A 115,637-nucleotide genomic window follows, 5' to 3' on the forward strand; every position below is an offset into this window, starting at 1 on the left:
CACTGCCCCTCACATAATGTTGTGCTGTCTGGTTTCTAGAAAATAAATGCCAGGATCACAATTTTTGGAGCTGCAAGAGCCTTAGAAAGGCATGCCAATTCATCCCTTTCTTTTTGTAAATGAAACAGGTTTCCAAAGAGATCGCTTTATTTTTCTTTGTATTTCATCTGTACTTTCAGCATGATCATAGCATAACCACTGTTGAGTGCCTGCCTATTCTGATTTGGTGCTTTACACACTTACTGTTCTTTGTTGTTGTTGTTTAATTTCCAAATCAACCCTATGTGTAGGTATTATTATGATTATCCATTTAGGAGATTTAAAAAAAAAAAGGTAAAGTGACTTGTCCACCTTTATACAACTAGCTAGTATGAAACACCAACATACCATAAAGCTGAAGTAATCAATACCGTATTTTTCCACAAAGATGGATTAAGATACCAATGCAATAGAATAAAGAGCCTACCCAGAAACACTCATGCATTTATGTAAACTTCATCTGTAACAGAAAAAACATTATAAATCAGTAAAGAAAGGAAGAAGATTCTACGAATAATGTTGGAACAATTGGTTATCCATATTTTTAAAACTCAGGGATTAGTATTTCAAACCACACAGAAAAGTCAATTTCATGTAGATCAAAGGCCTAATTGTGAAAGGGAAAACTTTCAGGAGTTCCTGTCACGGCTCAGTGGTTAACAAATCCGACTAGGAACCATTAGGTTGCGGATTCCATCCCTGGCCTTGCTCAGTGGGTTAAAGATCCGGCGTTGCCATGAGCTGTGGTGTAGGTCGCAGACTCAGCTCGGATCCCGGGTTGCTGTGGCCGTGGCGTAGGCCGACAGCTACACCTCCGATTAGACCCCTAGCCTGAGAACCTCCATATGCTGCAGGTGCAGCCCTAAAAAGACAAAAGACAAAACAAACAAAAACCTTTCAAACATTTAGAAGAAAATGTGAAATATCTTTATGAACTTGCGAGTAGAGAAGAACTTCTTAAATAAGATACAGAAATAATAGGAGTTACCACCGTGGCTCTGCAGAAAAGAACCTGACTAGCATCCATTAGGAGGCAGGTTCGATCCCTGGCCTCACTCAGTGGGTTAAGGATCTGGTGTTGCTGTGAGCTGCGGTGTAGGTTGAAGATGCAGCTGGGATCTGATGTTGCTGTGGCTGTGGTGTAGGCCGGTGGCTGCAGCTCCAATTTGACCCCTAGCCTGGGAACCTCCATATGCTACAGGTGTGGCCCTAAAAAAAAGATACAGAAATAACAAAGGAAAGTTTGATAAATTTGTAGTATATTAAAATATATATAAGATGCCATAAAGTATAAAGATAAACTAGAAACTATAACTGAAAAATATTTTACTGCAGAATATACAAATAATTTCTACAACTCAATAAGAAGTGGTAAATAACCAAATGGGAACATTGACAACTGATGTGAACAGACAGTTCACAGAAAAGGAAACTCGAGCAGCCGCTCAATATGAAAAGACACCCAATCTCACTAATAATCAGAGAAATGGAAATTAAAATAACAATGAAATACAATTTCATGCCCACTTGGTAGGGGAAAAAAAAAGTAAAAATGTGACAATGTTAAGTGTTGTGAAGGCTCTAGAGAGATAGGATATTTCCTACATTGCTGGTAGAGTGAGTAGCAATTGATAGAACCACATTAAGGCTGGTCAAATTTAGTAGGTTGGAAATGGGCTGCATTGTTAGACACCTCCAAAACCCTTAAATTCAGTGTCCTGAAGTCAAGAAGCTTATTTCCCCTCCTGCATAAAAGTCTCAGGTGAGTATACAGGATATGCAGTGTAGTTCTGCTCTCAGCAGTCAGGTGACCCAGAGTGGCTCTGTCAGGTTCACTGTATGGCTTCCAAACTTGTTCTACTCACCACTATCACCAGATACACAGGTGGAAGGAAAGAAAAAAAGACTGTGGAGGAGGTGTGACTTGGCCTTAAGGCAGCAGCCAGAAGGTAGCATGCATCATTTCCACTCACGTTCTATCAGTGACAACGTAGTCATATGATCAGATCTGAGAAGGAAGCTGGAAAATGCAGTCCTCAACCGGGCAGCTACAAGCCATCTACAAAGTGGCTTTGTTACAGTGGAAGAAGGAAAGAACAGATTTTGGTGAGAGCTAATGTTCTACCACATACGTTTATTGTTGAACCCAGCCACTTCTACATATATGCTCTAGAGTAGCCATTCTCAATCAAGGCTTCTGAAAGTGAATTAAGCCCTATACAAAATTATTTGAGTGACTATTTTCTTGGTTCTCTCCAGGATAATACATAGCTAGTATCATTCCAGATGCCCAAAGGAAACATTAATTCTTTATCCACAATGAATACCTTTGAGAGTTAGGGCTTAATGCCACTAGCTGAGAAAAGCTGCCCTAAAGGGTCTCTCACATATGTGCACAAATGAGATATGTTTGTTGTGCATTGTCTGTAATAGTGGGAAGAATCTAGATTTTATTAACAAGATAACAAGATTATGGTATTTGTATAATGGGATACTATATAGCAGTTAAAGAACAAGGGTTATAATATGTCAATATGTATGAATCTCAAAAACAGTGTTGAGCAAAAATAAATTACAAGAAGACTTAAGTTGGGATTTCCTGCTGCGGTGCAGTGGGTTAGGAATCTTAGCTTCACCTGCTTGGATTTAATCCCTGGCCAGGGAGCTTCCATATGCCACACATGTGGCCATTAAAAAAAAAAAAAATTGACTTAAAATTGTACAACCTCATTTATATTAGTTAATTAAATTAATTTGTATTAATTTATAAATGTAAAAATATGTTGTTAATGGACATACACATATGTACTTTCTGTAATATTTTATCTCTTTAAGAAACAATTTATAGGAGTTCCCATTGTGGCGCAGAGGAAATGAATCCGACTAGGAACCATGACGTTGCAGGTTCAGTCCCTGGCCTTGATCAGTGGGTTAAGGATCCAGCGTTGCAGTGAGCTGTAGTGTGAGTCGCAGACATGGCTTGGATCTGGCATTGCTGTGGCTCTGGCGGAGGCCGGCAGCAGCTCCGATTTGACCCCTAGTCTGGGAACCTCCATGTACCACAGGTGCGGCACTAAAAAGCAAAAGAAAAAAAAAAAAAAGAAAGAAAGAAATGATTTATAAATGTTAAAATTTAACAAAGTACATATTAAAGTAAATATTATTAGCTGTACTTTTTGGTAGCCTTTAAGTATTCCATGATTAAAAGTTTTAGAATCATAGTAACAAACCGTTTTCCTCTCAATGGGGACATGTGCGATTTAACAGAAAAATCTTCAAGGTTTTTTTTTTTTTTTTTTTTTTTTTTTTTGCTTTTTAGGGCCGCACTCTCCGCATAAGGAGGTTCCCAGGCTAGGGGTCCAAACGGAGCTACAGCTGCTGGCCTGCACCGCAGCCACTGGAACAGCAGATCCAAGCCACGTCTGCGCCCTACACCACAGCTCATGGCAATGCCAGATCCTTTAACCCACTGAGCGAGGCCAGGGATCAGACCTGCAACCTCATGGTTCCTAGTCAGATTCGTTTCCACTGCTCCACGACAGGAACTCCATACCAGATCTTTATAGACATAGATATGGGTATAAATGTATAAATACAAATCTACTGAAAATACTTTAAGCACCTCTGGCCATCCAGTGAGATAAGATAAACTTTCTCAGCACATCTCAAGCCTCTGCTCCAAGGCATATTGGTAATTCAAACCATGCTTCAAACACTGTAGTGCTCAAACGCTGCATATCTGACACCTTCATATAAAATAAAAATCTTCAAAACTTCCCCTGAAATATTTCACATATATTGATAATAGGTTTTTGGGTTTTTTAATGGCTGTGCACTATATGACCCTGGTTCAAGGCCTCAATACACTATGGTACCATCTTGGCCTGTCTGAGGATAGCCACCTGGGCCAAAGCATTAACTTACTTACATCGTATTGATTCCAAAGCATCCCCTCCTTGAAGTCTACTTGTGTTGTTATTTGTGTTGTCAAGTGTTTTGGGGGTGATATTCTCCAACCTTTAGGGAAGGGCTAGAGAATATGTGTTGCAATGCAGAACTATATGCATTTTTAAATCTATTTGTGTGGTATATGTGTAATGTACTAAACAGACTCATTTATTCAATATTTGATGGAGATACAATGGAGCTAAATTTTGTTTTTCTTTTCTTTTAGGGCTGCACCTTCGGCATATGGAGGGTCCCAGGCTAAGGGTTGAATTGGAGATGTAGCTGCCTGCCTACACCACAGCTCACAGCAACGCCAGATCCTTAACACACTGAGCAAGGCCAGGGATCAAACCCGAAACTTCATGGTTACTAGCTGGGTGTGTTAACCACTGAGCCAAAATGGGAACACCTGGAGCTAAAATAGACAAGTTTCCCACTCTCCCAGGGTTGAATCCTGGATAAACTCTAATCCACATTTAAACTATAACTGTGATGTGTACCAGGAAAGAAGGGTAAATGTTACATCCAAAAGAGAGTAGGAGGTAATGAGGTAAAGATGGTGGAAGTAGGCAGAGGAAGGAGCACTCCAAGCAGAGGGGACAACGAAGGTCAGGTGGTGGGTCAGGAAGGGAAGGAAAAGACCATGTCATAGGTTTTTAGAGGAAGAGCCAAACGCAACCACTGCAAGGTTTTAAAAGGTGAATGGGTTAAGGATTGAGAGACTAAATTTCCATTTTGAAAACTTCCCTGAGGCTGGCAGACTGGAGAAAGAATTAGAGGCAGTTAAAATGGAAAAGAAGAGCCTAGCTGGGAGTGACTGGTGTCATCCAGGATGGAGGCTCGGGCTAGAACTGTGGTGGCAAAGATGGAAGGAAGTGGGCAGACTTAAGAAAATTAGGAGGTAACATCCACAAACCTTGTTGGTGAGTTAAGTATGGTAAGATGTGAAAAAAAGACGTCATGGGTAACACCTTGGTTTCTGATCACAGGACTGGATGGATGGTGGTCATGCAAAGACATAAGAAATGCTCTACTGCAGTAGCCCCCTGACACCCTCCTCCACCCAGCGTGCCAAGAGCTAATAACGTCATCATCCCACATGTGCTGTGGCACCATGGTGAATCCTTCTGCCAGTTATATAAACAAAATTTCTCTTTTGCAGATTAATTTTACAATGAAAGTTATTTTCATGGAATAAGACTTTTTCTTTTTTTGTCTTTTGTCTTTTTAGGGCCACACCCAAGGCATATGAAGATTCCCAGGCTAGGGGCTGAATCGGAGCAACAGCTGCCGGCCACAGCCACAGCAACACAGGATCCAAGCCGCATCTGCAACCCACACCACAGCTCATGGCAACACCGGATCCTTAACCCACTGAGCAAGGCCAGGGATTGAACCAGAGTCTTCATGGATACTATTCGGGTTTGTTAACCACTGAGCCACAAAGGGATCTCTGGACTTTTTCAAGTTAGTTAATAAACAGAATCTTTTTTTTTTTTTTTATGGTCACACCTGAAGCATATGGAAGTTCCTAGGCCCGGGGTCAGATTGGAGCCACAGCCACCAGCCTGTGCCATGGTCACAGCAATGCCAGATCCAAGCCACATCTGCAACCTACACCACAGCTCTCGGCAATGCCATGAAGGCCAGGGAGTGAAACTTAGCCCTTGTGGATACTCGCCGGGTTTATCGCTCAGCCACAATGGGAACTCCAATAAACAATCTTTTATTTGACATCATGGAAACAACACAGTGCCATAGAATAATGTGCCTCTTTATTGGTCTCAGGCAAATTAGAAAAGAAGAGAGGATTTAAGGTGTAAACAACGCCAAAGGAAAGCTAAATGACATCATAGCATGGTATAGAGACAAAGGTTTCACAGTATTTTTCATAGAGAACTGTGGGGGAGAAGTGTTCACACAGAACCCAGTAGTATAGGTGTGTTATGATAAGTCATATCACATATTCACTTTATGAAGGAAAGTATTACACACTCCCCACTTTTGTAATGATAACCCTCCAAGTTCATCAGCAGTAGGGGTACTTAATTTGAATGAAATGAAGAATTGCTTTTAAAAAACTTTTAAGAACTATTATACTGAGATGCTCTATCAGACTGGCTCAGCAAAGTAATAGACAGGTGTTTCAAAAATTAGTTCTTTATTATAAAGAGGGTAAAATGTCAGCAATAATCTAATTTTAATAAAACAATATTATCCACCACATTATATTAGTGTTGTGTCGATCTAGAAGACAGAATGTAATAGAATATAAAAATTTGTAGGTTTATTTTAATTTTATAGTGTTCTAAAAATTATAAGGGAGTTCCTGTTGTGGCTCAGGGGAAACGAATCTGACTAGTAATCAAGATGACATAAATTCAATCCCTGGCCTCGCTCAGGGGGTTAAGGCTCCGGCATTGCTGTGAGCTATTGGTCACAGCTGCAGGTCACAGACTCGGCTCTTCTTCGTTGCTGTGACTGTGGCATAGGTCAGCAGCTGTAGCTCTGATTTGACCAACCCCTAGCCTGGGAACTTCCATGTGCTGCAGGTGCAGTCCTAAAAAGACAAAAAGATAAAAAAAAAAAAAAAAGAACTATAAGCCTAAGGACTTGAAATATGGTTTTATGAATATACATATTCAAGTAATTCTGTAATATAAATAATTTAAGTCACCAAGAGAGGTTTAGGAGAATTGTTTCCCTTAAAAGAGGTCTAAACCTTATTCAAGTTTGGGAAACACTGGGCTATAAAGTTGAACCAAACTTTAGCTTGTTTTGCAAGAACTTCTGTGATCTGGCCCCACGTAATACCACAACTTCATTTCCTGTCACTCTCCTACTCAAATCTGGGGTTCTGACAATACTGTAATTTCCACGTTCCTCTATCCAGAACAACAATCTAAATCTACTCAGCTAAAATAACAAGCATCACAGTTTATAGACAGACTTTGGGATTTTACTCCTCCTATAAAGACAGTGAAGGATGACTTACTGAAGCAAATGAAAGGATGCAGTGTGTAATATCTCTAAAGGTAAAATGTACATGAGAAATTCTCCCACATTGTGAAGTATGGACTGGGCACCTGTCAGGTCCCAAATCAGAAGCGACAGGGTCCCACTAAGCCGGAGAAGCCAGAACCAATAGTGCAGCCAAGATGGAGCTTTCTCACTAGACCAGGCCTAGCGGAAGAGTGGTCACTCCCAGTCAGTCCCCAGAGCTTCTCAGGTATGTGTGTTGCTTTATAAATAGGGGCTTTTGATTAGAAAAAGAGAGAAATGATTTTGTTCTACATTGGCAATAACCTCTCTGGCATGAATGTCAGTTCAGGAAAATTAAAAACTGATGTAGGCTGTGTTTATTTTTCATTAAAAATAATCCACTTATTGGAGTTCCCTTTGTGGCGCAGTGGAAATGAATCTGACTAGGAACCATGAGGTGCAGGTTCCATCCCTGGCCTCGCTCAGTGGGTTAAGGATCCAGCGTTGCCGTGAGCTGTGGTGTAGGTTGCAGACTCGACTCGGATCCCGAGTTGCTCTGGCCCTGGTGTAGGCTGGTGGCTACAGCTCCGATTAGACACTTATTGAATTCCATAAAGAAAAAAATATGTACTCTTAAAACTCAAATTATATGTTATTGATTCCAAGACCACCAATGAAAAAAAATCAGCATCGCTCTTCAGCTACTAAAATGTTGCTGCCTGAGTATATTTTTGAGGTAACAATACTAAAGTATGTTTTAAAATTCTCATCCTAAAATTAGATCTAGGTAGATGACATGTGTCCTGCAGCTGATAGGCCACTGATCTAGAGGAAAAGAAAGAAAAAAAGATTCCTCCTTGAGGCAGTCTAAGTTTATATTGTTCAGGGTTTCAGAAACAGGTGGAAATTGGTATCTGCTTTACCTTCTATTTGTTTGTAGGTTCTTACAGTTCCAATGAACTTCAGGTTTTAAAATACTTATCTAGGAATTCCCTGGTGGCCGAGTGGGTTAAGGGTCCAGCATTGTCACTGCTGTGGCTTAGGTTCCATCCCTGACCCAAGAACTTCAGCATGCTGTGGGTGCAGCCCAAAAAATTTTTAAAAATTAAAAATAAATAAAATACTTATCTAAAAAAGGCTTATCTCATTTATTTTTAAAGTTTCTTGATTTATTTATATACATGATGCCTGCATTCTATGTTCTATCTGTTGCAAGTCTAAGACAAATTTTTTAAGTTTTCTTCCTTCTAGATTTACTCTATTTACCTAAAGCAGTGTTTCCCAAAAATATCCACAGAGTACTAGTTCTGCAAGATATTCTGAGAAAAGTTAATTTCCAGTGTATCTAGCTAAATATACTGAGAAATTCTACAGCAATAAAATCTATATCTCCTTGTTTAATTCAGCATTTCTCAGACTTTTTCGAGCTTAAAAAACAAAAGTAATTTTCAGAAAAGCATTTAACACCCTGTAGAACTGGTATTCCACAGAAAATGCTTTGGGAAATGCTAACTCAAAGTCATCTTTAAAAAGGGCAGGGGGGGACTTCTTATCCCATCCTAAGCCTTCTTATCCCATCCTAAGCCTTTCTCAAAAGGTGAGGAATGATGCTGAAGGGGGTGGAGGGATGGTTTCTGTCAGTATGCACCTGAGTGAGGCTGAAAGAAAACACTTGTGCTCATGCGAACTGGTGATTCAGTCAACCCAGATATTTTAAGTCTGGAAGATTCTTTTTTTACTTTTTGTCTTTTGTCTTTTTAGGGCCACACAGGAGGCACACGGAGGTTCCCAGGCTAGGGGTCAAATTAGAGCTGTAGCCGCCGGTCCACGCCACAGTCACAGCAACTTGAGATCTGAGCCATGTCTGTGACCAGCGAAGCCAGGGATCGAACGCACATCCTCATGGATGCTAGTCCATGTTCACTCATTAGTCCTTTGTTAACCACTGAGCCACGACAGGAACTCCAGGTCCGGAAGATTCTATTCAGCCTGAAGTAACCTGAGCAATCCTGAGACATTGGAGATGACAGTAACAACTACTCTTTCTGCCATTTCTTACTGTTATTGCTGCTTCAATTCACTAGTTGCTTAGGATGGGATAAGCAATCTACAAACATTATCTCTAACCACATAAAACTCTTGTAAGATACGTTTCATCCTCTCAATCTTGGAGAGGAGGAAACTGGGGCTGAGAGACGGTGACATAATTCTAGCAGAAAAAATGATTTGGTCTTAGACCTTTCTTACTGTCTCATGGAACAATCTGAAAAGCTTCTTCATCGAAGCAACATCTCTCCCTTGGGTCTCACAGCCACTGATGACACTTCCCGGAGCCCTCCCTGATAAAAGTCATTCTAGAAGAAAACAGGTTAAACTACTGATGACTTTGGCCGCTTACCCATCATATGTCTGGTTTTACCAGGAACCAAATATTCACACATTCTAAATCTGACAAGACCCACGATCACCTAGACATTTTGAAATTACTGCCTAAGGCTCTTTAAGAATCAAATGAGAAAATTAATCTTAACATTAAAAAGCAAAGTTAAACACCTACAGAGGTCAAGCAGGTGATATGGGGAGTTGGGAGGAATAACACAATAATTGGTGAGAAAAACTATGATGGTCTAGAAAGAATATGATCCATCCAAAGGGCTTACCTATGTCTTAGATTTGGGAGAAAGCATTGTTGTCAAGCAGAAATGTGAGGCCAGTATTACTTGATCTAATTTTTCAAGTGAAACCAGAAACAGTTTTTATGTGAAATCTCCCAGTTTTAAAAATGTTGACAACTAACTAATTTCTTAAAAGCACTAGCAGGGCCAAAAACAAAAAACAAGATAAACGAACAAACAAAAACACTAGGATCTGCAGGCTGATCACTCATGACCTCATAAGTAAGGTTCTACTGAAAGCCCTGCAACTTCCCCTCCACCCCATTCCCTCCATCCAATAGACCTGGGTCCAAATTGCTTCTGACACACTCGAAAAAATCAGAGGTTAAGACTTGCTAGTGTAGAAGTCATATTTAAAACCTCAGAATCTAAAACATATAATTTGAAAAGATACTTGCACTCCAATGCCCACAGCAGCACTATTTACAATAACCAAGACATGGACACAACCTAAATGTTCATCAACAGATGAATGTATAAAGAAGATGTGGTACATATACACAATGGACTATTACTCAGCCATAAAAAAGAATGAAATAATGCCATTTGCAGCGATATGGATGGACCTAGAGATTATCATACTAAGCAAAATAAATCAGAAAGACAACTACCATATGATATCACTTATATGTGGAATCTAAAATATGACACAAATGAATTTATCTATGAAACAGAAACAGAACTTATCTCTCTCACAGACATGGAGAACAGACTTGTGATTGCCAAGAGGAAGCGGGTGGGGCAGGGCTGGATTAGTAGTTTGGGATTAGCAGCCTATTATAGAAAGAATGGATAAGCAAGGTCCTTCTGTATAGTACAGGGAACTATATTCAATATCCTGTGATAAACCATAATGGAAAAGAAAATAAAAAGTAATATATTTATGTATAAAACTGAATCACTTTGCTGGACACCCGAAACTAACACAACATTGTAAATGAACTATACTTCAATTTAAAAATTAAAAATAGGAGTTCCCATTGTAGTTCAGTGTAAATGAATTTGACTAGCATCCAAGAGGATGCCGGGTTTAATCCCTGGGTTAAGGACCCGGGTTTAATCAGTGGGTTAAGGATCTAGCTTTGCCATGAGCTGTGGTGTAGGTCACAGACAAGGCTCAGATCTTGCATTGCTGTGGCTGTGGTACATCACAGCAGCTATAGGTCTGATTCTGCCCCTAGCCTGGGAACCTCCATATGCCGAGGCTACAGCCCTAAAAATAAATTAATTAATTAATTAAATTTCAGAATATGAAGTTGGTTACAAAAAAGGAGGCCCCCTCCAATTTTTTTTTTGAAAGATAGCAGTAGGGTTAAAATAAGTGCATGTGCCACTTAAAGGCAATGGCAGTCATTTTCTGCCTTTTCTGTGGCATGCTGTATGCCAGAGGGATATAAACAGTATGAGGAGGCCATTAACACTGCTCCAGTAACTTGATATTTTTTTATTCCTCTTCTCAAAACTGATTTGTCCAAATACTTTTGGAGACCAGATTCAGGTCTAGTTAGGACATGGGATGGAGCAGTCCTCCATGATATTCTGTTGTCACCGGGGGCGCCTGCTAGAGAGATGGCTGATGCCACCTGACGCATGAATTATTCAAAGCCAGGGCTTGAGGTGTGGCCTGTGGTCTTTTAAGGTCCACAGCATCACTAAGTCCCCAGAGAAGAGCCAAGGAGAGGGAGATGGAAAGAGGCTGGCTCCATGGGGAAGGATTCTTCCTCTGCCTCATTCTCCACCTGCTGCATCAAGGTAAGATGGGATGAGAGCAGGAGCACAGCATACATATAACTTCTGAGAAACAGGGAAACCAAGCTAATTTTTGTGATTTCTAGACAGTCAATGACTAGGTATTCATTTCGGTAAAAATGGAAACTCATGATGCAGACAGCTTTGTAGCTCTTTCTAGGCTCCTAACCCTTCGTTGACTCTTCTCTTTAGCTATTTCTCCACCCTCCCTGCTGCTATGGGCCGCTTCTCTTTCCCCATGTTATTCTCTTTCCAGGCATATAATCTACTTCATGGTTTTTTAGTATTAACTGATGTTGAGAAGAAAAATCTTTCTCAGTTCTTTTAAGCAAAGGAAACACAGCAGGGAAGATGCTAAGGGGAAGGAGGTGGAGGAGAAGATCTACCATGAAAGAGGGAAACTATCAGGACAATTTTTCCAATCTAGAGTACTTTCTTCTTCACTACTGAGAGTAAGCAATGAGGGTTAGGATAACATCAGAGACAAATAAAAAGAGACTCTAACAGAAGATGTTACCACATACATTTTCTGTTTCTGCTCCACAAAGTATGGTAAGAAAAGGGTTGGATATAAGATGGGTATCAAGGGACTCTTTCTAAGATCTTCTCAGTGGTGATGACCCCTGAATTTTAGAAGAGAAAAATCACAGCACATAGCAGAGACACAGCATTCAATTGAGAAACTGAGTTCTTTCCCACGTATTTTTCACTACCTACATGATTATTTCTCTTGTCATTAATTCATGACCATCTATGCCCTGTTCATAGAGTGAGGAAGAAATTGTGATTGCAAACTCTGTCACTGACATTCACCCGAATGGCCCAAGGACAGAAGCGTGTGGTGAGATTATTAAGAATATAGCAGGACACTAAAAAGTCGTGGTCAGAGCTGAGTTTGCATACAGATTTGGACAAGCTTTGCATGCAGAGAAAGATAATGGAACTGAGGATGGAGCCCAGACTCAGTTCACAATAGCCACTTCCACCATTTGCCTACCACCACACCTCAAGCTCCCAGGCCAGGAAGGAGGAATCCACGTGCTTCTCCCATGCCCCCTGCCATCTCTGTGCAGAAATACTCCCCAGGCCCCAGCCCTGGCACTCTTCTCACAGTCTCTGCTCTCCACAGGACGAGGAGGCACATTCCCCATCAATTGCTCAGGCTTTGACCAGCATGGGGTGAATCCTGCTGCCTTCCAAGCAGTATTTGACAGAAAGGCTTTCCGTCCAGTCACCAACTTCAGCGTCCCCACTCATGTCAACATCTCCTTCACCTTGTCTGCCATCCTGGAAGTGGTGAGTCCTGATCCAACTCTGTAATGGTCTAATGGTGAGAAGTGAGTCCCCTAACTGGATTTTGTAAAATTAAGAGCTCAGTCTATGGGGTACAGAGGCATGTCAGGGAATGCTACAGTGATATCACTCCAGGTAAAAGCCATCCTTTTTTGTGACTACTTCACAAGACCCTCATACTGGTGCTTTCACTTACATTTCCCATGTACCCTGGATTATTTGACCTACATTTTTCAGGAGCTTATGATTAAAAATCATAATTGCTACACAGAACAGCCTTGGAAATGAGTACGAGGTGGGTGGTGGCATTGGACCTGACTTCTCAAAGTAAATGACCCTGGATAAAAATTGTTTTTCCATTGCTTATTTGCTGTACAGTAGAAAGCTGACAGAACACTGTAAACCAATTATAATAAAAAAAATAAAAATCACTTAAAAAATTGTTTCTCCAGGATGCACGGCTTCAACTGATGACATCATTCCTGTGGCTAAATATGGTATGACAGACTCAGTTTCCCCTTTGCTCTGGACCTCCCTTATTCCACTCCAGGGTCTAACTTTGCAGATTAAAATGGATAAACCTAAGGATACCCACAAATTAGACAAGTTCAAACAGAGTCAGACCAACAATGAAAACATACCCCGCCCCCGATCATTCTGCCACTTTAGGAGGGCAGAGATGGGGCTCAGGAGCAGGTGGCATAAATGAAGATTATGGAAGCCCATACTTAAGGCGCTCCATCCCAGGGAATCCAAGTCCAAGCTCAAGGTCTCCCTTGAGAGCATGGAGGGAGAAGTGGAAGCGAGGAAAACTTTGTTAGTGACATTGTGACAGCTGTCACCAAAGAGGGAGTGGGAAAGTAAAGACATGAGCAAAAAAGGGATGTAAAGTGCAGGAGACAGAGGAAGCCTACAACTAGTTCCCATCCGCTGTTTGTCCCACACCACGGTCTCCTCTAGGTCTGGTACAATCCATTCATCAGGTGGAACCCAGAGGAATGTGGGGGCATCAAGAAGCTCAGCATAGCAACTGAGAACCTATGGCTCCCAGATATCTTCATTGAAGAGTTGTGAGTATTAGCGCTGAAAAAAGCAAAAAGGAAGCCATATCTCCAGGCAAGGGTGTGATGTAACCAGAAGGGGCCACACCAAGACTCAGAAAGAAGCAGCATCTGAAACCCCTAGAACATGGTGACAGGTGGAAGAGGGGAGTCACAAGAGTGGGGCTGGAGCATAGGAATGTGGTGACCTGAGAGAGAAAGAAGGCCAAGTCTGATGGGGATCCCACAACACCCACCTCCCTATCCTCCTCACATACAGCATGGATATGGATCAGACACCTCCAGGTCTCATGGCTTATGTCAACAGTGATGGCCACATCAAATACAGTAAGCCAATGCGCATGGTCAGCATCTGCAAACTGGACATCTTCTACTTCCCCTTTGATGAACAGAACTGCACGCTCACTTTCAGTTCTTTCATCTACACAGGTGAGTGAAGTTCATATGTTGGCAGGCAGAGGCAGGGGTTTGTTTTGCATTTATTTATTTATTTATTTATTGTCTTTTTGCCTTTTCTAAGGCTGCTCCTGTGGCATATGGAGGTTCCCAGGCTAGGGGTCTAATCAGAGCTGTAGCTGCCAGCCTACGCCAGAGCCACAGCAGTGCAGGATCCAAGCCACGTCTGCGACTTACACCACAGCTCACAGATCCTTAACCCACTGAGCAAGGCCAGGAATCAAACCCGCGACCTCATGGTTCCTAGTCGGATTTGTTAACCACTGAGCCACAATGGGAACTCCAGAGACAGGGTTTTGAGAGAGGAGGACAGAAAGCTGGGAACAGGATGGGAGTCTCACTGAAAGGGGTGGTAGAAGGTGAGTGGTAAGGAATCCCGCAGTCTGAGCAAAGGGGCTGGGAGCACTGGGAGGGGCTGAGTTGTATGGATCTCCTTTGCAGTGGAGAACATGGTCCTGGGCATGGAGCAGGACGTCCAGGAGATTTCAAAAACATCGCAGAATGTCGTTTGGAGCAAAGGGGAGTGGGTACTCCAGGGTATCCATCAAAGGATGAAGATGACAACTGTGGGCACCAATGAGTACAACCAAATCGTCTTCTATGTGAGCTCAGGGGCCCGGATTGGGACCTTTTCCTAAGATGTGTGGCGTATGTCCTCCACTGGAATGTAAGCTCTCTCACTAGAAAATAAGCTCCATGGGGGCAGGGATTGTCATCACTTTTTTCACTGATAAATCTGCAGTACCTAGAACAGTACCTGGCTCTCAGTACATAGTGATTGGATGGATCCTCCCTGAAGAGGAAACAAAGCTCCCGTGGCAGTGATTTATAATAAGTATGAAACTCCCCGCTACCCCCATCCCCAGGTCTATCAGAACTGTCTGGGGGGCAGGAATTTTTATATTTATTTTTAAAAAGAGGTGGTGGAAAAAATTAAATTAAAAATGAGGGAGTTCCTGTTGTGGCTCAGTGGTAACGAACCAGACTAGTATCCATGACAATGTGGGTTCGATCCCTGGCTCTGCTCAGTGGGTTAAGGATCTGGTGTTGCCGTGATCTGTGGTGTAGGTCACAAGTGTGGATCAGATCTGGCATTGCTGTGGCTGTGGCGTAGGCCGGCAGTTGTAGTTCCAATTTGACCTCTAGCAGGAATTTCCATGTGCCACAGTTGCGGCCCTAAAAAAAAAAAGAAGAAGAAGAAAGAAAAAGAAATGAAATTTAAAATGAGGTGGTGGAAAAGTTGTAAAACGCTGTCTTAAGGATATTATGATTCCAAATCCTGGTGACCTCAAAATATCTGCTCTGTCTTGTTTCCTCCCTGCTACTGGTTTTGAATGTCCACCAGTAAAATCACTAGAGATTAGACCTTGATGAGGAAAGCAGCAGAAATATAACACATGATATCAGGAATCTGGTTCCTCAATTCTGCAAAGAGCACATCAGTAGGAATAAATATTTAGGTAGAGAAAGTTGACACTTTCGACCAAGAAGGAATGAGATCCATTTCAGTCGTAAGCAGCATAGTAGAATCAACCCTGCAAAGGCAGAGTGGTGATTAGGATGGCTTTGCTGGAGAGGGAGGGCAATGAAAGGCCCCTGAGATAATGTTTCCTTCCAGAATGTGTGCTCTGGGACAAATCTCAACTCTTGCTCTTAACTGGCTTGGCAGCCTCCCAGCCTACTTCTCACTTCTCCTCCTCTCCCCACCAGGTGGCCATCAGGCGCAGACCCACCCTCTATGTCATAAACCTTCTGGTGCCCAGTAGCTTTCTGGTGGCCATCGATGCCCTCAGCTTCTACCTGCCAGCAGAAAGCGAGAACCGTGCCCCATTCAAGATAACACTCCTCCTGGGCTACAATGTCTTCCTGCTCATGATGAATGACCTACTCCCCATCAGTGGCACCCCCCTCATCAGTATGGCCCCCACCCCACTGTTGGAAGAGGGGGGAGGAGGCAGGGCAGGGGGCTGAACTGGCTAGATCTGCAGAGGCAGCTAAGACAGAGGGAGAAAGCGGTCACCTTGGAAAGGGCTCGCTGTGTGAGACAGAAGAAGGGAGGCTTGGAGGGTCCTCTGAACCTGACTCACTCAGGTGTGCTCCTTCCACCCAGGTGTCTACTTCGCCCTGTGTCTGTCACTGATGGTGGTCAGCCTGCTGGAGACCATCTTCATCACCTACCTGCTGCACCTGGCCGCCACCCAGCCCCCACCCCTGCCCCGCTGGCTCCATTCTCTGCTTCTGCACTGCACCAGCCCAAGGAAATGCTGCCCTGTGGTTGCACCCCAAAGGGGAAACTCGGGTCAGGACCTCGGTCCCGCCCACCTTCCTGGTGAGGGAAGCCTGCACAGCCCACACTCCCTCCTCCATCCCCTCCAATTCCCTGCCCCCGCCTCCGTCCCTGCCCCCACACCTCCCCAGCTGACCTTGGCCGCCCACAGCTGAGTCTCTGTCTCTGCAGGCACGAAGGAGCCCGTGGAGCTGGTGGGGAAGGGGCCGGGTCCCAGAGAGGCAGAACTAAGTGGGTGCCCTGGGTCAGCGAGCACCCAGCCAGAAGATGAGGCTCAGAAGCAGCACCTGGTCAGCCTGTGGGTGCAGTGCAGCCACATGATGGACTCCCTGCTCTTCCGCCTCTACCTGCTCTTCTTGGCCACCTCCATTACCACGGTCATTGTCCTCTGGAACACCTAGGGAGATGCCCACCTGAGAGTTCCAGGCAAGAGCTTCTCTTTTCCCCAGGAAACAGCCAGGCCCTCACACCTACCCAAATCCTGTCTTACAGACCTGACAACGCCTTGCTTTCAACCTGGTCTTCCTGTGCAGTTTCAGACAAGACCTGATGGGTTCCTGTGCCCTCATGAGTGAAGTCCTTGTTCCTGCATGCCATCTACTCCCCTCAGCCCTCCCAAGCGTCCTGCCTGCCTGGCTCCTCAGGATTCAGGTTCCTGGAATACTTCTGTGATTGAATCTCCTCCAATAAACCCCTTTGCAGAAGGCACTGGTTCATCCCTGCATTATATTATAGTACCAAAAACCTTGAGGTTGAGAAACTTTGCAGAAAGTTTGCAGAAACTTTACATTACCAAAGTAAGAAGGACTTTCTTGTTTTTTAAATCTATTAAACAATATGAGAAAGTGGGGAGAGGAGAGAGAAGGGGGCAAAATCTATTACAAGGAATTACAATAAAATAGGGATTCACCTAAATTATCACAAATTATCCTGGATTTAAGCTTCAGCAATTAATAATATGCCAGAAACAGGCATCTCTTGTTTAAAGAGTGAAGCCTTTTGTCTCAGCCTGACATATGACTAATTCATCATTAAGCACTTAAAGTGTTAACATAATTCTAAATTCTGCTAACTGTCTGTGCTGCAATTAGAGTTGATCCAGCCTTTTTTTTATTTTTTTAAGCTTTTAAAAAAATGTTTTTAAATGTATATTGGAGTATAATTAATTTATAATATGTTGATTTCAGGTGTATGACAGCAATTACATATCCATATATCTATCCTTTTTCAGATTCTTTTCCCATATAGGTAATAAAATCTTTTTTAATGTTTTTTTTTATTTCTCCAATACATTATTTTTTTTCTACTGCACAGCAAGGTGACCCAGTTACACATACATGTACACATTCTTTTTTCTCACATTATGATCCATCCTTAATCATACTAAGAAAAGAACCCTGGGCCAAGGAAAGCACATTTGAAAATGGCACCTGCTTTATTTGGGAGTAATACAAATGCCCCCACGTGAACTGGAAAATTCCTCTCCTTATCAACTGCCTCATCATTTGAAAGTCTGTATCTATTGGCCCATCATTTCCAATAGCTTCCTGGGGGGAGGTGAAGGCCCCACTGTATCGCATGAGATCTGTGGTATGATTTGCTGGACACAGGTTCAGAAAAGCACAGACTCAAGATCAACTCAATTACAACTTGAACACAATCTTTGTGGGATCTCAGTTCCCAGACCAGGGATGGAACCTGGGCCGCAGCAGTGAAAGCGCCAATTCCTAACCACTAGACCATCAGGGAAGTTCCCACAATCTTTCATTTTTCACAACCGTTTCTTTTCCTTTCTTTACTTTACTACTTTCTATCTGAAGCCTAAATTTCCCAGGTCATAACAGGGTAGTGGGAAAAAAAGAGAGTCATAATATTGTTTACTAAACTCTCTTTTCCTGGTTCCTCTTCTCCACTGCTCTTCCTCAAATGTCTTTGGCTTCCTCTGGTCACTGTAGATGCTCCAAGGGTGGCAAGGCTACCAATGTCCACCAGAAGTATGGCTGCTGGTAGTGCGGGCCTGAGGTCCTACCCCAATATTCATTGCAGAACTTCTGCCCCCTCAGAGCCCAAGCCACTGGAGGGCTGAACTCTCAGTACACATGTTCCGAGGTCGGGGCTGAGTCACCAGAACCAGATGTCACTTGCTCTTTCCATGCAGTCCGAAGTCCACAGGAATCTGGGCATACCGAAGCAGAAATACCCTGCTCTACTCTGAATGGCTCCTTTCACTCAAGTCTTCCAACGAAACTTATGTCCCTTACTTCTTTTATTTTGCTCTGCCTTTTTTTTTTTTTTTTTTTTTTTTTTTTTTTCTTTTTACAGCCACAGCCTGTGGAAGTTCCCAGGCCAGGGGTCAAATTGGAGCAGCAGCTGTCAGTCTACGTCACAGCCACAGCAACATGTGATCCTTAACCCACTGAGTGAGGCCAGGGATTGAACCTATATCCTCACGGACACTATATCAGATTTTTAACCCACTGAGCCACAACAGGAACTCCCAATTTTCTTTTTTTTACATTTCAGGAAAGTCTTTGGCTCTTCAGTTTCTAGAAGCTTGTCAAGCACTCCTCTCAGCATCACCAGCCCTCCAGGCATGTCCAAGATCTAGTATATACACAATCTAGGCTTAAAACAGGAGCCCTGATAGTCACCTAAATAAATTAGCGTGTCGTTATTATTTAGAGCATCTGTTATTATTTTGGCAGTTCCTCAACTCACAGCTTCTACAAAATGGGCCTTTAGAAAGAATACAGTATAATAATAATAACAACCAACATTGATTATTAACATATGGCAGGCACTTTTCTAAGTGCTTTATATAAATACACACATTTAATCCTTACAGTAACCCTATGACGTAGGATCTAGAGATCCACAAATACCTTGGAGCCAAATGCAGAATTTTTCAGATTTTAAAAAGGTAACAGGAGTTCCCCTTTGGCTCAGTGGAAATGAATCCAACTAGTACCCATGAGGACGCAGGTTTGATCCCTGGCCTTGCTTAGTGGATTAAGGATCCAGCATTGCCATGAGTTATGGTGTAGGTTGCAGACATGGCTCAGATCTGGCCTTGCTGTGGCTGTGGTGTAGGCCGGCAGCTGTAGCTCCAATTCAACCCCTTGCCCAGGAACTTCCATACGCCATGGGTATGGCTCTAAAAAAAGCAAAAAAATTAAAAAATTTTTTAAATAAAAAAATTTTAAGATAACAATCATGCATGTACTATATATTACTAATACCCCAAGCTGAGTATGGAGTAGCACCCTCTACTCAAACACAATATTTCTGCAGAAAAAACCTACGAATATTCACGCCAGGTAGCAAAAATGAAATTACGAATAGTCTCACATCAACTCAGGGCAGGTTTGCCACCGAATAACTTACAAAAAATCATTTGGTTTTCAAAGCCCTTTAGGTTCTAGAACTATGGTTTTGTATTACTATCCTCATTTTATATATTCAAATAAATGAGATGAAATAAATGAGGAAATGAAGCACAGAAACGTGCAGTGACAGCCACTGAGCTGTCTCCCAAGTTTCCACAGTTAGTTAGGTGACAAAGCTGAGGTTTGAACTGACTCTAGACATGAGTCAGCTGACTCTAGACATGGCACTGAGCCTCTGCCACATGGCCCCTGAGATGGGGGATGAAACCAGACAGGTTCTCCATGAGTTCCATGTTGAGACAAAAAGCCGCTGCAAGTCTTCATCAGCAAACACTGTAGGAGAATTGATACAGGAAGAGTCCCTGAGACAAACTTTCTTGTCCATTTCCTTCTACTCCGTCCCTCAGTCTTTTCTACCCCTCACTCCCTCCCTCCGCCCTCATTCTAAGTCATAACCCCCAAGTTCACTAACTGCACTTCCTCCACTGCTTTTTGAGTATATATTTCCCCAGATCTGAACTGGGCAATTCCTCTTACCTTTGTGTTCTCTAGGGATTTAGCTTTTTGCAGCTGATATTTTATTGCCAGATACTTCTGGATGTTCCATGCCTATGCCCTCTCCTGAGACCGTCACTTCATGGGGGAACTCATCCTTGACGTAGCTGAGTAGCTCACTTAGCCAGATTTTGAGAGGATCTGAAATTATGAGATCCATCTGCATCATTCTGTTTTTTTCCATCCATCTTCATGATACATATTTCTCTGCTTATTCTCTTTACATTTTTTTCCATTACATAGCTTTATGTTTTATTTAAATAGAAAATATGCACTTTATCTTTTTTTTTTTTTTTTTTTTTTTAGGGCCACACCTGAGGCATATGGAAGTTCTCAGGCTAGGGGTCAAATCAGAGCTGCAGCTGTTGGACTATACCATAGCCACAGCAACGTGGGATCTGAGCCATGTCTGTGACCGATACCAAAGCTTATGACAATGCCAGATCCTTAACCCACTGAGCGAAGACAGGGATCCCACATTTGTCCTCATGGATACTAGTCAGGTTCATTACCACTAAGCGGGAACTCCCTGCACTTTATATTTTTTGACATATGGATTAAGATGCTCTATTGCCTTTCAGCAAGAGAAAGCATGATGTAATTATAGTGATTTTATTTTCAAAGTCAAAATCTGAACATGTGATCTTAACACACAATGGATAATCATCCAGAATTTTTTTTTTTTTTTTTTTTTTTGTCTTTTTGTCTTTTTGTCTTTTCTAGGGCCACAGCCGCGGCATATGGAGGTTCCCAGGCTAGGGGTCTAATCGGAGCTGTAGCCACCAGCCTATACCACAGCCACAGCAATGCGGGATCCAAGCCACGTCTTCGACCTACACCACAGCTCATGACAACACCAGATCCTTAACCCACTAAGCAAGGCCAGGGATCGAACCTAATTCCTCATGGATGCTAGTTGGCCCATGACGGGAACCCAGTGGTTCTTGCACGCATTTTTGTTCACTTTCTTTTTCTCCAAGCCTTTATAAGCAGTTATTTCTCCATGTTTTTGACATGATTTTGGGGTTCCATATTAACCCGACATTAAAACGTATTACACTGTTACCGCCTTTGCTTCTGTCTCCTTTTCCTGCAGACTCATTCTGGGGTGTGAAGTCACAGGCTGCAAGTCTATCCTTTTCCTCCTCTCCAATTTGTGATTCTCCCTTAGATAAATTCTTATTTGATCATTTGCTGGCACTGGTTCTTCTATATAGTAGAGAAAAAAAAAATAGTATATATGGTATAGAGACTCTGGGACCTGGAAGCTGAGTTCTAATTTGACTCCATTACTTGCTGGCTGGATAACCTTATCCAAGTGGCTTAACCTTACAAGTTTAAATGTCTTCATTTATGACATAGACCCAACAACACAGATTAAATTATTTTTAAAATATGAATTTAAAAAAACCCTTATAGGCTTGCAGAAACTAGAAAGCCCAATGGGACACACTAGACAGCATCTTTTTACCATGCAGCCTGACACCTAAAGGGCAAAATCGACTTCTGGGTGGGAGGCACTAGACATAAAGAATTACAGACTTTCTAGCACAACCCCCTCATTTTTCAGATGAGAAAAATGAAGTGGAGAGAAGTGAAGTGATAAGTATGGGGTTGTCACTATTCAGAAGAATCCAGGCTTGTCAAAGTGGCAGCCACAGGTGGGAGGTTGTCCTGGGCCCTCTTCCCAGGTGCCTCTGAGGAGTCCTAGGATGCTCTCTCTTTCTGCTCCAGGCGTCACAGCCAACCTGACTTCAGGTAGTGACTCGCCTGCAGGTTAGATGTTTTGGCTGCCTCCATGCTCCTGGATCATTAACCCTGGCCAATGGCCTCTGTATGTGATTGCATCTATCAGGGCTGCAAAACAATGGTCCTTACTTCCCCTCCACCCACCAGATAATTCTGCTTTTGCCAGGTTACAGCTATATTCCCAAATCTGATCCCTCAGGGTCACAGATAAAGGGGTCACAGAGGGCCATGCAGCGTGATCCCCCTTGGAATAAGCTAAGGCGAAAAGGTCTTAGTATCCGACTTGCAAAACTACAGCTCCTGTCCTGTTTACCTTTATGTCAAATGTTATCTAGGCCAAGGAATTTCATTTGTGGAAAATTAGGAGCCTAATAATGTAGTCCACAAGACTTCCCAGTTGTGGAGTAATAAAAAGAACAAAAAAAAGAACAACGGAACTAGACTGACCTGGGTTTGAATCTGGATTCTACCAACTCCCAACTGGGTGGACACTGAGTAAAATTTTTTGACCACTTTGCACCTCAGTTTTCGAATCCATAAATGGGAGTGATAGTTCTGGCCTCTCAAAGCAGTTAGGAGGATACGAATACTGTAAGTAAAGGACACACAGTACAACAAATGGGAGCTCTGGGTAGGCCATTTGGAGCTGGCCTTTATTAGAAACTTAGCGGGCATTAAGAAATAGAAGGCTGGGCCCTGGATCCAGCCCTCTGGAGTCTGCCAGTTACAGGCTTTTGTGCTTCTGCCAACCCCCAGCTCCTCCAAACTGCACCCAGGGTGGAAGCCACCTCAGCCACACCATGGGAATAGCAGGGAACGTCTCTGATATGGCCTCTGGACTCCCACCTAATCACCTTTCTTATATCTGCCAAAGGGGCCTGTGTCTCTCCCCATGCATAGTGAACTGATGGGCCAGATATTGAACTAAACTTTATTGAGCATCTTTTCATGCCTCTTGGCCACCTGTATATTTTCTTTGGGAAAATGTCTATTCAGATTTTCTGCCCATTTTTAAATCAGCTTGTTTGGGTTTTCTTTTCTTTTTTTTTTTTTTGATACTGAATCATATGAATTGTCTATATAGTTTGGATATTAAACTCTTTCCACTAATCATCAGAGAAATGCAGATTAAAACCACACAAGAAGTCTGTAAATAACCAATGTTCGTGAGGATGTGGAGAAAAGGGAACCCTAGCACATGGCTGGTAGGAATGTAAATTGGTGCAGTCACTATGGAAGATACTATGGAGATTCCTCAAAAAATTAAGAGTAGAACTACCACGTGATCCAGCAATTCCACCCCTGGGTATATAGCTGAAGAAAATGAAAACACTAATTTAAAATGATAACTGCATATTAATGTTCACATCAGCATTATTTACAATAGCCAAGATATGGGGGAAACCTAGTATTCATCAACAGATAAGAGATAAAGAAGATGTTATATGTATATAGTATATATATGCAACGTGGAGAAATGGACTGTCCTTGGTCCGTTAGATTTATAAACTGTTTTAAAATTTTCATCCTTTTGCTAAAATGGTGGACTATGTCACTGGTAAATCATGAATCCTCTGGTGAATAATGGTGTGACTTAAAGCCTTCATCATGTTATATTTTCTTTTCAGACATTAATAACTTTATATTTGGGGAAATAATGGTTTTTAATTTTATTTAACCAGAATCTCTGTCCTGCTATAATGAAACATTTTGTACCACAGCTGAATTAAAAATAATATTGCTGACTTTAAAAAATACTGCTATAATATTATATAATAAAAAGTATATATGTGTGTGTGTGTGTGTGTGTGTGTGTGTGTATAAAATGGAAAACTACTCAGCCACAAAAAAGAATGAAATTTTGTCATTTGCAATAACATGGAGGGACCTAGGGGTATTACACTTAGTAAAATAAGTCAGAAAAAGACAAATACTGTATGATATCATTTACATGTGGAATCTTAAAAAGAAAACAAATGAATGACTATAACAAAACAAACAGACTCACAGATATGGAGAAAAAACTAGTGGTTACCAGTGGGGAGAGGAAAGGGAGAAGGGGCAGGTAAGATAGGGACAGGGGATTAAGAGCTACAAACTACTATATACAAAATAAATAGGCTGTGAGGACATATTGTACAGCACAGGGAACATAGCCAATATTTTACAATAATTTAAAATAGAGTATAATCTATCAAAATATTGAATTATGATGTTGTACACCTGAAACTAATATAATATTGTAAATCAACTACATTTCAATGTAAAAAGCATTTATTGACTACTTGCTGCTATATGCCACACACTGGGGTGGTGGAAGAGGGAAGGAAGCAAAAAAAAATATGCTTCCTGCTCTCCATGAGGTTACAAAGCAGGAGGGAGGGCACACATGCACATATGCAAAGAGATATTTCCAGTTTAAAGATCACAACAGCATTCAGGTGTGTGGTGCGGAGGGGAGAGGGAGGGAAGGAGGGAGAAAGAGAAAGGTAGAGAGATTGAGGAAGACATCACAGAAAATGGGATACTTTGAGTTGAGCTGAATCTTTAAGAATTTATCAGTAGGACAAGAGATCAGTGGTAGAAGGTGTATTAGGTGGAGGGAATGTGGAGAAGTAAAACCACATATCGAGTGCTGGGATCACATATTGAATGTCGGGGTGCTATTTAGTACCTAATGTTTCTCCCTGTGTAGTCCAAGAGCCCTGTGTTAGAATCAGCTGTGAGTCTAGTTTAAAATGTAAATTCCTAGGAGTTCCCACTGGCTAAAGAACGCAACTAGTATCCATGAGGATGCAGGTTCAATCCCTGGCCTTGTTCAGTGGGTTAAAGGATCTGGTGTTGCCATAAACTGTGGTGTAGGTTTCAGACATGGCTCGGATCTGGAGTGGCTGTGGCTGTGGTGTAGGCTGGCTGCAGCTCTGATTCCACCCCTATCCCAGGAAATTCCATGTGCTGCAGGTGTGGCCCTAAAAACAACAAAAAAAAAAACAATAGTAAATTCCTAAGTAGTTCTGCAGTTCTGCAGTTCTGATTTGGGGCTAAGATTCTGATTTAGGACCAGAGTTGTAAGGGTAAGGTCCATTAGGTAATAGTGATATATATTAAAGATAAGAACAACTCTTTATTTTTTATTGAAAAATAGTTGATTTACAATGTCAGTAGTTTCAGGTGTGCAGCACAGTGATGTATATATATATATATATTCTTCTTCAAATTCTTTTCCTTTATAGGTTATTACAAGACATTGAGTATAGTTCCCTGTGCTACACAGTAGGTTTCCTTGTTAGTTATTTATTTTATATATAGTAGTGTGTATTTGCTAATCCCATACACCTAATTTATCCCTTTCCCCCCTTTCCCCTTTGGTAACCATACTTTGTTTTCTATGTCTTTGAATCTATTTCTGAAGAACAATTCTTTTATAACATAAACTCTAAGGCAAAAAAGGGTGGAGAGATAGGTAAGCCTTCAGTCAGGGAGCCCTTTACATCATGCTAAGGAGTGAGATTCATCCTTACAAGCCAGTGGTTCTCTAAGTGTGGTCCAGGATGACTAGCTGCAGCAACACCTGAGAAACTCATTGGAAATACAAATTCTTGGAGTTCTCATCCTGGCTCAGTGGGTTAAGAACCTGACTAGTATCCACGAGGATCCCTGGCCTCACTCAGTAGGTTAAGGATCCAGCAATGCCATGAGCTGTGGTGCAGGTCACAGATGCATCTCAGATTTGCGTTGCTGTGTTGGTGGTGTAGGCTGGCAGCTGCAGCTCTGATTCAACCCCTAGACTGGGAGCCTCCATATGCCATGAGTGCAGTCTTTTTTTTTTTTTTTTTTTTGCCATTTCTAGGGCCGCTCCTGCAGCACATGGACGTTCCCAGCTAGGGGTTGAATCGGAGCTGTAGCCGCCGGCCTGCACCAGAGCCACAGCAACTCGGGATCCGAGCCTCTTCGGCGACGTACACCACAGCTCACAGCAACGCCAGATCCTCAACCCACTGAGCAAGGCCAGGGATCCAACCCGCAACCTCATGGTTCCTAATCAAATTCGTTAACCACTGAGCCACAAAGGGAACTCCCCATGAGTGCAGTCTTTAAAAAAAAAAAAAAAAAAAAAAAGACAAAAGACAAAAAGAAAAACTCAGTCCCAGCAATCTTAACGTAACTGTGGTAGACAAGGGGAGCCACTGAAAAATTTTTTTGCAACTGTGGCTCCAATCTGATCCCTGGCCCGGGAACTCCATAGCCTGTGGAGCAGCCAAAAGAGAAAGAAAAAAGGAAACAAAATTCAAGGATAAGAAGGATATAGTCAGGTCTGCATTTCAAACTGCACAGCCTACACAACAGAGGATAATTTAGAAAAATCCAGTCTAGGAGTGAGACCACTAAGGAAGTGACCAGGTATGAAGCCTGGGGCTTTAATGGTACTATACAGTTTCCAGAGAAATCCTTTGCATTGGCTTTCTACCCTCCTGGGAAGGCTGGCTTGTGCTGCATGAGGCTATCCTCCAAAACAAGAGGCAGCTAGAGGATGACAAAGCTGACTTTGCAGGTGAGGATGCCCACTGCTAAGCTGCAGCTAAAGTTTAGGAAACCCCAAGGGGAACACAAAGATTTCCAGAAACATTAATGCCTTAAGCTGACAGTATCTTTCAACCATTCCAGAACTGTCCCCAAACATGAAGAGCTCAAAAACCCAGGCATGTCTTTGCACTGACTCAAACCTTAGCCTCTGAAGGCCCCACTGCTCCATGCCCAGGCTCTGGCTCTTCCAAAATTTCCTGATTCTCAGCTACCCTAGGGAGCCACCAGCCAAAACTTGTGTGCTCAAGGATAATACCCATCTAGTGTTTGCACAGGGCTTGAGAAACGGGTTGAAGGTGACACCTGCCCTCATCTTGGAGGAGAGCAGACTCTCAAGGCTACCCACACAGACTGTGCTGGCTGCCCTGGGCGCTCAATCCCTGCCTCTGAGCCTCGGACACTGTTTCTCACCTGGGCAACTAAACCTAGTGTCTGTGCCTCTGGCCTTCGTATCCAAAGGCTTAGGGAATCTAGTGTTCATACTGCCTAGTCCTGACACCCCAGAATACAGAAACTAAAGATATATGAACCCAAGGTGGGGGGTCCAAAGATGCCCAGAGAAAACTGAAAGTAGAGGAAGTCCCTGACCCTTCCGCAGTGACCCCTGAATCAGCTCAGAGTTTTGAAACATCTCCTAGTCCTGAGTTACCATGAAAGCCCAGCTTGGTTTAGGAAAGACATGTATCTGGAGCCAAAATGGCAGTCTTAGAGGCTCCCCAGAGTATTCCAGAGAATGTAGGGGACAACTCTTCTTCCTCTTTTTTTTTTTTTTTGTCTTTTTAGGGCTGCACCTGCAGCATACGGAGGTTCCCAGGCTGGGGGTCAAAATGGAGATGTAGCTGCTGGCCTACACCACAGCCAGAGCAACTCGGGATCTGAGCCATGTCTGCGACCTACACCACAGCTCATGGCAACGCTGGATCCTTAATCCACTGAGCGAGGCCAGGGATTAAACTGTGCCCTCATGGGTCCTAGTCGGGTTTGTTAACCACTGAGCCACGACGGAACTCCATGGGGACAGCTATTCTTAATGGCTTTAGAAAATCATAATCCAGCTACTGAGCCTCTGTCTAAATATGGTGAGCTTCCCCTTTTTGCACCTACTGGAGTAGAGAAGGAGGAGGCAGGCATACCCAAGAGGGATATCCAAATCACATGCGTAACAGGGAACTCCGTCCTGGGATGAACTCGCAGTGAGAGCTAGCCTAAACTAGTAGGCCTCCCAGACAAGATTCCAAGTGCTTAATTATTTGTCTGAGAATGTGAAAATACTGTGGTCAATGTGAAAAGTACCATGAGCACATAAAGAATTCTGAAGATGAAAGAGACCCACTGTCCATGCTGAAAAACTATGTAATATTTATGTGGCTTGTTGTAAGCCATAGGTACTGGAAAATTCTGCACCCCTGGTTATTTTAAGTACTATCATTTTTATTGCATTATTTGAAAATGGTCTCTAGTTCATCATCTTAAGTGTTTTTAGAAAACATGATCAATAGATTGTGGGTGTGTGATTCTTGTAGCTAATGACAAAATTTTCATTTTCCTCCAATGTACTGTGTTCCAAAATATGGTCAGAAAATATAGGTCCAAAAAAAAAAAAAGGAGTTCCCATGATGGCCCAGTGGAAACGAATCTGACTAGAATCCATGAGGACGCAGGTTCGATCCCTGGCCTCACTCAGTGGGTTAAGGATCCCGCATTGCCGTGAGCTGTGGTGTAGGTTGAAGATGCGGCTTGGATCTCACATTGCTGTGGCTGTGGCTGTGGCTGTGGCTGGCAACTACAGCTCCCATTCAACCCCTAGCCTGGGAACCTCCATGTGCTGCAGGTGTGGGCCTCAAAAGACAAAAGAGAAATAGAAAAGAAAAGAAAGAAAGAAAATATAAAATGCTCTATTTACTTGGCTCCTTTTTTTTGCTTTTTAGGGTCATACCCTCAGCATGTGGAGGTTCCCAGGCTAGGGGTCTAATTGGAGCTACAGCTGCTGGCCTACACCACAGCCACAGCAACACCAGATCCTTGATGCACTGAGTGAGGCACACAACCTCACAACCCACAACCTCATGATTCCAGGTTGGATTCGTTTCCACTGCACTATGATGGGAACTCCTCCATTTCTTTTTTCCACATTCTCTACCCAACATCTGCATTGTAGGATTGTTGGGAAGATTACATACAATGAGGTAGGCGAGGAAGACACATCACAATGCCTGGCATACAGTAAAGTACTCACATGTGAGTTATCACTTGCTGCAAGAGCAGCAGGAGCAACAGTCCTGAGATTTCCAGATCCCAGAGTTGAGACTCAGACTCCCCAGGCAGGAGGGGACCCTGTGCCTTCTGCTTTATTTCCCCTGCCACTATCACCTCTATCTCCTGGCAGCTAAATCTATTTCTGAGTCTAGTGGGGACTTAGGTTCCATTTTTCAGCCAGCCTTGATAAGAACAAGATAAACACCAACTGTCATCAACCACTTTCAGCAGGGCTGGGAGTTAGCCCTCCTTTCCTAGACCCAAGGTCTGGGAGCCTAGCCTACCTGTGGAACTCAAGCTCCTCACTCTTAGCCAGTCCAGAAGTCCCGTGCCCCAGGAGTGGATCTACGTGGATAGAGACACAGTAGTTCTTTGGTCTCTGGTCCTACATGGCATGATGGCCCCATTCTTTGGTCAAGTTTCCAAAGAAGGAAAGACGTGCCTTACAGAGCTGGTGGGGCTGAAGGACTGCATACATTTCAAACGTCAAACAGAAGATACTGCAGCCCTCTGTCCTGTACTTTCCCACTCTGGGCCCCTAGGTCATTCCCGCCTTCCTTAGCAGTTTCTATTTTGGACTGTCATGATCTTCCATTCTGAACAAAGTTTCTTCTGTATTCCAGGTCTGATTCTTCACCCTTTCTTCAAGAAAAAAATTTTCAAGTCTTTCTGGAAATGCAACTAAGAAACTTCATATAAAACAATGCTCCAATTCACTCATTTGGTCTGACTGCATTTTTTAATTAGAGATGTGACATAAGACATAACATTGACATAGGCCATTAATACTGATGTGAGCTGAGGTTACTAGCTTGTGACAGTGTAGAATACTACTGACAACACAAAGACATTAAAAACAGATATGCTGTCTTAATTTTGTGACTTCTTTTATCGTGTCATCAATGCATAGAGTAAAAAATACGGAGAGAACATTGGTTTGGGGGAGAGGGAATCAGGGAAGGAGAAAGACTGCAAAGAGGAAGTCTAGCTAGGGATTGCTGAAAAATATAAATAGATGATGAAGCAATGAATCAAGATTTGTAAGCTGATATTTGCAATTACCCTGAATGAATACGTAACCAAATCACTAAATATTATCATCTTCCCACATCTGAAGATTCCCTGGCCTTAGAAAATAATGGTTCTTATTTCCCCAGCCCACACTATCTCATTAAGGCGAGTTATTTTTGCTATTGATTTCAGCACAGAGCTGTCAAACAGGATGCTTTTCCCTTAGTCTTGGCCCAACTTCCTCCCAGCCTGGAGCCCGGAAGGCAGGCCTAGACAGGGGCAGAGCAGGACACTCTGCTGTGACCTCTCTGGCCACAGCCTCTCACAGGGTGTGGTCACCTGTCATGAGCGGTATTCAAAACCAGGAACCAAGGTGTGGTCCAGGCTCCTTTAAGTTCCAGGGCTTGGGGGCTCCTGGTGAGACCCAGAGGAGAGTCCAGAGAGAAGGATGGAAGGGGGGTGGCCCTTTAGGGGGGGTTTCCTCCTCTGCTTCACTATCAGCCTTCTGCTTCAAGGTAAGATGGGGCAACAACAGGGAAGACCAGGGTAATGTTCTGAAGGATATCTAGGAACGTCCTTCTACAACTTGAAGGACATTCAGAATTAACATGTTAAGTATTTCTTCCATAGTGGCAGTGTTTTGATCCCCTTTTGGTGACAGGTAGAAAGACATTCCACTGCTCAGGACACACAGCCCTCCTCTCTCCCTGCCTGCACAGCTGTCCCAGTCCCCCCCCCAACCCAATCCCACCTTTTCATTGACCTCCAGTGCCCCTTCCACCATACCCTCATCCCACCCTCCCTGCCTCTTTTTCCCCTTGAAATGGTGTTTAAGAAAAGGGTAATCCCTGAAGGAGTAAGTAAATTACCAAGAGAGGGTGGGAATCAGTCTGAGGTAGCAGAAAGTGGATACTTTGCCTCCATGAGGGATATGTGTTCCCAGCCTGGGTATAGACCTTAAATGTTATGGAAAGAGATGGAGATATAGAGGAGCAGACAGAGAAAGTGATCACACAAAAATGGAAATGGGGCAAATGGGGCAAATGCCCAGGTACTACCCAGATGGCTCCCTGGCCATGGCCAAGAGAAAGCACCCACACAGGGCTCACTGTGCCATTGGCACTGATATCATCTAATGATCCGAGGGCTGGAAATAAACCCCAAGGTATTGGAGGTCACTAAATCAGGGAAGGGCGAAATAAACACATAACACCAAATTAAGCAGGCACTTGGAATAATTACTACATGTTGACCATATCTATCTAGTAAGCACAGCTGTTTACTTTTCTTACCTTCCTGATAAATCAACACTTGTCTTAGGTAAACAGAAGTTCCTGAAAATGAAATGAAAATGACATCATTAGAGCAGATTTCTAAGGGACCTTGACTATAAGTTCTAGGGCAGTGCTGAGTGGTGCTACTAAGTGGACCCAAGAGGCTTATGACGGGTATGCCATAGGCCCCCTTGAAGTCGCCACCACTGCACCAAGGATGAGTTTGCTTACAGAGTTGGGCAAGTTTTGCATGAAGATGGATGATGTGAATGAGAATAAGGTACTGACTCAGCTCACCACACCGACTTCCACCATTTGCCTACCAGACCAGCCCATCCTCTCCAGCCCTGGCAGGAAGGGCTTTGGTTTTGGGCAGTCTTGGCCCAGGAAGGAGGGCTCAACTGCTCCTCCCTGTGTGCCCCCACTTTCTCTCTATATAGGAAGGCTCTAGCCCTGGCAATAGAGGCCCTGTCTCACAGTCTCTGCTCTCTACAGGAAGAGGCGACGCTTTCACCATCAACTGCTCAGGCTTTGACCAGCATGGGGTGGATCCTGCTGCCTTCCAAGCAGTGTTTGACAGAAAGGCTTTCCGTCCAGTCACCAACTTCAGCGTCCCCACTCATGTCAACGTCTCCTTCATTCTGTCTGCCATCCTGGAAGTGGTGAGACCTGGTCCCCACTTTCCATCGTTTATAATGGGGAATAACGATGCTCTACCCTGTTAATCCAACATTATACTGGTGAACAATAGGTGCTCTGAATGGATTTTGTGCCAAATAGAGGGTTTTCCTATGGGATGAGGAGTCACAGAGAAGAATGCTACAGTGACATTTTTTCTGGTAGGATTTATCCTTGAGTCCTGGTCATTCTTGAATGCTCCAGAAAGAAGTGACATTCATTCTAATGTCAATTAAAACCTGAACTGCCCCTAAATACAAGGAAATACAGTAGCAAAAATTTCACATCTAGAGCTATGCCTAGTCCAATAAATTAGAAAATATTTATAAGAATATGTGGTGGATGTAGGCCAAGTCTTTTTGCACTAATAATACTGGACAGGAATTTCTTTTCCAGGATGCACAACTCCAGCTTCTGACATCACTTCTGTGGGTTACCATGGTAAGGCACATCTACTCTCCCCTTCCCACTTCCAATTATAAGTTTAAGTTTAAGGAGTGACTTAAAGGTTTTCCGGACTTCTACCCAAAGTATAAATGGAACCAAATAAGTCCATCTAGAACTGGACTGGTCCCAGGGACACAAATCCCCCTGGGCAGTTTAGGAAGGTAGAAGTGGTGACCGAAGAAAACAGCCAAATGATTGTAGGCCAATGCAGTGATGTGTCCCTGGGTCCAAGAGGTTTCAGGCTACATTTAAGGTCTGTCTGATTAGAAAAAAACTGCCATTAAGGGGTACTTTGCCAATGACCCCAGCTAATAAAGTAGCAGAGATAGGCTTCAGCCCTTAGGAACACCAATAAGAGCAAGAGGATCAGAGTTTTAAGAAGAAAGGGAAGGGCAGGAGGGGCTGACTAGACAAGCTCTGCCATCACTCACCTCTGCTTCCCACCATTCCGGCTGCAGATGTGGGACAATCCTTTCATCAGCTGGAACCCAGAAGAGTGCATCAGCAGCAATAAACTCAGTGTATTGGTTGAGAACCTGTGGCTCCCAGACATCCTCGTCATGGAATCGTGAGTATCTAGGTGGGGAAAGCCAGCATGAAGCCCATGAGCAAAGAACAGCTGAGGGTCAGTGCAGGGCACGGGGACACCAACAGACTCAGACTAGGGCACAGTCTCAATTAGTTGACTCCAACAAAACACTATGAGCAGAAGAGACACGTTAGAGTGACATTAGAGAAAGAGCCCTAAAGGTGAGCAGAGTAGGGGAAGACCTGGGATGGAAGAGAGTCAAAAGCCAGTGAAGCCTCCCACAGCACCCACCTCTCCCTGTCTCTTGAGAGCAGCGTGGATGTGGATCGGGCACCTCCAGGTCTCAACGCATATGTCAGCAGTGAAGGTCGAATACAGTACGACAGGCCAATGAAGGTGACCAGCATCTGTAACCTGGACATCTTCTACTTCCCTTTTGACCAACAGAACTGCACACTCACCTTCAGTTCCTTCCTCCATACAGGTGAGTGAGAAACGTTTTGCTAGCTATTTTAGATTCGAGGGAAGATATTTAAATGATGGAGGTATTATTCAGGAAGGTTTTATATGAGTGTTTCTCAACTCTGGCTGCCCACATAAACTTTTTAAAACTGCCAATAACTATGCATTACACCACAAATTCCAATTTATTTATTCCAGGTGGAACTAGGTACTGTGATTTTTTTAATTTTAATTATTTATTTTTATTTTATTTTATTTTATTTTTGCTTTTTAGGGCCGCACCCTCGGTATATGGAGGTTCCCAGGCTCGCAGTTGAATAGGAGTTACAGCTGCTGACCAACACCACAGCCACAGCAACGAAGGATCCAAGCCACATCTGCAACCTACACCACAGCTCATGGCAACGCAGGATCCTTAACCCATTGAGCGAGGCCTGGGATCAAACCCGAAACCTGTGGGTTCCTAGTCAGGTTCATTTCTACTGTGCCACAACAGGAACTCCACTGTGATTTTTCTATAGTTCCCCAGGTGACGTTACTGTGCAGTCAGAGTTAAGGACTACTGCTTGTATTCCTCAATAATGTTTTTTTAAAAAACAGAACAAACCAGTGCTTTAGATCTTAGATGGCCCTTGCACCAAAGGAGGCCTACCTGAGCCTGAGCTGCTACATTTCTGTAAATTTAGCACAAAATTTTAAAAATTGATAACTAACACCCTTAACTCAGTAATTGAGGCAGCTGCATGCCACCAGGCGTCCTGTGGCAGACTTGGATAAATGAATCATAATGAGCATGCATGTCATTATAAAAACACTGAGCTGTTCAAGACTGATTCCACTAAAACGACATCAGAGAATTGGGGAATTGAGAAGAAATATAGGAACGACTCCAAAAGTTCTTGACTCATGTTTGAGTCATAGCCAATCTTCCCATAACAACTTAGAACAACAACAACCAGAAAACACCAATGCTGCAGCCTGCACATATATGAATGGCTGGTCCTGTGACCCGCTTCTGAGAAAACCTGGATGCTCTGCCTTAAAAGGACAGAGAGGAGAGTCTGTTAAACCAACTCAGCAGGGGAGGAGTCAAATCTTGGGGGCAGGAGCCTGAAGGGCACTTCTGCACTGAGTTGCCCCGGCCCCCCCCTGCAGTGGACAGCATGATCCTGGGCATGGACAAGGAATTGGGGATGATTACAGACACATCTCGTAACGTCGTTCAGACCCAGGGGGAGTGGGAGCTCCTGGATATCAACAAGGCCACCCCAAAGATGCAGATGGGCAGCAACCTATATGACCAGATCATGTTCTATGTAAGTCCAGGGGCCCCTGTTTGATTTCTGAGTCCAGTTGCTCTATGATTTTCCTCTAGATCTAAAGCCCTTTGGGATGTAAAAATAGTTCCAGGGGCTTAAGCATCTGCTCTTCACTCTACCCTCTGCCCTAATTGCCCGGAAGAGGGATCCCCAAGGCTCTGCCCTGCAGAGAGGAGGAGCAGCTGGGCTGTTGTAAGAATGAGGAGGCCAACTGTCTGATGGTCCAAAGGGCTCTATTTGCCCCTAAAAGTCTACAGTCGTTGTGTTTCCAGCAGATTGGACACAAGGGAAAATTAGACAACCAAACTGGGCGTATCTATTACCCAAAGAGATCTTCCCATGGCCAGCATTGGATACCTAAAGAAACAGTCAAGCCCTCTGGCACTGGTTACTCACCACACTCTCTCCTCCCAACCAGGTGGCCATCAGGCGCAGGCCCACCTTCTACATCATAAACCTTCTGGTGCCCAGTAGCTTTCTGGTGGCCATCGATGCCCTCAGCTTCTACCTGCCGGCAGAAAGCGAGAACCGTGCCCCATTCAAGATAACACTCCTCCTGGGCTACAACGTCTTCCTGCTCATGATGAACGACCTACTCCCTGCCAGTGGCACCCCCCTCATCAGTATGGCCCCCACCCCACTCTCAGGGGAAGCAAAGGCAGCAGGGGACAAGGTGGGAGGAGGGTAGCATGAGAACTCCTGTCTCTCCCCTTAGGGTGGGAATGGGTCCCAAGGAAAGTTTGGATTTGGGGGAAAGAGGCTTTAACAAGTGTAGAGAGGAATCTGCCCTCATTTATTTATAATTTGCTTTGCCCTCAGGTGTCTACCTTGCCCTGTGTCTGTCACTGATGGTGGTCAGCCTGCTGGAGACCATCTTCATCACCTACCTGCTGCACCTGGCCGCCACCCAGCCCCCACCCCTGCCCCGCTGGCTCCATACCCTGCTTCTGCACCGCACCAGCCCAAGGAAATGCTGCCCTGTGGTTGCACCCCAAAGGGGAAACTCGGGTCAGGGCCTCGGTCCCGCCCACCTTCCTGGTGAGGGAAGCCTGCACAGCCCACACTCCCTCCTCCATCCCCTCCAATTCCCTGCCCCCGCCTCCGTCCCTGCCCCCACACCTCCCCAGCTGACCTTGGCCGCCCACAGCTGAGTCTCTGTCTCTGCAGGCACGAAGGAGCCCGTGGAGCTGGTGGGGAAGGGGCCGGGTCCCAGAGAGGCAGAACTAAGTGGGTGCCCTGGGTCAGCGAGCACCCTGCCAGAAGATGAGGCTCAGAAGCAGCACCTGGTCAGCCTGTGGGTGCAGTGCAGCCACATGATGGACTCCCTGCTCTTCCGCCTCTACCTGCTCTTCTTGGCCACCTCCATTACCACGGTCATCGTCCTCTGGAACACCTAGGGAGATGCCCACATCCACCACTCCTTGTAAGCCACAGGTTGAAGTTCCTCATGGTCTTAGGGCCAGTCAGACCCAGGCCCTTTCCTAATCTTAGCCGCTCATCCCCAGTGACTACCATGTCCCTTCTATATTCCCCAGACTCCAACAGAGCCCTGCTGAGCAAGTTTAGAACTGCCCTAGACAGTCTTCTGACTTCTCATATGCCACAGTCTTCATTCCCACACACTCTCAGTGTTCCTTAGTCACATCTAACTTCTGACTCCCTTACCACAGAAGGTCTGGGTCAGTGGAGTCTCTCCTTGATTGATTGTTTCAATAAATGACTTTCTAGGAAGCATTATTTCCTCAGGACATTTACTGTAGCTCCACAAACAGTGGGGTGAAGAGCCCTCTTGCAGAAGCTTTGATACTTCACCCAAAACAGGTATAAACTGACTTGATTTTAAGTCTCTGAGATACTTTCAGAGTTTTAAAGGAATGAAAAGGTCAAGTCTCACTTGCAAGAAATTATTATAAAATATTTGCAACTTGCAAAATGTTCCTTTTACCAACCATTTCCATTTCACTTTCCTTCCTCCTCTCTCTCATTCCTGAAACTGCTCTTTGAAATAAGCAATACATTGTGTCATTATTTCATTCTGATAGCATTTCTGATTTCACAAATTCAAACAGAGAAGGCTTTCTGAATATTCATGCTTGGAAGGGGCACAGGAAGACTAGTTAAGGGCCTCAATTAAAAGGTTCAGGTTAGGAGTTCCCTTCATGGTGTAGTGGAAACAAATCCGACTAGGAACCATGAGCTTGCAGGTTTGATCCCTGACTTCGCTCAGTGGGTTAAGGATCTAGTGTTGCCATGAGCTGTGGTGTAGGTTGCAGATGCAACTCAGATCCTGTGTTGATGTGGCTGTGGCGTAGGCTGGCAGCTACAGCTCTGATTCAACACCTAGCCTGGGAACCTCCATATGCTACAGGTGCGGCCCCAAAAGGGAAAAAAAAAAGTTCAGGTTAAATAGTCATACAGCCACATAATGGAATGCTTTGTAGCCACATGTAGATCTATGTTAAAACAATGGAGACCGGTCCACATATAAAGTAGAGAAAACAAGTTACAAAACAGTATATACACAAAATTTCTGTTTTAAAAAATAGAGTGCTAAACAGAAATGCAGAGGAAAAGATAAGGACAGCTAGACACCAAAAATAAACAAATAAAAAGAGCAAACTTTGTCCTGGATAATGGGACTATGAGTGATTACTATTTTTTTTTTTTTTTTGTCTTTTTTGTCTTTTCTAGGGCCATACCAATGGCACATGGAGGGTCCCAGGCTAGGGGTCAAATCGGAGCTACAGTCACCAGCCTACGCCAGAGCCACAGCAATTCCAGATCCAAGCCATGCCTTTGACCTATACCACAGCTCACGGCAACGCCAGATCTTCAACCCACTGAGCAAGGCCAGGGATCGAACCCGAAACCTCATGGTTCCTAGTTGGATTCGTTAACCACTGAGCCACAACGGGAACTCCACTATTTTCTTTTATATCCTTGTCTGTGTTTTCAGTGAGCCTGCATTATTTTTACCATCAAAACCCCCTTGGAGTTCCCGTTGTGGCTCAGTGGTAACAAACCCAACTACTATCCATGAGGAGGTGTGTTAAACTCCTAGCCTTGCTCAGTGGGTTAAGGATCTGGAATTGCCGTGAGCTGTGGTGTAGGTCACAGAGGCAGCGCTGACTCAACCTCTAGCCTGGGAACCTCCATATGCCACAGGTGTGGCCCTAAAAAGACAAAAAACAAAAACAAAAACAAAAAAAAACACAACTTTTTTTTTAAAAAGAGTTCCATATTAATAGTACTTCACACCATCACCAGCAGATATCATCCTGAGGAGGATTCTAACAGCTCGCTGGAAGCAAAGACTGGAGGAGAGAGAGAAACTGAAAGAATACCAAAGACCAATATCTGACTCTATTTCAACTAGATAAATAGATTTCAGGGATTTATTTGCATTTCTGCTTCCCCTTAGATAGTGTGCTTTCCTACAGGTCAGGTACGATATCTCATCCATTTCTACAGCTCACTACATGGTACCTTGCCTGACACATCATAGGTGCTTGATAAACTTGTTGAATGATTAAATGTATGAATGAAAGTCAGCCAGCCAAGAGTCAGTATTCACTACCTCTAGGTGTAGCCCCTTTACTTGTCTTGGCATATTATATGTTATTTTTCTATAACTTACGTGGAAAATTAGCAGCCCATTTTTTTGTTGTTGTTGTTGTTTTATTTTTTGGCCACATGTGAGACATGAAAAAGTACCAGAGTCGGGGATGGAACCTATGCCACGGCAATACAACACCAGATCTTTAACCCACTGAGCCCCCAGGGAACTCCTAGCAGCCCATTTTTACATGTCAACTATCTTTGCTTTTTTTTTTTTTTTTTTTTTTTTTTTTTAGGGCCATGACTGCAGCATATGGAAGTTTCCTGGCTAGGGATCGAATTGGAGTTGCAGCTGCCAGCCTATGCCACAGCCACAGCAGCATCAGATCCGAGCTGTGTCTGCGACCTAGCCACCACAGTTCTCGGCAACACCAGATCCTATATCCCTCATGGATACTAGCTGCGATTGCTACCACTGAGCCACCACAGAAACTCTCTATCTTTGCATTCTTAGAGACATTCCTTGTACACTGGCAAAGGCATTTCTGCTTGCGCAATCTCTTACATCTCCCTCAGAAACTGGTCCTTGGCTTTTGCCAATAACTTAAAATGAGGAGTGTTTACCACATCTTTGAGGAATTTCAAATTCCTTAAGACTAACTTTTTATCATTTCTTTTTCCTTTCCCATCTCAACATTTGTATTTCACTAGATGTCACCTTGCGATTTTTTTTCCACCTCATATGTATGTGACTTAAGGTTTTATACGCCAAGGCCATTATAACTGAAAATATCCTCTGCAAAACAACATCCTGTTCATATGTTAAGGTTGAGGTGAGCCTTGTGGTTTAAAACATGACCTAACAATGAAGCAAAATGTAAGCTAGTTCTAGCCTAGATGTGTCACCAGGAATGTTAGGGCTATTTCACAATTTCAGGTGGTAGATCTGACTTACAATGTCCTTCTCCCATTTAAACACACACACACACACACACACACACACACACACGAGTTCTTGTGACGCAGTGAGTTAAGGATCTGGCATTGTCACAGCAGAAGTGTGGGTCGCTGCTGCTTCAAACGTTCCATCCCCAGCCCAAGAACTTCCACATGCTGTGGGCTAGGCTAAAAAAAAAGTGTTCTCACTCCAAAAAAGAAAAAAGAAAGTGGTAACTATATGAGATAATGGATATGTTAATTAGCTTGATTGTGCTGATCGTTTCAGAGTATACATGTGTGTATATATATATATGTTTATATATATATATATATATGTTTATATATATATATATATCCCCTCTGATAACTTTATTTCCTTTCCCTTCATGTTCTATTGTAAACTTCTGTTAAGAGTATACATTGGAGGAGTTACCTGGCGGCTCAGTGGGTTAATGTTCCCGCATTGTCACTGCTGTGGCTCTGGTTACAGCTGTGAGCAAGGGTTCAATCACTGGCCTGGGAACTTCTGCATGACTCAGGCATGGCCAAAAAAGAAAAATAGTATACATTGAAGATTTATGAACTCCTTGACCCTGGATATAATACTTTCTTCAAATGTTTGATTATGTTTCTAACTTCTTAGGTTGCCATTTCTAAGTTCCCTCTCTCTCCTTTCTTTAGCAATATCCAGGTGTATCCTCACAAACTTTTTGAAACTCAGGGCTTCTTTTCTTATTCTTTCAATGATTCTGAGAAAAATTTCCCCCTACTTATTCTTTTGGCACCCCATATATCTGTGTATTTTGTCTTATTGTGTGTTTTGTCTTATCAATGTCTTTGATTCCTTCCACCTTCTGGAAATCCAGTATATCTACAGACACTACCATGTTTCCTACTTAGCTCCTCTCTTCTCTCATTTTTCTGCTTCTGAAAACCAAGCTCATCTGTTTGCTCTTTCAACACCATTTTCTCTTTCCTTCCTCTGTAACTACTCATATTTTCTCTTATACCAACATCTTTCACTCTTCTCTTTTATCTTTTTACTCGTTCTTCTGAAAACCTCCCATCCATATCTGATATTGAGGACAATTAATTTATATTATCATCCTTAGTAATTCAGAGGTGATACCCCTGATATTGATTAGTCTGTATATAAAGCATAGTTGCAGGAATCTATGCAAAATAAGTAGCCCTTGATAATTACACCATGAGGATGTTCTATAACATGTGTGGCCATCTGTCTTAAGGAAAAGGTTTGGAGCCTCTTACTAAGCAAGCACAAGGGTTTATAAAGGCACAATAATTTAGCAGACAGAAGTAAATGCAATTATGAAATAAGTCATTCTTTAAGATTCCTTTCAAGGTAAAGTCAGTAACTCTGCCAAGTTATGCAAAGCCAATATTTTCCGTGCCCGTCTCTCTTATTCTTACTACCTGCTCCACACTGTTCTAGCATAATACTCACTAGACACCAAAGAGCAGCAATTTTGTTGGCTTGCCTAGTTCCTGCCTCTGACAAAAGTTAAGACCACAACTCTTGCCTATTTCCTCGCACTTTCTGAGGAAGATCTGCTTAGATTCCTAGTCTCAGGGATCTTGAGTTCCCAAAATACTTTCCTTTCACTCTTCTCAGGCTTACACTTGGATTCCATGGGTACGGCCAAAAAAAAAAAAAAAAAAAAAAAGTAAGCTGGAATGGGTTTTACCAACATTAGACAAAATTGTTTTTAAGACAAAAACAATTATTCAGAATAAATAGAATCTCTACATAATGATAAAATATTTAATCACTTGGAGGATATAAACACTATAAACTTGAATACATCTAATAAAATAGCCTCAAATATATGTAAAGCAAAAGTGGAAAGAATTACAAAGAGAAAGTGACAGTTCTATCATTATAATGGGAGATTTTAACACATCTCAAAATGACAACACATTAATGAAAAAATAATATTCTTTTTTATTTTTTAAGGGCCACACCCACAGCATATGGAGGTTCCCAGGCTAGGGGTCGAATTGGAGCTGTAGACACCAGCCTAGGCCACAACCACAGCAACGCCAGATCCGAGCCGCATCTGTGACCTACACCACAGCTCATGGCAACACTGGGTCCTTGACCCATTGAGCGAGGCCAAGGACTGAACCCACATCCTCATGAGTACTAGTGGTATTGGTTAACCACTGAGCCATGACAGGAATTCCTAAAAAGTACATTTCTAATAAATGATGGGTCCAAAAAAAATAGTTGATTTTTTTTAATCCTTGGAATAGAAACTGGTACATAACAAAACTTGAGGGAGATCAATATTTCAAAAGAAACATGTAACTTTAAATAAACATTTAAGTAAAGAAGAAAGAATGCCATAATTCTAGGAAATGTGAAGGTAATGTGTAGGAACAGATTTATGGTTACCTGGGGTCAGAATGGGTTGAGGAAGGTAGGAGGGTGGGGTTACAAAGGGATGCAAAGCAAATTTGGAGGCCAATGGGTATGTTCATTATCTTAGTTGTGATGATGGTTTCACAGGTGCATACATATGTCAAAGCTTGTCAAAGAGGAATCTTCAAACAGTTCATTTCATGCCAATTATACCTCAATAAAAACAATTTTAGGAATTCCCCTTGTGGCTCAGTGGTAACAAACCCAACTAGTGTCCATGAGGATGCAGATTCGATCCCTGTTGTCGCTCAGTGGGTTGAGGATCCAGCGTTGCCATGAGCTGTGGTGTATGTTGCAGATGAGGCTTGGATCTGGTGCTGCTATGGCAATGGTGTAGGCTGGCGGCTCCAGCTCTGATTTGACCCCTAGCATGGAAACTTCCATATGCCAAGGGGGCAGCCCTAAAAAGACAAAAAAATGTATTTTTATAAATGTGCCTACAGGGGAAAAAAACTTAAACAGTAAATAAGGGTGTAAAGTGACAGGTAAAAAATCCTTCTGCATTCCCCACCTATAGCTACTAATGTTTTGAAGTCTTCCACTAGGGCCTTCCCAAGTATATCCATCTCCCTCTCCTCTAATGAGGTAATAACTGTTCTAGATTTTTTATTTATTATTCTTTCACTTTTTGTTTTAGTTTTAATTGCCTAAGTATATTTTAAACAACCTGTTGTTTGTGTGTATTTTAGAATATGCACATGTTACATAATATCGTACCATATATGTTTTGCAACTTGTTTTTCTCATTCAACATTATACTTTTGAGGAGTTCCCGTCGTGGTGCAGTGGTTAACGAATCCGACTAGGAACCATGAGGTTGCGGGTTCGGTCCCTGCCCTTGCTCAGTGGGTTAACGATCCGGCGTTGCCGTGAGCTGTGGTGTAGGTTGCAGATGCGGCTCGGATCCCGAGTTGCTGTGGCTCTGGCATAGGCTGGTGGCTACAGCTCCGATTCAACCCCTAGCCTGGGAATCTCCATATGCCGCGGGAGCGGCCCAAGAAATAGCTAAAAAAAAAGACAAAAACAAACAAACAACAAAAACAAAACATTATACTTTTGAGATTTAACCATACTGATAGATAAAGTGAGGTTAACTCAGCGCTTTGCTGCATAGTATTCCATTACATAATTATTTGCACTAATACTGTAGCCACTAACCACATGTGGCTATTGAGAACATGAACTGTGACTATTATGACTGGGAAACTGAATTTCAAAGTTTAGTTAATTTAAATTTTAATAGCTACATGTGACTAGTAGCTACTGCTAGAGTATATACCTAGGAGTAGAACTGCTGATTCTTATGATATGCACATCTTCTATTTTAGGAAAGCATAGCAAAATTGCTTTCCAAAGTGTTTTTACCCCCAACCTCAGTACTTAGGGGTTTCTGTAACTCTACAACCTCACCAAGCCTTCTAGTATCAGACTTAAATGCTTGCCAACTGTTGGATGTGAAATTGTATCTGATGGTTTTAAGTTAATTTGCTTTCCATAATTGCAAACGAGATTGAGTATCTTTTTATTGTTTATTGATTGCACTTCCTCTTCTGTAAAAGGCCAATTCAGTACATATATTCAGCATATGTATCTAATAAATTGGGGGGTTATTATTAATTTATAGGCATTTTTTTGTTATTATCTTGTCAGTTATAGGTGTTGCAAACATATTTTCCTAGTTTGTGACTTGACTTTTTTTCATATTTAGTGTCCTTTAATGAACAAAAGTTTTAAATTTTTACATTGCTGAATTTATGAATTTAGGGTCCTATGTTATGAAATCCTTGCTTACCCAAAATATGAAACTTCAGCGTTCCCATCATGGCTCAGCAATAACAAACCTGACTAGTATCCATGAGGGCGCGGGTTTGATCCCTGGCCTCGCTCAGTGAGTTAAGGATCCAGTGTTGCCGTGAACTGTGGAGCTCAGATCCCACATTGCTGTGGCTGTGGTGTAGGCCAGCACCTGAAGTTACAATTCGACTCCTAGCCTAGGAACTTGCATATGCTTCAGGTGCGGCCCTAAAAAGCAAAAAACAAAAAACAAAATGTGAAACTTCTAAAAAGGCAGAAAAAATACTGATAATGTAGAATGGTACTGCCACTCTGGAAAAGAATACTGCAGTTTCTTTAAAAACTGTAGGTGCAAATACCATACAATCCAATATTTATTTCAGAAGACATATTCACACAAAAACCAGAACACAAATGTTTCTAGTAGCTTTTTGTTGGAGACCACGGGAGAGCTGAACTCTGCAGAAGGCAAATATCTATGGACACAGAGTTCTAAAGTACAGAGTCTCTTTCAAAGACAAGATAAAGGACTTATGCATTCATCATGTTATTCTATAAACAGCTGCACTATGTCCTAAGGATACCTCCTTTGATATCACTAAGAAGGTAACCTCATTATTGCCTATGCCTGTTCCTGCCCACTAATCTTGTCACCTTCCTTAATCCCACTAATAATAATCTCATTACCTTCCTTAATAAAAGTCATGTGGGCTAAGCCTAGGTGCCTTTGTTCTGTGGAACAGAGTGCCTCCTGGTCCCCCACTTTGTAAACGTTTTGTTATGCCGTTATGCCGCACTGTCCCTCTTCCAGGATTCCCTGTTGCCCTGCAGCTGGATTCGGCAGCTTTTATGCATAATAAACAAAACCTGTAAGTAACTCTGAATAAAAATACATTTGGTCTCTGCTCCCAGTTCCTGACACAGGGTTCCTAAAACCTTGTAATTTTCTGAGTGATAGGGGTATTAGAACATCTTTTGTTCTAATATTTGGTCTTTGATTCTGGTTCCTGACATAGACCTCCTAAATCCCTTGGAACTTTCTGGATGGTAGGAGCACATTTTGTTCTAATAAGGTGACTCTTGGTAGACTCCTGGGCAGCTTCAGAACAAAGACCAGTCACTAGAAAGACCAAGCCATGATTAGAAGCTTGGAACTTTCAGCTCCAATCCCCAACCTCTGCAGAGAGGAGAGGGACTAGAGATTGAGCTAAAAATCAATTACGCCTTTGGAGCCATCGTAGCTAGGTGGTTAGCGAATCTGATTAGCCTTCATAAGAAATCCCTGAATTATAGAGTTCAGAGGGCATCTGGACTGGCAAGCACATCCATGTGCCAGGAGGGTGGCACAGCCCAATTTCACATCAACAGAAGCTCCTGTACTCATGACCCCTCCAGACCTCACCCTGTAGATCTTTTCATCTGACTGTTATCTGTACCCTTTATTATATACTTTATAATAAACCAGTAAACATAAATGTTTACATGAGTTCAGTGAGCCATTATGGCAAATTGTCAAGCCTGAGTGTGGGATTGTGGAAACCCCTGATTTATAGTTAGTTGTTCAGAACTACGGGAGACTGGGCTTGTAACAGGTATCTGAAGTAGGGGGCAGTCTTGTGGGAATGAGACTTTTACCTCTGGGTCTACACTAACTCAGGGTAGTTAATGTCAGAATTACTTGGTGTGAGGGGAAAAAAAACATATTTCATGTGCAAAGTGTTGTAAGTAAAATAGAGGAAAAAAGTGTTTTCCCTTAAAACTCAGAAATCCTTCAACAGGTAATAGATAAACAAACTGTGGTACATCCATACCATGGAAAATTATTCAGCAATGAAAAGGGGGTGGGTACTGATACATGCAACATGGATCTCCAGAGAACTTTGTTGCATGAAAAAAGCCAATCCCAGGAATTCCTGTCATGGCTCAGCAGAAACAAATCTGATGTGTATCCATGAGGACGCAGACTCAATCCCTGGCCTCACTCAGCAGGTTAAGGATACAGCATTGCTATGAGATGTGGTGTAGGTCACAGAGGTGGCTCAGATCCCACATTGCTGTGGCTGTGGCATAGCCTAGTGGCTACAGCTCTGATTTGACCCCTAGCCAAGGATACTCCACATGCCGCAGCTTAGGCCTTAAAAAGACAAAAAAAAAAAAAAAAAAAAGAAGAAAGAAAGAAAGAGAAAAGAAAAAAGCCAATCCCCAAAGTTAAATCTGCATGACTTAATCTATATAACATTCTTGAAATAACAAAATTATGGAGAACCGGGGAGTTCCCATTGTGGCTCATCAGGTTAAGAACCTGACTAATATCCATAAGGTTGCGGGTTCAATCCCTGGCCTTGCTCAGTGGGTTAAAGGATTGAGTGTTGCTGTGAGCTGCAGTGTAGGTCACAGATGTGGTTCAGATCCCACACTGCTGTGGCTGTGCCATAGGCTGGCTGCTGCAGTTCTGATTCGACTCTAGCCTGGGAATTTCCACATGCCACAGATGCAGCCCTAAAAAAAAAAAAAAAAATTATGGAGAACAAATTAATGGTTGCCAAGTGGTGGGGGATGGGGAGGAAGGTGGTTGTAACTATAAAAGCATGACATGAAAGATCCTGGTGTTAATGTTCTGTATCTTGAGTGTATCAATTTCAATATCCTGATTGTGGTATCTAAATACAGCCCATCCTAAAGGTTTTCAATGAAATGTGAATCAGAACCATCTGGGGAATTTTCACACACACACACACAGACACCATGGGCAATTCAGAGGACAGGTATTTTCAAAAAGCTCATCAAATAATTTTTCTACTCACATTACCTAGTGGTACCAGGGCTGTAGAGACATTAGATAAGGAAGGGTAAGTGGGAAAGTTCTGTTTTAGGAGGAAGGCAAAATAAAGAATTAGGTTGGGGGAAACTAGATAGAGGAAACCTCATGAAGAAGCTACTACAATAGCACAAACAAGGGATGGTGCAGGCCTGTGCAGGGGTGCTGGCTGCTGGAACAGAGTTCTGTTAGGTTTATGTCACAGAAAAGGAGCTTAACTTCTCAAGCAAGCTTCTTAACTCAGTATTGACAGTAATCCCTAATGTCCACTCTTGGATAAAGGATATATTTCTAGGCCTGCAACAAAATCATTACATGCTCTTGCCTTGTGAAATCAGCAAGTGTCCCTGCCACAAGACAGCATACCCATCCCTCTTCTGGTGATCCATGCACTTTCTCTGAGGCACAGCTTGTTCTGAAGGACCAGTCGAGACCTTTATCAATGGCCTCACCTGCCCCATCTCCTATGTCCCCCATTTTCCCTAAAAAGTTGCTGAAAGATTTACTTTTTTAAAGCTACTTGTCTAGGCAAGGCTGCTAAACAGGATACTTCTCCCTTAGTCTTGGCTCAACTTCCTGCTGGCCTGAAGCCCAGAAAGCATCCTTAGACAGGGACAGAGCAGGACACTCTGCTGTGACCTCTCTGGCCACAGCCTCTCACCAGGGTGTGGTCACCTGTCGTGAGCAGTATTCAAAACCAGGAACCAAGTTGTGGTCCAGGCTCCTTTAAGTTCTCTGGTATGGCGGCTCCTTGTGAGACCCAGAGAAGAATCCAGAAGAGGAGGATGGAAGGGGGATGGCCCTTGGTGTGGGGGGGTGGGGGAGTGGGATTCCCTCTCTGCTTAACAGTCAGCCTTCTGCTTCGGGGTAAGATGGGGCAAGAACAGGGAAAGATGGGATGGAAAAGCTATTCTAGGAAAGTTCTAGAAACCCTCTCATTCCCCAGACCTAGAAAGCATCTAAAATAGCTGGGTTAAACATTCCTCTTCTTTGTAGTATCTATGTTTTGGTTTCCTTTGAAAACAGATGAAAAACCCATTTCACTGATCAGTACACACAGCCCCTGTCTCATTTGCCTGCATAGGCAACTACCAAACTGTCCTTCCATCTTACCACTTCTCTGACTCCACCCTTGCGTAATGTTCAAATTTTCCTTTCTACCAAGATTAGTAACTACGAACAGGCAGCTTGGGTCCTGTTGACAATAACATAACTCCTTTCCCCACCTCACTGGAAAAGGTCTTTTTTTTTTTCTTTTTCTTTCTTTCTTTCTTTTTTCTTTTCTTTTCTTTTCTTTTTTTTTTTTTTTTTTTTTTTTTTTTAGGGCTGTACCCAAGGCATATGGAAGTTCCCAGGCTAGGGGGCCAATTGGAGCCACGGCTGCTGGTCTACACCACAGCCACAGCAACACTGGATCTGAGCCTCAAGCTGCAGCAATGCCAGATGCTTAACGCACTGAGTGAGGCGAGGGATTGAAGCCAAATCCTCATGGACACTAGTTGGGTTCTCAGTCCACTGAGCCACAATAGGAACTCCCTCACTTGGGAAGATCTTGTAGAGGAAGGGATGTGAAGGACAGGGACAATGTTTGCTTCCCCAGGGGGTATGTTTCTCCCTAGTTTGGAAATGTTTATGAGTTAACTGGCTTGGTGAGATAGTAGAAGAGGCATGGAAAAGAACTTAGTAGACTATAGCAGACTTAGTAGACATAGAATAACTATAGGTTATTATAGGTATAATAACCACAGAGACAGCTGGGGTTGGGGTGCAGGTGAAGTAGGCAGAAGGGCTTTTTTTTTTTTTCATTGTATATCTCCACCAATTACATGGTGGATCATCAATGAGATCTTGTCAAGATGGTAATGATGAAAATGCCTCCCACAGGTCCAATAAAGGAAGTCATTGGATTTAAGAAGGGCATAGAGTACAGAATATTGTAAGTAGTCAATAAATTAACATTGAACACCACATTCCTTAGGTTCCCCCCCACCCTGTGTTTTATATCACACTCATGTTTACTTTTCTTCAAACCTTTCCTTTCAGGAAATGAGAAAACATGAATGTGGGAGGGGAATGTTGAGAAACAAAATTTTAGGGGAATTTTGTTCAGTGTCTCTGAGGAAGAAGCATAAGAGCTGGAGAGAAAAAAGTATGGTCAGACAAAGGCCAACACTTTAGAGTTATGACTATGGAAGGAACAGGCCTCCCCTGAGAGGCTGTTTGCATATACAGATTTGGGTAGGCTTTATATGAAAGCAAAACACAGGAAGAAAGGGTTAATCCATGACTCAGCTCACCACATCACCTTCCACCATTTGCCTACCAGACCAGCTCATCCTCCCCAAGCCTGGCAGGAAGAACTTGGCCTTTGGGAGTTTGGGCCCATAAGGAGGTGTTTAGGGAGTTCCTGTTGTGGTGCAGTGGAAACAAATCTGATAAGTATCCATGAGGATGTGGGTTCCATCCCTAGCCTCACTCAGTAGGTTAAGGTTCCGGCATTGCTATGAGCTATGGTGTAAGTCGCAGATGCAGCTTAGATCCAGTGTTGCTGTGGCTGTGGTGTAGGCCGGCAGCTATGGCTCTGATTTGACCCTTAACTTGGGAACTTCCATATGCTGAGGGCACGGCCCTAAAAAGCAAAAAAAAAAAAAAAAAAAAAAAAGCAGGGGTTCATATGCCCACTCCATGTCCACATTTTCTTTCTTTTCAGAGAGGCTCTCAGCCCCAGCCCTCACTCTCCTCTAACTTAGGACCCAAAAATCCCTATTCCCATCTCACAGGGTCTCTGCTCTCTACAGGAAGGGCAGACACTTCACCATCAATTGCTCAGGCTTTGACCAACATAGGGTAGACGCTGCTGTCTTCCAGGCTATATTTAACCAGAAGGCCTTCTGTCCACTCATCAACTACAGCATCCCCACTCATGTCAACATCTCCTTCACCCTGTCTGCCATCTCAGAAGTGGTGAGTTTTGACTGCTACATTCTTTCCATAAGTTGCTAACAGGAAACAAGAACTCTTCACCCTGTCAATCCAACATCGCCCCTGTTCAGTGGTGAGCAATGAGTCCCCTGAGTGACTTTGTACAAGTTAGATGTTTACCCTATGGGGCAGAGAGACATGGAAGGGAATGTTGCAGTGACATTTCTGCAAGGAACATTTGTCCTTCTGTCCTGCTCTTATGGGAATGTTCTATTTAAAAACATTGCCAGTGGGCCCCATGCTGCTTTTCCCCTTACATTTCCCATGCAACTTGCATTTTTTTCTGAACTACCTTTCTTTGGGGACTTGTCATTGAAAAGCTGAACTGTCACATGGGACCACTTAGGAAAGAAAGGCAGTAGGTAGAGTAGGACCTTATTTCATGGCATTAATGATCCTGGATGGGGATTTTTTTTTTTTTTTTTTTTTTTTTTTTTTTTTTTTTTTTTTTTTTGGTCACAATGCACAACTTCAGCTGCTGATGTCGTTTCTGTGGTTAAATTTGGTATGTAAGCTCAGCTTTCTTATTCTCTCTCTTTGCCTGATTTTTCTGGCTTTGTTTGCAAAAATCACATTTGTTGAAATGGACAGTGCCCAAGGGAATACACAAACCCAACCAGAACGGGGCCAGTGCTGGTGAGAGCTTTCTGGGCTGCCCATCAATTCTGAAGGACAGATGGAAAACAGGAAGAAGGAAGGCAGTACAGTTGGAAACCCCTAAGTAAGCTTCAAGACCCAAACATACCCAGCAACCAGCTTAAGATTTCCCTTGCCCCCAGCCCAGGAACTTCCACATGCCACAGGTACAGCCCTAAAAAAGATTTCCCTTGAACAGGAAGTGAAAGGCCAACAAGACTTTGTTAGCTAGAGAAGAGGAACATTAGCACCAAAAAGAGAAGAGGAATCAGAGTTTAAAAGGAAATGTGGTTTAGGCAGAAATATAGATCAGTAGAACAAGGTAGAAAGCCCAGAATTAAACCCACACACCTACAGCCAACTCATCCGTGACAAAGAAGGCAAGAATACACAATGGAGAAAAGACAGCTCCTTCATTACGTGGTGCTGGGAAAACTGGACAGCCACATGGAAAAGAATGAAATTAGAACACTTCCTAACACCATACACAAAAATAAACTCAAAATGGATTTAAGACTTAGATATAAGACCAGATACTATAAAACTCTTAGAGGAAAACACAGGCCAAACACTCTCCGACATAAACCACAGCAACATTTTTCTCAGATCCACCTCTTAGAGTAATGACAGTAAAAACAAAATAAACAAATGGGACTTAATTAAACTTAAAAGTTTCTGCATAGCAAAGGAAACTCTAAACAAAACAAAAAAACAACCCACAGAATGGGAGAAAATATTTGCAAATGAAGTGACAGACAAGGGATTCATCTCCAAAATTTATAAACATCATCTGCAGCTCAATGCCAAAAAAACAAACAACTCCATCAAAAAATGGGCATAAGATCTAAATAGACAATTCTCCAAAGAAGACATAGAGATGGCGAAAAAAAACACATGAAAAGATGTTCAACATCACTCATCATTAGAGAAATGCAAATCAAAACCACTAGGAGGTACCACCTTACACCAGCCAGAATGGCCATCATCAAAAAGTCTAAAAACAATAAATGCTGGAGAGGTGTGGAGAAAAAGGAACCCTATTACGCTGTTGGTGGGAATGCAAATTGGTGCAAGCACTGTGGAAAACTATGGAGATTCCTCAGAAAACTAAACATAGAACTACCACTTGATCCAGCAATCCCATTCCTATCCAGAGACAGCCATGACTTGAAAAGACACAAGTACTCCAATGTTCATTGCAGCACTCTATACAATAGCCAAGACATGGAAACAACCTAAATGTCCATCGACAGAGGCATGGATCAAGAAGATGTGGTACATATACACAATGGAATATTACTCAGCCATTAAAGGGAAAGAAACAGCATTTGCAACATGGATGGACCTAGAAATTATCTGCTAAGTGAAGTCACTCAATGAGACACCAACATCAAATGCTATCACTTACATGTGGAAACTGAAAAAAGGACACAATGAACTCCTTTGCAGAACAGATACTGACTCACAGACTTTGAAAAACTTATGGTTCCAAATGAGACAGGTTGGGGGGTGGTGGAGAGATACACTGAGGGTTTGGGATGGAAATGCTATAAAATTCGGTATGGTGATTGTTGTACACCTATAAATGTAATAAAATTCATTTATTAAAATAAAGGAAATGTGGTTTAAAAAAGTAAAAAGCAACATACATAACAATGCACAGTATGATTCTATTCGCATAAATAAAAATGAATGCTGGAATATGTATTTTTTTCCTAGATCAATATACAAGAAAATGCTAATAATGGGACTGAGTTAGGGATGCAAACTGAGTTGGAGTAAATTGAGGAGGAAGGAAATTCCTTTTTATAGTACACCTTTCTGGAATGGTTGAAGTTTTTTGGTTTTTTTTTTTTTTTTTTGGCTGCACCCATGTCATGTGACAGTTCCCAGACCAGGGATGGAAACTGTGCCATAGCCGAGACCCAAGCCACTGCAGTGACAACCCAGATCCCTAACCTACTATACCAGCAGGGAACTCCTGGAATGGTAGAAGTTTATCATATGCCCATAGTACATATATTTAGAAAAAATACAGACATATGTACATGTTTTTTAAGGGACTGGAAGGGCAGGAGATACTGACATAAACTAGCTCTGGGTTTCAGCCATAACCATCTCTCTGTGGACTGTTCTCTAGATGGAGTCACCCATTCATCAGCTGAGACCCAAAAGAATGTGGTGACATCAATAAATTACTATGAAAGCTGAGAACCTGTGGCTCCCACACATCATCATCATGAAATCATGGGTATCAGGGCTGGAGAAGCTGGAGAAAGACCCTTCTGCAAGGAGCAGGCCAGGGAAGTGCAGGGCAAGCCCATGCAGCAGGGCCACTGAAAACTCAGGAGCACAATTGCAGCTCATCAACTTCTCCCCTAGATGAGAAAGTAGTAGGCAGAAAAGATGGCAGAGTGGAAGCATTGGGAAGCCCTGCCTTAAGAGCAACACTTAAAGTGATGTGACGCCCAGAGTATTTGCCTCCCTCCCCCTCTGCCACATAGCACAGATGTGGATCAGACCCCAGATGGCCTCTCTGTATGTGTGACTAATGACAGTTGTGTTGTATATAACACACCAATGTGGGTGACCAGTATCTGTAGCCTGGACATCTTCTACTTCCCCTTCGACCAGCAGAACTGTACCCTCACCTTTAGCTCTTTCCTCTACACAGATGAGTTGCAGTGGGGTTCTGGCATCGGGTAAGATGAGAGCAACCAGTGACAAAAAAGCACAAAGAAACAAAATCATTTTGCTAAATGCATAAAAAGGAACAGTGTAGTATTTGCTAACTGGAGGCGGGGGGGGTAGGGGAGTTGAACTTAAAAGGGGACAAGCCTTCCTGAGAAAGCCCAGAACTGAAAGGAGGCAATTAGGTAGCAAGGAAGTCATGTCACAGAGCAATCTGAAAAAGGTATCTAAAGCAATTGTCGAATCATCTCTCTGAGCCCTGCACAGAGTAGGTGCTGAACAGATATGTGTTGAGTGAGAGTCTGTATCCCCTGCTGGAAAACATGTTGCTGGGCATGGACAAGGAAGTGTGAGAGATAATGGACAGCTCCCGTGACATTAGCTGCACACAAGGGGAGTGAGAGATCCTGGGCATCAGCAAGACCACCCCAAAGATGGCTGTGGGCTCCAATCTTTTTGACCAAATCATGTTCTATGTAAGGCCAGAGAGTCTGGCATGGATGTCCATCTCCTATATCTTTCTCATCAGACTCTTCTAAGCCCCAGAGCCTTTCACTTCTTGCCCTAAGACTAAAAAGCCCCTGGGCACCATAACCCTCACATCCTTCCTCTCTCCCAAGTCTCCCAAAGCAGCCTCCCTCTCTGAACCTGTTAGCTCTGTTCTAGGTTTTCTTTTGTGGGTATGGGGGAGTCTTATTAGTCATATGAAAGCTGCTCCTCATCCAGCCCCAGAAAAAGCCCCTGTTGGGGTGAGGATATCAAGGAAGGAAGGGACTCAAGCATCCCCTGATCTCCCTTCCTGGAGATTCACCTGGTTCTCTGCTCACTCCTCGCCTCCATGTAGCCATCAGGCGCAGACCCACCCTCTATGTCATAAACCTTCTGGTGCCCAGTAGCTTTCTGGTGGCCATCGATGCCCTCAGCTTCTACCTGCCAGCAGAAAGCGAGAACCGTGCCCCATTCAAGATAACACTCCTCCTGGGCTACAATGTCTTCCTGCTCATGATGAATGACCTACTCCCCATCAGTGGCACCCCCCTCATCAGTATGGCCCCCACCCCACTGTTGGAAGAGGGGGGAGGAGGCAGGGCAGGGGGCTGAACTGGCTAGATCTGCAGAGGCAGCTAAGACAGAGGGAGAAAGCAGTCATCTTGGAAAGGGCTCGCTGTGTGAGACAGAAGAAGGGAGGCTTGGAGGGTCCTCTGAACCTGACTCACTCAGGTGTGCTCCTTCCACCCAGGTGTCTACTTCGCCCTGTGTCTGTCACTGATGGTGGTCAGCCTGCTGGAGACTATCTTCATCACCTACCTGCTGCACCTGGCCGCCACCCAGCCCCCACCCCTGCCCCGCTTGCTCCATTCCCTGCTTCTGCACGCACCAGCCCAAGGAAATGCTACCCCGCAGTTGCGCCCCAAAGGGGAAACTCGGGGAGTTCCCATCTTGGAGCAGTAGAAACAAATCCGGCTAGGAACCATGAGGTTGCGGGTTCGATCCCTGACCTTGCTCAGTGGGTTAAGGATCTGGCGTTGCCGTGAGGTGTGGTGCAAGTCGCAGACGCGGCTTGGATCTGGCATTGCTATGGCTGTGGTGTACGCCGTCAGCTACAGCTCCAATTAGACCCCTAGCCTGGGAACCTCCATATTCTGTGGGTGCGGCCCTAAAAAGAAAAATGACAAAAGGGGGGGGGACTTGGATCTGTGCCTCGTACCTGCCCACCTGCCTGGTGAGGGGAGCCTGCACTGCCCACACCCTCTGCACTGGGCCCAACCTCCCAGGCCCCCATTTCTCAAGTCCTGTCTCCTTCCCACTTCACAGCTGATTATCTGTCCTCTACACAGGACAGAAGGAGCCAAGGGAGTTGGGAGGAAAGGAGCTGGGACCCAGAGAAGAGCTGAATAGGGATTCAGGACTGACAAAGGCCCAGCTAGTGGACCTATGGGTGCAGTGCAACCACATGATGGACTCCCTGCACTTCCGCCTCTACCTGCTCTTCTTGGCACCTCCGTCACCACGGTCATCATCCTCTGGAACATCTAGGAGTAGAGTTCTAATGGTGCAGGAACACTGAGCGTTCAGATTTCCTTGGCTTCGACTGACCATCCCAGACCCTCTTCCTTTGCTTCCATCCACATAGAATAGTCCCAAGTATGCTCATGATTCCTGCTCCACCCCTCCCTGGGCTTAAACAGAACCACCACCGATTCTCCCAGAAATGACATTATATTTCCAAAACACAAATGAATTCAGAATATACATGTTTATGTTAGAAAGACCATTTTTACTGGAAAAGGAAGGCTTTATAATAAAGACTACAAATATTTACCAAAAAAGTAACTCATGTTACTGGACTAGAGGATAGTGATTAAACCTCTTTTTAAAAATAGGCTAAAATATGGAGTTCCCGCTGGGGCACAGCAGGTTAAGGGCCCAGAGTTGTCTCTGTAAGTGGTCTGGTCGCTACTGAGGCATGGGTTCAACCCCCAGCCAGGCGCAGTAGGTTACGGATCCGGCATTGCTGCAATTGTGACATAGGTCACAGCTGGGGCTTGGATATGATCCCTGATCTGGGAACTTCCATATGCTGTGAGTGAGGCCAAATATATAAACAATAAAATAGGCTAAAATATTAATTTATTATTGGAACAAATATTTCTTGAGCACCAATATGCTAGGCACTATTCTGAATTTTGAGGAAACAACAGTGAACCAAACTGGCAAAATCTCCATCCACAAGAGCTTATGTTGGAAGTGGGTGGAGACTGACAGAAAAGAAGGCTAAGTAAGTAAAACACAGACTATGCGCTAAGCACCACGGAGAAAAGCCAATCAGGGAAGGCAGAATGGGAAATGTGGGGAGGGGGCTGCAAGTTTAGGAGGGTGGATAAGGGAGGCCTCATGATAACTTCCTGTTGGGCTGGTCCCTGTGCATTACTCCACAATAATGCCAGCTGGAGACTGTTGTAACCCTGTCATTCACGAAAGGCTCAGAGGTTGTAATTTGCTTAAGGTCTTGCAATTCTTGCTATTTTTAGTTCCTTTTTCAGGGAGAGGCTCCAGGTATGTGATTAATGAATGTTTACTGAGCCCAGATGAGGATATAAACAAAGGTTCTTGGGTAAACCTGCTGGAGACGGGGAATCGAACACAACATCTGTCCCCAAAGAGCTTGTAGCACAGCTGGAGAAATAAAATACATACGTTAAAGAATGTCAATGAAATGTAGAACGTGTTTTTCAAAGTTTTGTTGAGTGCCATTAAAGAGAGTTCAGAGGAGAGAGGATTCTTCTAGCTGGAGCAATGATTCTCAATCCTGACTGCATATGAGAATCATCTGAGGAGATTTTCAAATAATCCTAATACCCTGGCTTCACCCCCAGACCAATTAAATCAGAACCTTTGGCATGGACCCTGGCTTTGGTGTGTTTGAAAGCTCTCCATGAGATTCTATGTGCAACTCGAGTTGAAACTACTGAGCTAGAGGTGTGGAGAGCTTCATGTGGAGGAGGCAGTGAACAGAATGTATGAACAGATGGAGGGACATGAAACCTGAGGGGACTGACTGGTCACAATACACTTCTGGGGATACCTTTAGGCAAAATCATAGCAAATGGGCCTCATGGGATCCAAGGGCTTGTGCAGCAGTAGTTAATTGTGGGATCCAGGCAGAATCCCAACACACTCATTCTCGTGGTACTCAGGCAGCTCAAGTGTCCAAAACAAACTTATAAAACTATCTTCCAGAAGTAGTCCCCCATAAATGCAAAATTGTGCATTGGCAACGCCTCAAAGTGCTGAACATAGAATTATTCTATGAGCTAGCAATTCCATTCCTAGATATATACCCAGCAGAAATGAAAACATATGTTCACACAAAAGCTTGTGCTCAAATGTTCATGGCAACATTATCACAATAGCTAAAAAGTGGAAACAACCCAAACATCTATCAACTGGTGAGTGGATAAATGTTATATATCCATACAATGGACTATTATTTGGCCATTAAAAAGAAATGGAGCATTGTGGCTGTGGCGTAGGCCGGCAGCTGTAGCTCCAATTCAACCCCTAGCCCAGGAACCTCCATATGCCACAGGTGTGGCCCTAAAAGACAGAAAAAAAAAAAAAGAAAGAAAGAAATGAAGCACTGATATAGGTTACGACATAGATGAACCTTTAAAACATGCTAAGTAAGAGAAAAACCTGTCACAAAAGACCACATATTGGGAGTTCCCTTCATGGCTCAGCAGTTAACGAACCTGACTAGGATCCATGTGGATGTGGTTCAATCCCTGGCCTCACTTAGTGGGTTAAGGATCCAGCGTTGCTGTGAGCTGTGATGTAGGTCACAGAGAAGGCTCAGATCCTGTGTGGCTATGGCTGTGGTGTAGGCCAGCAGCTGCAGCTCCAATTCAACCCCTGGCCTGGGAACCTCCAAATGCCACACATACAGCCCTTAAAAAAAAAAAAAAAGACTATATATTATATTATGTAATCCTACTTATACGAAATGCCCAGAATACGCAATTTATAGAGTCAGAAAATAGATTAGTGGTTGCCTAGGACATGGTGGGGAAAGGGGAGGATGAATGAAGAATGGCTGTTAATGGGTACAGGATTTCTTCAGAGGATGATTTTTTTTAAGGTTCTAAAATTAGACTGTGGTGATAATTGCATAACTCTGCAAATATACTAAAAACCATTGAACTGTGTGCTTCAAATGGGCGAATTTTATGGTATGTGAATTATATCTCAATAAAGGCATTAAACCACAAAATAAATAACCCCACCACAAAATTCTCTCTGCCCACCACTTCCTGCTTATTCACTCTACTGCTCCCCACTGCCATCTCCCTGACTCTCTGATTCCCAAATCCATGTATTCAACTTTCATCAAAATCTGTCCCTGACCCTCCTCCACCTTCGAATGACTCACTGGGGGCCCAGGGACCTCAGCTCCCCCTCACCTGTCAGCTCTATCTGCTTCCTTGATGTTGACATCACCTACAGCTTCAGCCCACACACAGTTTCCACCGTTTCTAATAATATGAAACCCTCACAGCAAGACCAGCTCAGGGCTCCTTGATAAAAGATGGAAATTCAGACTTTACATCTAAGATGAGTTCCCAAAGCCTTGCACTATTTCCCATGGGGATGGAGGAGGTTGGGGAATGCAATGAAGAACAGCAACCCTGCTTCACTTTCTGCAATTAAGGAAGAAACAACAGGGCCGGGGTAGCTGATAATTCCCACTGGTCAGCTGGCAGGTGGACCTCCTGTACATGCAACATAAAGCTTAATTGAAAGCTTCTGGAGTTCCCGTCGTGGCTCAGTGGTTAACGAATCCAACTAGGAACCATGAGGTTCGATCCCTGGCCTTGCTCAGTGGGTTAAGGATCCGGCATTGCCATGAGCTGTGGTATAGATTGCAGACACGGCTCGGATCCCACATTGCTGTGGCTCTGGCATAGGCTGGTGGCTACAGCTCTGATTAGACCCCTAGCCTGGGAACCTCCACATGCCACGGGTGCGGCCCTAGAAAAGGCACACACACACACACACAAAGAAAGCTTCTGCCTCTATGGACCATCCAGTCATCTGATCCCCAGAAGAGCAACAAGGAATGAATGAATGAATAAAGCACTCATTCATTATTCATCCAATCTTTACTAAGTGCTTAGTTATTTTAAGTGCTGGGGATGTGGCAATGAATTGGACAGATAGGAGGAGATTGATTTTCTAAAGTAACTAAGATGATTCACATACTGATAACTGTTCTAATGAAAATAAGCAGGGTAATAGGACAGAGAATGACACATAAATTAACAGAATGTTCCAGGGAGGCTGCCCTGAGAAAATGACATTTGTGCCAGCCGAGACATAATGAGATAATGATGTGTGTCCTGGAATACCATCTTGATGTATTCATGAGGAGAGGTTAGGATGAAGCATTATAGACAGGCTCTACATTTATGGCAGCAGATCAAGGTAGCCAGGATCTTTGGCCGACAAGGTGAGAAACTGGAGGGAGAGTCCCAAGTTAGTTATTTTGCTGCTATTGTAAAATGTTTAAGGATTGTGAGGGTAAACATTTGTAATCCACTCAAAGAATTTAGAGCAGTATCTTTTTTTTTTTTTGGCCAAAACATGCAGAAGCTTGATGTGGGATCTCAGTTCCAAGAACAGGGATTGAACCTGGACCACAGCTATGAAAGCACCAAGTCCTAACCACTAGACCACCAGGGAACTCCCCTGATATGGTTTTGATCACAGCATCTATTCTACTCATCCATGCATAATGCCTCACTCAAAAAAAAAAAGAGAAAAAATGGTGTAGTACCTGTTGTGGCACAATGGGATCAGTGGCATCTGTGGAACACTGGGACACAGGTTCAATTCCCAGCCCTGCACAATGGGTTAAGGATCTAGCATTGCTTCAACTGCAGCAGAGGTCGCAAAAGTGTCTTGGATCTGATCCCTGGCCTGAGAACTCCATATGCCACAAGGCGGCCAAACGAGGAAAAAAAAAAGAACTGGTGAGGGAGTCCCCTGGTGGTTAAGAATCTGGCATTGTCTCTGCTGCAGCTTGGGTTCGATTCCTGGCCCAGAAGCTTCAGGTGCAGCCAAAAAAAACCCCAAAAAGCACTAATAACAATATAGAGTTGAAAAGGAACAAAATTAAAAGTTGCAGCCAACATTGCTATAGTTATATATGGATTTGCTTACTATATACTATATAAGAGAATGAGTTGGCATGTGCCTTTTTAATTAGAAAACAATGCCTATAAATTTTAAAATAGGCAATATTTTTACCATACTCAGCTTGATATTATATTATAACTTATACTCTCTGAGAAAGTATATCACCAAGGTAGTGTCACTAAGCAGATTTGGGAGGAATTGGGAGGAATTTGGGAGGAATTTGTATACATCTATTTCAACAATAAGGTATAGATTCATGAACAACAAAGCAAAACTACTTTTTAAAACTGCTTTCATTTTTTTGGCCATGCCTGTAGCATGTGAAAGTTCGAAGGCCAGGAATCAGACCCACTCCACAGCAGCCACCCAAAACATAGCAGTGATAATGCTGGATCCTTAATCCACTGAGCCACAAAACTACTTTTTTTAAAGCAAAACTAATTTGACACCAATATGCATTGCAACACCCTGAAGGGGGAAATCAAACAATCCACATGACACTGAAGACACAATAATGAAACAAACCTAACCATTCATTATTAAAAGGCAATAACAGCAGCTCAGCCATTTCAGGTCAATGCTGCTAGTGCACTAGATAACAAAATCTCTAGAAACAGAAAGAATACCAACAGTCCCATATCTTCTTGCAGGCAGGAGGTTTTTAACTTTCCCAGAGAATTCAGGATCTTAGTAGAAAGCCAAATTTGAATCCTGAGGATACCAGAGTAATGTGCAAATTTTAGGCACATTTGTAAAATGCCTCATTTTAGCCATAATTAGCAGGTCCTTGGTGATATATAAAGCTGAAAGGAAGACCTGCAGAAAAGGACATGGATTTGTCAGCCCTTCAGGAGTCCTCCACCGCCCTCTAGGGGAGACCCTACTCAGACCTTTCTGAGATCACTAGTGACCTAAGGAGACATCAAAAGAGCACACTACTCACAGAAACCTACATTACTCATATTTTCCTGACTGGCATTTGGACACATTGTTATATTTTTTTCTGATTTGTAAAATAATTATATGAACAGCCTTATAAAATCTACAAATAAAAGTACATTCATAGACTCAGTGAATTGCCTTTATTAAGAGTTAAAGTTACATGAAAAGAAATATAAAAGTTGCAGAGAAAACAAAGGTTATCAACTAATATGCACTGGTGATTTTCATCATTGACCTACTGTTGAAGTTGGTGAGTTGATAAACTATTATTCCATTGTCCTTGTTAGCAAGAGCTCTGCTTGAGTATGAACAGGTCTAAAGTAAAATAGAGACATGGTGGCTTCTGTAGTTTTCATGAAAGGTTGTTAGTTTAGGTCTTTCCTTAGCTTGGACATATAGAAGTTGTTTTAATAATAATAACCATCATTTACTGAGTACAGCTGACCCTTGAACAAAATGCATTTGTCTTTTTTTTTTTTTAGGGCCACACCCATGGTATATGAAGGTTCCTAGGCTAGGGGTCTAATTGGAGCTGTGGCTGCTGGCCTTCACCACAACCACAGCATCACCAGATCCGAGCCGAGTCTTCGACCTACACCACAGCTCATGGCAACGCCGGATCCTTAACCCACTGAGCAAGACCAGGAATTGAACCCACAACCTCATGGTTCCTAGTCGGATTCGTTTCTGCTGCACCACAACAGGAACTCCCTGAACAAAATGCATTTGAACCGAGCAGGTCCATTTATACACAAATTTTTTTTTCAACAGTAAATTCTGCAGTACTACATGATCTAAGGTTGGTTAAATCAGGGTTCACTGAATCCACAGAGATGGAACCACAGATACAGAAGAACCATAGATATGGAGGGCTGACTATAAGTTATAAGCAGATTTGCAACTGCACAGAGGGTGTGTGCCCATAATTCCTGCACTGTTCAAAAGTCAACTGTACTTTCTATGTGCCAAACCCATTAGTCATTTATCTCATTTGAGCCTCACAACAATTCTATGAGGTAGATATTAGCATGATTCTGGGCTAGGTTGATAGGATTAAGATGGCAGAATAGAAGGACTGGAGCTCAAGTTCTCTCATAAAAACTACAAAATTACAACCAAATGCTGAGCAACCTTCAACCAAAAGGACTGGAAACTTTCAAAAAGATATCCTACTCCAGAAGACAAAGAGGAGGCCACATCAAGAGGTAGGAGGGGCAATTACACAATATAAGCAACCCCATACCTCCCAGGTGGGAAACCCCACAGACTGGAAAGTAACCGTATTACAGAGATTCACCTACAGGAGTCAAGAGTTCTGAGCCCCACATCAAACTCCCACGTGTGGGGATCTGGCACTGAAAGAAAGAGCCCCTGGAGCATTTGGCATTACAGGCCAGTGAGGCTTGTGCACAGGAGCTCCATGGGACTGGGGGAAATGGAGACCCCATTCTTGAAAGGTGCATGTGCACTAGGTCCGAGGGCAAAGCAAAGGCTCCATAGGAATCTGAGTCAGACCTGACTGCAGTTCTTGGAGGATATCCTGGGAAAACAGGAGGTGACTGTGGTTTGTTGTGGGGGAAGGGCATTAGAGGCAAAGCTCTTGGGAATATTCAACACTGTGTGTTTCTCTGGAGGATGCCATTTTGGGAAAATCTGGCCCCTCCCATCAGTGCTGAGAAGCCCCAGGCCAAACAACAATCCAGGGGGGATCACAGCCCCACTGTCAGTAAACAGGCTGCCTAAGGACCCCCCAGGCACACAGTGCCTCTAATCTTGCCCAGAGACAAAACTGCACCCACCAGAGGGATAGGAATCAGCCCCACCTACCAGTGGGCAGGCACCAGTCCCTCCCATCAGGAAGCCTACAGAAAGCCCTTGTACCAAATTTAGCCACAAGGGGGGCAGACACCAGAAGTAAGAGAGGCTACAACTTTATTGTCTGTAAAAAGGTCACCACACCAAAAACCTATAAAAAGAAAAGACAGAACTATAACTCAGATAAGGGAGAAAGAAAAAACCCCAGAAAAACAGCTAAGTTATTAGGAGATTATCAGCCTCCAGGAAAAAGACTTTTTTTTTTTTTTTTTGTCTTTTTGCCATTTCTTGGGCTGTTCCCACAGCAACACAGGATCCGAGCCGTGTCTGCAACCTACACCACAGCTCACAGCAATGCCGGATCCTTAACCCACTGAGCAAGGCCAGGGATCGAACTTGCAACCTCATGGTTCCTAGTCAGAATCATTAACCACTGAGCCACGACGGGAACTCCCAGGAAAAAGACTTTAGACTATTGATACTGAAGATGATGCAAGACATTAGAACATAAACTGGAGGCAAAGATTGATAATATACAGGAAACACTGAGCAAAGAAATACAAGATATAAAACTTAAGCAAGAGGAGATGCAAAATACAATAACTGAAATAAAAAATTAATTAGAAGCAACCAACAGCAGAATATAGGAGGCAGAAGAACGAATAAGAAAGGTGGAGGACAGACTAGTGGAAATCACTGATGGGGAACAGAAAAGAAAAAAAAATTGAAAAGAAAGGAAGAGAGTCTCAGAAAACTCTGGGACAATGTTAAACACACCAACATCCATATTATAGGGGTGCCAGAAGGAGAAGAGAGAGAGAAAAGGACAGAAAAAATATTCGAAGAGATAATAGCTGAAAACTTCCCTAACATGGGAAAGGAACCACTCACTCAAATCCAGGAAGCACGACGAGTATGATATAAAATAAACCCAAGAAGGAACACCCTGAGACACATATTAATCAAACTGACCAAAATTAAAGACAAAGAGAGAATACTGAAAGCAGCTAGGGAAAGAAACAAATAACATACAAGGGAACCCTGATAAGGTTATTGGCAGATTTTTTTCAGCAGAAACTCTGCAGGCCAGAGGGGAGTGGCATGATATACTTAACGTGATGAAAGGAAAAAACCTCCAACCAAGGTTACTTTACCCAGCAAGGCTCTCATTCAGATTTGAAGGAGAAATCAAAAGCTTTACAGACAAGCAAAAACTAAGAATTCAACACCAATAAACCAGCTTTATGACAAATGCTAAAGGAACTTCTCTGGGCAGAAAAGAAAAGGCCGCAACCAGAAACAAAAATACCACAAATGACAAGGCTTACCAGTAAAGGCATATATATACAGTAAAGATACAAAATCATCCATGCACAATTATGCTACCAAAATCAGAAATTGTTAGAAGAGGTGTTCCCGTCGTGGCGCAGTGGTTAACGAATCCGACTAGGAACCATGAGGTTGCGGGTTCGGTCCCTGCCCTTGCGCAGTGGGTTAACGATCCGGCGTTGCCGTGAGCTGTGGTGTAGGTTGCAGACGCGGCTCGGATCCTGCGTTGCTGTGGATCTGGCATAGGCCGGAGGCTACAGCTCCGATTCGACCCCTAGCATGGGAACCTCCATATGCCTCGGGAGCAGTCCAAGAAATGGCAAAAAGACAAAAAAAGAAAAAGAAAGAAAGAAATTGTGAGAAGAGAAGGGTACAGATGTAGGACCCTGGAGATGTACTTGCAATTAAGAGATCAACAACTTAAAACAATCTTGTACATATATATACAGACCCCTAAAACAGAACTCCAGGGCAACTGCAAACCAAAAATCTACAATTGATACACAAACAAATAAGAAAAATCAACTCAAATACAACACTAAAGATAGTCATCAGGAGTTCCAGTCGTGGCACAGTGGTTAACGAATCCAACTAGGAACCATGAGGTTGTAGGTTTGATCCCTGGCCTTGCTCAGTGGGTTGGGGATCCAGCGTTGCTGTGAGCTGTGGTGTAGGTTACAGACGCGGCTGGGATCCCGTGTTGCTGTGACTCTGGTGTAGGCCAGTGGCCAAGGCTCCGATTAGACCCCTAGCCCGGAATCTCCATATGCTGTGGGAGTGGCCCAAGAAATGGCAAAAAGACAAAAAAAAAAAAAAAAAAAAAAAAGTCATCAAACCACAAGAGAGAACAGGAGAAGAAGGGAAGAAAAAAGAGCAACAAAAACAAATCCAAAACAGTTAAGAAAATGGCAATAAGAACATGCATATCAATAATTACCTTGGGAGTTCCTATCATGGCTCAGTGGTTAATGAATCTGACTAGGAACCATAAGGTTGCGGTTCGATCCCTGGCCTTGCTCAGTGGGTTAAGGATCCAGCGTTGCTGTTAGCTGTGGTTCAGATGCTGCATTGCTGTGGCTCTGGCGTAGGCTGGTGGCTACAACTCCAATTAGACTCCTAGCCTGGGAACTTCCATAAGCCATGGGAGCAGCCCTAGAAAAGGCAAAAAGACACACACACACACACACACACACACACACACACACACACACACACACACTCACACACACACACAAATTACCTTAAATGTTAATGGACTAAATGCCCCAACCAAAAGAAATAGACTTGCTGAATGGATACAAAAACAAGACTCATATATATATGCTGTCCTCAAGAGACCCACTTTAATTCTAGGGATGCATACAGATTGAAAGTGAGAAGATGGAAGAAAATATTCCATGCAAATGGGATCAAAAGAAAGCTGGAGTAGCAATACTCATATCAGACAAAATAGACCTTAAAATGAAGAGTATTTTAAGAGACAAGGAAGGACACTACATAATGATCAAATGATCAATCCAAGAAGATATGCACAGGATCACCACAATATATAAGGCAACTGCTAACAACCTTAAAAGAAGAAATCAACAATAACACAATAATAGTGGGGGACTTTAACATTCCACTTACAGCAATGGACAGATCATCCAGACAGATATTAGCATGATTCTTAGTTTACAAATAAAGACATCTAGGTAGAAAGAGAATAAGATCCTTCCCTAGGATCATATAAGAATTAGGTGGCATAACCATTTTGAATCCAATTTTGTCTAACTTTTAATTTTTTGTTTTAACACCTCTAAGTCATGGCCAAGGAATACAGAAAGAGTAATTCTTGAACATGAAAAACTAAGCATTAGACTCTGAACCCAGAATGAGTCCCACCAAAGCTCTTAACCTATTTTGCTTTGTTTGATAACTATTAATCTGAGGGTGTCAATTTTCACTATGGCCACCGTTAACCTTCGGACTTTCCAAAGCTCTCAGGATTTCCTCCTTGCCTCGCACTGGAACCTCCAGAAATTGGCTTGTTCACATACACAAATGAATGTGTATGTGTATAAAACTGGTGAAATGTGAATAAGCTCTAGGGATTATACTGTTTAAAGACAATTTCCAGAAAAAGCAAGATCATGACCCTCTTACAAATATAAAAATGAATACATATTAAAGAATTGATTGAGTGATGTCAGTAACATGATAGAGTCAAAAGCTCCCCTTGTTTCTCCCCTTCAATCTACAGCCGGTAAAACAATGACAGTTCAACAAAGGTGCCTCTGACCGACACATCTGGATACCAGAGAATTCCAAACACCTGTACATCTAAGGCTAGGTGGACTGAGACACACACAGGAGGAAGAACTAGGGGAAGAGCAGAGTTACTGTCTGCAATCCTGGTCCCCCGCCATGGAAGCTGAGCTCACAGCCCCAGAAAACCTGCTAGCAGGAGAGGTGACACATGACTTTAGCTGCCCCAAAAGCCACAGGTAACTGGGTAGCAGAAGCAGTGAAGCCTTGGACCCCATCCCTCCAGCCAGAAGTATCCATGATCCCTGCCCCTGCCCTCCGACTCACAGTGGCAGGGCCATGTCCTTAGAACACCAGACAGGGAGAGGCATCTACGTGATCCAGGCTCACCCACCTACCCACCCTAAACCTTCCCCCACAGAGGTGGATCCTGTGACTCAGGGGGTCCTAGTAGCAAGGGAAGAGCCCACCAGGAGGCAATGACAGTGGCACTGGCAGAAGCAAGGCAGCAATGACTCCAGAGGCACAAGAAGCTATAACTAAGGCACAGATCCACACCTCTTAGACAAATGGCAGAGTGGAAAGTGCTGACTCTCAAATAAAACCAGAGGCAGCCCAGGTAAGAGAAACCAAAAACTTGTGATATCACACCACCTACTGGAAAAAAAGAAGGGCCTCTAACTTCTGACCTGCCACTACTTCAAATGCACAAGCAGAGGAATAATTCAAGCACTATGAAGAATCACGATTAACACTATAACACAAAATGAAAATGACATTTCTTCAGAAATCAGCTTAAAGTCACAGGATACTAATCATACTGACAGAAAATTCAAAACAGCTGTCATGGAGAAACTCAATGAGCCAAAAAAAACAAAACAAAACAAAACAAAACAAAAAACTCAGAAAGGTAGTTTATTGAGTTCAGGAATAAAATTAACAGAAGGAATACAGTACCAAAGTGACTGAAACTCTAAAAAAAAGAACCAAATAGAAATTCTGGAGCTAAAGAACTCAACAAGACGAATGATGTATAAGAAAACAATGGATATAGACCACACGGAAGAGAGAATTATTGAGCTTAGAGATATAAATCTAGAAATGAAATAAATGGAAGAGGAAAGAGAAATACGATTTTTTTAAATGAGGAAATTCTACAAAAGCTACCTGACTCTTTTAGGAACGGCAACATTAGGGTAATGAGCATCCCAGAAGGAGAAGAGAGGGCAAAGGGAGCACAGAGTTTATTTAAAGAAATAATAGCTGAGAACTTCCCAAACCTAGGGAAAGAACTGGATACACAAGTCCATGAAACTAAGAGAACACCTAATTACCTCAATGCAAAAAGAGCTTCTTCAAAGCAGTTTATATTAAAACTGTCAAAATTCAATGACAAAGAAGTTTCTTAAAGACATCTGGTGGGGTGGAGGGGAATGGTACAAATAAATGGTACAAAAATCCTACAAAGGATTCCCCATTAGTCTATTAGCATATTTCTCAGCAAAAACTCCCCAGGCCAGGAGGGAGTGGAATGACATTCTCAAAATTCTGAAAGATGTCACCCAAGAATACTCTATCTAGCAAATTATCATTCAGATATGAAGGAGAAATGAGGACTTTTGCAGACGAACAAAAGCTAAAGGAATTCATCAATACTAGATCTGCCTTACAAAAAAGTTGAAAGGTGTTCTTCTACTAGAAACAAAAAGGCAAAAGAACACAAAACTTTAAGCAAGGTGGTAAAGGCAGAATTAGAAAATTGCAACTCTCTATCAGAATAGGTTTTTAAACACTTTGTTACAGCATAAAGATTAAAAGATTATAAACATAACTAGAGCTATTTCAATTTGGTAACAAACTCACAACATGAAAAGAGATAACTGGAGACAACAGCAGCATAAAAAGGGAAGAGGAATGGCGTTCCCATTGAGGCTCAGTGGTAATGAATATAACTAGTATCCATGAACACGTGGGTTTGATACCGGGCCTCTCTCGGTGGGTTAAGGATCTTGCGCTGCTGTGAACTATGGTATAGGTTGCAGATGTGGCTTGGGACACTGAGTTGCTGTGCCTGTGGCATAGGCCAGCAGCTACAGCTTCAATTTGACCCCTAGCCTGGAAACTTTCATATGCTGTAGGTATGGCCCTAAAAAGACCAAAAAAAAAAAAAAAAAAAGAAGAAGAAGAAGAAGAGGAAAGGGGTAGACCTGTATAGACAAATGAAGGTAAGATACTATGATCAGAAAAAGGACTATTTTCCCTATGAGACATTTTATACAAGCCTCAAAGTAACTGCAAAACATAAATATTGAGCAGAGACACAAAATATAAAAAAGAAGAAACTGAAGAAAATATCATAGGAAACCACCAAACAGGAATTCCCATCACAGCTCAGTGGTTAACGAATCCAACTAGGAACGATGAGGTTGTGGGTTCGATCCCTGGCCTTGCTCAGTGGGTTAAGGATCCCGCATTGCTGTGGCGTAGGCCGGTAGCTACAGCTCTGATTAGACCCCTAGCCTGGGAACCTCCACATGCCGTGGGAGTGGCCCTAGAAAAGGCAAAAAGACAAAGAAAGGAAGGAAGGAAGGAAGGAAGGAAGGAAGGAAGGAAGGAAGGAAGGAAGAAAGAAAGAAAGAAAGAAAGAAAGAAAGAAAGAAAGAAAGAAAGAAAGAAAGAAAGAAAGAAAGAAAGAAAGAAAGAAAGAGAAAGAAAGAGAAAAGAAAACCACCAAACCAAAATGGCAGACATAAATACAAGGAAAAAAGAAACAATGGGGATACAGAGCAACTGGAAAACAACAGATAAAATAGCAGTACGAAGTCCTCAACTAGCAATAATCACCCTAGATGTAAATGAATTGAATTTACCAATCCAAAGACACAGAGTTGCTGGATGGATTAAAAAACAAGACCAACAATATGCTGCCTCCAGGAGACTCACTGCAGCACTAAAGACTAACATAGGGATGGAAGATGATGCTCCAAGCAAGTGGCAGCCAAAAGAAAATGGGTGTAGCCTTACTCATATCAGACAAAATAGACTTCAAGTCAAAAAGGTAACAAGAGACAAATATGGACAATATACAATGATAGTGGAGACAATTCATCAAAAAGACATAACAGTGATTAATATATATTCACCTAACAAAGGAATATCAAAATATAAAAAAACAGTTATTAACAGACATAAAAGAAGAAATTAACAGCAACACATCAATAGTAGATGATTTTAACTTTCCATTTGCATCGATGGACAGGTCAACCATGCAGAAAGTCAATAAGGAAACAATGGTCTTAAATGAAACATTAGGTCAAATGGATTTAATAAGATTTGTATAGAATATTATGTACACATGCAGCAGAATACACATTCTTCTCAAATACTTTTTTTTTTGTCTTTTTGTCTTTTTTTAGGGCTGTATCCACAGCATATGGAGGTTCCCAGGCTAGGGGTCCAATAGGAGCTACAGCTGCCAGCCTACACCATAGCCACAGCAACATCAGATCCAAGTCTCCTCTGCAACCTACACCACAGATCACAGCAACACCAGATCCTTAACCCACTGAGTGAGGCCAGGGATCGAACCTGCAATCTCATGGTTCCTAGTCGGATTTGTTTCTGCCACACCACGACAGGAACTTCATATTCTTCTCAAAATGAAACTTTCTCAAGGATAGACCATATATTAAGACACAAAATAAATCTCAATAAATTTAAGAAAAGTGAAATCATATCAAGCATCTTTTCCAATCACAATGATGTGAAACTAGAAATGAACTATAAGAAGAAAACTAGAAAAATTCCACACATACTACTGAACAGCTATGGAGTCAACAAGGAAATCAAAGAAGAAATTAAAAATTACCAGAAGACAAATGAAAATGAAAATTCAACATGCCAAAATCTATGGAATATAGCAAATTCAATACTAAGAGGAAAGTTTATAGCAATACAAGCCTGCCTCAAGAAACAAGAAAACTCTCTGGAGTTCCCGTCGTGGTGCAGCGGAAATAAATCCGACTAGGAACCATGAGGGTGCGGGTTCAATCCCTGGCCCCACTCAGGAGGTTAAGGATCTAGTGTTGCCGTGAGCTGTGGTGTAGGTCACAGACGAGGTTCAGAGCTGGCCTTGCTGTGGCTGTGGTGTAGGCTGGCAGCTGCAGCTCCAATTCAACCCCTAGCCTGGAACCCCCACATGCCGTGGGTGCGTTCCTAAAAAGACAAAAGACAAAAAAAAAAAGAAACAAAGAAAAAGAAACAAGAAAACTCTCAAATAAACAACATAGCTTTACACCTAAGGGAACAAAAAAAGAGGAATAAATGAAGCCCAAAGTTAGTGGAATGAAGAAAATAATAAAGATCAGAAAAGAAATTAAATGGAGATTTAAAAGACAATAGAAAATATTAATTAATCTAAGAGCTGTTCTTTGAAAAGATAAACAGAAATGACAAACCTTTTGCTATACTCACTAAGAAAAAAAGAGAGAAGGCTCTGAAAAATAAAATCAGAAATGAAAGAGGAGAGGGAGTTCCTTGGTGATGCAGTGGGTTAAGGATCTGGCATTGTCATTGCTGTGGCATAGGTTCAATCTCTGGCCCAGGAACTTCTGCATGCCATGAAAAAAGAGAGAGAGAGAAGAAGAAGAAGAATGAAAGAGGAGAAATGACAACAGATACCACAGAAATACAAAAGTTTATAAGAGAATACTATGAACAGCCATATGTCAACAAATTGGACAACCTAGAAGAAATAGATGAATTCTTAGAACTGTACAACCTTCCAAGGATGAATCATGAAGAAAGAGAAAATCTGAATAGAACAATCACAAGCACAGAGATTGAGACAGTGATCAAGAAGCTCAGAAGCCCTGTCTCCCTCTCTCTCTGTCACTCTCTCTCTCTCTCTCTCACACACACACACACACACACATACACACACACACAAGACCAGAACACATGTGCATGAATTTATTTCTGGGCTCTCAATTCTGTTCCATTGATCTACGTATTTGTCTTTTGCCAATACCAGATAAAGCTTTACAGGTAAATTTTACCAAAAATTAAAATATTTAATTTTAGGTTTTTTTAATTAATATTTTTAACCCAAAAAAATTTAAGAGGAAAGAATGCTTCCTCACTCCTTTTATAAGGCCACCACAACCCTGATACCAAAACCAAAGACAACACAAAAAGAGAAAATTATAGGCTAATGTATCTGATGAATGTAGATGCAAAAATCCTCAATGAAATATTAGCAAGTCGAATACAACAATATATTAAAAGAATCACACATCATGATCAAGTGGGACTTATTCTAGGGATGTAAAGATGGTTCAACACCTGCAAACTATCCAAAATTATACACCTCATTAACAAAGTGAAGGATAGGGGAGTTCCCGTCGTGGCTCAGTGGTTAATGAATCCAACTGGGAACCATGAGGTTGTGGGTTCGATCCCTGGCCTTGCTCAGTGGGTTAAGGATCTGGCGTTGCTGTGAGCTGTGGTGTAGTTTTCAGATGTGGCTCAGATCCCACGCTGCTGTGGCTCTGGTGTAGGCAGGCAACTACAGCTCCAATTAGACCTCTAGCCTGGGAACCTCCATATGCCACAGGAGAGGCCCAAGAAACAGCAAAAAGACAAAAAAAAAAAAAAAGTGAAGTATAAAACCCATATGATCATCTCAATAAATGCAGGAAAAGTATTTGACAAGATTGAACACACATTCATGATTAAAAACTCCTCATAAAGTGGATCTAGTGTGTACCTCAACATAAAACCCATATGTCAAACTCATAGCCTATATCATACTCAATGATAACACATTGAAAGCCATCCCTCTAACATCAGGAACAAGACAAAGGTGCCCACTCTTGCCATTTCCTATTTATCAGAGAATTGGAAGTCTTAGCTAGAGCAATTAGGCAACATAAAGAAATAAAAGGTATCATGGAGTTCCTGTTATGGCTCAGGGGGGTTAAGAACCCGATACAGTCTCCATGAGGATTCTGGTTCAAGCCCTGGCCTTGCTCAGTGGGTTAAGGATCTGGTGTTGCCACAAGCTGCAGAGTATGTTGCAGATGCAGCTTGGATCCAGCACTGCTGTGGCTGTGGCGTAGGCTGGCAGCTGCAGCTCCGATTCAACCCCTAGCCTGGGAAATTCTATATGCCAAGTGTGTGGCCCTAAAAAAAGACCAAAAAGAAAACAATCCCAGGAGTTCCCTGTTGTGGCTCAGCAGTACCAAACCCGACTAGTGTCCATGAGAATGTGGGTTCCATCCCTGGCCTTGCTCAGTGGGTTAAGGATCTGGCGTTGCCATGAACTGTGGTGTGGGTTGCAGATGCAGCTCGCTCTCTCACAGGCCAGCAGCTACATCTCCAATTAGACCCCTAGCCTGGGAACTGCCATATGCCACGGGCAAGGCCCTGAAGAGAGGAAAAAAAAAAAAAAAAAGCATGATATTGGCAAAAAAAACTGATATGGACATTCTCTTGTGGTGCAATGGGTTAAGGATCCTTCAGCCCTTGGGCAAGGAACTTCCACATGCCACAGGTGCAGCCAAAAAAGAAAAATCTAGATTTTCATAGAACATTGTTTGGAAATTATTGCATTAAGCAATTATTGCATTCAGCAATCCAATTCTTATAACTCTATACTATAAATAAAAGCGTATTTCCCCAAAACTCTTGTGTTACAAATGTGCCCATTGATTCAGCAATCTCATTTCTGGGACTCCATATTATAGAAACAAAAGTATATTTTTAAAACTTTTTTTTTTTTTTGTCTTTTCTAGGGCCGCACCTGTGGCATATGGAGGTTCCCAGGCTAGGGGTCTAATCAGAGCTGTAGCCACCAGGCTATGCCACAGCCACAGCAACTCGGGATCCGAGCCATGTATGCAACCTACACCACAGCTCACAGCAATGCCGGATCCTTAACCCACTGAGCGAGGCCAGGGATCAAACCCGCAACCTCATGATTCCTAGTCAGATTCATTTCTGCTGCGCCATGACAGGAACTCCTATTTTATTTATTTATTTATTTTTGTCTTTTTGCCATTTCTGGGGCCTCTCCCGCGGCATATGGAGGCTCCCAGGCTAGGGGCCGAATCGGAGCTGTAGCCACCAGCCTATGCCAGAGCCACAGCAATTCGGGATCTGAGCCACATCTGCGACCTATACCACAGCTCACGGCAACGCCGGATCCTTAACCCACTGAGCAAGGCCAGGGATCAAACCCGCAACCCCATGGTTCCTAGTCGGATTCGTTAACCACTGAGCCACCACGGGAACTCCAGGAACTCCTATTTTAAGAACTCTTGCTTTAAATATATACTCATTGTCTTTGTCTCAGCAATTCAATTCCAAGAAATAAAGGGTCATGTTAGAAAGAAAGAAAAAAAAAAACATACGTAGATCAATGGAATGGAACAGAGTTAAGAGCCCAGAAATAAACCCATGCATATATGGACAATTAATTTTCAACAAAGGAGCAAAAACATACAATGGAGAAAGGATAGTCTTTTTAATAACTGGTGCTGGTGCTGGAAAAATTGGACAGTCACTTGCAAAAAAGTGAAACTAGACCACTATCTCACATTATATATAAAAATTAACTCAAAATAAATTTTAAAAATTGAATACAAGACCTAAAATCATAAAACTCCTAGAGGAAAATCTAGGCAATAAGCTTTCTGACATCAGTCTTGCCAGTATCTTCCTAGATATGCCTCCTCAGACAAAGGAAACTAAAGCAAAAATAATCAAATGGGACTTCATCAAATTAGAAAGCTTCTGCACAGCAAAGGAAAGCATCAATAAAATGAAAAGAAAACCTATTAAATGGGAGACGATATCTACAAATGATAATATACAGTAAGAGGTTAATGTCCTAATATATAAAGAACTCATAAAACTCAACACATCAGGAGTTCCCGTCGTGGCGCAGTGGTTAACGAATCCGACTAGGAACCATGAGGTTGCGGGTTCGGTCCCTGCCCTTGCTCAGTGGGTTAACGATCTGGCGTTGCCGTGAGCTGTGGTGTAGGTTGCAGATGCGGCTCGGATCCCGCGTTGCTGTGGCTCTGGTGTAGGCCGGTGGCTACAGCTCCGATTCGACCCCTAGCCTGGGAACCTCCATATGCCGCCAGAGCGGCCCAAGAAATAGCAACAACAACAACAACAACAACAAAAGAAGACAAAAGACAAAAAAAAAAAAAACTCAACACATCAAAAAACAAAGAGCCCCATGAAAAATGGACAGAGGAGCTGAATAGCCATTGTTTTCAAAGAAGACATACCGATGGTCAACACAAGAGGCATATGAAAAGATGTTCAATTTCACTAATTATTAAGGAAATACAAATCAACACAGTGAGATAGCACTTCATGTTTGCTACATTGGCTATTATCAAAAAGACAAGAAATAAAAAGTGTTGCAAAGAATGTGGGAAAAAAGGAAACCTTATACACTGTTGGTAGGAATGTAAATTGGTGCAGCTACTATGGAAGACGGTATGGAGATTCCTCAAAAAATTAAGAATAGAACTACAACATGATCCAGCTATCCCACTTCTGAGTATTTATCCAAGGAATACTGAAACACTAATTTGAAAAGATATATGCAATGCTATGTTTATTGTGGCATTATTTACAATAGCTAAGATATGGAAACAACCTAAATGTTATTACAATGTAATGAAATAGCCATTAAAATGATGAAATCTTACCATTTGTAACAATATGAAAAGAACTTGAGAGTATTATCCTGAATGAAATAAGTCAGAGAAAAACAAACACCAGATGATTTCATTCGTATTTATAATATTAAAAAGGAAAAAACAGGAGTTTCTGTTGTGGCTCAGCAGTTGACGAACCCAACTAGTATCCATAAAGATGCGAGTTGGATCCCCGGCCTTGCTCAGTGGGTTAAGGATCCAGCGTTGTCATGAGCTGTGGTGTAGGTCACAGATAAGTCTCGGATCCCACGTTGATGTGGCTATGGTATCGCCAGCGGCTACAGCTCCAATTCAGTCCCTGGACTGAGAACTTCCATATGCCAAAGGCAAGGCCCTAAAAAGACAAAAGATAAAAATAAAAGAAAAATTTGTAAAAAGCAGCACAGAGTTCCATCTGTGGTGCAAAGGGATTGGCAACTTCTTTGCTGCTCCAGGATGCAGGTTCAATACCTGGCCAGCACAGTGGGTTAAAGGATCCAACATTACTGTGGCTTGGATTTGATCCCAGCCTGGGAACTCCATATGCCACTGGGCAGCCAAAAAAGAAAAAGAAAAAAAAAGTCAAGAAGCACAAATTTATATTGAGAAAAGATATGGAATTGCAAATAAAGGTACTTCTTCAACAGAAAAGGAGAGAGAGGTCCCCTGGAACTCTTTAGGGAGGCTAAAGTTTTCGGTTTGACAATGTTGAACTTTTCTTGAGCCTGTGTTCCCAGAAAACAACAATGGTTAAGAAGCCCCACTCCCAATCTTTTTCTTTCTGGAATCTCCCCACCCTTTTGTGTTCTAGGAAACGGCTGACTGCAAAGAACCACCCTTCCCCATGTGACTTAGGTAAAACTCACTGTCCACTCCTTCTCACCACTCCCTGTTTACCTGTGACAAGGCCGAACACAAACGTTTCCCCTTTTGCCTGGACCCCAACTGCAAGGCCAGGCACAGGGCCTCCAACCACCAGTTCTTTGTCACATGAACGACTAACTGAGATTAGCACTGTTTATCCTCTGAAACTAGCTAGACACAGAAATAAACATTTCCTGTTCAATTGACTGAAACTTTCCCTGATTACAAAACAATCCCAGTTGTAAATCATTCCACCTATAATTTCTCTATTTCTCTCTACTATAAAGTCTAACATAAAATCACCTTGCCAAGGTACTCTGATCCACCAATCTGAGTGCTCTCCCTACTACAACAGCCTGAATAAAATTAAATCTTCTTAATTGTTTGGTTTTGGCTTTGACAATATTCCTCAGTTGCCTGCAATTTAGAAAGAGCTGTGAAGTAGCTCAAAGGCAATGAACAGGGCTAGAATCACACAGTTGGAAACAGCTACCCTGGACAATGCAGTTTCTCCTCTCTTTTGATCAAAAATAACCTCAAAGCAGCTGCAGCTCTGATTCAACCCCTAGCCTGGGAACTTCCATAAGCTGTGGGTGCGGCCCTAAAAAGACACACACGCGCACACACGCACACACAAAGTAGGTAAAGTTTATGGAGTTTTCGTTGTGACACGGTGTGTTAAAAACCCAACTAGTATCCATGAGGATGTGGGTTCAATCCCTGGCCCGGCTCAGTAGGTAAGGATCCGAGTTGCCGCAAACTGTGGTGTGGGTCACAGACTTGGCTCAAATCTGGCATTGCTGGGGCTGTGGCTGTGACCAGCAGTTGTAGCTCCCATTCAATCCCCCAGCCTGGGAACTTCCGTATGTTGCAGGTATGGCCCTAAAAAGCCAAGGGGGGGGGGGGACAGTAATAGCTGTTATATCTTCTTCTTGAACTGTACCTGATCTTATCCTAAAATAATATCACTATTTGTTCTGTTCAACGTGTTCTGAATTTGATTTCAATTTGTAAGACGATAATGTTGCTACTCTTGCTTCGGCCTGGTATACTTTTGCATGTTTATTTTATTAATGCTTGCTTAATTTGGGGAACATACTATACAAGGTACAAATATTAAAAAGTACAATATGGTGTATGGTAAAACATATCATGAAGTTCCCTTATGGCGGGGCAGGTTAAGGATCTGGCGTTGTCACTGCAGTGACTCAGGTTGCTGCTGCTGTGGCTCAGATTCAATCCCTGGCCCAGGAATTCCACATGCCATGGGTGCAAGCAAAAAAAAATTTTTTTTGTCTTTTGTTGTTGTTGTTGTTATTGCTATTGCTATTTCTTGGGCCGCTCCCGCGGCATATGGAGGTTCCCAGGCTAGGGGTCCAATTGGAGCTGTAGCCACCGGCCTACGCCAGAGCCACAGCAACGCGGGATCCGAGCCGCATCTGCAACCTACACCACAGCTCACGGCAACGCCGGATCGTTAACCCACTGAGCAAGGGCAGGGACCGAAACCGCAACCTCATGGTTCCTAGTCGGATTCGTTAACCACTGCGCCACGACGGGAACTCCAAGCAAAAAAATTTAAAGATCTCTCTTCTATCTTTGTTTATAGCCAGCCACTTCTTCATTTTCTGGTGCATTTTATGTAAACAACATAAAGCTGGATTTTATTTAATTCAATATCATCCTTTTGACTGATGATTTTAGCCTTGTTTACATTTAGAAAAAAATACAGTTGAATTTATTCCTTCTGTACATGTTATGTTTACCATTTATATTCCTTGGTGTTTTCTCTATTTTCCATTCCCTTACTTTTGCTAGTTTGGTCTAATATACATATATATATATATATATATATATATATATATATATTCTTTTTTTTTTTTTTTTTGGCTACAACTACAACATGTGGAAGTTCCCAGGCCAGGGACCGAATCCAAGCCAAGCCACAGCTGTGATGCTGGATCCTTAACCCACTTTGCCACTGGGGAACTCCCCGATCTAACTTCTGTTCATTATTTTTCCTCCTACAAACTTGGAGTTCTATAATGCTTTTAAATTATGCTCATGATCATCTTCCTAACAGTTATAATTAGACCAATATATTTTCACTAATATAGTGAAACTAGGGAGCTCCCATGTGGCTCAGCAGGTTAAGGCTCTGGCATTGACACTGCAGTGGCTCAGGTTGCTGCTATGGCACAGGCTGGATCCCTGGCCAGGGAACTTCCACGTGCCATGGGTGTAGCCAAAAAAAAATACACACACACACACACACAAATATATACACAAAGTTATACTGATCCCCCACACCAAAAGTTTTATACATCCTTTCCTCCCCCAACCCAAGCAAAGTGAAAATTAAAAAAAGGTTTATGTTCTCATTCTTCCTCTACCTTAACCTCAACTCTTAGATTTTGCAAATATAGTTTAAAATTTTAGTTATCAGCCTATTATTTTTTCTTATGATATGATTCTTCATTCTCATGGATCCTTGCTTTTTATTAATTGTCCATTTATACTATAGACTTAACTCTATATGTTGTGTCATCACTCATCTCACCTTTCCCTCCTCTTTGTCCTCTCCTATCTAGACAGTTTTGTTCTGTTTGATCTCCTGGTTAAAAGTATCTTTTGAGTATCTCCCCGAAGAAGTGCATGTGGTTTATGCCCTGACTCCCTGCATGTCTGAAGGGTCTTTTGTTTTGGTTCGATGGAGGTGCCTAGAATCCCAGTCCTTCCCTCCTCCCCCCTCCATTACCTATACCAAATGTCCAAAGTCTTAGAAGAGAAATCCAATGCTACTCTGATTCTCTCCCTCCTGAAAGAGCCCTCTGGATGCTGATAAGAATTTCTACTTATCCCTGAAATTCAGACATTTCACTATGATATATCCAGGTGTTTGTTTCCGTTAATACTGCCTATGTGACTCTTTTCAATATGAACATTCAAATCTCCCTTCTGCTTACAGTATTTTTTTTTCCTAGTATTTAAGTAACACTCACTTCTATTGATTCATTTTCTGTTCTGAAATTTCTGCTGTTCACAGGTTAACAGATCTGCCCTTCAAACTCTTTCTTTCTTTTTTTCTTTTGGCCACACCCGACACATGTGAAAGTTCCCAGGCCAGGGATCAAACCCACACCACAGCAGTGACCCGAGCCACAGCAGTGACAATGCTGGATCCTTTACCTGCTGCACTTCCAGGGAATTCTTCCCAAACTCTTTCTTCATGCCTTCATTTCTTTCCTTTTTTTTTTTTTTGTTTTTTTTGTGTTTTTTTGTCTTTTTCTAGCACCACACCCTCAGCATGTGAAGGTTCCCAGGCTAGGGGTCCAATCAGAGCTACAGCCACTGGCCTAGGCCACAGCCACAGCCACAGTAACACATGATCCAAGCCACATCTTTGACCTACACCACAGCTCACGGCAACCCCAGATCCTTAACCCACTGAGGGAGCCCAGGGATTGAACCAACGACCTCATGGTTCCTAATCAGATTCATTTCTGCTGGGCCACAATGGGAACTCCCATGAGAAAAACTCCTGATCTAGCCAACTAGGCCTAGCCTTTGATAAGCTAAAGAGGGATATAAAAATATATAGAAATTCCTTTCATTCTCAAACTGCCTATTATCTTGCTACATACCACTTTTGAATGTGAGCCATTAAATATTGCCTTGGCTTTTTTTCCACAAACTGCAAATATACAGAGAGAGAAAGAGAAGGAATCTATAAAATAAAAGAGATTTAAGATGCATAATTTCAATCTAATCATGATAAAGTAGCAAACAAAACCAAATCAATTTTAATAACTTGAAAAAAACTTCCCATGGACCCAGATAGCTTCATCAGTGAATTTTGTCAAACATATAAAGAAGAATTAATACAGGAGTTTCTGTCATGCCTCAGTGGTTAACAAATCCAACTAGTATCCATGAGGACTTGGGTTCGATCCCTGGCCTCACTCAGTGGGTTAAGGATCCAGCATTGCCATGAGCTGTGGTGTAGGTTGCAGATGTAGCTCAGATCCCACGTTGCTGTGGCTGTGGTGCTGGCCAGCCACTATAGCTCTGAGAATCTCTATTTGCCACAGGTGTGGCTCTAAAAATACAAAAGACAAAAAAATAAAGGAAGAATATCAATTCTACACAATCTCTTCCAGAAATTAGAAGTAGAGGAAATATTTTATGAGGCCAGTGTTATTACTCAGATACTAAAATTAGACAAAGATATAAAAAAGAAAACTACAGATAAATATCCCTTATGAATATAGAAGCAAAAATTCTCAACAAAATGCTAACTGAATCCAGTAACATATCAAAAGGATTATACACCATAAACAAATGGGATTTATCCTAAGAATGCAAGGTTGATTTAACAATCAGAAAATTCAGTGATGTAACACTATATTCGTAGAACAAAGAAGAGAACCCTCATGATCATTTCAATAGGTACAAACAAAGCATTTGAGAAAAATCCAACACCTTTCATTATAAAAACACTAGACAGACTAAAAATAGAAATAAACTCCCTCAGTCTGATAAAGTGCATCAATGAAAAACATACAGCTTTCATCACACTAAATGGCAAAACAATGAATCTTTTCCCCCTAAAATTGGAAACAAGACAAGGATGCCCATTCTCTCTAGTTCTTTTCAACACTGTACTGAGTGTTAGCCAGGGCAAATAGCAAGAAAAATAAATAAAAGGCATCCAGATTGGAAAGGAAGAAGTAAAACTATGTTTGCAACAGGATCTTATAAACAGAAAATCCCAAAGAATCCTCTAAAAATTAGTTAGAACTAATAAATGAGTTCAGCATGATTATAATATGTAAGATCAATATACAAAAAAGCACTGTATTTATGTACATCAGCAATAAACAAACTGAAAACAAAATTAAGAATTAGGAGTTCTCTTGTAGTACAACAGGTTAAGGATTTGGCACTGTTACTGCATTAGTTGAGTTCAAGCTGTGACACAGGTTTGATTCCCAGCACAGAGAACTTCCACAGGTAAGCCAAAAAAATTTTTTTATAAAATTAAGAATTAATTGAAAACTATAAAATACTGTTGAAAAAGTAAAGAGAATCTAAGTAAATGAAAAGATATACCATGTTCAGAGTTACTCAGTTTTCCAGGATCTCTCCCATGTATACATGTTATTAAAATTTTGTTTGAGGATTTTTCCATTATTGCTCAGTGTTAATGAACCCAACTAGTAACCATGAGGATTCCAGCTCAATCCCTGGCCTTGCTCAGTGGCTTAAGTATCCAGCATTGCCATGAGCTGTGCTTTAGTTCACAGACACGGCTCAGATCTGTCGTCACTGTGGCTGTGGTATAGCCAGCAGCTGTAGCTCCAATTTGACCCCTAGTCTGGGAACTTCCATATGCCACATGTGCAGCCCTAAATAATAATAATAATAATAATAATAATAAAATAAAATTTGTTTGGTTTTCTCCTGTTTAATAAAAATGATATACCATGTTCTATATTTGGAAAACTTAATATTCTGAAGATGGCAATACTTACCAATTGACCTACAGATTCAACACAATACTTATCAAAATCCAACTGCATTTTTTGCAGAAATTGAGGTGACTCTAAAATTCCTATAGAAATGCAAGAGGAAGGGGATTAATATGGTGTAATAGAAGTACTAGAGCTCACCTTCTCTCATAAAAGCAACAAAATAACAACCAACTGCTGAACAGCCTTTTATCAAATAGACTGAAAACTATCAAAAAAGATACCCTACTCCAGAAGACAAAGAGGAGCACACATCAAGACGGTAGGAGAACTGATTAATAAATTCAGCAAAGTAGCAGGATATAAGATTAACATTCAGAAGTCAGTCGCATTTCTGTATACCAGCAATGAAATATTAGAAAAGGAATACAAAAATACGATACCTTTTAAAATTGCACCTCACAAAATCAAATACCTCGGAATACACCTGACCAAGGAGGTAAAGGACCTATATGCCGAGAACTATAAAACTTTAATCAAAGAAATCAAAGAAGATGTAAAGAAATGGAAAGAAAGATATTCCATGTTCCTGGATTGGGAAAGTCAATATTGTAAAAATGGCCATACTACCCAAAGCAATCTACAGATTCAATGCAATCCCTATCAAATTACCCATGATATTTTTCACAGAACTAGTACAAACAATCCAAACATTTAAATGGAACAACAAAAGACCCAGCATCGCCAAAGCAATCCTGAGAAACAAAAACCAAGCAGGAGGCATAACTCTTCCAGACTTCAAGAAATACTACAAAGCCACAGTCATCAAAACAGTGTGGTACTGGTATCAAAACAGACAGATAGACCAATGGAACAGAATAGAGAATCCGGAAATAAACCCTGACACCTATGGTCAATTAATCTTTGACAAGGGAGGCAAGAACATAAAATGGGAACAAGAAAGTCTATTCAGCAAGCATTGCTGGGAAACCTGGACAGCTGCATGCAAAGCAATGAAACTAAAACACACCCTCACACCATGCACAAAAATAAACTCCAAATGGCTGAAAGACTTAAATATACGACTGGACACCATCAAACTCCTAGAAGAAAACATAGGCAAAACACTCTCTGACATCAACATCATGGATATTTTCTCAGGTCAGTCTCCCAAAGCAATAGAAATCAGAGCAAAAATAAACCCATGGGACCTCATCAAACTGAAAAGCTTTTGCACAGCAAAGGAAACCCAAAAGAAAACAAAAAGACAACTTACAGAATGGGAGAAAACAGTTTCAAATGATGCAACTGACAAGGGCTTAATCTCTAGAATATATAAACAACTTATACAACCCAACAGCAAAAAAACCAATCAATCAATGGAAAAATGGGCAAAAGACCTGAATAGACATTTCTCCAAAGAAGATATACAGATGGCCAACAAACACATGAAAAAATGCTCAACATCACTGATTATAAGAGAAATGCAAATCAAAACTACCATGAGATACCACCTCACACCAGTCAGAATGGCCATCATTAATAAATCCACAAATAACAAGTGCTGGAGGGGCTGTGGAGAAAAGGGAACCCTCCTGCACTGCTGGTGGGAATGTAAACTGGTACAGCCACTATGGAGAACAGTTTGGAGATACCTTAGAAATCTATACATAGAACTTCCATATGACCCCGCAATCCCACTCTTGGGCATCTATCCGGACAAAACTCTACTTAAAAGAGACACGTGCACCCGCATGTTCATTGCAGCACTATTCACAATAGCCAGGACATGGAAATAACCCAAATGTCCATCGACAGATGATTGGATTCGGAAGAGGTGGTATATATACACAATGGAATACTACTCAGCCATAAAAAAAGAATGACATAATGCCATTTGCAGCAACATGGATGGAACTAGAGAATCTCATACTGAGTGAAATGAGCCAGAAAGACAAAGACAAATACCATATGATATCACTTATAACTGGAATCTAATACCCAGCACAAATGAACATCTCCTCAGAAGAGAAAATCATGGACTTTGAGAAGAGACTTGTGGCTGCCTGATGGGAGGGGGAGGGAGTGGGAGGGATCGGGAACTTGGGCTTATCAAACACAACTTAGAATAGATTTACAAGGAGATCCTGCTGAATAGCATTGAGAACTATGTCTAGATACTCATGTTGCAACAGAAGAAAGGGTGGGGGAAAAATGTAATTGTAATGTATACATGTAAGGATAACCTCACCCCCTTGCTGTACAGTGGGAAAATAAAAAAAAAAAAATTTAAAGAGCAAAAAAAAAAAAAAACTTTCACAGAAAAAAAAAAAAGATGGTAGGAGGTGTGATTACACAATATAAGCAACCCCATACCCATCATGTGGGCAGCCCACAGACTGGAAAGTAACTGTATCAGAGACTCACCTATGGGAGTGAGAGTTCTGAGCCCCACATCAGGTCCCAAGCCTGGGGATCTGTCATTGGGAGAAGGAGCCCCTGAAGCATTTGTCATTGAGGGCCAGTGGGGCTTGTATGCAGGAGCTCCACAGGACTGGGGGAAACAGAGACCACATTCCTGAAAGGTGCACACAGGTTTTCATGTGCACTGGGCCCCAGGGAAAAGCAGAGACTCCAAGGGAATCTGGGTCAGAACTGACTGTGGTTCTTGGAGGATCTCCTGAAAAAAAAGGGGATGACTTTGGCTCATTGTGGGAGAAGGACACTGGAGGCAAAGGTCTGGGGAATAATCACTGGTGTGTGCTCCTTTAGAGGTGACCATTTTGGAAAAATCTGGCCCCACACAGCAGTGCTGAGAAGCCCCAGGCCAAACTATAATCCAGGTGGGATCACAGTGCCACCCATCTACAAATAGGCTGCCTAAAACCCCCCAGGTACACAGCCACCTCTAATCTTGACCAGAGGCAAAGCCCCACCCATCAGAGGGATAAGAATCAGCTCCACCTAACAGTGGGCAGGCACCAGTCCCTCCCATCAGGAAGTCCACAGCAAGCCCCTGTTCCAACTTAAGCCACAAGGGGGGCAGACATCAGAAGCAAGAGAGGCTACAACTCTATTATTTGCAAAAAGGAGACCAAACCAAAAGTCTATACAAAATGAAAAGGCAGAGAATTATGACTCAGATAAGGGAGCAAGAAAAAAACAAAAACAAAAACAGAAAAACTAAGTGATCTGGAGATTATCAACCTCCATGAAAAAAGTTTTAGACTGATGATAGTGAAGATGATTCAAGTTGTTGGAAATACACTGGAGGCAAAGATTGATAAATTTCAAGAAACATCAAGCAAAGAAATAGAATATTTAAGGAGATGCAAATACAATACTGAAATAAAAAATTCATTACAAGCAACCAACAGCAGAAAACAGGAGGCAGAAGAATGAATAAGCGAGGTGGAGGACAGACTAGTGGAAATCATGGATGTGGAACAAAAAAGAGAAAAAAGACTGAAAAGAAATGAAAACAGTCTAAGAGAACACTGAGACAATGTTAAACACACCAACACCCACTTTATAGGGGTGCCAAAAGGAGAAGAGAGAGAGAAAGGGACAGAAAAGATATTTGAAGAGATAATAGCCAAAAACTTCTCTAACATGAGAAAGGAATCACTCATTCAAATCCAGGAAGCACAATGAGTACCACAGAAAATAACCCAAGAAGGAACATCCCGAGACACATATTAATCAAACTGACCAAAATTAAGACAAAGAGAAAATACTGAAAGCAGCTAGGGAAAGAAACAACATACAAGGGAACTCTGATAAGGTTATCAGCAGATTTTTCAGCAGAAACTCTGCAGGCCAGAAGGGAATGGCACAATATTCTTAAACTGATGAAAGGGAAAAAACTCCAGCCAAGATTACTCTACCCAGCAAAGCTCTCATTCAGATTTTGAAGGAGAAATCAAAAGCTTTACAGACAAGCAAAAGCTAAGAGAATTCAGCAACACTAAACAAGCTTTATAACAAATACTAAAGGAACTTCTCTAGGCAGAAAAAAAAAGGCCACAACTGGAAAAACACCACAAATGGCATACATATAGTAAAGGTAGGTAATCATCCATGCACAAACATGCTACCAAAATCAGAAATCGTGAGAAGAGGAGGGTACAAATGCAGGACCCTGGAGATGCACTTGCAATTAAGAAATCAACAACTTAAAACAATCTCGTGTGTGTGTGTGTGTGTGTGTGTGTGTGTGTGTGTGTGTGTGTGTGTAGAGAGAGAGAGAGAGACTCCTATATCAAAACTTCAGGGTAACTGCGAACCAAATACCTATGATAGATACACACAGAAAAAAGAAAAAGCAATCCAAATATAACACTAAAGATAGTCATCAAACCACAAGAGGAGAGAACAAGAGAAGAAGGGAAGAAAAAAGAGCAACAAAAACACATCTATAACAGTTAATAAAATGGCAATAAGAACATACATATCAATAATTACCTTAAATATAAATGGACTAAATTCCCCAACCAAAAGACAGAGACTGGCTGAATGGATGCAAATATAAGACCCATACATATGCTGTCTTCAAGAGACTCACTTCACTTCTAGGGACACATACAAATTGAAAGTGAGAGAATGGAAGAAAATATCCCATGCAAACGGGAATCAAAAGAAACCTGGAGTAGCCATGCTCATAACAGACAAAATAGACCTTAAAATAAAGACTATTATAAGAGACTAAGAAGGACATTACATAATGATCAAAGGATCAATCCAAGAAGAAGATTTAACAATAGAGATGTATATGCACACAACATAGGATCACCTCAATATATAAGGCCGTTGGGAGACATGTTTCTACAATATTTTCTCAGCTTCTTTGTTTCTATTTTTATACTGAAAACTCCATCTTGTCCTGCTTTACTTTACCCCATATTCCTGCTTGAAAAACAGTAGCAGTGCTGGTAAATAACTTAAGTTTAAAAACAAAGACCAAAAGGCATAGGTTATTCTTGTGGTCAGCTGAATGAGGACATAATGCGTTCATCTAGGCATGCCGGACCTGTGTAGATTTGCACACCATTTGCACAGCATGATATGCCCTGTTAAAACAAGAGAAAGGGGAACCTCATGGCCCCAGGGGGTTTATGAGCGGTTGTTAGCAGAATATGCATCAGCAAGGAGAACGAGGTACAAACCTATGCACAAGGTGAAGACCTAGGCACCCCCGTTGCTGCAGATAGGCATGCCATCTGTGAAGCACAATCATGATTCTCTAAATGCTATGCATAGATAGCTGATGCCAAGCTTCCTCAATGCTTATGATTGTTAAATACCTAAAGGTCAGAATAAAAGCTTAACCAGCTATGTGACTTTTAAAATAATAAAAGAACTATATTCTGCACCTACAACCCCCTCCTCACTTGATGTAATCCTGAAGAGCACAATGAAAGCTGTGTGGTTTCTTGAGGTGGTGCTCTTGGTCCCTGACACCTTGAGTCCCCTGATTCCCACCTTTAATTAAGACAGATGTCTCTGTGTCTTGTTTTATGTTAACTTTTTCTTAAGTTTCACAGCACCTGTTCTTCAGCCCTCACCTGCTGAGCTGGTCTCGGCATAAGGCAACTGCTAACAACCATAAAAGGAGAAAATGACAATAACACAATAATAGCAGGGGACTTTAAGGCCCCACTTACAGCAATGGACAGATCATCCAGACAGAAAATCAACAAGGAAACACAGGCCTTATATGTCACATTAGACCAGATGGGCTTAAAAGACATTTATACGACATTTCATCCAAAAGCGGCAGAATACACATTCTTCTGAAGTGCACAAGGAGCATTCTCTAGGACTGATCACATTCTGGGTCACAAATCAAGCCTCAGTAAATTTTTTAAAAAATGGAAATCATATTAAGCATCTTTTCCAACCACAACTTTATATGAATGGAAATCAACAAAAAGAAAAAAACTGCAAAAAACACAAATGTGGAGAATAAACGACATGCTACAAAACAACCAATGTATCACTGAAGAAATCAAGGAGGAAATTAAAAAATACCTAGAAGCAGAGTTCCCATGTGCCGCAGCAGAAACAAATCCAACTAGGAAACATGAGGTTGTGAGTTCGATCCCTGGCCTCACTCAGTGGGTTAAGGATCTGGCATTGCATGAGCTGTGGTGTAGGTCGCAGACCTGGCTCAGATCTGATGTTGCTGTGGCTGTGACATAGGCTGGCAACTGTAGCTCCAATTCGACACCTAGCCTGGGAACCTCCATATGCTGCAGGTGCAGCCCTAAAAAGACCAAAAAAAAAACCTAGAAGCAACTGACAACAAAGACACAACAATCCAAAACCTATGGAAAGAGGAAAAGCGGTTCTAAGAGAGAAGTTTATAGCAATACAGACCTACCTTAGGAAACAAGAAAAAGCTCAAATAAACACTAAGATCCCACTAAGATCTAACTTTGCACCTAAAGCAATTAGAGAGAGAACAGACAAGACCTAAAGTTAGCAGAAGGAAAGAAATCATAAATATCAGAGCAGAAATAAATGAAATAGAAACAAAGAAAACAACAGAAAAGATCAATGAAACTAAAAGCTGGTTCTTTGAAAAGATCAGCAAAATTGATAAACCCTTGACCAAACTCATCAAGAAAAAAAGAGAGGAATAAAATCAATAAAATTAGAAATGAAAAAAAAGTTACAACAGACATTGTAGAAATACAAAGGATCATAAGAGACAAGCAACTATATGCCAATAAAATGGACAACCTTAAAGAAATGGACAGATGCTTGGAAAAGCACCATCTTCCAAGACTAAACCAAGGAAATATAGAAAAGATGAATGAACCAATCACAAGTACTGAAATTGAAACTGTGATTTTAAAACTTCCAACAAACTAAAGTCCAGGACCAGGTGGCTTCACAGGGGAGGTCTATCAAACATTTAGAGAAGAGCTAACACCTATCCTTCTGAAACTAATCCAAAAAATTTCAGAGGAAGGAACACTCCCAAATTCATTCTATGAGGCCACCATCACCGTGGTACCAAAACCAGACAAAGATACCTCAAAAAAAAAGAAAATTGCAGGCCAATTTCACTGATGAACATAAATGCAAAAATCCTCAACCAGGAGTTCCTGTCATGGAGCAGTGGAAACGAATCCAATTAGGAACCATGAGGTTGTGGGTTTGATCTCTGGCCTCGCTCAGTGGGTTAAGAATCCGACAGTGCCATGAACTGTGGTGTAGGTTGCAGACACAGCTCAGATCTGGCATTGCTGTGGCTGTGGCGTAGGCTGGCAGCTACAGCTCCAGTTAGACCCCTAGCCTGGGAACCTCCATATGCCTCAGGTTTTGGCCCTAAAAAGCAAATTAAAAAAAAATCCTCAACAAAATACAAGCAAACCAAATCCAAAAATACATTAAAAGGATTGTACACCATGATCAAGTGGGATTTATCCCAGGGATGCAAGGATTTTTTAATATCCACAAATCAATCAGTGTGATACACCACATCAACAAACTGAAGAATAAAAACCATATGATCCTCTTAACAGATACAGAAAAAGCCTTTGACAAAATCCAACACCCATTTCTGACAAAAAAAAACCCTCCAGAAAGTGGGCATAGAGGGAACCTACCTCAACATAATAATGGCCATATATGACAAACCCAGAGCTAACATTATTCTCAATGGTGAAAAGCTGAAAGAATCCCCACTAAGATCAGGAACAAGGAGTTCCTGTTGTGGCACAGTGGTTAACAAATCTGACTAGGAACCATGAGGTTGCAGGTTTGATCCCTGGCCTTGCTCCGTGGGTTAAGGATCCGGTGTTGCTGTGAGCTGTGCTGTAGGTCGCAGACCTGGCATTGCTGTGGCTGTGGTATAGGCCGGCAGCTACAGCTCTGCTTAGACCCCTAGGCTGGGAACCTCCATACACCATGGAAGCAGCCCTAGAAAAGGCAAAAAGACAAAATAAATAAATAAATAAATAAAAGATCAAGAACAAGACAAGGATGTCTGCTCTCACCACTATTATTCAACATAATTTTGAAGTCCTAGCCACAGCAATCAGAGAAGAAAAATAAATAAGAGGAATCCAAGCAGAGTTCCCATCAAGGCCCAGTGGAAACAAATTTGACTAGTATCTACAAGGGTGCAGTTTATATCCCTGGCCTTGCTCAGTGGGTTAAGTATCCAGCGTTACCATGAGCTGCAATATAGGTTACAGATGTGGCTTGGATCTTGTGTGGCTGTGGCTGTGGCATAGGCCAGCAGCTACAACTCTGATTCGACCCCTATCTTGGGAACCTCTACAAGCTGCAGTTGTGGCCCTAAAAAGCCAAAAGAGAGAGAGAGAGGGAAGGAAGGAAGGAAGCGAGAGAGAGAGAGAAAAAAAGAGAAATAAAAGGAATCCAAATTGGAAAGAAAGAAGTAATACTATCACTGTTTGCAGATGACATGATACTATACCTAGAAAATCCTAAAGACACTACCAGAAAACTGTTAGAGCTCATCAATGAATTTGGTAAAGTTGCAGGATACAAAATTAATACACATAATCAACTGCATTTCTATATGCTAACAATGAAAGAGCACAAAGAGAAATTAGGTAAACAATCCCATTTACCAAAAAGAATAAAATCCCTAGGAATAAAACTCCCTAAAGAGAGAAGAGACCTATACTTTGAAAACTATAAGATGCTGATGGAAGAAATTCAAGATGACACAAATAGGTGGAAAGACATACCATGCTCTTGGATTGGAAGAATCAATATTGTCAAAATGATTATACTACCCAAGGCAATCTACAGATTCAATGCAATCCCTATCAAATTACCAAGGACATTTTTCATAGAACTAGAACAAAATATCTTAAAGTTTGTTTGGAAGCACAAAAGACCCAGAATAGCCAAAGACATCCTGAGAAAGAAAAATGGAGTTGGAGGAATCAGGCTCCCTGACTTCAGACTATACTACAAAGCTATAGTCATCAAAACCATATGGTACTGGCACAAAAACAGAAATATAGATCAGTGGAACAGGAGAGAAAGCCCAGAATTAAACTCAGTCAACTAATCTATGACAAAGGAGGCAAGAATATACAATGGAGAAAGGACGGCTTGTACAATAAGTGGTGCTGGGAAAACTGGACAGCTACATGTAAAAGAATGAAATTAGAATATACTTCCTAACACCATACACAAAAATAAACTCAAAATGGATTAAAGACTTAAATATAATACCAGATACTATTAAACTCTTAGAGGAAAACATAGGCCAAATACTCTCTGACATAAACCACAGCAATATCTTCTCACATCCACCTCCTAGATTAATGATAATAAAAACAAAAATAAACAAATGAGACCTAATTAAACTTAAAAGTTTTTGCACAGCAAAGGAAACCCTAAACTGAATGAAAAGACTACCCACAAAATGGGAAAAAATATTTGTGAATGAAGTGACTGACAAGGGATTAATCTACAAAATTTATAAACACCTCCTGAAACTCAAAACCAAAAAAAAAAAAAAAAATCCATCAAAAAATGGGCAGAAGATCTAAAGAGATAATTCTCCAAAGACATATGTATGGCGAGAAAAAATACACAGAAAGATATTCAACACCACTAATTATTAGAGAAATACAAACGAAAACTACTATGAGGTCTTCCTCACACCAGCCAGAATGGCCATCATCAAAAAGTCTGCAAACTGGAGTTCCCATCATAGCTCAGTGGAAAGAAATCTGACTAGCATCTGTGAGGAGGCAGGTTCAATTCCTGGCTTCGTTCAGTGGGTTAAGGATCCAGCGTTGCCATGAGTTGTGGTGTAGGTCACATATGTGGCTCAGATCTGGCATTTCTGTGGCTGTGGTGTAGGCTGGCAGCTACAGCTCTGATTTGACTCCTAGCCTGGGAACCTCCATATGCCATAGGTGTAACCCTAAAATTAAAAAAAGAAACAAAACAAAAAACAAAGTCTACAAACAATAAATGCTGCAGAAGGTGTGGAGAAAAGGGGACCCTATTACACTGTTGGTAGAAATATAAACTGGTGCAACTACTATAGAAAGCAGTGTGGAGATTCCTCAAAAAACTAAAAATAGAATCTCCACCTGACACAGCAATCCCACTCCTGGGCATCTATACAGAGAAAACCATGACTCAAAAAGATACATGTACTCCAATGTTCATTGCAGCACTATATACAATAGCCAAGACACGGAAGCAACCTAAATGTCCATCGACAGAGGAGTGGATAAAGAAGATGTGGTACACATACACAATGGAATATTACTCAGCCATAAAAAGGAAAGAAATAATGGTATTTGCAGCAACATGGATAGATCTAGAAATTATCATGCTAAGTGAAGTTAGTCAGACAATGAGACATCACAATATATGCTATCACTTATATGTAGAATCTAAAAAAGAGGATATGATGAACTTCTTTGCAGAACAGATACTGACTCATAGACTGAAAAACTTATGGTTTCCAAAGGAGACAGGTTGGGGGTGGGGAGGATGGGCTGGTGGTTTGGGATGGAAATGCTATGAAATTGGGTTGTGATGACTGCTGCAAACTACAAATGTAATAAAATTCATTGAGTTTTAAAAAAAAAAAAGAAATGCAAGAGACTCAGTATAGCTGAAATAATCACGGAGAGATCACAGTTGGCAGACCCACATTTTCTGATTTCAAAACTTACTATAGACTACCATAATCAAGATAGTGTGGTACTAACATAAGGATAGACATATGGATCAATAAAATAGAATTGAGGAGTTCCCGTCGTGGCGCAGTGGTTAACGAATCCGACTAGGAACCATGAGGTTGCGGGTTCGGTCCCTGCCCTTGCTCAGTGGGTTAACGATCCGGCGTTGCCGTGAGCTGTGATGTAAATTGCAGACACAGCTCGGATCCCGCGTTGCTGTGGCTCTGGCGTAGGCCGGTGGCTACAGCTCCGATTCAACCCCTAGCCTGGGAACCTCCATATGCCACGGGAGCGGCCCAAGAAATAGCAACAACAACAACAAAAGACAAAAGACAAAAAAAAAAAAAAAAGAATTGAGAATTCATAATAAATTCTAACATTTATGATCAATTAATTTTTACAAATGGGCCTAGACAATTTAAACTGAAAGTAGATCATAGACCTAAGTTTAAGAGCTAAAACCAAAAAAAAAAAAAAAAAAAAAAAGCTAAAACCTAGAAGAAAACACAGTATTAAATCTTCATGACCTTGGGTTGAGCAATGATTTCTTACGTATAACACCAAAAGCACAACTGATAAAAGATAAGATAGATAAATTGGACATCATCAAAATAAAAAACTTCTGTTTTGGAGTTCCTGTCGTGGCACAGCAGAAACAAATCCACCTAGGAACCATGAGGTTGTGGGTTCAATCCCTGGCCTCGCTCAGAGGGTTAAGGATCCGGCATTGCCGTGAGCTGTGAGGTCGCAGATGTGGCTCAGATTTGGTGTGGCTGTGGCCATGGCGTAGGCTGGCAGCTGTAGTTCTGCCTGGACCCCTAGCCTGGGAACTTCCATATGCCATGGGTGTGGCCCTAAAAAGCAAAAAAAAAAAAAAAAAAAAAAAACTTCTCTTTTAAGGAACCATCAAGAAAGTGGGGGGGGGGGTGTTGGGGGAAGCCCAAAGACTGGGAGAAAATAAATATTTGAAGGTCATATATCTAAGGGATTTGCCTCCAGAAAACATAAAGAACTCTTACAACTGAACAATAAATAGATAACAATTTTAAAAGGAGCAAAGAATTTGAATAGATGTCTCACCAAAGAAAATATACAAGTGGCCAATAAGCACGTGAAAAGACGTTCAACATATTAGTCATTAGGAGAATGCAAATCAAAACCTGAGACACTACACTCATGAAGATGCTCTGATCAAAAACACCGAGAGTTTCCATTGTGGTGCAGTGGGTTAAGGATATGGCATTGCTGCAGCTGTGGTGTAGGTCACAGCTGCAGCTTGGATTCAATCCCTGGCCTGGGAGTTTCCATATGCCACAGGTGCGATTGAAAAGGGAAAAAAAAAAAAGATAATAACGAGTGTTGGATGAGGACATGGAGAAATTGGAACCTCATATGTTGCTAATGGGAAAGTAAAATGGTGTAGCCTTTTTGGAAAAGAGTTTGCAGTTCCTCAAAATGATAAACATAAAGTCACCTTATGACCCAACGATTCTACTCCAAAGTATATACCCAAGATAACTGAAAACACTTGTCCCCACAACACTTTTACAGAAATGTTCATTGCAGAATTATTCTTAATAGCCAAGAAATGGAAAAAAAACTAAATGTCCATCCACTGATGATGGATAAACAAAATATGGTATATCCTTATGTTGGACTATTGTTTGGCCATAAAAAAGAATGAAGTACTGATACACGTCACAACATAGATGAACCCTGAGAACTTTCTGTAAGTGAAAGACACAAAGGCCACCTTGTGTCATAACATTTGTATGAAATGTCCAGAATAAGCACTTTCATAGAGGTAGAAAGTAGATTAATAACTGCCTCCAGGTGATGGGGGAGGACATAGTGGAGAGTTAGAGGAATGGGACGTGACTACTAATAGATACAAGCTTTCTTTACAGGATGACAAAAATGTATTAAAATTAGACGATGGTGATAGTGGTATAGCTCTCTAAATATACTAAATATATTGAATTGCACACCTTAAATGAGTGAACCGTATGGTATGAAAATTATATCTCAATAAAGTTGCTAAATAAAACCAAGTGACATACTACAAAGATAACTGACCAGTACTTATCAAAAGTGTCAAAATCATGAAAAGCAAAGACAGAGGAATCACCACAGATTGGAGAAGTGACAACTAAATGTAATGGGGGATCTTAATCTAATCCTGGAACAGAAAAGTGATACTGAAAGGGGAAACGGCTGAAATTTTAATAAGTCTGTAACTTAATAATATTGTACCAGCATTAATTTTTAAAATTTCATGTATTATTGTACTATGGTTATGTAAATTGTTAACATGAGTGAAAGAATATTTGGAAATTCTCTATACTCTTTTGCAACTTTTCCAAAAATCTAAAATTATCTCAAAATAATTATTTTTTAAGAGAGAAACTTAGGTATTTCAACCAATCACAATGTATGACATTTATTTTGATCCAGAATAAAACAATAAGCTGTTGAAATAAGAAACACTTATAATTGGGAAAATTTGAACACTGAGTGGACGGTTAATGATATCCAAAAAACTTTGTCAATTTTCAGTAGGATAATAGCATTGTGGTTATTTCTGTTAAATAAATCTTTTCTTCCATGGAATTCCCATCATGGCGCAGCAGAAACGAATCCAACTAGGAACCATGAGGTTGTGGGTTTGATCCCTAGCCTCCCTCAGTGGGTTAAGGATCTGGTGTTGCCATGAGCTGTGGTGTAGATTGCAGATGCAGCTCGGATCTGGTGTTACTGTGGCTGTGGTGCAGGCTGGCACCTGCAGCTCTGATTCAACCAACCCCTAGCCTGGGAAGCTCCATATGCCACAGGTGCAGCCCCAAAAAGACAAAAAAAAGTTCTCTCATTATAATTTGATCATTTCAATTTTTAGTACAGCTTACCAACAAATTTGTTTTAGACAACATTTCCATCTTTTCACTTTCAGCTTTTCTGAGTCCCTACGTCTGAAGTGTGTCACTTATAAACAGTATATTGCTGAATTTTATTTCTTGGTCCAGTATATATGCGAATAATAAAAAAAGATCTTAGAACATCTTAACTCTAATCACCTCCTTCCTGATTTATAAGTAATCTAGTACCTTCTTTCTTTAACACCCCCAATTAAGACATTAATATTATTTTATATCATTATTTGTTTAGATTACTCACATATTTACAATTTTCTTTACTAGGTCTTCTTACTGCAGCTAAGACCTTTGTTCTGGAATTTTCTCCTTCTGCTTGAGAAATATCTTCGAACAGTGCCATTCAATATGTGGTCAAAATGGTGGAAATTTTCTATATTTTCACTGTCCAATATACTAGCCACTAACCACATATGACTACTGAGCACTTGAAATGGGGCAAAGGTGATTACATTACTGAAATTTTAATTTCATGTAATTTTAATAGCTATATATGGCTAATGGCTACTGCACTAGACAGTGTAACTTTAGAAATTCCTTTAGTTGAGGTCTTTTGATGATTGGTCTCAGTTTTTGCTTATCTGAAAATGTATTTATTTCCTGTTCTTGAAAGATAATTTCTGAGAAGACAATTCTAGGTTGATACACTGTTCCTATAATCCTTGATCATTTGGATTCAAAATCCTAATGTTCAGGCTAGTCTCACTGGCCATATTTTTTTTCTTCTTGACAATGCCGACTCAGAAACCCTATTGGCTCTTCCATCCAACCAGAACAGGCTGACAATTGGTGAGTAGTTTGGTGCACAAAATGACCTCTAGGGGGTGGTGTTGCCTAACTCCATAAGCCATCTTCCCGCATTTTCTCAAGACCTAGCCAAAGCAGTGTTTTGCCTCTGTCAATGGTTTCTTTTCTTTTTTACACCCATCCTCTCCTCCCTTGAGTAGTTTGTTATGTTTTTTTTTTTGGGGGGGGGAGGTGTTTTGGGTTTTCGTTTTTGTTTTTTGTCTTTTTAGGGCCACACCCACAGCATATGAAGGTTCCCAGGCTAGGGGTCCAATCATAGCTGTAGCCACAGGCCTACACCAGAGCCATAGCGACGCGGGATCTGAGCCTCGTCTGTGACCTACACCACAGCTCACAGCAACGCTGGATCATTAACCCACTGAGAGAGGCAAAGGACTGAACCTCCTCCCTTAGTTTTTAAGTGAAGTTTCTTTTGAATAATACCAACCTATTTCAACTGAGCTATGGAGAAAGTTTAAAGGATATCTTTCCTCAATTCTTAGCCTGGAAAACAAAGATGATTGTCATATCTCTGGAGACTAGATTATCACCTCTGGAGGTGATAGTGAAGATTCCAGGGGGAAGAAAAACAAAAACAGGGAACAGAGGAGAGCTCAGAACTTTAATTCTTCCATTATTTTATATCAAGCTAGGACATGAATAGTAAAATCTTCAGCTACCCCATAGCATATTAAGAACTGTCAATTTTCAGAATAACTTCGGACCTAAAAGTAACTAGAAAGATAAACACTTGTGGCAGTAAATAATTGGCTCTGATCACTAGGCACAAGTAAGCCCAGCTGATTTACCCTCAAAGTGCTCCAATCCATCAGTTCAATGCATATAAAAACCAGAGCCCTGACTTTTTGGCAATGCCTAAAAAAGGCCAGCTCTTGTACATGTATCAAGGGTGTCCTAAGGGAACATATCATACTATTATTATTTTGACATATTTACAGGTAGAACCTAGAGAGGGAAAAAGAGCTCTTTAAAAGACGAAAACACAGGGGGAAAGCCTCATGACATTGGGTTTGACAATGATTTCTTGGATCTCCACCAAAAGTAAGGCCACAAAAGAAAAAATAGATAGTGGGACTTCATCAAAATTTAAAACATTTGTACATCAAAAGACACTACCAAAAGAGGAGTTCCCGTCATGGCGCAGTGGTTAACTAATCCGACTAGGAACCATGAGGTTGCAGGTTCAATCCCTGGCCTTGCTCAGTGGGTTAAGGATCCAGCGTTGCCGTGAGCTGTGGTGTGGGTCGCAGACGAGGCTCGGATCCCGCGTTGCTGTGGCTCTGGCGTAGGCCGGTGGCTACAGCTCCATTTCAACCCCTAGACTGGGAACCTCCCATATGCCGTGGGAGTGGCTCTAGAAAAGGCAAAAAGACCAAAAATAAATAAATAAATAAACTACCAAAAGAGTAAAAAGGCAACATATGGAATTGGAGAAAATATGTGTAAGCCATGTATCTAAAAAAGGATATACTAAATTGATACCCAGAATACATAAAGAACTCCTACAACTCAACAAAAACAATAACAAAATGGATTTTTAAAAAGGCAAAGGAGGGCGTTCCTTGGTGGTCTAGTGATTAGGGCTTGGTGCTTTCACCACCGTGGCCTGGGTTCAACCCTTGGTCTGGAAACTGAGATTCCACCTCAAGCCATTGCATATCATAGCCAAAAATAATAATAATAAGCACATCAAAATGTGTTCAACATCACTAATCATTAGACAAATGCAAACCAAAACCACAATGAGATACCACTTCACACCTATTAGGATGGACATTATAAAATTTTATTTTATTTTTGCTTTTTAGGGCCGCACCCACAGCATATGGAGGTTCCCAGGACAGAGGTCTAATCAGAGCTGTACCTGCCAGCCTACACCACAGCCACAGCAACGGGGGATCCAAGCCACATCTGTGACCTACACCACAGCTCATGGCAATGCTAGATCCTTAACCCACTGAGTAAGGCTAGGGATCAAATCTGCAACCTCATGGTTCCCAGTTGGATTTGCTTCCACTGAGCTACAATGGGAAGTCCCCGGACACTATAAGATTTTTTTTTTAAATGTGGAGTTCCCGTCGTGGCTCAGTGGTTAACGAACCCAACTAGCATCCATGAGGACATGGGTTCAATCCCCGTCCTTGAGAAGAGAATGGGACATTATTGTTTAGTGGATACAGGCTTTCATCTTGCAAAATGAAATGAGTTCTGTGGATGGATGGTAGTGATGGTAGCACAATAACGTGAATGTACTTAACACCACTGAACTGTGCACTTAAAATGATTAAGATGGTAAATTTTATGTTACCTGTATTTTACCACAATAAAAAAAAATAAGCCTCAGCTTGGGGGAGCCTGAAATTACTTTTACTATTTATTTAAATTTGATGAGACACTCATTTACTGACTAGCAACAACCAGTCACTCACTCAGTAAATATTTATTGAGCATGTGCCATGTGTCACGTACTCTTTTAAACACCTGGGATACAGTAGTGAATAAAACAGATTTTCATAGAGCTTACATTCTAAACTGATTAATATTCAAGACTCATTTTGAAACCTAAACGGTAATGTGTTCATTTACAAAAAGAACCAGAACTGACCGTCCACCAAAGAAATACAAATGGTCTTCTAAAATAAGAAAACATATTCAGGAGTTCCCATCATGGCGCAGTGGTTAACGAATCCGACTAGGAACCATGAGGTTGCGGGTTCGGTCCCTGCCCTTGCTCAGTGGGTTAATGATCCGGAGATGCCGTGAGCTGTGGTGTAGATTGCAGATGCGGCTCGGATCCCGCGTTGCTGTGGCTCTGGCATAGGCCGGTGGCTACAGCTCCGATTGGACCCCTAGCCTGGGAACCTCCATATGCCGCAGGAGCAGCCCAAGAAATAGCAACAACAACAACAACAAAAAAAGACAAAAAGACAAAAAAAAAAAAAAAGAAAACATATTCAACCTCACTCTAACTAAGAGAAATGCAAATTAAAACTATACTTTGTGGAGTTCCCATAGTAGCTCAGCAGTTAGCAAACCCGACTAGCATCCATGAGGACAAGGGTTCAATCCCTGGCCCTGATCAGTGGGTTAAGGATCTGGCGTTGCCGTGAGCTATGCTGTAGCTCGCAGACACAGCTCAGATCTGGCATCAATGTGGCTGTGGCATAGGCCAGCAGCTGCAGATCCAATTGGGCCCCTAGCGTGGGAACCTCTGTATGCCATGGGTGCAGCCCTAAAAAGACAAAAAGACCCCCTCCCAAAAAAAACTATACTTTGTTTCCCTATAGATTGACAGAAAGTTGAAACTGTTGACTACACACTGTGAAGCTGTGGGGGAACAGGCACTCTGATACACTGCCAGTGTCAGGGCAAAATAGCACACTTTCCATGGATGGTCATTAAATAATGACACCAGGAGCAATGAAGCCTCAAGCAGGCTTCCCAGTGAGTTCAACAGCATATCCCCTCCCATGGGAAGTGAATTCAATTTGAACCCATTACTCTCCTTTAAGAACAAAATCTAAGAAATAAAAGCAAATTTATAAAGAAATCAATAGGAGAAGGCTAGTTGCAGCATTATTTCTAAGAGCAAAATCTGCAACAAAAAAATTAATGTTTACCAGTTGAGAAACACTTGGATGAATATGGTATATTATACCTCAGAGTGTCATGGAATCATTGAAAACAGCGAGGTGTGTACACATTCCACCATATATTAAATAAAAATTAAGTTACAGACAAAAATGCATCAGTATAATAAGAGCTAATACTTAAACTGTGTGACAATGTGTCAAACAGAATGATATGGCCTTTTCATAATATAATCTCATGTAAGCCTCACAACAACCTTATGAGCTAAGTACTATTATCATCATATTTCAAACATGAGGCAGTCCAGGCATAGAGAGATTTAGTAACCTGCCCAAGATTAAACAGCTAGTAAGTTACTAGGAACTGGAATGGAACCAAGGCACTCTGGCTCTGGGGTACCAGTATATAATCATATAGTACACTGTCTCTAAGCACAATCCTGTATATGGATATGTGTAGATCTAATGTAAGTTTGAATATACGAACATGGAGTGTGTGTGTGTTTAGATATATGCCTAAACTTAAACTTATCTATACATAAACTTGGCAGGGAAATAGAAAAAATAACCGTTAATTTTTTTTTTTTTAGCTGTGTGTGGCATGTGGAAGTTCCCCGGGATCAAACCCACAGCAGAGCAGTGACCTGGGCCACTGTAGTGGCAATGCCAGATCCTTAACTTGCTGCACCACAAGAAATTCCCCCCTTAAATGATTAATAATGGTAATAACTCGGAGTTCCCGTCGTGGCACAGTGATTAACGAATCCGACTAGGAACCATGAGGTTGCGGGTTCGATCCCTGCCCTTGCTCAGTGGGTTAACGATCCGGCGTTGCCGTGAGCTGTGGTGTAGGTTGCAGACGCGGCTCGGATCCCGCGTTGCTGTGGCTCTGGCATAGGCCGGTGGCTACAGCTCCGATTCAACCCCTAGCCTGGGAACCTCCACATGCCGCGGGAGCGGCCCAAGAAATAGCAACAACAACAACAACAACAACAAAAAGACAAAAGACAAAAAATAATAATAATAATAATGGTAATAACTCTAGGGTCAGGGTAGAAAGAGATAAGGGTAAGGAATTGTTTGTTTTTGATAGCTGTCATCTAATGTGTGTGAGGTGACAATTTTGTTGTAGTCTTGATTTGCACTTCCCTAATAATTAGTCATGTAAAGTATATTTCATGTGCTTGTTGGTCATTTGTGTATCGTTTTTTGAGAACTGTCCATTCAAATCCTTTACCCATTTTCGTTTTGTTGTTGTTGTTGAATCGAATAACTTTTAAAGCTGAAAAAGCTTAACGAGGAAGTTCCCTTCATGGCTCAGCTATTAACAAACCCAACTAGCATCCATGAGGATGTGGGTTCCATCCCTGACCCAGCTCAATGGGTTAAGGATCTGTGTTACGGTGAGCTATGGTTGTAGGTCTCAGACTCGGCTCAGATCCAGCATTGCTATGACTGTGGTGTAGGCCAGCGGCTATAGCTCCGAATCGACCCCTAGCCTGGGAGCTTCCATATGCCTCAGGTGCTACGCTAAAAAGCAAAAAAGAAAAAAGAAAAAAAAAAGATTAAAGAGTCCAGAAAGAGTTTCCCTAAGGCCCACCCACTAAAACCTTATCTATCCGGCTACCAGTCTACAGAATTACAAACCCTGGATTTACCTCTCACACTTTCAGAAGTGTCACAAGTCATTTAAAATTTTCTACAATTGGACCTACTTTTCATACTCTCATCACAGTTCCACTCCACCGCTTGTGCGTGCTCGCAAATTACTAGTCCTGTTTACTCACCCTTCTTGTTTCTTTTTTCCTGTGGATTTGTAGCACAGTCCAACACCTTCTACAATGTACACTCACTTAATTGAAAACTTTTACTGACTTGCCTTCTGCAGGCTAAAATTTCCAAAATTCTTAGGAAATGGTCTTTCACTTAACGCCATCATTAACTGGTAAAGGGAAGAAATGAGAGACTCCTTGGACCCACGAGGAGTGTGCCTGAGTACCACCGGTCCAGCTGCTGCCCCAAAGGGAAAACAACAAATCTCAGCCCTTCCAACCCCAAATCCTGACGTGCAACACAGCCCTCGGGTGGGAACAAATTGTGCAGAAACTTTGCAGGATGGTGGAATTCCAACGAAAAGAGTGAGGTACCTTGCAGGAAAGCTTCTTGCCCACCAAAGGACACCCAACCCGCCTCACCTCGCTTCCACCACATCCCCGAGGTCCCAAGCTTCAGCAGGCCTGGCTTACCAGCTCAGCCACTGCCTCTTTCCCCAAATGCTGCTGCTCCTCGAGCACCTTTGCACTTCTGTCACCAAGGTTTGCTGCTTACCTTGGGGATCTACTCAATTTTATAGTATTCTTGGGAGTTCCCATCGTAGAGCAGCAGAAAGGAATCCTAGTAGGAACCACGAGGATGCAGGTTCGATCCCCAACCTCACTCAGTGGGTTAAGGATCCTGTGTTGCCGTGACCTGTAGTGTAGATCGCAGACGCGGCTTGGATCTGGCGTTGCTGTGGCTGTGGTGTAGGTTGGCAGCTCTAAGTCCTATTTGACCCCTATCATGGGAACCTCCATATGCCGTGGGTGTGGCCCTAAAAAGACAAAAGACAGAAAAATAATAATACAGTGTTCTTGGACCCACTCCATGGGGTTTCAATAAATGCTTGACATGCTGAATGAATGAATGAAGATGTCAAAAAATAGTAAATTTTTGGCCATGCAAAACTTGGCAGAAAGATTGTAGAGCTATGACGTCTTACAGATTGGGTTCCAATACCAGTTCTTCCATCTACTAGCTGAATGAACTTCATCCCACTGAGAGTTCCAGAAATGTTTGTTGAATGAATGAGTAAAAGGTTCTCCAAGATGTGTGACGAAGTAAGTGCAATAACGCTTGTATCATTCCTGTCCACAATCAGCGCTTTACCAGAGTTACTACTCTCTCTACTATTCCGCGTTCTGTATTCACATAGACTGTTAGTCCCCTGAGGGATAGGAATGTCTGACTCAGTTCTGAATTCCCCAAGGTGCCAGGTCACATTAGGTGACGAGAATAAAGACGGAGGACCACAATTTTTGAGGTGCTCAGGTGGCTGGGGTGGGGGGGTGGCAGAGAAAATTACACATCCAGAAAGGTTCTGGCCGTTTCGCAAAGACCAGAAGTCTCATTATCCCGCAAGAACCTCAGCTTGCTCACGTACAAATGACGGCCGACTCTACTTGCCAATAGACTCTGCAGTCCATAGGACCCCAGGCCCAGGCGCCTCAACAGGTCACCTTCCGCAGCGCTGGGCCGCAGACCTCACTCCTCCCTGCCCAACCTCTGGGCTGAGGAAGACGCATGCGCACTCCTCTCTCCGCGGCTCCTCCCGCCCTTCCTTCTCTAGTCCTTCGCGTTTCGAGTGCTAGGTCTTTTTGTCCCTTACTGCTTGCCGTGTCAGTTTCCGTGCGGAAGTGGTGGCCGTGAGAGAAGAAGATGGCGGCTACTGTGGTGGCGCCGCCTGGTCCGGTGCCTGGTCGAGCCAACAAGCGCAGCGGCAGCGGACAGGGTGGCGGCGGCGGCGGCGGGGGGGCAGCCAGAGGGGCAGAGGAGGAACCGCCGCCGCCCCTACAAGCAGTTCTGGTGGCCGACAGCTTCAACCGCCGTTTCTTCCCTATCTCCAAGGACCAGCCTCGGGTGAGCGCCGCACGCTTGGAAGCTGCCAGAGGGCCTGGAGGTGGCGGGGCTATAGCAAGTTATCCCTTCGGCTTCCTGGTGAGGCGGGCTCTGGAAGGACTTGTGTCCACTCTCTCTCTCAGAAATCGGGTTTATCTGATTATGAGGAAGGCGAGGAGACCGTCTAAAGCCCTGACGATTGCCTGACCAAGTGAGTGGCTGGCAGATTTGAGCACTCGTCGTGCTGTCCACCTCAGGTTTGGGAGCTCTGCAAAGGGCTGATGCAGAAGCAGTGCTTGTGAGAAGCCTTCATTCTGGGATTCAGTGCCTCAAGAGGAGGCTGCGCTGGCTTTATGCAGAGGATAATAAGATCGAGTGATGAAAGGGAATGTCACCTCCTTTTGCCTCCAAAAGGGAGATCATATTGTCGTCCCCCCCCCCAAAAAAAAAGAGCAGACTTGTATAGTGTGGTTTTTTTGGTGTTTCGTTTTGTTTTGTTTTTGTCTTTTTGCCATTTCTAGGGCCTCTCCCGCGGCATATGGAGGTTCCCAGGCTAGGGGTCTAATCGGAGCTGTAGCCACCGACCTACACCAGAACCACAGCAACACGGGATCCCAGCCGCATCTGCCACCTACACCACAGCTCATGGCAACAACGGATCCTTAACCCACTGAGCAAGGCCAGGGATCAAACCCATAACCTCATGGTTCCTAGTCGGATTCGTTAACCACTGAGCCACGAGGAGAACTCCAAGTGTGCTTTTTTTTCTTCCCAGGTTTTAATGAGAGCCAATGCCATATGTCAAAAGAAGAACAGAACGGGTTTAATGGCTGGTTGCCAACATCCCTGCATTGTCTAGAAGCTGGGGAATTGGCCTCAGCTAGTCCTAGGGATTGCTGGGTCACTCAGCAGTCCCCAGTTCAAAGAAAGGGACTTGGCATTCAATTCAGGAAAAGTCCTCTTTGACTCTTCACTTCCTCCAAATAGTCTAATGACTGTTTATTTTGGACAAGTGATGGGGATGACTAGCCCTTGCCTCTTAGAAAAGGATCAAGAAAAGAAATTTTAGGAGTTCCCATCGTGGCGCAGTGGTTAACGAATCCGACTAGGAACCATGAGGTTGCGGGTTCGATCCCTGCCCTTGCTCAGTGGGTTAATGATCCAGCGTTGCTGTGAGCTGTGGTGTAGGTCACAGACGCAGCTGGGATCCCCACATTGCTGTGGTTCTGGTGTAGGCTGGCAGGTACAGCTCCGATTAGACCCCTAGCCTGAGAACCTCCATATGCCGCGGGAGCGGCCCAAGAAATGGCAAAAAAAAAAAAAGAAAAGAAAAGAAAAGAAATTTTGTAGAGAAAAAGGCCTCAGTGGTGCTTAAATTTCTGGAGATATGATTGATCTCTAGTGTTACCCTTTGTCAGGAGTAGTCTCCTGTTCAGTACCAGCTCTGTGTCTGATGCTAAGCATGTAGATTCCATGCTTACTATGTCTGAACTGCAACACATTAGACTGATGTTTAGAGCATGCCATGAACATCAAAGGCAGGAGCCTGATTACTTTTAAATAGGAAAAATAAATTAAAGCTGGTGTTTAAACACACTGATAGTGGAGTGAAAATTGTGGATGAAGAAGGGGAAGGAATGGTACCCAGAAGGCCTTCATGGATTCAATACTTCAAACTTTTTTTCATCTCCTACCCTCCAGGCCCTCTTGCCCCTGGCCAATGTGGCACTAATTGACTACACTCTGGAATTTCTGACTGCCACAGGTGTACAGGAAACCTTTGTCTTTTGTTGCTGGAAGGCTGCTCAAATCAAGGAACATTTACTGTAAGGCTCTGCAACTTTTCTTTCTATGTTTCACCATTTTTTCCCCAGGTTCCTTAGAATGGTTATAACTAAATAAGAGGGAATTGTAAGGGAGTAAAATATATCTATTTGAATTCCATCATAAGCTTTAACTAAGGGCATTCTCTTAGCAGGTGAGGAGCTGAAGCTGTGATAGAGATTAAAGAATAGCATTTGGAGGTCCTGTTGTGGCTCAGTGGTTAATGAATCCGACTAGAAACCATGCGGTTGTGGGTTCGATCCCTGGCCTTGCTCAGTGGGTTAAGGATCCGGTATTGCCGTGAGCTGTGGTGTGGGTTGCAGACACGGCTCGGATCACGTGTTGCTGTGGTTCTGGTGTAGGCCTGTGGCTACAGCTCTGAATTGACCCCTAGCCTGGGAACCTCCATATGTCACGGGAGCAGCCTAAGAAATGGCAAAAAGACAAAAAAAAAAAAAGTTAAAGAATAGCATTTGGGTTTTTTCTGTATCTTACTTATAAAGTTTGGTTCCAGTAGGTTTTTGCTTTTTATTTAGTGGCTCCAGTATGCAAGTTACAAAAGTAACATATTTGCTTTTCCACTGAGCTATGAAATATTGAGCTCTTCTTCATCTTTGTATTCCCAGTGCCTAGCTTAGTACCAAACTTTGTTAGTACTTAACAAATGTGTGATGAAATCTTTCTGGAAAGAGTGAATCTCAAGATTTATTGAAGTTTAGGAAATAAAGACTAGGGTATTAGCATGCTCTCCATCAGACAGTATGAGCTTCAGAAAGAGAAAAGTGTGTTCCCAGGGTGCTTTGTATAAGCTAATTCTCAGTAGGATGTTTAGTTCAAATCCATGTTTAGAGACAGGGGTCAGGGTATGGAGAGGAAATAACCATGTTTCTCTAGCCCATAAAACAAGACTAGTGACAAACTATGCTGAAACCATTCATTACGGTTCATAAATGTCTTTGAAGTTGAGGATGCTGGCAAGGACCCAAAAAGAGCCATAGCAAAGGAGCATGAATGTTGAATGGGTGTGAATGGGTGGAAAATAGGGACGCTCTACGTGATTCTTATGCTTGGTTTACTCATTCCCCTCACCCCTCTTCCTTTAGGAAATCCAAGTGGTGTCGCCCTACATCCCTCAATGTGGTTCGAATAATAACATCAGACCTATATAGATCACTGGGGGACGTTCTCCGTGATGTTGATGCTAAGGCTTTGGTGCGCTCTGACTTCCTTCTGGTGTATGGGGATGTCATCTCTAACATCAATGTCACCAGAGCCCTGGAAGAACACAGGTCAGGATGGGGAAACGGTAGAGACAGGGTTTGGAACCAGCAGAGCCCTAAGACTGCTTTTTTGCAACTCTCTCCCTCCTATCCTTTATAGGTTAAGACGGAAGCTAGAAAAAAATGTATCTGTGATGACGATGATCTTCAAGGAGTCATCCCCCAGCCACCCAACTCGTTGCCATGAGGACAACGTGGTAGTGGCTGTGGATAGTGCCACAAACCGGGTTCTCCATTTCCAGAAGACCCAAGGCCTCCGACGTTTTTCTTTTCCTCTGGTGTGTGAGTGTACAGGGTCCTTGAGGTGGGAAAGTGACAGGCTTCAAGCAGAAAAGGCAAGTTAAAGTCCTTGTAACCTCTCCCACAGAGCTTATTCCAGGGCAGTGGAGATGGAGTGGAGATTCGCTATGATCTACTGGACTGTCATATCAGCATCTGCTCTCCTCAGGTGAGCTCTTCAGGGCCACGGCTGCACATCCAGAGAGTAAAACTCTGAGGGTTTACTATCACCCCTGTAGAAAGCCAGGGTATATTTCTTTTCCCTGTTGCTCTCATCTGTTCCACAGCAAATAGGTATTATCATCTTGATCCCAGTATTTCCTTGGCAGCCCTTTGAGGATTCTGGCCCATGTCCTACTGTCATAGTATCTGATAGGTCTTGTGGGGTGGGGGTGCTGGGGGGAGCGCTTATCTTTGCTTCTAGAGAAGAGCACTTGACCCTGGCTCCCTCTGACTTCTCTATACAGGTGGCTCAACTCTTTACTGACAACTTCGACTACCAAACCCGAGATGACTTTGTGCGAGGCCTGTTAGTAAATGAGGAGGTAAGAAAAGACTCCCAGTGCCTCCTTTTTTTTTTTTTTTTTTTTTTTGTCTTTTTGCCATTTTTTAGGCTGCTCCCGCAGCATATGGAGGTTCCCAGGCTAGGGGTCTAATCGGAGCTGTAGCCGCCGGCCTATGCCAGAGCCACAGCAACGCGGGATCCGCGCCGCATCTGCAAACTACACCACAGCTCACAGCAACGCCGGATCGTTAACCCACTGAGCAAGGGCAGGGACCAAACCCGCAACCTCATGGTTCCTAGTCGGATTCGTTAACCACTGCGCCACGACAGGAACTCCCCAGTGCCTCTTTAAAAGAGGGCTCTGCTTTTGTCTCACACTGATAACTTTTGGTTCCCTTTTGTGTTTTATTGAGCCTTAGGGAGAAGGAAAATAACTGAAGGGGAGAGGGAAGCAGTAGACAGAGAAAAGTCTCAGGCCACTTGGCTGTGACATTGAGAAGCAATGGGGGAACTTAAGGTTAGAAAAGAATTATACCTGGGAATGTTCTTTCTTTCTTGCTTGTTTGTGTGACCTCCCTTTTTTTCTCTTCATTCAGATCTTAGGCAACCAGATCCACATGCATGTGACTACTAAGGAATATGGTGCCCGGGTCTCCAACCTACACATGTATGCTGCTGTCTGTGCTGATGTCATCCGCCGATGGGTCTACCCTCTCACCCCAGAGGCGAACTTCACTGATAGCACAACTCAGAGCTGCACTCACTCCCGGCACAACATCTACCGAGGGCCTGAGGTCAGCCTGGGCCATGGCAGCGTCCTGGAGGAAAATGTGCTCCTGGGCTCTGGCACTGTCATTGGCAGCAATTGCTCCATCACCAACAGTGTCATTGGCCCCGGCTGTCACATTGGTGAGCACAGGTGGGGAAGTCAGGCTGGCTATCCCAGCAATAGGAACCTAGGGGAACCCCATGTCTCCAGAAAAGAATACAGAAGGATAGTTCCTGAGAAAGTGGCTGCCTTAATAAAGGAAGGAACAGAGATTTAAAAACAGTGATACTTTTTTTTTTTTTTTTTTTTTTTTTTTTAACGGCCATACCCATGGCATAGGAAAGTTCCCAAGCCAGGGATTGAATCCAAGCCGCAGTTGTGGCAACACCAGATCACTTAACCCACTGCACCGGGCCAGGGAATCCAACCCAGCACCTCCACATCGAGCCGAGCCTCTGCAGTCAGACTCTTAATCGCCTGTGCCACAGTGGGAACTCCATAATTTTTAACCTATGAGCTTGTTATTGGGTGACTTTTCCAGGATACCCTTTATTTACATTCAGGACCAAGTTAATAATTAACATGCAATAATGACATCTGTTTAGTGCATTGCAGACTACAAAGGGCTTTTGCATACATTATCTTATTTAATCCTCCCAAAAACTTGTGAGGTAACTATTATTTATCTCCAGTTTGTAGATAAGCAGAAAGGCTAAAAGAGGTTGTCTCACCCAAGGTTATAGCTAATAAGAGGCAGTGCTGAGACTTGAATCTGAGTATTTTGATTGTAAGTCTAGTGTTTTTTTTACTCTTAGAAACTCACTTTGGTTGTAAGAAAGTGGTGCTTCTGGAGTTCCCATCATGGCGCAGTGGAAACGAATCCGACTAGGAACCATGAGGTTGCAGGTTCGATCCCTGGCCTTGCTCCAGAGGATCCGGCATTGCAATGAGCTGTGGTATAGGTTGCAGACGCAGCTCAGATCTGGCATTGCTATGGCCGTGGTGTAGGCCGGCAGCTACAGCTTCAATTTGACCCCTAGCCTGGGAACCTCCATATGCCATGGGTGTGGCCCTAAAAAAAAAAAGAGAGAAAAAGTGATGCTTCTACTGGAACTGCCCCTTCAAAAGAACAAGATTCTATTTCTAAAATGTACAAGAAGTGGAACAATTTGCTTCTACTTTTAGACATGGATATGATTCTAGTAACATTTTTTAGTTCAAGGGGTCCCCAGAAATTTTAAAGGTTCTCAGATTCTTAAGTCTGGCATATAGTTTGCAGTTGTTGTAGACTTGGTGGAAGGTAGTCAGGCTGAGCAATGTTTTGGACTCGGGCCTGAGCGTAGAGAGGGAGAGCATGTTTCTGGTGGATTGGGATTAGAGCAGTAGAGCTGGGTGGGAACTATGGTGGTGTCAGCCCCATTCTCCACGAATGGCCCTGGTGTGGAATTGGAGCCCTAAGTGACCAGGAATCCTTCCTGTCCTGAGCCAGGTGATGATGTGGTGCTGGATCAGGCCTTCCTGTGGCAGGGCGTCCGAGTGGCTGCTGGAGCACAAATCCATCAGTCTCTGCTCTGTGATAATGCTGAGGTCAAGGAAAAAGTTATACTGAAGCCACACTGTGTCCTCACTTCCCAGGTAAGATTGGCTGCACACTGCACACAGGCCCCAAGCTGTGGTTATGCTGAGCGAAAAGGGGCTTCGTGTCAACCCAGTCCTGTCTGAATTGAGAGTCCAAAAACAGTGGTTTCATTCGCCTTCTCCTTGGCTTAGTGGGAGGGAAAAAAAAGTCACTGTCATTATCAGGATGTACTTTTCCCCAACACACTAACGGGTCCATGCCACCCCCTCCTCTTCTCTCCTCCAGGTGGTAGTAGGTCCAGATATTACTCTGCCTGAGGCCTCGGTGATCTCTTTGCACCCTCCAGATGCAGAGTATGATGAAGATGATGGTCAGTTCAGTGATGACTCAGGGGCTGACCAAGAAAAGGAGAAGGTGAAGCTGAAAGGTGTGAGGCTCAGCAGGTGTGGGGCATCTGTGTGTCTCTCTGCCCCATAGAAAAACCAGTGTTTCCTCCTGAGGGATTGGTGCTTCTTCTGGGCCTTTGCTAAAAAGATCAGTGCTTTTTCCAGGTTACAATCCAGCCGAAGTTGGAGCTGCAGGCCAGGGCTACCTCTGGAAAGCTGCAGACATGAACACGGAAGAAGAGGAGGAACTACAGCAGACCCTTTGGGGTGAGCTTGGTCTTATTCCTGCCACCTCTGTTCTATCAGAATATTCTCAAGGAAGAGTTCCCTTCTGTTGCAGCAGATTAGGTATCAGGCATTGTCACTGCAGCAGCCTTGGTCTCTGCCATGGCATGGGTTCGATCCCTGGCCTAGAAACTTCTACATGCCTCAAGCACAGCCAAAAAAAAGAAAAGAGAGAATATTCTGAAGGAGAGTGAACACTTCAGAATCAGACCACTTGTTCATTACCTTATTGATGTAGACAGCAGATATATTGTTCCCTGTCAGTGGCTCTTTCCTTATTTTTCTTTTTTTCTTACCGTTTATGGATTCTAAGGACTTAAAATCAATGTGGAAGAAGAGAGTGAAACTGAAAGTGAGCGAAGTATGGATTCTGAGGAGCTAGACAGCCGGACAGGCTCCCCACAGATGGATGATGTCAAAGGTGAGTGGCTAAGGGAGCAGGGTCTAGGACAAAAGAGGAAAACCTCCAGTTTAGTTGGACCTACAGTCAGGACTGGATAACTTAAAGCACCCTGGAGTGATATTGGCCTATGAACTTACTGTTGCTTTGATTTTAGTATTCCAGAATGAAGTCTTAGGAACACTACAACGGGGCAAGGAGGAGAACATTTCTTGTGACAATCTAGTCCTAGAGATCAACTCTCTCAAGTAAGAGCAACCCCTCCCTATTCTCTTCTCCTCAGGATAATCCTGGGCAGGTAGAGTTTCTCTCTTACTCTTCCCTAAATAGGAACCTGTTCCCTCAACATCCCAACTGGACAAGTCTGGTAGCATTTGGAGTGAAAAGCACATTAGGTTCTAGCCTCAGCATAGACTTCCCCCTTCCAGAACCCTCCCCCTCCATGTTGATCCATCTGACTTCCTCTCCCTGATGTCCTGCCAAAGTCATCATCCTACAGTGTGCTGAAAGGACCAATGAAGGCCCTGGCGTCACCCCAATCTCCCCACAGGTACGCCTACAATATAAGCCTAAAGGAAGTGATGCAGGTACTGAGCCACGTGGTCCTGGAATTCCCTTTGCAACAGATGGATTCCCCGCTTGACGCAAACCGCTACTGTGCCCTGCTGATTCCCGTAAGCAAAGATTGGAGCTGGATACCAGGGGTTGGATGGAAACAATACATCATTACTGGGCTTCACTTTAAAGGAAATCAGGAGTAGAAGGTCTGGTGGGATATATGTTACTTGTGGTTTCTTTCTCCTTGCCTCTGGACAAAGACTGGCTTCTAGAGCTGGCTTGGCTGGTTAGGGCCATTACTGAGTGGCCTTTGAGATTCCAGTATTCAGACCATACAAAAGCCCAAAGGTATAACCAAAATAGACCTGGACTGTCATACTCTCTGACTGAAAATGATTTGATGAAGGTTCAGCATGAGATGAATCTTTAGGCTTGGAACAGGTATTCCGAGGCAGCCTACAGCCTCTGACCCCCATCACCTCCCTAGGAAATCTCTTTTTTTTTACCCCAGCCTAACTGCCAGCAACTCCCAAGTTCCTTTGACATATTCCACAGGGCCTATATCATCTCCCGCTTGTCTTAAAAGACCCATGTTATTAATATTGATTTTCTTTGCTGTCCAATATAAGAGCACACTTGGGAAAGCTTCCTGTATTGCAGCTTCCTTCTCCTTTCTTCTATAGCTGCTCAAGGCCTGGAGCCCTGTTTTTAGGAACTACATAAAGCGTGCAGCTGATCATTTGGAGGCATTGGCAGCCATTGAGGACTTCTTCCTGGAGCATGAAGTTCTTAGTACTTCCATGGCCAAGGTGAATACTACCTCAAACCCCATAGTTCTGCATTGGCTTTGACACAGGCCTTGGTGACCTCCATGGAGACACAAAACAAGCGGACATGAATCTCTTTGGAGTTTGGTTAATGGCATCATCCAGTGTAGAAGGAGGCTGAGGGCCTGGTAGAGGTGCTAAGGTCTTGCCTCCTCTTCCTCTGTTATCCACTACATCTTGCTGGATCCTGTAAGGCCCCTGAGATCCCCTCTGCTGGCCTTCTGCAGGTATTGATGGCTTTCTACCAGCTGGAGATCCTGGCTGAGGAAACAATCCTGAGCTGGTTCAGCCAAAGGGATATAACTGACAAGGGCCGGCAGTTGCGCAAGAACCTGCAGGTGAGTCAAGCTGCCCTCCTCTCACCACAGTGATTCTCTGGTTCCCTGGCTTCTGGCCCTAGACTCCAGGTGGTTGGTGCTTGGGACTCTGGTTGTTATTCTTATCAGCTAAGAATAACAGGAGGGTTATGTGCCCCTTCCTCAGTAGCTCTCTACTCTGCTTCCTTACAGCTGCAGAGGTTCATCCAGTGGCTAAAAGAGGCAGAAGAGGAGTCATCTGAAGATGACTGAAGTCGAACTGCCTGCTCCTGTGGGTGTGGTTGATTGTCCTCCTGGTTTCTGGGCCAGGGCAAGTAAGAGGCTAGTTGCAGAAAGTTGAGTGACCACCGTCTGAGCTGAGACTTACAGGAGCAGAGGCTGGAACTACAGTATTCTTCCCACCGCCAGCAACTATGTGCCTCCCATCCTTACTGGGGAGTTGGGATGAGGGAAGTTGGGCTGGATAACAGCTCTGCCTAAGGAGGAACTAGGCAGGCCCTGCAGTTAGAGGAAGGCTGGAGGAAAAGCTTTGTGCTCTGGTTTCCCCTCAGGAAATAGCAGAGAGCAGTTGGCCCTCTCTGCTGCTTGTATTTGTTAATATTAAAAAACAGAGAGGGGTATATTTGGTTTCTCTCCTACTCGGACTGATCACCCATTGAAGTAGGTGACTGAAGAGTTCTAAACCTCCCATGTGGCAGCCTTGGAGAAGAAGAGAGGTGATGTGGCCACTAGGTGGTACTGTGGTGCCTCACTAGTTGATCATTGCCATGACTCATGGTAGTGGAGGGCCTAGATTCTTTTCTGGGCTTTGTGGACCAACTTGTGGTCCTGGAGTGGTATACCTGAATCTACTTCCATAGAGGATCCTAGTCTGAACACTTTTCTGTCAGAGAGTAATGATTCCAAGCATATGTGAAGTCATTAACCATCTGCCAGTCCATCACATGCTTTGACCATTTGATCCAGTACTACTGTCAGGGAAGCTGAGCTCTTCTTCATCTTAAAGATAAGGAAACTTGCTCAAGGTCTCATGATTCTTGGGGGGCAAAGCGAAGGACTTGAGGCTCATAATCCAGGATTCTTTTTGCTTCATCACATTCAGTGTCTTAATGAAGGGAAATTGCCCCCAGAGGCAGACACAACTCCAAGCCAGCAGTGGATATCCTGGATATCCTAAGAACAGACGAAGATCCTGTGCAATGGGCTTTCCCCTCATGTTGAGAGAGTATTTACTGTATGACAGACATTTTGCTAAATGCTTTTCCTGTGTTATTTTAGTTAACTTTCACATTAACCTTGGAAATAGGGCTTATCCCCATTTTCAGATGAAGAGCCTGAAGTTCATAGAGGTCCCATAACTGGTCATTGACAGAACAAGGATTTGTTGTTGACCTCCAGAGCTGGAGTTTGTCACATTCCTATATGGTCTCCTTTAACCTCAACCATGAGATACGCCCTTCTGTCTTATCTTCCCAGCTCTTCGTTGCCTTCCTATAACCGTTACTCTGTCAGCACTTAAACCGTGGCAGATGTCTGGCCCTCCTGGACATCACAGATAAAATGGTTGCCTTTCTTCATTTCAGTTGGGCAGAAAGGAGTAAACTGAGGAAGGAGATACTTAACTGTACTCAGGGGTGTGAAGGAGCATTACTCAGTATTTCTACAGAGGGGAAAACACACTGGCCAGGGTTTGGCTTAATTTACTTTTCTTCAGTAAATCTGTTTCTCCTGTGTCAAATACATGGCCTAGTGCCTAGAAAGCATATGAAAATTACAGCATGGACCTAGTAGGGACAGTTAAATACAAATAACCATGGGATACTTCTAATTTATACAATGAGTGGCAGAGATCAGAAGTGGCCTATAGAACTTTTTAGGAGGAAGATATTCTTTCCAGTTGAAGTGATTAGGGAAGGCTTACAGGATTGTGACATTTCAGTAGCCTAATAAATAGGGCAGAAGGGAACATTAAAAGCAAAGGGTTTCCATTTAAATATGGCAAATTAAACACATGGAGTTTTTACTCCCTTCAAAACCCTGTTCAGGAGTTTCCATCATGGCTCAGCGGTTAACCAACCCTACTAGTATCCATAAGAATGTGAGTTGAAGCCCTGGCCTCACTCAGTGGGTTAAGGATCCGGTGTTGCCATGAGCTGTGGTGTAAGTCGCAGACATGACTCAGATCCCTCGTTGCTGTGGCATAGGCTGGCAGCTACAGCTCTCCTTCAACCCCCAGCGTGAGAACCTCCATACGCCACAGGTGCAGCCATTTAAAAAAATAAAAACTATTCAAATGCCAACAAAGGAATTCTTCAAAATAGGCACATGACTCAATGATAAGGAAAACAGAGAGTGACAACAATAAATGCGAGACATCAACATTTGGGGGGGAATAAATGGAAGGGTGAAAGTTGACTTAGCAGAGCAGAATGAGATGGGCTTTACCTGCTGAGGTGGTTATTAACAAGCAGCAAACCAGTATTCCGTTGTGAATCCAGAAAAGGCTCAGCAGAGGGGGTAAGGATTGGGGGTGGGAAGAAGATCTGTAAGAAAAAGCCCCTCAGACTCCCGCTTTATCTAATCTAGCCCAGTGATTACCCCTTCTCTGCAAGAAATGGGAGATTTAATATCTGAAGAAATGGTGGGGATGAAATTATCAAAGAAATGAAGGTTTCCTAAACTTGAAGGTCCTGAGTTTCTAGACTGACAGCCCATGAGTGCCCGGCATAATGAATGAAATAGCACCATGAAATTCCAGACCTCAGAGAAAATATAAACCTTTAGAACCTCTAGACTAAATAGTAGACATGGTGGGCATGGGAGCGAGGGGCCAGATTGAAAATGCAGGATCAGGAGTTCCTGTCGTGGCGCAGTGGTTAACGAATCCGACTAGGAACCATGAGGTTGCGGGTTCGATCCCTGCCCTTGCTCAGTGGGTTAACGATCCAGCGTTGCTGTGAGCTGTGGTGTGGGTCGCAGACGCGGCTCGGATCCCGCGTTGCTGTGGCTCTGGCGTAGGCCGGTGGCTACAGCTCCAATTCAATCCCTAGCCTGGGAACCTCCATATGCCGCAGGAGCGGCCCAAGAAATAGCAAAAAGACAAAAAAAAAAAAAAGAAAATGCAGGATCAAGTGAAAGTATATGAGTTGTAGGGCTCTGAGTATCAGTACACACGATCTTATACCCCCAGGCCAAAACAAACAACATCGCAGAAAAAAGGACCTCAAGGAGTTCCTGGCATGGCTCAGCGTGGCTCAGTGGTTAATAAACCTGACTAGTAGTCATGAGGACACAGGTTTGATCCCTGGCCTTGATCAATGGGTTAAGGATCCAGCATTGCCATGAGCTGTGGTAGAGGTTGCAGATGCGGCTCAGATCTGGCTTTGCTGGGAGTTCCTGTCGTGGTGCAGTGGTTAACGAATCCGACTAGGAGCCATGAGGTTGCGGGTTCGGTCCCTGCCCTTGCTCAGTGGATTAACGATCCAGCGTTGCTGTGAGCTGTGGTGTAGGTTGCAGACTCGGCTCAGATCCCTCGTTGCTGTGGCCCTTGCATAGGCTGGTGGCTACGGCTCCGACTGGACCCCTAGCCTGGGAACCTCCATATGCCGCTGGAGCGGCCCAAGAAATAGCAAAAAAAAAAAGACAAAAAAAAAAAAGATCTGGCTTTGCTGTGGCTATGGTGTAGGCTCGAAACTGTAGCTCCAATTCGACCCCTAGCCTGGGAACTTCCATATGCTGCTGGTGTGGTCCTAAAAAGACAAAAAGAAAAGGGCCTCAAAAAACTTTTTTTATTTGTTTTTTTAAAAAAAAATTTCCGGAGTTCCCGTCATGGCGCAGTGGTTAACGAATCCGACTAGGAACCATGAGGTTGCGGGTTCGATCCCTGCCCTTGCTCAGTGGGTTAACGATCCGGCGTTGCCGTGAGCTGTGGTGTAAGTTGCAGACGCGGCTCGGATCCCGCGTTGCTGTGGCTCTGGCGTAGGCCGGTGGCTACAGCTCCGATTAGACCCCTAGCCTGGGAACCTCCATATGCCGCGGGAGCGGCCCAAGAAATAGCAACAACAACAACAACAGCAGACAAAAAAAAAAAAAAAAAAAATTTCCCCCGACTGATCACCCTGCAGTGAAGCCTGCTAGTAAATAAGCCTTGTCTGTGGACAAAGCTTCCAGAGTTTTCTTATCTCACTCTTAAATGTGAATAGACTGTTAAGGATCAGTAACCATTTGAGGAAATTTCTAACATGAAAAGCAGAGACCAAAACAAAATTCAAACC

General features: G+C 42.7%; 3 protein-coding genes and 1 long non-coding RNA gene across 4 annotated transcripts; 3 read left to right on the plus strand and 1 right to left on the minus strand.

The window, feature by feature from the left end:
• Nucleotides 10,864–18,770, plus strand: LOC100156142 (5-hydroxytryptamine receptor 3D-like). The gene is given in 5 exon segments (XM_021069941.1): nucleotides 10,864–14,042; nucleotides 14,044–14,176; nucleotides 15,914–16,123; nucleotides 16,295–16,532; nucleotides 16,662–18,770. Coding segments are annotated over 5 exon segments (846 nt in total). The 5' UTR covers nucleotides 10,864–14,007; the 3' UTR covers nucleotides 16,892–18,770.
• LOC102163598 (5-hydroxytryptamine receptor 3C-like) lies at nucleotides 28,737–36,971 on the plus strand. Its single transcript, XM_021069942.1, has 9 exons — nucleotides 28,737–30,546; nucleotides 31,801–31,967; nucleotides 32,380–32,424; nucleotides 32,889–32,998; nucleotides 33,274–33,443; nucleotides 34,577–34,737; nucleotides 35,159–35,363; nucleotides 35,560–35,778; nucleotides 35,908–36,971. Exons 1-9 carry the CDS (start codon nucleotides 30,480–30,482, stop codon nucleotides 36,135–36,137), a joined length of 1,374 nt encoding a protein of 457 aa, XP_020925601.1. The 5' UTR covers nucleotides 28,737–30,479; the 3' UTR covers nucleotides 36,138–36,971.
• On the minus strand, nucleotides 30,844–101,156 carry LOC106507270. The gene is made up of 3 exons (XR_002337773.1): nucleotides 101,029–101,156; nucleotides 32,862–33,006; nucleotides 30,844–31,365 (listed from the first exon to the last, which is right to left on the minus strand). It is a non-coding gene; the product is annotated as an uncharacterized LOC106507270 (long non-coding RNA).
• On the plus strand, nucleotides 102,082–112,001 carry EIF2B5 (eukaryotic translation initiation factor 2B subunit epsilon). The gene is made up of 16 exons (XM_021069943.1): nucleotides 102,082–102,375; nucleotides 104,056–104,180; nucleotides 105,282–105,467; nucleotides 105,559–105,736; nucleotides 105,826–105,906; nucleotides 106,205–106,282; nucleotides 106,839–107,151; nucleotides 108,501–108,646; nucleotides 108,876–109,017; nucleotides 109,142–109,243; nucleotides 109,575–109,682; nucleotides 109,819–109,909; nucleotides 110,212–110,335; nucleotides 110,903–111,028; nucleotides 111,274–111,384; nucleotides 111,556–112,001. Exons 1-16 carry the CDS (start codon nucleotides 102,175–102,177, stop codon nucleotides 111,613–111,615), a joined length of 2,172 nt encoding a protein of 723 aa, XP_020925602.1. The 5' UTR covers nucleotides 102,082–102,174; the 3' UTR covers nucleotides 111,616–112,001.

This window comes from Sus scrofa, chromosome 13, assembly GCF_000003025.6.
Source record: "Sus scrofa isolate TJ Tabasco breed Duroc chromosome 13, Sscrofa11.1, whole genome shotgun sequence".
Lineage (NCBI taxonomy): Eukaryota > Metazoa > Chordata > Mammalia > Artiodactyla > Suidae > Sus > Sus scrofa.

Excerpts from the sequence above, each read along its gene's own strand:
- LOC102163598 (XM_021069942.1), top strand. The coding sequence starts at position 30,480 with ATGGAAGGGGGGTGGCCCTTTAGGGGGGGTTTCCTCCTCTGCTTCACT. Across the intron at positions 32,425-32,888 it reads CACTTCTGTGGGTTACCATG|ATGTGGGACAATCCTTTCAT; the intron begins GTAAGGCACATC and ends TTCCGGCTGCAG. Across the intron at positions 34,738-35,158 it reads ATGACCAGATCATGTTCTAT|GTGGCCATCAGGCGCAGGCC; the intron begins GTAAGTCCAGGG and ends CCTCCCAACCAG.
- EIF2B5 (XM_021069943.1), top strand. The coding sequence starts at position 102,175 with ATGGCGGCTACTGTGGTGGCGCCGCCTGGTCCGGTGCCTGGTCGAGCC. Across the intron at positions 104,181-105,281 it reads CAAATCAAGGAACATTTACT|GAAATCCAAGTGGTGTCGCC; the intron begins GTAAGGCTCTGC and ends CTCTTCCTTTAG. Across the intron at positions 105,468-105,558 it reads AGAGCCCTGGAAGAACACAG|GTTAAGACGGAAGCTAGAAA; the intron begins GTCAGGATGGGG and ends TATCCTTTATAG.